We start from the raw sequence: 144179 nt of genomic DNA on the forward strand, positions 1-144179 counted from the left end.
CTGAGTGAGTGAGATACTGCGGGAAGGGATCAGGAAGAAAAAAGGGCCCTAGGAAATAAGAGAGGAGGATTGGTCTTGTGGTTAATGCACAGAATCGAGTCATGAGATATGGATTCTATTTTTGACTGTTCGTACCTGTTCTGAGTTCGCTTTCCACAGATATTCTGGCAAATGAATTTGCTGGCAGGAGTGTTTGCTGAAATGGCAATATTTTAAGGCAAACACTGCAGAAAGCAAATCTCCACCTTTATAATCTAGAATATTCACACTGGAAACTTGGTTTCTTTTGAGAGGCGGGGGAGCTTGAGCAATGATCAGGGAGCAGAAATATACACACGTGATGTATTTGTCCAATCAAAATACAGCTGGAATCTTCAATATTGAATATTTGCTAACAACTGCTTGTGAATAAGTGTAGGCCAATAATTATTTGCAAAAATCTATGATTGGTTGAAAAAACAGAGAAAAAGCACAATTTGTTGAATATTCTCCTTGCTTTATTTGTATGTGACTTGGACAAGTCTCTTCACATGAATGTGTGGGGGGGGGAGGGGGCTCAGTTTCTGCATCTAGATAGGAAGGATAATATTTCCCTCTATCCACCTCAGACAGGAGTTGCAACTTAATTCAGGAACGTTTGTAAAACACTTTTGAGATCCTTTGTTTGGAAGGTGGAATACACATGTGAACTGCAACAGTGAAGGTAAACACAGAGTGGAAGCAGAATTGGTATCTGAAACGTCAGCCTGAGCACCTGTATAAGAGGTCAGATATTTGATGACAAAGTAATACAGTTTAGTGAATGTGTCTCCCTGTCATGTAGTGTGAAGAATTGCCTTTAGAGTTAGTATGATAAAGTGACCGTCCAAAGCCAGTGTGGATTTTGGATGGCTGATATATGCACGGAGGACAAATGTCATGATGCCTGGGAAGCGAGATATTCCAAAACCAATGCAGATTGTAAATGAAGTCAAGCAAGTGGAGGAGGACTGTCAGCGAGCTTTGGGGGAGCAGAGAGATGGGATGTGCTCCAACAATATCTCAAAGAAGCAGTCTGTGATTTTTTGTATATCCTTCATTTCCTTGCATTTTTATTGGAATATGCCACTTCCAGCCATCATCACCTTTCATGGGAATGAGAACTATGTGGAAGGGAAAAAATAGTTTGAGGAAGCATAAAAAGGTAGGCTTTTAGGAGAGCTACTTTGGCCCATCACTGTGCATGAGTGTCAATTTGGACTTTAAAAACAACAAAAAGAAAACAGATGGAGAGTTTTCTAAATGAGATTCTTTCACCAAAGAAATATTTCCCGGAATGGGGGCAGAGGGGCAACCAAGCTAGATGGGGTATGAAGCACCAGCTGCAGGCAAGCATGAGCAGGCTGCTTAATTGTTCTACGAAGTCTCAAGCTTTTTTCTTTTTAAATGAAAATCTGTCGCTGTTCTAGTTGTAAAGAAAACCTTAAAACCCGACTCGACCTGAGTGTAACTAATACAATGATGTCTGAATTTGCAGAGAGCCTGAAACAACAGCACTGATATGTGAACTGTCCCATTCACCACAGTGGTTGTGAACTCATATCAGTAAGGATTATTTTAAATATTTCACAGTCAGAAGGAATGAGTGGAAATGTCATATTCTCATGATCTACACAGTCTACTCTGAGTGACCATTCAGATTACAACAGTCTTTTACAACAAGCATGTGTGAAAAGGGAAATAGGGGGTGCTTAGCTTTCAAACATTGAGCAAATGTTGCACCAAAAGATGACTGCTATGGACTCTTAAAAACCAGTAAATGAACCCAAGAATAACTGTAGTGCGGCGGGGGAGGGGTGAACAAAGAAATCTTCATCGCTTCAGAACAGCGGTGTCCAATAAGTTCGCCACTAACCACATGTGGCAAATACGCTATTGAATTGTGGCTAATGCATGTGGCTTTTTTATAATGTGGCTGAATGTGGCTTTTTTATAATGTGGTGAATAAGAAAAATTCAAAACCACAAGTCTGACTAGCATCGTGGCTAGCATCAAATTTCTGTTGGACACCGCTGCTTTAGAAGATCAAGAAACCATTGGATGTTTGTCAAGAAGAAACTGGCCATCTGGAGGAAAGGATGCCACAAGGGAGCCTGCTAAGGAAAGCCAAGGTGATAGGTGGGTAAAATAGCTAACAAGAACACACTTGCCTCACAATAGAGAAGGTGACAAACAATGAACAATCATGAGTACTGGTGGCTTATGGGAGGAAAAGCCATCTGCTTTTTATTGGTATGAATGGTGCAAAATGATATGGATTCCTTTGTTCTCTATTTTGAAGGTAATTGTAGGCTGTGGGTGCTTTTGCCCTTTGCAAGTCAAATAAATGGAGCTCCTGAGCGATAAGCTGCTATATCTTTCGTTTGATTTTAGCTTCCTTTATTTGTCTTTCGTACTCTTACGCATTTTCTCTTGCACCCCTTAGTGGTTAATGCACGTTTCCCCTGATGTCTTCATTAGTTTAATACCTGCCACCCCCACCCAGACAAACTAAAGCTAACACTGTGAAGTTAAGCCTGGAGATTTGGTTTTTAACCAGATGGCTGAGGAATTCTTATAGAGGATAAAACCACCTATAAAGTCTTAAAGTAGATCAGGTCATAAAAGCGACAGGCGCCCAATAAATGAACCCTATTCACAACTTAAGTAGTCTAAGCAATAATACAATTTTAGAGCTGGAAAAAATTGGCAGGTAAGAATAAAGAACTGAGTGCTTGGTAATGAGAGAGGATGATATTTGTTTCCTTCAACATAACTCAGACGTGTAGGCTAAAGAGTGGCTGCAAGCAAGAATATACCACTGTATGTATCTTGATTTGCCAAACAACACAGAGCTATGCCAATTCCAGGTATAAGAGCCAAGAAGGATTTATTAGAATGAATGGCCAATTTCACCCACACAGACAAACCACGGGGGGTTTATGAAATTAGAAATCTTGTATTTATATTTGACATATTCCATATAGCACGGTATCCTTTCTGTAACTATTAATCTCCCAAGATAGACAGAACTGATATGACTGACATTTTGTTTGTTAAACAAAACAAAACTTGAAATTCTCTAGGCTGCGTAAAAATGGATTGACAAAACGTAAATGTGCGAGAAGCCCCAAGTCCATATTCGGATGAATGCATGATAAGCACAGGGCTTTCATCACAACCACGCTTCCTTCTTGTGTGCTGTCGAGGGGGCATGTTGGTCACTCTGTGGTGATGTTGTAATGTGGGAGATTCCCAAGTGCAAAGCTAGCATTGCATCTTCGATTTTTCTCCTCTGAATGTTTACATGGATTTCGGTGTGCCTATAGTTCAGCCACGAATTCCTCACTGTTCATTTTCAGTGACAATTTCCCTCTTAGTGTATCATATGGATAAATAAATAGGCTTCTCTCCTTTTACTTGGTTAAATAATACAAAAAAATTTTGTATATCTGAGGAACTCAGCATTCACACTCTTCACAGCCTTTTGCTCGGCACGGTCTGCATTGTTTTCATGGTTACCACAGATTTCACAAAACCATTCAAGCTCTTTGCCACAGGGGTGGAGGGTTCAATGACTTCTTTGTTTGCTGTGACAATTTAACGAAACAGATCTGACCGAATAATAGTCTAATTTAATAGTCTGTCTGGTAAAATCTATGATCCTGAAAGTAGAGGTGTTTTGTAATCCTGCAGCTGCATCCATGAGGGAGGACCTTTGTACCCTCATGGAATATTGTTGATGTGGTGGTGGTGGTGTAAACCTGCTTCGGTCTAATTGCAAGGTTGGGGCCTAACCACTGTGAAACGTACAAGGGCTGTAAGATTTTGTGATCCTGATTCTCCTCTCACTTCTGTTGGTGTAAATCAGGAGTAACACCATGGATTTCAATCAAGTTACCCTAATATAAAACTAGTGTGAAAGGAGGATGAACTGGAAAAGGGATGACATAATCTGTAGATAAAACAAAACTGTTTACCTTAGTCAAACCTAGAAGACTGTGAGAAACTACAGATGGACCTAACAGAGTTTGTCAAATGGACAGCATAATGGTAGGTGAAATTCAGTGTGGATAAATGCAAGGTAATGCATGTTTGAAGGAAGTTTGAGCTGCTTATACCTATTGCTGGGTTCTAAATTCATTGTGGCCACTCAGATTAAAAACCTAGGTGTTGATCTAGCTGCACACTGAAAAGTTCACTTAGCATCAACGGTCACCAAAAGCGAACAAATCTAAAAAATAGATAGATATTTTTATAGATAGTTGGGATAGAAAACAATAAAATCTTACAATGTCATTGTATAAATCAATTGTAGTTTTTCATCTGACATACTCTATTCAGTTCTTGTCACCTTCTCTCAAAAGGGAGAATTTTTTTTGTCACCCGTCTCACAACCCCTCTTATTTCTTCTCATAGCCATGAAGACGTTCCTGTATGACAAGAGTTTGAAAAGACTGGGCCTATGTGTAGAGAAGATAGAGGGACATGATGGAGGCGTGCAAAATAGTGAATAGAACAGAAAAAGTAAAATGGATGCTATTTTACCCTTTCCCTTAACAGAAACAAAGGGACATTAAATAAATGTATAGGCAGCACTTTAAATGGATAAATATTTTTACACAATGCATAATTAATCTGATGCTCATTACCCTGATATACTGGAGGCAAACCTTTTGTATAAGGTTCAAGGATCAATTGAACACCTATAAGGATAGGCTATAATTTTAAAAAATATAGTTTCAAGTCCTTAACCAGGGCCCGCTCTAGGCCCCAGCTAAGCAAGCTGGTACCTGGAGCGGCGCTGCTGAAGGGGCGGCATTCCGGCTGTTCTTGGGGTGGCACTCCAGCAGCAGCCCCGTATTCGGCAGGTTTTTGTTTTGTTTTGCTGCTTGGGGCGACAAAAAACATAGCGCTGGTTCTGTCCTTAACCAGCCACTAACTGATGGGGATGGGGGATTCAAGAAGTAATTTCCCTTTCCATAGTTGTGCATCACTGGGTTTCCTGCCACTTCATCTGAAGCATTGGATACGGGTCAGGCAGGATGCTGGACCAGATGGAGCACTAGTCTGATCCAATATGGCGAATCTTAGGGCACCTATCACTTTGGTATTTAGATCCACAGTAATTTGTTAGCCATTACGTGAAAACCTAGCCCTCCCCGTGAAGCTGGGGAGAAAATATAAATAAACTTAGGATAAAAGCTGAGACTGCAGACTAATCCAATTCTTAATTTAAATTCATCCGGTTGCACTTAGGTACTATAACACAAGTAATATCGTTACTTTGAGTAAAAAATATCACACCCTTGCCTTCACATTAGGAAAGCATTAGATAGCATTTGGACTTTTGCAAAACTAAGAGCCAGGAGAGAGAGTTTTAAGTGAATCCCTTAAGGCTATTTTAAGATAAGGGTGCTTTTTGGTTTAATTAAGAGACCATGTCAGTTGGATAGCATTTCATTTCAGTGTAACTGTTTCCTGCTGCCAGGTGGCAGCAGAAGCAAGACAGAAATTTGTATTTCCATAGCAGGAGACCTCAACCCTGTGAGACTGTTCTGTAAGAGTGATTTGATTGTACAACATGATAGATGTAGTTGCAACCTCTTGCCTGAAGGATGTTGGAGCTGTGGAGTGTCACTGGCTTCGTATATCGCTTCTGAGCAGCAGCATTCTGCCTGGCTTATGCTTGCTTTCCGCAAGTGTAGTTGTGGCCTGTGCCTTGGACTTTATTTCTGCCTCTATCTTCCTGACCCCTCTGCTCCACCGCTGACAATCTTCTGTGCCTTTTTTCCCAGGCTGATCCCAGACATAAAATGAACTGCCGGTACTAATTTGCAAAGTCTTCTGACTCAAAAACCTTCCTCCTTTTGTGACATCCCCTACTCTCAAAATGAGTCCTAATTTAAAAAAAAAAAAGTGTAAAAAAAAATCCTTTTCTATTATATGTGGTCTTCTGTGTCTGTCTTCTAGAACCTTTCAAACACTTTACTCATGAGTGGTCCTAACAAAGTCAAAAGGACTACTTGCAGTAAGTGCTGTATTTGGTAGTAAAAGTTGGCAGGGTTGGATCCTTAAACTCCCAAGCCTGCAATGAGCCCCTTAAGAGCACCACATGGATGCTCCCATTTCACAGCTCTTTGCAGAATCAGAATCTCAGCCTGTAAGTTCTTCAGGATCGGGATGGTCTCCATTGCTGTGTGTTTACCACACCAAGCACATTTTGGGTGCTTTTGCTGTGGTGGTGTATGAAACCCTTGTTTATGTTGCTGGCAGGGTAATGGGATCTGGAGGTAATTACTGGAGCATCCTTTCTTTATGAATGTATTTTAAGCGTTTGTCAAGAGCTTGGAATAATATACGTTCTTACATAATAGAATATTAATGTCCATGAATTAATAAAAGGTTGACTTGAATGGGACTTAAGCATGTACTTAAAGTTAAGCATGTGATTAAATGACTGGGTGAACAGGGGTGGACTTAAGAATGTGCTTAACTTTATACGTATGTATAAGCACTCCGCTGTCTGAGGGCTGCACCTCCAGTTTTCCCATCTTTAAGGTAGTTACACCCTTTTCCTATCTCACATGAGTGTTCTAGGCCTGATTCTCCACAGCCTTGTATCTTGTGGAACCATTTATACTTGTACGTAATGCATGTAACTCACTACCACTGCTGAATGTAGAATTCTGATGTGGTATTTTACATCTGCTTTGCACAAGTGTAATCTGCCATATAAGGTGCAAGGCATTGAAGAATCAGGCCTAACATTTGAAAATGCTCTAAAATTCCCAGATGAATAGGGCTAAATAAAGTAGAGACTGATGTCTGTCTCTTTTCTGCAAGAACATTTATTTGTCTGGCAGTAGGAGATAGTGTTTTTTGAATATGGGTGCATATAGTAATGTGCTGTAATACAGAAGCAGCAAATTCGCACTCGCTTTTCTAAAAAAAGAAAATCATCTGTACAGCAGGACACATTGGGAAAGAAAAATACTCCAGCTGCTCTTATCTGAAAAATGCAAGTGTTAGTAAAGTGGCTAACAACAGCTGAATTTAGATTTCTAACTAATCTAGAAGAAACCACATGCAGCATTTTAAAAATCAAACAAAATAAAAAAGCCCTTTGTTTTCTGTAAATGTGCCAAGCCCCATTAAATGTGTGGGACTCCTTCTCTGCTTTTACTGTTTGTCTTCTACAGGGGGTCCCTGGTATAGTCTCTCCTTATCTGTTGTTTCGCATATCCGTTGCTCATCAGTAGGGGAACGTGTTCCGATTCATGTCAGTCCTGATCTGCATATCCGTCGTTTCCTGTACTGTACTGTAAGTTGCAAACAACGGATATGCAGACCAACGTGGATCAGAACACAGCTGGAGTGCTGGGCGGGCGGAGCGGGGAAAGCCCCCGACTCCACTCCCCGGTAGGAGCACTGGGCAGAGTGGAGCAAACCCTGCACCCCGACCCTGCTTCCCGGCTGGAGCACTGGGCGGAGCAGGGCAAGCCCTGACCCCGCTCCCCAGCAGGAGTTCCGGGTGGTCGGAGCAGGGCAAGGTCCCGCACCCCAAACCCGCTCCCTGGCAGGAGCACGGGGCAGGTAGAGCAAGGGAAGCCCTGAGTGCCAGGCAGGGGGGCGGAGTGGGTGGAGGTGTGGGGGAGCTCATTTTTATGGGCCCCCCCATTTTTCCAGGAGCCCCTGGCCAGCGCATCTATTTCTGACTCCCTCCCCCGCTCCCCGCAAGGCCAGCTGAAGATGTGGGAGTGGAGGCCAGATTGCTCCTACCACTCCACCCCCACGTGGGGCCCACCCAACTGTCCCCTCCTGCCTACGCCACTGCTACACCCTCGGATCCCCGGTATCCATCGTTTTGGTATCTGTCACCCTTTTCAAGAACACAACCCCGACATATACCGGGGACCTGCTTGCATTAGCTTTTTTAAAATTCTACCTCTCAACAAGGTTTTATCTGAAAACAGGCCTGTGTGAATTCATTCTGCGTGAAGGGGATAATCCCTTTCTCTCCTTCAAGACCCCACGGGCTGTAGATGCAACAGATCTGGTATAGTCCTGCTGCAGGGCGCAAGGGGCAGACTCCCTCGCAAAGAGGGCAGAGGTCACGCAGCAAAGAGGCAGGGCTGAGCTCTGCAACTACTCGATCCGCCAGTCATTCTCCACCTCCATGTAAAGAGAGATCAACTTTCTGCTTGCTTTGCTCACCTCAAAGAAAGGCAGTTTGGACTATAGAGTTTTCTAGTTGAGAATACAATAGAATACAATACAATCTGCTTATGCTGCAAATGCAGGTTTTAAAAAAAACAAACAGTCTCTCCCCACCCCTCCCTCTGTGAATGTAAGGTATTGGGCATGGTAGGAATGAATGTTTGTCTGTAGATGGGGATATAATTACGGGATACTATGGGCATTGTATGCAATGTATGTTATAGTGGTAGCCTCTGGTGCCACTATAGTTAGGGGTCCATTGATGTTCCATATCTAAAACTTGTTTTTCAGAGATTTTTAACTTTCCCATAAAAGTTTTTTTATTCTGGGTTGAAACTTGCTATACAAGGGCTCACACTAGGATTGAACTTTGGGTTTATAACACGGGAGTTGGTTTGAGTGTTTAAAGTTATAGGAAGCAACAGGGCAAAAAAGAAAATGTCTTTCCTAATCTATATTTTGCACTGCTGTCAGACAAACTGGACTCCTTATTGCTTTCCGTAGTCATTTATACCAGTGTAAAGTGAGAGTAAAATGCTCCCGTCCTGATTTTGCAGCATTTTACACTTATTTTGCCCCTGTGTAAATGACTACACAAGAGGCACGGCAGTGGAGGAACAGACCCTGCCGCTAAACTTAAGGAACAATTTCCAGATAAAGAGCTCACAATGTACACTCGTGGTCTGAGTGTTTTTTAATTTTAAATAGGTACAATGGCAAGATTTTAGAAGGCGTATGGCATAGTAACAACTTTCCCAAGATTTTCAGTATTTCTTATCTACAGGATGGTTATTATGTAGAGTATTGTTTTTAATACATAAATCCTAAATTTCTTTGGACATGTGACTCTTAGTAATTATATACATACAAATCTTCAAATGTGGAAAAGTAGCCTTTGTTAAGATTGAGGAAAGCGGTTTTTTATGATAACATGGACAATATTCCAATTATTGTCAGTTATATTGCGTATGAACCTCAATAACTTCCCATGTTGAAATCGTGTCAAGTGAACAGTGCTGAAAGGGGGATGTATACAAGGGGGGGGGAAATGATTGTGTCCCCTTCTAAGAATTTTTTCAGAGAATAAGCATACGGACAGCATTTGAGGTTATTTTTGTCAGCATGCTGCATAAGATTATGAATAATTTTCCTTTGCTATAACTGTAATTGATTCCTTTAAATCCTCCCCACAGGTGCGTACACTCACTGTCTCTCAAAAAACAAAATTAATTTAAAAAAAATCCCTCTAGTCAAGGTCATTAGGCAGTTATGCAAAAGTGTTAGTATGACCATGTCTCCACTAGAAGCCCTTCACTGGTATACTGTATTAGAGTGAATGGAGCTCACTCTTACCACTATAGCTTCTTCCTCCACTCCCAAATGAACAAAAACTATGTCAATAAATGCTCAGTGTTGTTGCTGGAGCTATGTCTACCCTAGGGGCTTTTGCTGGCATAGCTGGCAGTCCGGGATCATACCTCTTCACACCTGTGACCAACATAGCCAAACCTGCAGAAGTATGCAAGGTAGATGCGGCGTATGTCTGCAATCTGTAATGAGGCTCAAAGGCAAAATCAGAATAGCTGCGTAGTATGTGTTGATGTGGGCTTGACTGCTTTAATCATTTTTCGGAGTTACTTTTGTATGTGTCCAGCCTCTATGTCAGGGCTTCCCAAAGGTGGGTAGGCACCACAGTCCCAGGTGGGCTGCCAGGGCAACTGCATTCTCCAGTCAAAGATCTCGAAGCATTTCTCTGAGTGCACGTTGCTAGGGATTTCTATCATTACAGTTGTTCACATTAAATGAAAAGGAAACGTATATTGTTTAAGTGTTATAGTTTATATAATAAACTCATTACGTTAATAAGTAATAACTAATAATTAACATTAATAATTTTCCTCAAGAAGTGTTAATAATGGGCCTTCGTGCCTATTGCAGCTGCACAGGTGGGCCTTGGGGAAGAAAGTTTGGGAACCTCTACTCTATGCCACTAAACTATGGGAAGCACTGAAATCACTTAGATTTGGAGAAAGACATTTAAAAGAAAACTGGAAAATGAAGGTCACAAGAACACCTGAGACACCAAATGGGTTGGTGACTCGTGTCAACTTCTCGGAGTTTCCTTGATTGCATCACGCTTGTCTACATTAGGAGCCGAATCTTGATCCCACTGAAATACATGGCAACAATCCCACTTAATTCAATGGATGGGGTTTTCAATGGAGCCTAAAGATTACACATCAAATACCCAACTTTTGTTTTAAATTCAGTGGGTATCTAACTCATTTGAAAATAGCACCCAATGGATGCAAGGTTTGGCCCCATGTAAATCATTATCATCACAGGCTTTGTCTAAACAACGATGTTTTATCAGTCAAAAGGTATAGTTATGCCAGTATAACTCCGTGTGTGTGGATATGCCTATTTCAATATGAGTGCCTTTTTTTCCATTTTCCATTAGCTTAGACTCCTTCCCAAGCAACATCTGATAAATGAATTAAAAGGCACTAGAATAAGAGTGACCATACTTGGGGTTATACCTGTATAATGGTAGATCTGACTGGATAATGGAGAATTTTCAACAGAAAAGATTAACTTTTCAGCAAAAATAAAAATAAAAACCCAAACTATTTCAGCCAAAACCTGAAATGTCATTGTGTTGCCTCATGGGAGGTGTAGTTCAGATACCTCACGCGCTCATTCTTCTCTACAGTGGTGCTCCCTGATTGGCCTGTATCTCCCAGGATACACCATAGCCTCCCCTCTTGGTGAGGGGGAGGCTGTACTTCAGAATAGAAGATAGAGCCCAGCCCCTAGAGGAGAATGGAAGGCACGAGGCAATTGAATTACAACTCTCATGAGGCAACACAGCGGCATTTCTGGATTTAAATTTTTGGTTTGGGGCTGAAAATTTTTCAGTTTCTAGGCATTTTTGGTTCTTCAGTATTTTACCACCCCCCACAAAAAAAAGGTTTAGCAGAAAAAACAATTTTGATTGAAAAACTTATTGACCAGCCTCAATAACCACACAAATTTTAAATTACACTGATACATACTAAGGTGTAAACTTTCCCATATAGAACAAGCTCTAAACTATTCTCCCACCTCAGCAAACAATAGAGAGCTGAGCCAATTCTGAATTCTAGCTGAAGTCCATGTTGATGGGAAATCCCTTGTGTAGTAGCTGTTGTCAGGATTGTACTTTGGATGAAGTCTGTATTTTATGATTTGACTGAAGTTTGAAATTGGGTTTGCTCCAAGGGCTGACAGCTTTACATTATTTGTGGTATTATACAATTAAAATAACTAATGCTTTAGAAGTGTTGGTCCCCATGCTAGGTACAGTTGTGGGTTCAGTTTGAGTTCAAGCTATCAGAAAAGATGTTCAGTGGCTCAGTTAAAGCTGTCTTTTTCTTCAAAGGCACCAGCAGTTTTACGGTCTTGTTCTGAAGTTTAATTGTTTGCAGGGATGAATCAAATGTGCTTTAAAAATGCAATATGTTTGCTTTGTATTTCTTTTTCCATGTGAGGAGGGGGAGAAGAGGAGACCCAACGGGAAACTGTTCTCTAGCTTCATCTGCACTGTTGGATGCATCCAGTTCACCACTGGATACCTTAGTAGATACGTGAAATGTTCCGGATGATCTACTTTTAAGTCCTCATGTTTTGTTTCCATTGGGAGGAATTTAGCTGGGAAGCATCAGCAGGTTTTGATGTGTTTTTTTCCATTGAACCCAACAGCCCAGTTTTTATTAATCACGTGCTGTACCCCGTACTGATTTTCAGCTGAACAAAATCTAAGAACAACAACAACACCACACGCGCTAAAGCATATGACTGTAGTTTCATTCAGCCAAGTCTGTGGTCTGTTAAATGACGAGCCACACAGTGATTGTTGTCTCCAAATGGAATTGGGACACAATGGGAAACTCAGTTTTCATAAATAATTTTGTTCCTGGCTGGCACAGTTTCTCATGACGATCCTTCACAGAAATAAACCAAAACGTGTCAGTGACACAGACGAAGTGAAAAATCTGGGCTATTAGCACAGTCCAGGAAACCCTGACACCTGCTCTCTCCCAGCAAAGTTAAAAATACACTGAGGTAAATTCATTAGATAATATGATTTCTTAATCATGGCATCAGCATGTATAACTTTGGAACACTTATACCCACCAATGATACTACCAATGAAGCCTTTTGTTTAGTAAGAATGTCAAACAGGAGCCTTCATACACTGTAGTGGAAAGGCTGATTGAGGATTAAACAATAGAATGGCCTAGTGTGACAAAGGATCATAGTAGCCAAAGATGGGAAATCCCCATTATGTCACAGTTGCACACCTTGTTTTGAAGGAGTGTGGGGAGGAACTGTAGCCTTCCTTGCATAGGGATAGAATCAGTTATTAAATTTGATGACAAACTCGATCCTAACGACTCCTGAGAAATCCAGTTGGCTTCAACTCCAGGTGCTGACTGGAGGACACGGTGAAGAAATAGGATTTTGCATTATCCACCCATAACTGAGGCTTCCAGTTCTTGCTTTTGCTTTGGTTTCGGGGTTGGTTTGTTTTTTGAGTTTTCCCTTTAGCAAATTTTGACTTAGCTTATTTTTTTTAGTCCTATAATAATTAGTAGGTGTTTTTTCCCCTTTAAAGAATGGTTTCTCTCCATTTATATCACAGGTTGGCCCTCTTTCCAGTTCTGTGTACCAAGGAATGGCTCACAACCAGTCTGAGAGAAAGGACTGGATCCACTGTTCTGCAAACAACTATCAGCACTGCAGAAAAGGTAAAGTTTAGGAATTGTTTGATGAATGCATTATAAAATATCTATTCCCAGATTTTTCCTTTTGATGGATTTGTTTTTAATGTCCCTCTGTTTTCCTGGTCATTAATCAGATTTGCTTGATGATCTTATGGTATATTCATAGTCCCTTTTTGCCTTCAAAATAACTATCAGATAATCTTGTCTGACTTCTGTAGATACAAGCTAAAGTTTCATCTAGTTACCCCTGTACTGAGCCTAATAACTTATGTCTATATTCATTAATTTTTCTTAAGTTTCAGAGTGTATCTACCCAAAGTGACTGTACTGCCCTATCACTATAGTATCTGAGTGCTGCACAGCCCCGCTGTGAGGCAGGGCAATGCTATTATTCCCCTTTTACAGATGGGAAACTGAGGCACGGAGAGGCTAAGTGATTTGTCTAAGGTCGCTGAAAACCAGTAGCAGACTGGGGACTTGAAGTGAGGACTCTGAAGTCCTTGGGTACTGACAAACCACTGGACCATACTTCCTTTCTGTATGATTAAACGTGGATCCATAATTTGCTCTTGATTATCCTTTCTTGTGCTATGTTGACATATGTTGACACTCCTTTCTTTGGCCTTGGAAAGCAATGTCTATTATAGCGTGTTCATTTTTGTCTTGTTAGCATTTTCTGTTTTGCTGCTTAGTAATATCAACGGATATTCTAAGTGCAGGATTTATTTTTTGTGTGTATTGCCTAATCCTGTTGGGCCAGATTGTGTACTTGTACAGGTAGTCCTATTTACTTTAAATCATGGGACTAAGTGTGTGTGTGTGTAACAGCTCACCAATGGGAGTAAATGGTCGATTTAGCAGGTCTTCACAAGACCCTCTAAATTGATCCCTGCTGCATCGCTTGCAGCAGAGTCGATCCCCGGTAAGTGTAGACATGGCCTTAGCCTGCAAATGTCTGTGGTATGTACTTCACTCCTAATAGCAAATCAACATATATTGAATAGAGCTCAGTGAGTTGTGGAAATAATTTCCCACCAATATGCAAATTAGCACAGAACTATTGCTTTGAATGTCTCTCTTTCTTTCCATTAACAGTCAAGTGTTTGAATTTTACTAGCATAACTACTTGCAAAAAACAAAATGGGAGCTCAAATGCTCAAGTATGTGTTATGCCAAAGGGCAGCAGCACTCCACCAATAGAGGGGTTGCAGATCTGGTGAATCGCTATCGATGTACTCTAGCCCTGACCACTGGCACGCAGACTCTCGGACAGACCCTTCTTCCCTATCACTCACATAAATCTCCTTGGTTTTAGAGCAGAATTTAAACAACAGTGCAAATAAATACAACTAGCAATGCATGTTGTTACAACACTGGGTCATCATCCAAAACTGCTATAACATGAAATATATGGCAGAATGCGGGTAAAACAGAGCAAGGGATATACAATTCTCCCCCAAGGAGTTCAGTCACAAATTTAATTAATGCATTATTTTTTTTTAACCAGAGTCATCAGCACGGAAGCATGTCCTCTGGAATGGTGGCCAAAGCATTCAGGGGCATAAGAACGTTTAGCAGGTAAATACCTTGCAATACCTGGCAGGTAAATACCTTGCAATGCCTGTTACAAAAGTGCCATGCAAATACCTGGTCTCACTCCTGTAAATGTAAACAAACTTGTTTGCCTTAAGGTATGTCTTCACTACCCGCCGGATCGGCGGGTAGTGATCAATCTATTGGGGATCGATGCCTGTACTCCACCTCAGCAGGAGAAGTGAGCGGAGCCGACTAGCCGCCGTGAGGACGGCCAGGTAAGTCGAACCAAGATACTTCAACTTCAGCTACGCGAATAGCACAGCTGAAGTTGTGTATCTTAGTTCGAACCACCCACCCCCCAGTGTAGCCCAAGCCTTAGTGATTGACTGAACAAGCAGTAGGACTGAGTGGACTTGTAGGCTCTCAAATTTTACCTTGTTTTGTTTTTGAGTGCAGTTATGTAACAAAAAAAATCTACATTTGTAAATTGCACTTTCACGACAGAGATTGCACTACAGTACTTGTATGAGGTGAAATTGAAAAATACTATTTCTTTTATCATTTTTTCAGTGCAAATATTTGTAATAAAAATAATATACACTTTTTTATTTCATTTACAACACCATATACAATATAAATGAAAATGTAGAAAAACATCCAAAATATTTAATAAATTTCAATTGGTATTCTATTATTTAACAGTGCAATTAAAACTGCAATTAATCATGATTAATTTTTTTTAATTGCGATTCATTTTTTTGAGTTAATCACATGAGTTAACCTTTAGCCAGTAAAGCAAATACAAATGGCATTTTGTTGATCCTATTGTATGACACTATATATCTTCACTAACAGGAGCTTGATTTAGAAGCATGCAGACTTGTAGAGAAAGATGTAGTCTGACCCCTCCTATGTGGAATCAGGAATGTCTAAATTATGATCCAGCTCTAACATGAACTCCCTCATTGCCTTGGACAAATCACTTAACTTTTTCCACATGGCTTTCTGTATCTGTAAACAGAGATCATATTTACAGTATCTACACTTGCAGGGGTGTTGTGAAGATGAATTACTTAATGGTTGTAAAGTGTTTTGAAGGTGAAAAGCACTTTATACCCTAAGTGCTAATTGTTTATGACATGCCAGCTTCTTCTCCCCACACAGTTCTGATGGTGTCATCTTAACTCCCCTGTTGTACTGCAACAGTTCTCTATGGCAGTGGTTCTCAGCCAGGGATATGTGTACCTCTGGAGGTACACACAGGTTTTCCAGGGGGTAGACCAACTCATCTAGGTATTTGCCTTTTTACAAGAAGTTACATAAAAAAGCACTAGTGAAATCAGTACAAACTAAAATTTCATACGGACAAATAACTTGTTTATACTCTATGCTCTATATACTGTACACTGAAATGTAAGTAGTACAATATTTATATTCCGGTTGATTTATTTTATAATTATATGGTAAACATGAGAAAGTAAGCAATTTTTCAGTAACACTTTTGTATTTTTATGTCTGATTTTGTAAGCAAGTAGTTTTTAAGTGAGGCAAAACTTGGGGCTACGCAAAACAAATCAGACTCCGGAAAGGGGTACAGTAGTCAGGAAAGGTTGAAAGCCACTGCTCGATGGTGCAGAGACTTATGTCATGTCATGTTTTCAGAATATTGTAATACCCAGCCACAATGGGCGTTACCCATGGTAGTCTCTGCCAATTGAGATGACAGTGTCTTTTTAGTCTCCCCCTGTTGGGACAATATTTCAGATAAGCTGAGGATGTCAGCCACCTGGAAAGCTTTGTGTTAACAATAGTGAATTTTAGGGGAGGGGGGTTAACAAGTATTTTAACCACCAAAACTCCCCCTTCCCCCCGGGACCAATTGTATACATAGCTTATGAGAAGATACCTTGATGATGACAGCAAATCACAGAGCAGCCAGAAGAATTCAGTCCTAGAATGGCCCTCAATTATATTAGAAGAAAGTAAGACATTTTTCTTCCTATAACTGAACCTCATGTTCTGTTACTCTACCCTAGTTACTGTGCATTATAGTGAAAAACTAATGGGCACAATTTAATAGGAATATTTTACATTTAATACCTCATCTGTTTTTGAAGTGTTTTCCAAAAATGGCTACATTTTATTATTATTAACTTGGAAAGTTGTCATTACAGTACTGTATTTTTAAAATCACTTTTACTCCTCTGAGGACATCCAGTGAAGGGAGAGTCTTAATAAGCTAAAACAAACCAGGTAATAGATGGCATACATTCCCAAGGCAAAGTACAGAATACCCTTAACTTTAAGTGAAGTCAGAAGTTTAATTGTCTTCCGTGGGGCCAGGGTTTCACCCTGAGAGTTGAATGCTGAGAACAGGAGTTACTGAGCCCTCAACTTGCAAAGTCACCTATAAACAAAGACCCGTCTGCCTCTAATAATTCATCTCTGCCGTATTGCCAGCTAAAAAAGTTGAAAAATCGGGCATTAGGCCCCATAAAATCACGATGAGCTTAAAACTTGAGATGTTTAAAAATAAAAGTTGTTTGCCTTTTGGAGTTTGAGACTTTAGGATTCATATTTTTAAGGTTTCTCTGCATCTGTGGGGGCCAGAACACAGCAGCTCCCAGCGGAAAATAACTTCTTCAGTTCTGCCTTTTGCCCACCAGAGGGCACTGTGGCAATAGACCACAGCAGCTGCTGCCAGCCAGCAAGGGAAGAGAAAGCCTGCAGAGCCTTCTTCATAGCGCCTGTAGGCCAAGTCAGGAGACAGGACAGGGGTGGGAAAACTACGGCTTGTGGGCCGGATCTGGCCCGTCAGGGCTTTGGATCGGGATTGCCAGCCCCGTGGCCCAGCCAGGCTAACACTGGCTCCCTGCCTGCCCTGGCCCCGCGCCGCTCTTGGAAGCGGCCAGCAGCACATCCCTGTGGCCCCTGCGGGAGGGGTGGGGCAGAAGGCTCCGTGCTTTGCCCTCGTCTGCAGGCACAGCCCCCTGCAGCTCCCATTGGCCAGGAACGGGGAACCGCAGCCAATGGGAGCTTCGGGGGAGGTACCCAGAGGCTACGGCAGGGCAAGGACCCTCTGTCCCCTTCTCTCCCAGAGGCTGCAGGGACGTTGTGCCAGCCGCTTCTGAGAGTGGCGGGGGGCCAGGTCAGGCAGGGATCCTGTCTTAGCCCTGCTGCGCACTGCTGCCACCGTGGAGCCGCTCAAGGTAAGCAGCGTAGGCCAGAGCAGACTCCCGCACCCCTGCCCTGAGCCACCTCCAGCACCCCTCCTGCACCCCAACCCTCTGCCCTGAGCCACCTCCAGCACCCCTCCTGCACCCCAACCCTCTGCCCTGAGCCCCCTGCTGCACCCTGCAACCCAAACCCCTGCCCTGAGCCCCCTCCCACACTCTTCACCCCTCCCTGCACCCCAACCCCCTGCCCTGAAGCCGCACCTGCACCCCAACCCCCGGCCCTGAGCCTCCTCCCACACTCTTCACCCCTCCCTGCACCCCTGCCCTGAAGCTCCTCCTGCACCCCAACCCCGCACTCCCTCCTGCACACCAACCCCTGCCCCAGCCCTACATTAATGGCCCTGCATCCAATTTCCCCACGCAGATGTGGCCCTCTGGCCAAAAAGTTTGCCCACCCCTGGGCTATGGAGAGACAGTGTGGCGTTGCTGGGGAAGTCACAGACAGGAGCTCATAAGGGCTACTAGGGGAGGACAAACTGGGGTAGGGGCTGAATGGGAGTGGGGGCACAGGGCCACGGGGGAGGGAAGTGCAGGGCCACATAGGGATGGGAGAGTGAGTGTCTGAGAGAGAGTGGAGGGACATGTGCCTGCCTGAATGGGAAAGGCTAGGGGTCAGCCAGGGTCTGCATGGGGGAAGCTCCCTAACAATCCCTCCCTGTGTCTCCCTGCACCACAAAAAAAACCCCACAACCTGTTCTATACTTTTCCCACCCATACCCAACAACGCTCCAAGTTCACAGCCAGGCTCCTTCCCAACAATTATTTCCCTATCCCTCATCTCCTTCATAACCCCTGGCTCCCCCAAGCCTTTGCACTGCTTCTGGGGGATGCGGGAAATATGGTTCTGTATTGTAGTTTAAATGAACTATTACTTAGAGTTCTGTATTAATATACTTCGTAAGGAATCTATTTGTCAAAAAAACATTTTCTGGATCTTTTTTTGTTGTCTGTATTGTTACAGCCGTACTTGCTGACCGGTATTTTGAAATAAATTACCAAAAAATAATTGAAGCTGGTGTGACTATATTTTGTTATTTTGACAAACAAAATATTCAGAATGTTGTAGAATTTGAAAATATTGTGAGCAGAATTTTTAATTTTCTATTGCAGAATTTTTAATTTTTGGCGCAGAATTCCCCCAGGAGTAAAGATCAGGGAACAAGTGTGTAAATGTTAGATTTGACTTCCATTTTCCTAAACTTACCAAAGTCCAGGCTAGCATTTATAGACTTGGGTCTTGGTCCTGGAAACATGTATGCTTCATAGGGTTGATGCACATACTTAAAATTAAGCATGTGGATAATGTTTACAGAATTGGGACCTTGGATGCTTAAAGTTAGGCATCTAAATCTATATTTGGACACCTTAATAAGCTGCATGAATTTCAGGGGTGCTTGAGGATCTCCATCTGTCCCTGACTTCAATATGATTTTTAAAACCAATCCTGACCCAGGTAAAATTATGCAAACTAGTTAAGAACCCATGGTCTTTTGGTATCTTTCTTTCTTTGGTGAATTTCTTGTTGCTGGTCAAGCCATCATTTTTACAATATGTTGGTGATAATAATGGCACTGCTTGTTCCTGAGGGCTTGTCTATGCTTACTAAGGGGAGAGCTTAGGTACTCCACCTCCCTGAAAGGCAGTAGGTATGCTGACAGAAGAAGCCCTCCCTGTCAACATAGCATTGTCTACACTGGGGGTTAGGTCAGTATAACTGCATAGCAGCATAATTATATCCACATAAGTTTGTAGTGTTGAGCAGGGCTGAGATGAGAAGCTCTTGTATCAGACTCTCAGTGGTCTTAGCAACAGGTAACAAAGTCCAGAGTGGTTTATTATCTCTGTGTCATGGGAAAGATTCTGCAGTTAATGAGCTCTGGGTAGAGATCCAGGTTTCTTTGCACTCACTTGAACAGAAGCAGCATACAAATTCAGAGTACGGAGATGTTCTCTGAGATATCTAAAATGATAAAAGTTGGCTGGGGGGCGATGTCGTGATGGTGTTTAAGGTAGCCAGACCCTGCTTTAGGTGCATTGGTGGGCAAGACACCCCACCTCCCCCATAGGTCTGGCCGTGACTTGGGGGAGGGGGGGAAAGAGCTGTTGGGGCGTTAGCCTGAGGGGGTGTGGTTTTGGGGGGTTACCTGGGCAGGGTGCCCCCCAGTAGCTTGGTGGGTGGGGGTGCATGAGGCAGAGAAGTTACAGCGGGGGGGGGGTATCCTGCCCCCATGGTAGCCTACGGGGGGTGTAGGGGAGTTGTCTGGGCAGGACCCCACCCCATAGCCTAGGGGACGAGGGAGGGGGCTGAAGGGGCAGGATTCCCCCCTGTCCCCATCGCCTGGGGGAGACAGGGTAGCCTGATGGGGGCTGTCAACGCCGGGTGCCCCCCAGTCCCTTGGCGGGGGAGTTGTGTGGGCAGAGCCCCCTCCCCGGCCCTGCTGTCTGGCCGGGCCCCGCCCACGCCCCGCAGCCTGCGGCACCCCCCTGGCCCAACAGACCCGCGGCTGGCGGGCGGCCTCCCCCGGCGGCCGGGAGCTCGGGCCCCGCTGCCGCCCGGCCCCGCCCCGCCCCGCCCCGCGGGCGGCGAGCTGGGCCCGGCCCCTCAGCGTGCGCCGGGTGGGGGCGGCGAGCTGCGGCCGGGCCCTCGCGAGCCGGCGGGGCGGCCGGTGTCACGCGGGGACCCCCCCAGGCTGGGCGCAAAGCCCGCGGCGTCCTCCCTGCGGCGGGCCGGAGCCAGCGATCTCCCCGGGCTGAGCGCGGCCGGGCGGGCCAGGGGTCCCCCAGGCAGGTGTCCTTGGGCGGAGGCCCCCTAGGTATCGGAAAGCCACCGGGGGCCTAGGGGTGCGTGGGGGGGGGATCATAGAAACGTGGGGCTGGAAGGGGCCCTGAGAAGTCTGGTGTGTGTGAGTGTGAGACACATTAGATGTCCTGGGCAACACCGTGATCAGTTTGGCTCACAGGTCCCCTGTCACAGATGTGTGCCTCCCTCCCGTCTGGTGCGGGCATGGCCGAGGGAGGGCGATGTGCCGTTCTCACCGCCCCGAAGGCGAGAGGCGGTGCGAACCCCCCCATCCTCGCGGCTGTCTATCCTGATGGTCAGCGAGGATCCATTTGTTTGTGTCCCGTTGTGCCTAATACCGCCACTTTTTTGTAGAGCGAGAGAGAGAGAGCCTGGCCTCTGAGGACCTCCCTGTCCACTGCAAAGGCGCCCCACGAGGTAGGTGAAAATCATCCCCCCCCCCTCCCTCCCCCATTTTGCAGGTGGGGAAATGGAGGCATAGAGGGCTGCCAGATTCAAATTGTGCGTCTTTAGTCACGTATAAAATAGAGCCAGCAGGTAGGGTGCCGCGTACCCATTGGGGAGGAGATTGGGTCCCTTTTCTGTATAAATGTTTGTTGTTTTAATGTTTTATTGTCCAAAGAGTGAATCCCAGACCTGCAAAGCAAGAGGCAGGCTAATATGCTGGATGCTGGAACATTAGCAGTGTTTTTGCTTTACATGTATTCGCTCTTGAAAGTCCCCCCCCCCACACTCCACTATCTATTGTAATGTATCCATGCTGTTACTGTATTGATTGATGATCTAGGAAAAGAAGGGTGAGAAGCCTAACTGTATGCAAGCAAGTGAAAGCTTTCATTTCACCAGAGCATTAGCTACTATATATGGTGTTCCATTCTCCCAGAATTGTATAGTAAGCACTATGAAATGTAGTTTATGCATGTATTTTAGTGCTGATAGGCTTGTGTGAGTGTAGAAGAGAGAATGTGGAGAAAAAGGGAATCAAGGGAGGGAAATGAAAAATGGAGAGGACCAAGACAGAGCATTTTACACAAGTTCACAGGCAAAGAAACAAAGATTGTGCCAGAGAGAGAATTTGTGGTTAGAAGTCTCTAGGCCAGGAGAGCATTTGGCCAGATCAGAGAGGAATAGGAAAGTCTCAGAGCACTGAGAAAGGAAAGAGCCATTGTGTAAACCGTTCTCTTAATGCATCTTGGTGGATTATATTTTCAACTGATGTTATCCTGCAATTAAATAGTCCTTTCTAACTTGGAGATAAATATATTGTGTTCCACCAACACTGAGGTCTAGCTGGCATTTATGAGAGAGAAAGATGCAGTTCTGAGGAAGAATTTTGTTCCTTTGTAAAATTCTTAAATTGAACACTTAGCTTAAAATGTTTGAGAAGCTGGCAGACAGGATGAGGGCATTTCCCTTTTTTATGGTCTTCATGTCTGGTGCCTTCCTATAACTGAATGCCCACCAGGGACAATGAACTATTTATCTCTTCATTCCTACATATAGTGTCATCTTTCTGTGCCAGGGTTTTATTTTTCTTTTGGCGCTGGCTTGGTTGTTGCTTTTCAGCCACACTTCCAAGTGAGGTAGACTGGCACGTTACTTTCACTTTCAGCCTAAACAAACAAAACAAGCTAAATTGTAAATGACTATTCTACAGTCTAGCGTTTATTTGTTTTTTCAAGAAAGTCAGTGCAGTTGAAAGGCCATTTGGTGAAGAAAAATAACCTCTCTCAGCCCCTTCATCTTCTCTTTTTAGTACCGTCCTTGTGCTGCACTGATGTAAAAGTCCGCATCCCACATGTGACAATAACTTAGGAAGACAGTAATTTTCTGGGCACTGTTTTGACTGAAACACCCTCAAGGCCAGGTAGTCTTGCTTCAAACCACTTCCTTTATCTGTGTTTGCGGGGAAGTCTGGTATATTCTCAGCTATCTGAAATGCAGTTTTATTTTATGCACTTTTGTAGTCCTCCATGAGGACACTTTACAAGAGGTAATATTAAGAATTAATTTAATGCTTTTGAAGTTATTTTTGCCCCTTAACTATAATTGGGTAATTTGGTTAATTACCCACTGAATGCATGGAAGTATTTTTACTATAATTGGTCTTAAATGACTATCTGATTAAATAGAAACTGCCAAACATATAGGCTACATTTTTATTGACCTTAAAAGAGAGTAAAGTCTCTGATAAAAGAGGGCATGCAGATTTAGTCTCCAGGTCTACAAACCCACAAGGAGTAAGTCAGCAGAACTGCTTGGCGGCAAAAGTGTTTGCAGAATCTGATGACTTCTGTAATGTTTGAAATTCAAGAGCAGAATTTAAACAACAGTGCAAATAAATACAACTAGCAATGCATGTTGTTACAACACTGTTTTTCATTCAGTTTAAAGTAATTGACTTGAAAATCTCTAGAGAAATTTTATCTGCATGTTTCCCCATCAGGTCTAATTATTAACATAGGTTGGCCTTTAAAGAACTTTTGCTTTGTTTTTCTGTTAACAAAGGGAAAAAATAGTGGAGTTTAAAATATAAGGTGGATTTGTTTTTTTAAATGTGATGCAACATATTCTAAATGGAATCCATCAGGGAAATTTGTTTTTCTGTGAACCTGCAAAAATGGCCCTTTAAGGCCCCAGTGCTGCAACTGAATCTGCGTGGATGGACCCTTACAGCTTCATGTTGAAGTCAATGTGGTACTGCACAAATGCAAGAGTCTGCCTAGTTGGATTTGAATTCAGCATCAGGGCTAAGCAGGGAGTAGTCTTGTTCCCCCACCCTGACCCCCATACAAACCTGATATGTGCATCTGGCTACAAAGAGTGTATGTTACTTTGTTTTTGGTGCCACAAGCTAAAATAAATCATTTCAGCTTCATTGAGCCTGTCCTCTTGGTCAGACGATTTCTGTACTTGCAAAAGCAAGCTTCCATAGTTTATCATCATAGTTTAGTGAGTAACCTTAAACTACCTGGTGTCTAAAAGGTCAGAGAAAATGGACATTGTTACATGCACTTTGAGTGTATGGCAGAAAAAAATATTTACCAGTCATAACTATAGAGCATGGAATATAAACCTAAATAGATAATTATTTTATTTTTATTATAACTCTGTCAACATTTGTTTTCTGGCGCAGAATTTGGGCAATGTCTATAATTGTTTACAATCTTTTAGTGGCAGAGCATCCCAATGCTATGGGCTCTGTTCGTTTCAGATAAGGTACTTGCCCAATGTTGTTCCCGTTCCTTTGGAAATAGAGTGCAGAGTTTATTGGCCCTCATGGAAGTTGCACATTTTTCATCCATCTATCGTTTTGAGTTGCCTCATTCTTACGTTGTCATATCCCTCTCCCCTTTTCCTTATAGTAGAGGATAGACATATTTTTACAAGTTATTAGCTAAGAGGGTGCTAAACCATGATACATGCTTCACCCTCCTCTTAAGGTTGTGGTGTCGTCTCTTTATGCTGTCAGCCACCGTTGGCTCACGGAGAAAGGGAGTGAAGGTGGTAATGCTAATCATTTAGAGTGGCTTATGTCTTTAAAGTGGTGTGCAAACATAAACCAATTCTCATAACATCACCAGTTATGGAGGTAACTATTGTAGTTCCTGTTTTACAACTGAGGAAATAGAGACACGAAGAGGTTAAGTGAGTTGCCCAAAGCCTGACAGCAAGTCAGTGGACTAAAAATCCAAGCGTGATCTCCAATCTTGTGTGTGGTCTACTAGATCAGATACCTCTCTGGAGCTGTTTGTTTGAAGAATGTGTTCAGATCTGCTTCTCCAAAGGACAGTGCACAACACTCTTTTATACGAGATGATACTTTCAGTAGATTGAACAACTTTTATAATTGGATGCTTTTCTCTTCTTCCTTGCCTGCTGTGATCATAGTGAAGTAGTTAACAAAGTTGCCTTTTACATTATCATTAGGTTTCAGTTACTGCACTTTTGGGGTGAAGGGGGGTAGTTGACACCACTTAGAAGTATTGTTTCAGACTGTCTGCAAACACAGGCATGCCCCTCGCTGCATCATTTTATCCTTGGGTTTGAAGGTCTTTTCCATTCGGACTAGAGGTTTATTTATTTCTTTAATATGAAAACTTACTTGCTGGAATAGGAAATTGTATTCTCAAAAAGACATATCAGAATGCCAAGCTGCCATAAGGCAACCCAATGTGACATCTGTCTTGAAATTGCAAAATGTGTCTAGGGTGTGTATCTGTGCAAATGTCTTAATTTAATGTGGGATTGGGTTTACACAATGGAAAACAGTTTATCAGTGGTATAGAACAATATAACTGGCACATGGTTTCTCTTTTTTACATGAAAAAAACTTGAATAGGTACGACTAATAGTTGTCACTTCAAATGCTTTTTTTTGTTTGTTTTGGTATGTTTTTAAAACAGGTAACTCTTGGAAAAATGGCCACAGAAACTGCAGGAGAGGCAGGAGTGTGGAGACAAACCAAAGCTCTCTTATTCAAGAACTACCTTGTTAAATGCAGGACTAAGAAGAGTAGTGTGCAGGTAGGTTACGTGGCCATTTATTGGCCTCTATGTCTGTGTCTGATTATGGTTGAAAAATTAGCTGACTTAGAAACAAAACTAAGCTTTGTTAAATTGTCTCTGATTATTGAGGGAATAACTGATTAGTTTGAGCTCAGGTTTGAAATATATTGGCTCCTTCAATCATACTTGTGATCCTTTGGCAAGAAATGCTTTATACAAATAGTCTTGCCCTGTGTCTTTGTGTCTGAATGTGGTAATTTCTGTTTCTCTATTCACTTTCTAGAGAGTATAACTGACCAATTGGGGTAAAATAACATTACTTATTTTAGGGCATTATCAGCATTATTTTACATGTAGTAAAATAATGCTGATAAAGTACGAGATTAAGTTTAGAATGGCTATTATTTGTCAGGGAAAGCTTGTTACTGATAAGAGCAATTAGGTAATAGAACTGCCTTTTGGAGTTCCTTGTAAGAACCATTCAAGCAAATGTTTGCAAATAGTTTAAATGATAATTAAGAATATAATGTTGTTGCGAATAACATCATCATAATACTTCAGAGTGCTATCTCATCGTTCATCCTTGAATGTCAAAGCAAGTTATAAAACATTAATGAAGCCTTATAATACCCATTTCGCTGATGGGGAAATAGCTGCAGGCAGACTAAGTGGCCCACCCAGTGTCCGGTTGCAGGAGAGTTTCAGAACTAGAAAGAGCATTCACAGCTATAACCCGCCATTCCAGCACATGAACTATATAAATACACATAACTCTGGAAATCAGGATTGAGAGATGCCTTTGTGTAATTTTAACACGAGCCCAAAACATCACCACCGAACAATAAATCAATAAATGCAATGATTAAAATATTGTATTGGGAGTATTTGTGATATCATTTCTAAAATTTACCTATTTTAAAATTTTGCTGAACAGCTCTATTATGTCTATTATGTCTGAATTTTTAGGGGGATCTACAAGGGTCAACAAGACAACATTTAACTTATTTGTTTGGCAAGACCAGGCTTGGCTTCACTTGCTTAACTGTTCCAGGGCTGGAAATATATACGAGTTCTTTTTCATTTTCAGATCATGCAAATGTTAAGTTTATACCAAAAGCCAAATCATGTTCTAGATAAGAAACTAGACATCAAAACATCTGAAGCCAAATTCTGCCGTCCGCTTCATCCATGGAACTTCGCCAGGTTCAATGTAACTGAGCACAGAGATTGCTCTTTGGTTTATAACCTCTTAGGAGTTGGAATGGTGCACTTGCATCCTAAAATAGCTTCCCAAGTTATCACTGCAGGTTAGCAAAATCCCATGGCTGTGTCACAGCAACAGCCAGGATTGAAATGATTATTTATGTAGTGCGATAAATGTGCAGGAAGCTTTACAATCAAATAATTTGAGAAGGACACAGTCACTTCTTAAAGCGTTTATAAGTTGAGTAAACTTCAGGAGAGATTTTTATTGTCGTCTTGTTTTTTGTTGTTGTTTTTTCAACAGGAAATCCTTTTTCCACTATTTTTTTTATTTTGGCTTATATTAATGAGCATGATGCATCCAAATCGGAAGTTTGGCGAGGTGCCCAATACTGAACTTGGTACTTTAGATCGCTCCATGCTCTTGGACTTCATTCTTGGATACACACCAGTGACAAATATGACAAGAAAAATCATGCAGAAAGTGTCTTTTGAATATTTTGCAGATGGTATTGTATTTATTTTATTCTTCCACATCTCATGTTCTTTTTTGTGTTTAGATGGAAAATATTATATTATTGCTTTGAATGGCTGATCAGACTTGTCCTCTTCAGGTAGATTAGACAGTATTTCTCCCCTCTACTGCTGAGATCTTGAAGGGGCTGTGTTGTCATCATTGTCTGCTTCAGCTGATGAGCATTGTGTGATGCCAGTCATGTGCTCAGTCTTGCAGCCCTTCCTCACAGTAGGACCCTTTCCTCACACCAGTGGTCCCACTGAAGTCCAGGATGACTCATCTGAGTGAGGGGTTTCAGGATTGGGCTTAGTATCCTCAAACTCAAAAGGTTCTATCTCACGCTAACAGATACAGTAAGAGCTGTTGTATGGTAAATTAAGGAAGACATCAGTTTATTTTAACTAGGGCTTTCAGGTTTAGATCCTGTGAGTAGCACCATGTCAATATCTGGTTTTGAAACTGATGAGCAAAACACAGTTAAGTTGTGCCTCTTCTACAGAGCTGACACAGCTGTGCAGCTGACCCTGATTCTACCCCCAAAACCTCATATGAACTTGTAGCTTAGATGGTGCCTCTGGTACGAACTGATGTGACTGCCAAGAGGAAAAGAATCGCAGGTACCACAACCTGAAACTTTCATTTCCTTGGTTTCCTGATCTGCTGGTTTCAAGTTCTTTCTGATGAATTTCACGTTTGGGAGTGATGCGTGGCTTCTTATCCCAACAATAAATGTTTTGAGTCCCTGCAAAATTTCACTTTTCATTTTTAAAATGTATTTTCCTTTAAAAACGCATACAAAACTCGTCAAGTGCTGAGACTTAAATCCATGCTCCATTGAAGTGAATGGGAAATAGTCTCATAAATTTTAATGGGACCAAAATTTGGCCCTAAATACTGAAAACAAGTAGCCCTATTTAGAAATGACACAATCTTTGCTTAAAATACATAGTCCACGTTTGATTGTTCTTCTCTCACAAGCATTCTGATATAATTCTAATTTTTAATATTTTGCAGGTGTAATTACAGAAGAATTTTTCAGTGAAAAAGAATTGCAAGAGGCTAGTACTGTTAACCCCTCAAACTTTGTTGGTGTAGTTTTCAAAGATTCTGTGTCCTACCAGCTTAGATTCTTTCCTGGTGCTGTCACAGTGTCATCTATCAATGTAGAATCAAGAGGTAAATATACATGCTACTTTTAAGGCATTTAACTTGAAAATTTGACCTACTTTTGTTATGACATCACATGTGATGCTAAGTGCAGGCTTTGCTACCTCACGTGTTATCACGAGAAAGCCAAAGAGCATTAACAGTGGTGGCTTTAGCATCAATACAATATGAAAGGGGGGGGAAAAGCTGGTTTTTCACTCTTTGGGGTATTTTGATGCTGGACTGCGTTATTGATAGGGAAACTCCCACAAAAAGCTAGGAGTCATTTTCCTGTACTGGGAATTGGTTGCAGGGATAGTTAAGGCACAAATGAAATCTGCATTAGGTGATCATCTTTCTGTATCAGTAATAATTTGGTTGTATTTATAGAGTGACAATGTTACATGTAAAAAACAAGTGGTGAAAACATAGGGCAGTGGGAGTTTTTTAGCACCAGGATTTCAGCCTAGGTCCTTGCTTTGAGAAGCTCTGAAAAGTACAAAACAGCTCAAAACATGAGACACTCTAGTGATAGCCCCAGCATCTTCAGCAACTCCTCCACCACAAGAGTGTGTGTTCTTGCAGATAACCTTGTTTTCCTCTTACCTTTGTTTAAAAACACTGGAAAAATGTTCTTCAAAGGGTAAAGTGTGGACAGTCCAAATCTTAAAAAAAAAAAAAAAATAGTGTGTATTTCATACACAGCTTTTCACCATTAGAAGATTGTCTTAAAGTTGTATTTTAATTCTAGGAATGATTACCTGTGAAGTTAGTAATTTCCCATGAAAATGTTATGATAGAATTCACAGTTCGGTCTCGTTCTCACCATTTCATTTCCTTGGCTCTTTCAGTCCATGTGTGAATCTTTTTTGGAATCCTTTTTGTACTTTCATAACTGCAAAACAGTTTGGTTTTCATTAAAGTAACTTTGCAGGTTTCTGTCCATAGTAAAGAGTAGTGGTTCTCAATCTTCACCCGACAAAGTGGCTGAAAAATTATCCTGTGATTGGTTGTATCCTATTATTCTTGTAATAGTAGCCATCGGTTTGTGATGTTGTCATTGGCTTTATGGTATATCTATCAAGTTTTATGTCTGCTTTAGAGAAAAATGTCTTTTTATTATAGTGCTTTAAATGAGATTTTGTTGGCTTTAAAATGTCTTTATTTTTCCATAGCCAGTTGTTCCAGTTTATCAAAGGGATGTGAATCTGTTACATACTGGTACTCGGGATTTGCAGCTCTACAGGCTTGTATCGATGCAGCAATAATTCAGGTAAATCTAGAGAAGTAAAGTGAAAAGGCAAAATTGCTTAAATAGCTTTTGATTCGGTATTCTTGTAATGAGATTTTTTTTTTTGTCTTGTTAGGCTGTATCTACTCTACAGCCTATGTTGGCAAAACTTATGTCACTCAGTGGTGTGAATATCCCTCTCCCCCCGAGCAATGTAAATTAAACCAGCATAAGCGCTTGTGTGCACAGCGCTATGTCAGCAGGACACAGCTTCTGCCCCTTGCAGAGATGGGTTTTTTTATGCCGAGCTCTCTCTGGTCAGCACAGAGTATCTTCACCAGACACACTGCAGAGGCACAGTGCATCAGTACCGCTGTGCTGCGGCGGCATTGTATGTAGAGACATGGTGTTAGTTTCTTGATATGAAATAGGGTTCTAAAATTGGTCTACAACTGATTAACAAAATGTTTCCTGAGAGGTGGGGGTGGGGTAATATCTTTTATTGGACCAGCTTCTGGAGGTGAAGGAACTTTCAATCTCTTCTTCAGGTCTGAGAAGGTAATTAGAGTGTTACAGCTAAATAAAAGGTTGACCAGATTGTTACGTATAAGGAGTAGCGCATGTTGTAAGAAACCATTCAAAATGAAGTGAGCAATTAACACCTCTGCAGTCATCGGAATGTAGAATTAGTGGGCTACAGATTGTTATATTGAGAGATAAAATCAGTGCCTATTGAATCCGTGTTTTTTGGTGTCTAGCAGAGTTATGAATTTAAGCTCCGTGGCTCATCTTTTGAAGGTGTTGCTCAGGTTTCCTTTGAGGACAAGGACTGAGAGGGCAGGTATGGTGTAATTGTTTTGTGAGAAGCGTTTGCACACAGGTGATGGGTCTTTTATTATTTTTCTGCAAGAGTTCATTCATGAGTGTAGTGATTGTGTGGTTTAACCTGCATGGTGGTTGTTGGGGCATTTGATGAAGTACATCACATACGATAGGCATGTGTAGGACCTATGGATCTTGAAAGGTGTATTGTGGGGGGTATTGATCATTGTGGCAGTGGAAATATGGCTGCAGGTTTTGCATCTATTGCTAAGGTAGGGTCTGGTGCTGCTTCAAGTTAGTGTTTCCCGGTCTGTGAGGAACTTGCTTCTGATGATGAGATTGGCAAGGGTTGGGGTGATGTTTGAAGGCTAAAAGAGGGGTTCAGGAAAGATTTCTTTCAGGATATGTTCCCCTTCGACTTTCTTGCGTTTTTGTAATATTTTTGCACCAACGAGTGTTCACATCTAAATGAACGGCACTACTGATTGTACATTGTTATGCATCTAAATATGTGAGTGTGATGTGTATGCAATGGCAGTCATTAATTGTTAGCACTTGCCAACAGTTATCACAGAATGGTATTTGGGCTAAGGTAGTAAGGTAAGCAAGGGTTTTTCTTGCTCTGGTGGCTCAATCTTCTGTATCTATTTTATATGGTCTGTCATTAAATGTGAGCCTTTTAAATTTTTGATTGACTTAATGCTGCAACTTATTTCTGTTTAAAAATAAATGGTTTGCCAGCACTGGTTTGTAACGAGGGATTGTTTTAATGGATGCACGCTTAATACCAGTTTGAGTGGCGATTGGTAGGAAGCCATGTGTCCCCCTACTGATGGATTTCTAAAAGGTTTGGGACAGAAGGCGTAAACTAAACAGATTTTTGGTAGCCAAGAAATTGGGGATAATTCTCATTCCACAAAACACATTTTTAATCCAATCATATTGTAACTGTATGAACTGTATCCAGTGTCGGAATTAAGACCTAGCTGTTAGTGGGGGTTGTAGTTATGTTATTTTGAATGGAACTTCTCTGAGAGCTGCGTGTTGGTGATACAGCAAGCTTACACCTCGTATAGCTAAAAAGATGCCTAGAAAAATCTTAAGTTAGAGAGTAGCTCCCATGGCAGACCCTAAGTACGTGAAAACTTTGGACTGTGTATCTAAGATACATAAAGCTTTTGCAGAAGAAAAGTGACAGATATGGAAATTTTGAAAGGCAGCGTTACTTACCCCCATTGCTTTACTTTTGGATTCTTTACAATATGTACCGTAAATAATCACATTGCATTGGTAATATCAGTGGGGAAATGTCAATTAGCATTGAATGCAGTTAGTGCTTTGCCACAGCCCTGTTCACTTTTGATGACTGCAGTAGTTAAGATCTTGAACATAACACCATTTTCTAAAAGTTCTTAGTGGGGAGCGTGTAATAGTTCTCACAAGTTGAGGTTTTGAGCTTTTCTGTAATAATCAGACATGCCAGTCTGGACAGTGGGTACCATGGTGTCCTACTAGCAAATGTCAGCTTTCTCTAAAGGGGGTTAATCCAATTGAGTATGCCAGTCTTGCAGTGGGATGAAGCTTCTACCTTGCTGAACTGAAGTTCTTAATTGTTTTACTACCTAACATCCGTTTAAGTGATATAGGGTGGCATGGATTGGTTTGATTTGTTCCTGGTCAGTGTTTGTTTTGAATTCTATTCCACTACTTCTTTCTAGTTCTAGTCGCTATTTGACAAATTCTTGCACAGGTCAGTCCCCTTATTAGGAGATGGACATCCTAAAGTTTTTTGTTCACTCGCTTTCTCCATCGTCCCATAGAAGGTCATGTTTCCCTCCTTTTTGAACTATGATATTCTGGGACTTCATGCGATTTAGGCCCCAGACCTACGCACACACAAGCACGTATTTAAAGTCTCAGGGAAGTCTGTGAGCCTACTTATGTCAGTAAAGTTTGGTATGTGTGTAAATGCCTCCAGGATTGGATCTTACATTAACAGGTGAATACTATTTGGGGGTTGGTTGTTTTTTTTTTCGGTTGGTGGAGCTGTAAAATCAAAACTGATTAAAATATTCTTTCACTTTGTTCTTAGCTGAAGACTAATCATTCAGTTTGGGAAGAACTGGAATCAACTAAAGCTATTATTATGGGAGAGGCTGCTGATATGAAAATTGATTATTTTCCTCGAGCAATTATTTTAATTTACCTAGTAATAGCTTTCTCACCCTTTGGGTACTATTTGGCAATTCATATTGTGGCAGAAAAGGAGAAGAAGTTGAAGGAATTTTTAAAGATAATGGGCCTTCATGACACTGCCTTTTGGTATGTGAGTATACAACAAAACTCTTATTCTAAATAAATAGGGTAAATGTTATTTTATAATAAATCTTTAAAATTCACCAGTTGGTTACTGTTAATCTTCTTTTTAGGCTATTGTAGTATTGATGAGAATGTTGGGCAAGCCTTGCTTAAACACATTTATAATAGCATAAAGTTTGTTCCTGTTTGAAAAGCAAATGTCATAATGATGATGCTTCATCTAAAACCTCATATAGATTTCCATTATTCTTCTGCTTTATATTACAGAAATGTAGGACTGGAAGGGACCTCGACAGGTCAGCTAGTCCAGTCCCCTGCACTGAGGCAGGACTAAGTATTATCTAGACCATCCTTGAGAGGTGTTTGTCTAACCTGTTCTTAAAAACCTCCAATGCTGGAGATTCCACATATTTCCTGAAAGGTGGTGCTCAGGACAGGACACAATACTCCAGTTGAGGCCTTACCAGTGCTGAACAGAGTGGAAGAATTTCTTCTCATGTCTTGCTTATAACATTCCTGCTAATAGATCGCAGAATGATATTTGCTTTTTTTGCAGCAGTATTACATTGTTGACTCATATTTAGTTTATGATCCACTATAACCCCAGATCCTTTTCTGCAGCACTCCTTCCTCAGCAGTCATTTCGCATTTTGTGTTTGTGCAGTTGAACATTCCTTCCTAATTGGCCATATAGAAATCCCTCAAAAATACACTAGATGCCTGATGTGAATAAATAAGATGCTACATGCATGAGCTATATTTTTTCCTCCTTTTAACTCAGTAACTCCTTTTTCCTGATGTTGATGTTGGACAAGTGACAGTCTCCTTTCCACTCACATCAGTTCCAGTATGTGGACTGGATGAATACTGCTGTAGTATTGTGACCTATGTGAGAGAGAAATCTGTGCAGAAGACATTCAGATTTTAAAGTGCATCCTCTTTAATGATTGGTATTCTACCATGTAATGCCTATTCTTCCATGTCACGGGTGTGCTCATTTTAATACAGTATGGTTCTAGGGGAACAAATGAGCTTAGCTTAGTTTTGCATGCCCAGTAATGGTGGCCACTGGTGTACTAGAGCTGTATCCTGCAAAAAGCTACCACCAAATATAATCCTTTTTTACTATGAATAGTTCAGTTGGATTGTTCTCAATAATAAATGCTGTTTGCATGATCAAGCCCTTAATTGAGAATATTAGCAGACTACTTTCTCCCCACCCCCCAGTCACTATTTCTTGATACATGTGGCCAAGTCACTTCCCTTCGCTGCTTTAGGGAACCTCTCTATCAAATGCATCCCTGCAGACATGTTACTTAAGTGGTGTTTGTGCAGCATTTTGAAAATTGGAAGCACTATAAAAGGGGTAAACGAGTGAGTTGTTAGCTAAGTAAATATGTCACACTTCTTATCCTTTTACAGGCTGCATCTGTTCCCTAAGAAGGAAATTGTTCTCTGACTTTTCAACAAAGTTTATTTTATATAGAGGAATATTGTATTACTGGACTGACTAGGGCATTAAAATTTAAGTAGCATTTTCTTTAATTATTAAAAGCTGCTCCTCACTGACTCTCTTTCAATTAAATGAGGGAATTAATTATGGAAATTACAAAATTGTAGATTGAGAACAATGTTTTGCTTTATTTTGATGCAATTAGTATGAAAGTACATGCAATGATGCTTAGAATAATATTTGCACTTAGAGACCTCCTTTCCTCTGAGACTCTGGCACATTGTTTTGCTTCCCTTTTGTGCAGCATTCTGGAATATTAAAGAATTGTAACTTTGAATTATTCCAGTACAATAATTTAGTTAATGTAGGAATTTTCCCTTTTTTTCCTTTTCTTCCAGGCTGTCTTGGGTTCTGCTGTACACAACTCTGATTTTTGTCATGTCCATTCTCATGGCAGTCATTGCAACAGCCTCCTCACTATTTCCCCAAAGTAGCTCCTTCGTGATATTTCTTCTTTTTTTCCTATATGGAATATCCTCAGTAAGTGTTTCGTGAATTCAGTTTGTCTGTGGTTCATTGAGGTCACTCTCCCCAGTGTGCTTCTTCCCATCCGCTGTTTTCCCCCATTCTAGACATGTTTCCAATGCACTTTTCCCTACCCCAAATGGTAAACAAGTGCCTTTATCACACCATTCTCTTTATTCTCACAATTGTTTTGGGAGTTTTTATGTAGCTTCTCATGTCACGTACTCAGGTGGCCACTTGAACCCCACAGTATTTGAATTTACACACGTATTTACTAAATCTCTTATGATTTGAATAGAAGATACCACAGATGCAGAAAAGTACTAAAATCAAATATCATGGGATTTTTTAAAAGGTTTCAGAGTAACAGCCGTGTTAGTCTGTATTCGCAAAAAGAAAAGGAGTACTTGTGGCACCTTGGAGACTAACCAATTTATTTGAGCATAAGCTTTCGTGAGCTACAGCTCACTTCATCGGATGCATACGGTGGAAAGTGTAGAAGATCTTTTTATATACACACATACTCGTGCTTTGTGTGTATATAAAAAGATCTTCTACACTTTCCACCATATGCATCCGATGAAGTGAGCTGTAGCTCACGAAAGCTTATGCTCAAATAAATTGGTTAGTCTCTAAGGTGCCACAAGTCCTCCTTTTCTTTTTTTAAAAGGTTTATTATTCCTGCTTATTTTACCCCACTACTTCATGTATGGCTCAGTCTCCCAAAATGCCAACTACTCTGGTTTGTGGTGGTGGTATAGCCGTGTTGGTCCCAGCATATGAGAGCCACAAGATAGATGTGGTAAAAATCTTTATTAGACCTACTTCTGTTGGTGGAAGGGAGAAACTTTAAACTTCGCAGAGCTCTCCTTCACCCAAGAATTGAAGGATATCATCAAACCCTTCTCCAAACAACTTCAAGAGAAACTTTACAACTTCATACCCCACAAACCCACCCCAGGGACCATCTGCATGTTCTGCAAGATACAATGGGTCTGCTTGGATTTCCTTGTTTGTGTATCTGGCCACAATCCTGTTACTGAGCAAATATCAGGACTTATAGAAACCATCCTCAAACCACTCACCATTAAAAGGGCCAGCTTCCTCCAGAAACTATGCCACATTAACAGCCTCCTTCAGAACACTGTCCTTGCCACCATGGATGTCCTCTCCCTGTACACCAACATCCCTCACTATTACGCCACCGCTGTCTGCTTCAAATATCTACAAGACAATGGACAATGCTCAGCAATCCACCTCAAACACATTGTTAATCTCATCCATTTCATCCTTACCCATAAGAAGTTTACATTTAACAACAAACACTTTGTTTATACCATGAGTACAGCCATGGATACTAGGACAGCTCCACAATATGCCAACCTCTTTGTGGGCCACCTTGAAGAAGAATCTCTGGGAAAATGCACCACAAAAACATGTACCTGAAATACATTAATGATATTTTCATCCTCTGGACAAATGACCCAAACTCCCTTGGATTTCCACACCTACCACCTGTCTATCAAACTCTCTGTAGAACACTCCCATATCAGCATCAATTTCTGGGATACACCAAGAAATCTGTTATCTACAGCCAGGCACTCAGATTCCAGATAACATGCTCCAAAAGAGAGAGCCCAGGATACACACCTCCACACATTTAAACTTCCTTTACTAACCAAGGACACTCCACCAGAGAAGTAGGTCACATCGTAGAATGGGCCACCCAGGTACCCTGGGAGAACATGTTACAGTACAGCAGAAAAAAACAAACACCAACTGCACAGCCCTGCTTGTCACCTGCCACTCTACATCAGAACCTGTACAGGTATCATCAAACACTTAGAACCCATGCTCAATTGGAACCCCATCCTGAAAGAATGGCATGACACACCAACTCAAAGTGGCACCAAACCCTGCCAGGACAACAAATGCAAAATGTGCAGCTACATCTCCACTGCTACAATGATCAGTATCCCCACAACTAACCTTTTCGAGATCCATGGGTCCTACACATGCCTATCGCAGCATGTGGTGTACCTCATCCAGTGTATCAAATGCCCCAACAACTATGTGGGTGAAATGAGACAATCACTATGCTCTCTAATGAACTCACACAGGATGTTTTTGTCTTTTATCATTTTTCTATCACCTATGGGCAAAATAAGTGGGCCTTTCACAAAATGATCACTCTATCTGACCTCTCAGACCTTGTTCTCAACGGAAACCTTCACAATACCTTCAAAAGACAAGCCTGGGAACTTAAATTCATTACTCTGCAGCACACAAAAAATCATGGACTTAATAGAGGCACTGGTTTTGTGGCTCATTACATCAATTTGTCACACTCCCTGCTTCCTACTAACCCTCCAGGGTCCTACTATTGCAGAGTTGCTAATTGTCCGCTTCATTTTAAGTGCTCTCCTACAACATGCATGAACCCCTATGCTTAACAGTCTGTCCCACCTTGTATTTAGCTGGGTTACCTTCTCCACACCTGAAGAAGAGCTATGTAAAACCCCAAAGCTTGTCAGTTCAACCAACAGAAGTTGATCCAATAAAAGATATTGCCTCCACCTGCCTTGTCTCTCCCTAGTACTCAGGTCTCAATCCAGCGAACCACTTAAGCACATTCTTAACTTCAAGTACCTGAGCAGTTATATGGACGTTAGTGGGACTAGTAATGTGCTTAAAGTTAAGCGCAGGATCGAGTGCTTTGCTAGAAAGTATTCAGCATCTTGCGGGACTGAGCCTCTAATGAAAGAAGAGTTCCAGTTGGCAGCATCCCAACACAGGCAGTCAGGACCAAGGGTCAGAGCAGGGGCAGACCTGAGGCAGGGAATAGCGGAGGAGCGCATAGTCAGGGTTGATACCATGAGTCAGAATCCGAGTCAGGTTTCAGAGTCTGAGTCAGAAGCTGAAGTCCAAGGAAGCCGAGGTAGAAGCCACGAGTTCAGGAGCAAGGAATGGTTGGGGCAGCTACAGGGAATCTGCGTTGTTGCCTGGACACTTCCTGGCATGCCCCTTAGATTTGTATAGGGCTGGGATCCAATCAGGAGTCGTGGGGCTGCTCTCTGTCACACCTGTTGAGGCGGGGCTTCCCACGATCTGTGTCCACAGTGGATCCTGGGCTGTGGAGTGCAAGCTGGTCACAGCTGCTGCTAATTGGCAGCATGGAGATGTCAGCAGCAGCACTGCAGGCCTGAGTTCTAGACCCCTGGGGCCGTATGTTTGTTTTGTGCTGACTCTCAACTTCCCATATTTTGTCTTCTCCAAACTTTGCAAAATATTGTACTATGTTCCTTGTACTCTGCAATTGTAGATCACTTGAATAACATTGTGACCCTGACTGAAGCTTGGCGATTCCACTTTGTTACGGTCTGAATCTGTACAAGTCACTTAGAGTATTTTAAACAGTTGCAATATTATTTATTATAGTTTCTTAATTTATGATTGGAAAAGTTTAATAATGTGAAGAACTTTGAAGTATGTCTCCCTTAATTTATTGTTTAATACTTCAGTTCTTCATTCTGTGACACGGACAATATTAGGAAATCAGTTGTATTGCTGAAGGCCTATTGTTACCAAATGAGGTATTGATATTAACAGGGATAAAGTCTTGGCAAAGCATTGCAATTATTGTAAACGGAAAGTAACTTGTTCATTGAAGATAAAAATGTTGATTGCAGCATTTCTATGCCAGATCTCTTGTGCTCTGCAATGATGTTCTGATTTGTATTCTAGGTTTTCTTTGCTTTCATGCTGACGACTCTATTTAAAAAATCAAAGCATGTGGGTGTAGTTGAATTTTTGGCAACCCTGGCTTTTGGTTTTGTGGGTCTCACTATTGTCCTGCTGGATGATTTTCCGAAGTCTTTTGTATGGACCCTAAGCCCCTTGTGTCAGTGTACGTTCTTGATTGGGATTGCACAGGTAAGTAAACTGTGTGTTATGCTTTACTACCTTTGCATGCACAAACAAATGAAGAGTAACTTGATATGATATAAGATCTAGCTAAGATAATTAGGAGGCTCCCATCACCATAGCCTTAATGTATTTGTCTTCACAATACCCCTGTGAGACAGGGAAGCGCTGCTATCCCCATTTTACAGAGGAGGAGTTGAGACAGAGAAGGTAAGTGACTTGCGAAGGTCATACAAGAAGTCTGTTGCAGAGTAAGGAATTGAGCCTGGGACTTTCAGGTGCCTGTCTAGCACCCTAATTACTTCCTCTTTAGGATGTAACTTTTCTTTCCTATTTAAGAATGACTAACTGTGGTCTGTAATGCATGTAATGTTTCACTTAAATCAGCCTCTGTACCAGATGACTGGAAGGGAGCTAAGGTAACACCTATTATTAATAAGGGTCCAGAGGCGACCCTGGCAATTACAGGCCGGTAAACCTAACTTCAATACCAGACAAATTGGTTGAAACTATAGTCAACAACAGAATTATCAGACACATAGATAAACACGGCGTGCTGGGGAAGAGTCAACATGGCTTTTGTAAAAGGAGATCATGCCTCACCAACCTATCAGAATTCTTTGAAGGAGTCAATAAGCATGTGAACAAGAATGATCCGATCTATGTAGTTTACTTGGCTTTTCAGAATGCCTTTGACAAGGTCCCTCACCAAAGGATCTTAAGCAAAGTAAGCAGTCATGGGAATAGAAGGAAGGTCCTCTCATGGATCGGTAACTGGTTAGAAGATAGGAAAGAAAGGGTAGGGATACCTAGGGAGGTGGTGGAATCTCCATTGTTAAAGTTTTTTAAGGCCCGGCTTGACAAAGCCGTGGCTGGGATGATGTAATTGGTGTTGGTCCTGCTTTGAGTAGGGGATTGAACTAGGTGACCTCCTGAGGTTTCTTCCATTCTATGATAAGTTTTCACAATGAAGAGAGGTAAATAGTGGGGTTCCCTGATGATCTGTACTGGAACTTGTGGTATTCAACATCTTCACAAATGATCTGGAAAAGGGGTTGGAGGGTGAAGTGGCAGAATTTGCCACGATACAAAATTATTCAAGATAGTTAAGTCCAAAGCAGACTGAGAAGAGTTACCAAGGGATCTGACAAAATTGGATGACTGGGCAACAAAATGGCAGATGAAATTCAATGTTGATAAGTGCAAAGTAATGCACGTTGGAAAAAATAATCCCAGTTATACATACAAAAGGATAGGGTTTAAATTAGCTGTTGCCACAGGTCTTGAAGTCATTGTGGATAGTTCTCTGAAAACTTCTGGTCAGTGTGTAATGGCAATCAAAAAAGCTAAGAGAATGTTAAGAACCATTAAGAAAGGGATAAATAATAAAACAGAAATATCATAATGCTGCTATATAAATCCATGGTGCACCCACAACTTGAATACTGTGTGCAGTTGTGGTCACCCCATTTCAAAAAGATATACTGGAATTGGAAAAGGTGTGGAGAAGGGTAGCGAAAATGATTAGGGTATGGAGGGATTAAAAAGATTGGGACTGTTCATTTTAGAAAAAAGATGATTAAGGAGGGATATGATAGAGGTCTATTAAATTGTGATAGGTATGGAGGAAGTGAATAGAGGAATGCTGTTTACCCCTTCACCTAACACACAAACTAGGGATTACCTAGTGAAATTGATAGGCAATAGATTTAAAACACAAAAGGAAGTACTTCTTCACACAACTCACAGTTAACCTGTGGAACTTGTTGCCAGGGGATGTTGTGAAGACCAAAAGTGCCACTGGGTTTAAAAAAGAGTTAGATAAATTCATGGAGGATAGGTCCATCAATGGCTGTTAGCCAAGATGGTCAGGGACACAACCCTGTGCTCCGGGTGTCCCTAAACCTCTGACTGGTTGAAGCATCTGGCACTGGCCACTGTCAGAGACAGGATACTGGGCTAGATGGACCATTGGTCTGACCCGGTGTGGCTGTTATTTAAGATATAACTTGTCAAGTTACTAATACACTGCAAATATTTGTCTTACCTCAATTTCAAATATTTTAAATAGTTTAATTTTTTTCTATAAATTTGTGAATTTTTTATTTTTTATTTATGGCACAAGGTATGACTTTTATAATTCCCTACAGCAAACAACTTAATATGAACTAAAATACTGTGTGTCATTATTTTTTTCTTTTGAAACTAGCATTTCATCCTCTTTGCATTTGTTACCATGACAACCGCCCACGCTTAGTTCTTATATAATATTACTTTGTAATTTTATTTTTGTACTGTGTTGTCATGTTTAATTTCAGGTTGATGAAAATACAGTTTGTAGTAGCTAAACTTTTTCATGTTGGTTTGCAGGTCATGCATCTGGAAGATTATCAAGATGGTGCAATATTTTCAAATTTAAATCACGGTCCTTATCCACTAGTTATTTCTCTTATTTTACTGGTTCTGGATAGCATGTTTTACCTACTTCTAGCTGTCTATCTTGATCAGGTCATTCCAGGTATGTTGTTTAGAATCTGAGATAAATATTGAACAGAACCACATAGGTCCTGAATTTCACAACTCCACTTGAAGTCTGTGGCAGCTTTGGGTGCTAAGCGCTTCTGAAAACCAGACCCTTAATTGATGGCTCTAACATACTGTATTTAAATAAAGTGTCCAAGACACTTTGGTATATAGTAATGCCACTTCCTGTGTTTTTTTGCTTTAACTTCATGTAAAGCAACACTCATGTCAGGCAAAAAGATGAGAAGTGTGGCTGTTAAATATTTATAAATGTATTTATAAATTACTTATATTTTAAAGTAATATTTATGATTTTTCATTCAAATGAATTTTACTTTTCTGAAATATGCTAATGAAGTGGAAAAAAACCACACAGATTGGGATTTGATTCTGCTTGGTTATATTTTGTTATATCTGTTTTGTAGTCGCCCCTTCTCAAAAAAGATATATTTGAATTGGAAAAGGTTCAGAAAAGGGCAACAAAAATGATTAGGGGTATGGCATGTCTGCCACATGAGGAGAGATTAATAAGACAGGGACTTTGCATCTTGGAAAACAGACAATTAAGGGGGGATGTGATAGAGGTCTATAAAATCATGACCGGTGTGAAGAAAGTAAATAAGGAAGTGTTACTTACTCCTTCTCATAACACAAGAACTATGGGTCACCAAATGAAATTAATAGGCAGCAGGTTTAAAACAAACAAAAGGAAGTATTTTTTACACAACGCACAGTCAACCTGTGGAACTCCTTGCCACAGGATGTTGTGTGAAGGCCAAGACTATAACGGGGTTCAAAAAAGAACTAGATAAATTAATGGAGGATAGGTCCATCAATGGCTATTAGCCAGGATGGGCAGGGATGGTGTCCCTAGCCTCTGTTTGTCAGAAGCTGGGAATGGGTGACAGGAGATGGATCACTTGATGATTACCTGTTCTGTTCATTCCCTCTGGGACACCTGGCACTGGCCACTGTCAGAAGACAGGATACTGGGCTAGATGGACCTTTGGTCTGACCCCGTATGTTCTTATTATTGTTCCAGAATAATTTTCTTTCCTTATTGACCAAGCTGTTACCACAGTCTTTGCAATTGTTCTTCTTGGGAATTGTGTCTGTCCAAGATGTTATGTTAAGTTATTGATGTGTTCATAAATGTGATACACCTGGGAACAAATGTATTAATACCTATGAACAAATTTCTCTCTACTGCATGTGTGAGATCTTTCAATACAAATTCCTTTGCTTCTAATCTTTTTCTCTGTGATGTGGGTATATAAATCACTCTTCTCAAGATCCTAATTCTGAAAAGTATTTAAGTACTTGCATAAATCCATCACTTCTCAGCAAAACACTTAAGGATAGACTTTGCTGAATAGGGATGCTTTCCTTAATCAGAACCGTAGTGATGGGTTTAATGATAAGCAATGTGGCATGATCAGGCCCAGTTTTCTTAGCCAAAATCCAAACACTGAGTCATATCTGTTCTTAACATTCAGAAGGCTTTCTTTCTTTCTTATTGCTTAGGTGAGTTTGGATTAAGACGGCCATCATTTTTCTTTATGAAGCCCTCGTTTTGGTCAAAGCGCAGAAGAAATTACAAGGAGTTATATGAGAGTAGTGTTAATGGAAGCTTAAGTTTCAGTGAGATGGTTGAACCTGTATCTTCAGAATTTCAGGGAAAAGAAGCTATCAGGTATAACTTCCTGCAACGGTACAGATTTATTGTCGTACTTCCCCTGTTTTGTGTGTGCCTGGGAATTAACAGTAATTTTTAATCTGTTGATTCAAATAGCATATGGTATGCATTACGTCTAGTTCTTTACACGTTAAAGTAGCAATTGTCCATTTTCTGTGAAGCCACATCTTCCATTATATGGATGTTTTCCAAAGATGACAGTTAGTTTTGGAAAAGGAAATGTTTTACCTACTGTATGTAAATCAAACCAAACCTTCTGAAAATAGTCCTAGTGTAGCAGGATGAAGCCACATGAAATCCAGGTTCTTTGGTTTCAGTGATGCCATAAATGATTTCAGATGCTGAAGTCAGGTGGGTTTACAGTTCAAGAAAAAAAGACTTTCTCTGTTAAATCTTGAAAACTGGATTCAGATATGTTTTGTAAATCCCTTTTGGTATTTATGTGAAGAATTGCACATTCCACCAAAGCCACACAGGGGAGCCACTAGACTAGCTTTCCCAAGATATGCTATACAACAACACTGTAAAAGCGATCCATTTCCAGCACCTTTTGCAGTCCATGTGGAAAATGACATTAATTCTCTTAAATCTGTACCTTCGTATATTCCCAATATTTTAATATAAGTGTTTATTCTGGATCATCCATATGAGCTATTAAATCACTGTTATAGTGGCATGATAGACATTGGGAAATAATCTAAATCTCCATTTTTTTACATGGTTCCATTAGTCTCAAACAAAAATATTTGTGTTCAGTAGCCAGAATCAGACTGATTTTTTTTTTTTTGGTTAATGTCTTAAAAAGTTGTTTTGAATAAATCCACTTCAGTGTGAAGAATCAGGTTTTCTCCCCACATCGTCCTAAGCTCATATAAAATGCTGAATCATTCTTACTCCTTAGCTGATTCCACATCAACCAACGCTTTCCCCTTTGTCACTGATGTCAGCACCATCCTCCCATATTTGTGATCTTCTCACACAAAGATTTCATACCCTTTCCCCCTACCTTGCACTCTACACGTAGATCACACCTCCTGACTTTATCTGTATGGCCACTGCACTTTCTGAGTTCATATAGTTCTCAAAGACCAACTTCTGTCCTGGTGCCTTTGGAGAAACTAGCTGAACTACCTTTATCTGAATAAGTTTGAGGCGTAATTGCGGGGGGAGGACAGGGATTTCATATAGCCCCTTTAGGAGAGGAAAAACATACTATGGTTAACTTTAGTCTTACTTACCGCCACTTTGTCCACTACATTTCACCTCTTCCGTCTACCATCTGTCTGTCTCCTGTGAGCTAACTGGGGCATAGACTCATAGAATGGGCCTTCTATTCTGTTTAGAAACTGCCTAGTACATTGTTGGTGCTATTAGAAATAAATAACAGTATGGGTTACTTAGCGAATTATTCGGCTGCCATGGTAGAAAATACTGAAGTCCATGAGGAACACCCTCACCCCCTATTGCCAGCCCAGAGGGGCAATAATATAAACAATGCACGCAAAAGATTGCAAAAAGATGTCCACTCTCTTGGTTTATACATGTTTCTCCAACCCATTTGTGTGATTTCAGGATAGCAGTAAAATGTGTCAAAACCTTTCTATATCACCATTGCAGAGTTGTTCATCTTGATCTTTCCTTGCAAAAGAAAATGATATTTTAAGCTCTTCTTTAATAAAATGACGTCTTCTTTCAGAATCAGCTGTGTTCAGAAAACATTCCGCAAAAAGGGTGAGACTGTGGAGGCTCTCAGAAGTAAGAAAATGTCTAGCTTCTAAGCTACTTATCAGAAATGGAAGGAGAAATAACCCATGAATAATGTCTCTTGTGCTTTTTCTTTGGGTGGGAGCGTGAAGTGTTAAGTATGGTTGTGTGTGTGCTCCCTTGTGTCTTTAGCCAGTCTGCCTGTAACTGTCTGACAAAGGGGCTCATAACAGACTCTGTAGCCTCCTCTTTGTGGGGTGTCGTCTTTCCCTTCCATGCTCCTAGTCCCCTTTTCTGTCTCCTAACTCCAGTAAGGAGCCTCTTACTGGCTCCCGTGAGCCAGTGGTATGGGAGCCTCCAACTCAGTGGTTCTCAACTGCTTGCAGCCCAGTCAGCACACGGCTGGGGCCCATGTGACATCCTCAGGGCCATACAGGTAGTATATATATCATGTGCATGTGGCCTGCATAACACAGAGAGAGCTGCATATGTGGCCCACAGTGGTAAATAGGTTGAGAACCACTGCTTCTAAGCTCAGGTCTCCTCAGAGGCAGTGCTAGCAGGGCATCTTATCCCCACTTTTATTTATTGCTGCTGTTGCAGTTTTACCAGATTGTGTTCAAATGTTGAAGTAAGATGTTCCTTGGAATACAAAGTAAATGCATACCCTATATGTCAGTATTTGAATTTACTGCAGTGACATAAGCCTGTGCAGAATAACACAACATATGTCATTAACTTCTTATTTCACTTGTTCCTTTCTTCTTTCTGGGTCAGGTTTATCCTTTGACATATATGAGGGTCATATTACAGCTTTACTTGGGCATAGTGGAACAGGCAAGACAACACTGATGAATATTCTTTGTGGACTCTGCCCACCTTCTGATGGTAAGAATTTTCTGGCTTTAGGGGAAAAATAGGATGTGTATGGCTGTAATCTACTTATTTTAATGTCCTTTTTTCCTTCCTTCAAAACCTGAGGCCACTGATGTTTGAGGATATTTCAAGTTACGCTTGTTTTCTCAGGCGATCTGAAATAGGTTAATTTTAAATTATACGTACATTTTAATTGATGACATTAGTCTGTGTATGCTGATGATCAAAGTAGTGGTTGGATTTAAAAAACACTTAAATTCTTTTTACATTTTGTTCTTTAGGGTTTGCATCTGTCTATGGACACAGAATCTCTGAAATTGATGAAATGCTCGACGTAAGAAAGATAACGGGAGTTTGCCCACAATTAGATACACATTTTGACGTATTAACTGTGGAAGAGAATTTATCAATATTTGCTCATATTAAAGGGATATCTCCCAATCTTCTGATACAAGAGGTACGTCACTCAGATATAAATTATATACAATGTGTATTCACTGTTAATATAGCTTTATTGATAGCATAATGGAAGTCACTTTGCAAGTCTAGTTTATAATAAAAGACCAATACACTATTTTATTAAAGAGGGAAAATATAGGAAGATACTTTAAGTAAAGTTTGTTGAATTTGTTTGTTCTACTATAACGAAATATTACTGGAACATATAAATACTAATGCTTGTTTACAAACATTGGCCTCCTATAATTTATCCAGTCTTGGTAGGTTAAACTTCAAGGCCCTGATCCTGTGTAATAGACACTGTTGACAATTGGTACAGGGGTTTGCCTCCAAGAAGATCGTTCCAAGAAAGGGGCTTAAAAATGTTAATTAGAACAATTTAAAATCAATAATTTGTCAAAATGTAACATAAGACTGCTGATAATTATGCCAGTCACGTTTTAATCACTATATCTCATTTTGGTTGACATGAAACACTTCTGTTATATTTTTAAAGGTGCAGAAAGTGATGAATGATTTGGATATGCAGCCCATCCGAGATAACCAAGCTAAAAAATTAAGTGGAGGGCAGAAGAGAAAGCTGTCGATAGGAATCGCTGTTCTTGGGAGCCCAAAGGTAAGGGGGCATAAGCACAGTCCTAAGTTACTGCTTGTTCCATATATATGCATGGATAGTGTACCCGTGTTCATATTACTTGGCAATTACAAGCGATGCAAATAAGAAGGTGCAAAAATATGTCAACTCTTCCTATGTTTCATACTGACTCTGGCTTAAACAATTTAAAATTGCCAAGTTGAAGCATGCATCCTTTACATTGCAAAGAGTTAACTGTGTTAGTGAATGTAGAAACTGGATTATATCATGCTTTTCTGTGGTAAATTAGCATAAAAGGTTACACTGCATCTGGAATGGAGGGTAGCGCATTGCACCCTCTAAAAACAGTACAGTACAAGTTGTCAGAGAGAGCAGGCTCATGACCTGAAAAAGCCATGCAAGCACCTGGGACATGACAGGCTCTTTCTGATTACAAAGTTAAATGGTTGCTATTTGTGACCTATACGGTGTGATGCTCCTTTAGACTGGGTACATGTTTAAAGGTTGCATTGTACAGATGTAAGTGACAATACCCTTCATGATTTCCTACCTTTTTAAAAATATACATATTAAATGTCACCAACTATTGGTAAAAGGAACTAATGTGTCTTTTTACCACTGTAGTTTAAATTTATTTATAGTGGGAACCGAATGTATCCAGTTGTGAAGATGCATTTCTGAGGTAGTTTGTGGTTTTTCTGTTCATCAGAAATAGGTGATGAACTTTCTAAAAAAGTAAATAGTTATGATGGATGTTTTGCATACCTTTTAGTTGGTTAAGGTAAGAAATTTTTCCCACCCTACCTTTAAACAAATAGAGCAAAACTGCCCTTGAATTAATAGTCTTCCTGGTTTCTGTAGGATTTTGTGATGTGGGTATCTCAGATGGAGACTATGGAGGGTTTGGATTTTTTTTATACCTTTTTTCCTAACCATGGTGTAGGTTTTACTTTTGGATGAACCAACTGCTGGTATGGACCCATGTTCTCGGCACATTGTTTGGAATCTCCTGAAAAACAGACAAGCCAATCGGGTAACAGTATTCAGTACTCATTTCATGGATGAGGCAGATATTCTTGCTGGTGAGTTTTGTTTTGCTGTGGCCCTGTGGGACACATTTACTGGGGGCTTGCAGAGTGTAAAGTAGAACTGTATTTAGCATATAAGGTGAACAGGTGCTCTTTCCGCTGTCAGTAGACAGCAGAGTTTTCTCTCTTTGGTCATGCCATTGTTTTATGAGTAGACTGCTGGTCCTCAGAATAAAAATGCCTGGTTTTGTTTCTAGATCGAAAAGCTGTGATTTCTCAAGGGATGCTGAAATGTGTTGGCTCGTCTCTCTTCCTCAAAACCAAATGGGGAATTGGCTACCGCTTGAGGTATTATTTTTTAGTTTATAAGCCACCTTCCTTGTGTCATGTTATATTTGCTTTGCCTTCCCCTTAAGGTGTAGGATAATTTAAAATTATCCTACTAAATTTTTAAAGGTTTTATTTTTCTGTCTTGTTTGGGAAGATCAGATATCACTTTCACTCTGTTTTGTTGCTCTGTTTCACTCTGTTTTGTTGATCAGATATCACTTTCACTCTGTTTTGTTATGCTTTCAAAAAATGGCAATGAAGAAACAAAGGTTTTAAAATACTTTGTATTTTTAGTATGCATATAGATGGGTATTGCAATATAGAAGCTACAACAGCCTTGATCAGACAGCATATCCCTGGAGCCAGCTTGGTACAACAGAATGAACTGCAGCTTGTGTATACCTTACCTTTTAAAGACATGGACAAGTTTTCAGGTATGATGCTATTGTAATTCAGTGCTGAGCTAATGTGGGGGTGGGGAGAAAGGAGGAAATCAGCTGATCATAATGGTACCTTCAGAGAAGTATGTTGTCATTTTTCTTCATATATTGTGATAGACCCAGGCCAGTTGGGTATAGCAGAGTAGTAGAAGGCAGATATATTGGCCACTGGATAAGCAGTTTTCTGTTCTGTGACTGACCAGAGCAGGGGCTGCTCCAGGCTAGGGTGGACACATGACTCCAATTAGCCTGCAAAAAGTCAGCTGAAACCGTTAGGCTAATGAGAACACCTGACTCCAATATATAGAGTCAAATCCTCCTCTGAATCAGATGGAGAGAGAGCTTGAATTGACAACTTCTACCTAAACGGTGAGTGCCTTCAACTCCAATCTAGAGAGTCATTCTCTCTCTCTCTCTTTCTCTGGCCCAATGAACATTTATGTATTCATAAAAAGTAGAGCCGCTTCAACAGAAGAGATTGGTAGCAGAATGCCTATAGCCTGGTGATTAGGACCCTTCATCTGAGAAGGGGAGATCTGAATTCATGTCTTTGCTCAAGAGTGGGGATTCAAACCTGGGTCTCCTACAACCCAAGCAACCACTGGGCTAAAAATTACACAGACACATGCAGTTTCATGTGGAGGTGGGGGCAGTATGCATCTTTTTGCGAATAAACCATTCAGAAAATTTCGTTGAGCTTTATTACTAGGATCACTTGGGACAAAGCACAGGTCTGACAGGTGCTACTTAAGGACTCATTTTTAAATTAATTTTAACTCATAAACTATTTAATGGACTGACTTGTAAGTTCTCACAAGATTCATTCTGTACTTGGAGAGTAAATGCTGTTGTTTTGGGGAGAAGGTGCTGGGTTTCTCATACCTAATGTACTGATTGAAGATCTGCTTTAAACGCAAAACTCATCTCAGCATTAACTGTAGCACCATGGCTTAGGTCTCTGTAATTAACATGTTGTACATACATCGTGTGTATTCATTGAAGAGTCTCACCTTGGGGTGCACACTATGTCGTTTTATTAAATCAGAGGCAATTCTGGTGGGCAAATGTAATTTTGTTGCCAAGCAATCACATTATTTCACCTCTACAGGATTATTTTCTGATCTAGACACTCATTCACATTTGGGTGTTATTACTTATGGAGTTTCCATGACAACCTTGGAGGATGTGTTCCTGAAGCTGGAAATTGAAGCAGAAATTGATCAAGCAGGTGAGATGTAACTATAATATTTACCGTTTTCTTTGTGACTTGATTAATTGTGGTTAATTTTTGTAAGATTGTATTTAGCACTTTTCACTATGAAAAGCAGAAATAATAACAAAAATGTCCTATCATAGAATATTACTTCAAACTGTATGTGACACTTACGATCACATGCTGTTGTGGGCTCCTTGAAATACCTGACCAGAACAGCAAACAAAGGGCAAAGAAGTTGGAGAATGATCCCTGTCTGAAGTCCAGAGCTGTACAGGTCTTGTGCTGACGCTCTGTATAGGGATGAATTTCAGGGTCCTTAAATCTAATGTCCTTCTTTTTTTTTTAATAAGGTAGATTTTTGTGGCCGAAAGTTCAAAAATATACGTTTCCCTATGGGATTTTGCATTTGCATTCAATTGTGGACACAGGAAATACAATTTCGATTTCCAACCACTTGATTTGAAAAAATGTATTTGTACCTGTAAATAGAATTTAAATATCTAACCATCATTTATACCCACAATTATTTGCACCCCATATGATTGTGGATGTAAAATCAGAGGCCTATTTGAAAAGCTTCTTGCTATCCTTTAGGAGATTACTCCAAAAGTAAAGCAATACCCTTCTAGTGTCCATGTTTAATAGATAAAAATATCCTCACCTTTCTAGGCTTTGTTGTTAACCACAGGGTAGTGAACTGTCCTATACCTGGAAAGCTGTTTAGAAAGAGTTTAACAGCTGAATAATCCATGATATCTAGCAATATTGGTAGTTGCATAGGCTAAATTAATTAGGCTAATTAAAATCTCTGTCTTTTGGGTATATGCTGGTTGCGTAGGGGATCAGAAAGGGGTTTTTCTGCTTCTGTACAACATTGCACAGTTTGTTTAGAAGCATTGTATAGACTTTCTACCACCATCAATTGGCTACTCCTGAAGGCAGGGTGACACATCACATGATCCAGTGACTTGATCAGGAAAGGTAAATTGTATGTTTCCATTTCTATCCCCCTTTCTTTCCATACAGATTATAGCATATTTAATTCCCAGTCAGCAGGCGAGGAAATGGATACAAAATCGTTTGATGAGATGGAACAAAGCCTACTGATACTCTCTGAGACAAAATCATCTGCAGTAAGCAATACCGCTCTCTGGAAACAGCAGGTGTCTACTATAGCAAAGGTTCACTTCCTTAACTTAAGACGTGAAAATAAGTCAGTGGGAATTATGTAAGTATTAAGATGACTTCCCGTTTCATTTACCAAAATCCATTTATGAGTGTCAGAAGTTCAAACATGCTTACATATGTTTTAGTAGTTTGTTTTATACCTGTGGTGTATAATGTAGCTTTTCATCATGGTTTTTAAACTGGACATTAAGAATGTTAGATGAGTTGGAGGGCGTGACATTGGAGTTAAGCTCTTTAGTTTATGGAGACGATGTCATATAACTGGCAGACATGTTTGAATTAATCATGGTGTTCTTTGCTGCCATGGAAAATCAGTGTAGTAGGCTTGAACTTACAATGAAGACATAGTGGTTGCATCTTGGAAAAGGGGCATTAGAGAAAGTGTTGAAATGCAGAAGACGTAGAACAAGTGGAATCTTGTATGTGCTGTGGAAGCTTGATCAGTGCCGACAATTCCACCAAGGATTAGGCTAAAAGATGTGGCTTAGCCATGAGTGCTGCACAGAAACAGATGAAAATATGGACTGATCAAAACATTACATTTGGTACCAAAGTGCAAATTTATCACACCAGTGTACTAACAGTATTACGCTAGGGTCTGGGAGCAGCTGCATTAAATGAAGCAAACATCAGAAAGTTGCAGGCAGTAGGGATGAGAGTTTTTTTTTGAAAGATGGCAAATGTAAAGTGGAATGATTTTAAGACAGATGAAGTTAAATGGCGAAGGGAGGATGTGAAATCAGGACATGGGAGTGATTACAATCAAAAAGATCGCAATGGTGGGGACACTGTAGAACAGGGGTTCTCAACCTTTTCCTTTCTGAGGACCCCCACAAAATACTATAAAAACTCCAGGGCCCAGCGGTGTCGGCTCTGGGCCGGGGGTGGGCCCTTGGGCATCAGTATAGTTTGACTTCTGTTTTGGGTGGGCAGGGATTCGGGCTCTGGATTTTAGCCGCAGGGCCCCACGGCCCCTGTGAAAGGGTTCACAGACCCACTGTTGAGAACCACTGCTGTAGAAGACAAACAGCTAATAGGATGCCAAAGAAAATAATGCAGACACAACCAAGGTCAGTCTGACCTAGAGGCTGACCACTGCCTAGATGGTGTGACATCATTTGCCGGGGCATGATCAGGCTGGGTTTATTGGAGGAACAAGATCATGAACAAGAGTGAAGGGTGATGCTGTGCTCCCATGTTTGCAAAGATGCCTTTGGGGGAAAAAGAGGGTGGTGATGATTGTGTGTAATGTAGATAAGCATGGCTATCATAATACTTGCTGCTGCTGTTGAATATTTGCTTCCCTAGGCATGAGCCTCTTCTGTAGGTAACACTGATGATAATATGATGTATATACTATTTTGGTTACGTTGCTGCCTGCGGTAGCCTCCAACAATCACTTCCTTTTTTCCAGAGCAATTTTGAATTATGGTAAGAAGTGAATAACAAGCTTTGCCTTTTATATATTTAGTTTTCGTTAACTGTAGTCTGTGGACTGAATCGGGGTATTTATGATTAGACTTCCATTAACTGAAATGATAATGTCTGTATCTATAGTGGGTCTGAGGCTGACACCTGAGGGACAACTTTTTTTGAATAATATGCAAATAATGTGGATCAGTTTCCAGTGAACTTTACTTAAATCACTTTATTTCTTTCAGGTTGTTGCTTTTTTTAGTTTTTCTTGCAGTTCAGATTTTAATGTTTCTTATACATCACTACTTCAAAAATTCTGTGGTTCCCATCAAACTTTCCCCAGATTTGTACTTTCTGAAGCCTGGAGAAAAATACAACAAGTACAAAACAAGTCTCCTCCTTCAGAACTCCACAGGTGAGAAGAAAAAAAAGCAAATACAGTTATACTGGATTACTGTCGTGTATTTAATACTCCAGCTTTAAGAAGGTGTTTTTAAACATTTAAACATCCCATTGGTATGAGAGATTAGACCACACATAACGTGAAGGGAGGTGGAATGTAGCCTGGAGCTACAAGAATGATCACTGCAATGAATGGCTGGTGGTTGAATTTTTTTTTAATTTGCAACTTAGAAAACATAAAAGCATCTAATATTCTTTAACATGGGAACATTCCAGTGTTAATCAGTCATGGGTGATGACTAAAGCTGAATAAACCTCTATCCAAAATTGATTCAAACCAGAGCTGTCAGGAGCTGTATGATTAAGATCCAGAAATTCTTCAGGTTTTCCATTGTGGGGCATTCTGACTCTGTATGCTGCTGTGGGAATGAAAATGGCTTTCTTAAATGACCCACCCATGCAATTTAAGGGTGGGACTTTCAGAAGTTCCCAGCGCTGAAGTCAGTGGGAGCAGAGTTAGGCCAATGCTGAGCACTTTTGAAAAGTCCACCTTAAAAGTAGCGTGGTTAAATTCCATATCCATCCACCCTTATTTTTTTAAGGTTTTGCTGGGTAAAGTCCATGAACCTCTCGTCATGACAATAAGAAAAACGCATTGGGTGTCCAGTATCTTAGACACACGCCGTTTGTATACCTTATAACCTCCATTGTCTGAACCCTGAATTCCAAAAGAGAGTAATGTCCGATCCATGATAAATAACTCCAGTTAAAACGAGTCTCTCTCACTGAAACCTTGAGTATCCAAACTTATCCAAGTGCCCTGTGGTATTTTTATAATCCATTTCTGAACTATAATTTACTTTAATGTGATGTACACAGCAAAAAACCTTCCTTTTTTCTACGTTTTTTGTGTGGATGTTGAAGGAGGGAGCTAAAATCAAAACATAAGCACTATTTAAAATATTTGAAGAGTCTATACATGTAGAGAAACAACAACAACTTCTCATAAAGAAGATTATATGGGAGAATTACTCTCTCTCTCTCATTATCTTGATATAAATGCGTTCATAATTTCAGTGTAAAGTTTGCATGCAACCAGATGCTTTTGTGATGAATAGTCATGTCTTCTTCCTTATTGCCTTATACTAGGATCAAATATTGATGATCTCATCAGTGCTCTCAGAAGCCAGAAGATATTGACTGAGATGTTCAATGACAGCGATTACGTGTCGGCTGCACCCCACAGTGCAGCTTTAAATGTGTCGCTTTCAGAACAGGTAAGGAAGATGGGCCCATGTTGTGGTGCTGCTGGCCTTTTCTGGGTACCGCAGAAGTAGTTTTTGGTGCTCGGTTCTCTAAAAGATGTTTTCAGGAGATGATACAATTGCTCATATTTAAATTAGGGCTGTTACGCAATCACAGAATACCATTTATTTAAATATTTTTGGATGTTTTCTGCATTTTCAAATATATTGATTTCAGTTACAACACAGAATACAAAGTGTACCATGCTCACTTTATGTTTATTTCTGATTACAAATATTTGCTCTGTAAAAAACCAAAGAAATTGTATTTTTCAATTCCCCCATTAAAAGTACTGTAGTACAATCTCTTTATTATGGAAGTTGAACTTACAAATGTAGAATTATGTACAAAAAAACCTGCATTCAAAAATAAACCAGTGTAAAACTTTGGAGCCTACAAGTCCACTCAGTCCTACTTCTTCAGCCAATCGCTCAGACAAGTTTGTTTACATTTGCAGGAGAGAATGCTGCCAGGTTCTTGTTTACAATGGGACAGGCGTTCTCATGGCACTGTTGTAGTTGGCGTCACAAGATATTTATGTGCCAGATGTGCTAAAGATTCATATGTCCCTTCATGCTTATACCACCATTCCAGGGCACATGCGTCCATGCTGATGATGGGTTCTGCTTGATAACAGTTCAAAGTAGTGTGGGCCAACGCATGTTCATTTTCATCAGCTGAGTCAGAGGCCAATATTAGAAGGTTGATTTTTTTTTCTGTAGTTTCCACATCAGTCTGTTGCTCTTTTAAGACTTCTGAAATCATGCTCCATACCTCGTACCTCTCAGATTTTGGAAGGCACTTCAGATTCTTAAACCTTGGGTCGAGCGCTGTAGCTGTCCTTAGAAATCTCACATTGGTACCTTCTTTGCATTTTGTGAAATCTGCAGTGAAAGTGTTCTTAAAATGAACAGCGTGTGCTGGGTCATCATCCAAGACTGCTATAACATGAAATATATTGCAGAATGCAGGTAAAACAGAGCAGGAGGTATGCAGTTCTCCCTCAAGGAGTTCAGTTACAAATTCAATTAACACATAATTTTTTTAACGAGCATCATCAGCATGGAAGCATGTCCTTTGGAATGGTGGCCGAAGCATTGAAGGGGCATACGAATGTTTAGCATATCTGGCACGTAAATACCTTGCAATGCCTGTTACAAAAGTGCCATGCAAATGCCTGTTCTTACTTTCAGGTGACATTGTAAAAAAGGAGGCACCATTAATCCCCATAAATGTAAAGAAACTCGTTTGTCATAATGGTTGGCTGAACAAGTAGGACTGAGTGGACTTGTAGGCTCTAAATTTTTACATTGTTTTGTTTTTTAGTGCAGTTGTGTAACAAAAATATCTAATTTTGTAAGTTGCACTTTCACAATAAAGAGATTGCTCTACAGCACTTGTATGAAGTGAATTGAAAAATACTATTTTTAAAATTATTTTTGCAGGTCAAATATTTGTAATAAAAATAATAATATAAAGTGAGCACTGTACGCTTTGTATTCTGTGGTGTAATTGAAGTAAATATATTTGAAAATGTAGAAAAACATCCAAAATATTTAATACATTTCAATTGGGACTCTATTGTTTAACAGTGCAATTAAAACTGCAATTAATCGCAATTAATTTTTTTTGAGTTTGCGTGAGTTAACTGCAATTAATTGACAGCCCTAATTTCAATTAGAGTGATAGTAACAGTTAAATATAGTCTGTGCTATGCAACCCGAACCTCCACTAGCCTTTCCAGACACTTAGGGTTTTTAAAGAATAAGTTAATTCTAGAACTTTTCAAATGTGGGGTAATGAAGAAATGAAGAAAATACTGCTTTCTGCCTGGCAGAAGATAGCTTGTCTATTAATAGACTGGAAATTTTAGCAAGGTAAACGTACCTTCAGTATACTAATTACACTAGCTTAGTAAAATTTCCATTGCATATTTTTCCATATTGAAATCAAAAGTCAAGAGAGAACTTACTTAATTTGTTTTTATATGCCTGACAGTATGTAAATGCATGGCATTCTAAATCAATTATTTCATTTGTAAGTTATCCAGAATGCTGTGTTTACAGTCTATGTGCCTGGGATGTGAAAACATGAATGGTACCACAAGTGATTACATTTCTAGCTGAATCTAAGACTCATTCTTTGGTGTAATTGACATTGATTTCATTTAAATAAAAAACAAACCCTCAGATTTGCAGTCCTTCTAAACACCTTTCATTTAAAAAATAAAAAATAAAATAAAAGATATTTTAACGTATGATAACAATGGATTAATACTGTAAATGAGGGAATTTCTTTAAGTGTATTTTACTTAAACGGTCTTTTTAATTAAACATCAAAAACATCTGGGTGTTTAATATACTAAATCTGTGCACCCAACACGGTCTCTTTTCATATTAGACTGTCAGCTCATTCTCAGTTCACCTTCGCAGCTCACCCAAACTGCTCTTGCAACAACGCTCTAGTATGGAAAGAGAAGTGCGTGTCTTGGAGTGCGTGTATTAATATGTAAATCAAAGCACTGTCTTTCAAGTCCAACGTGTGATCTGAAGTGGAAGAACATGGTAAGGTTTGAAGAAACATGGATTGTACCTCATGTTACTAAGAGGAAACAATTTGCAACACGAAGGTCCTGCCTTTTGTTCCCATTTCTTGGTAAAGTTAACATCAAATTCCTCAGCTAGTGTAAATTGTTATAGCTCTGACTTCAGTGGAACTATAACTGTTTATACCAGTTGAATATCTGCCCCCATATGTCACAAGAGTGGTCTGAGGAAAAGCTCGGTGTAGCTCGAAAGCTCGTCTCTCTCACCAGCAGAAGCTGGTCCACTAAAAGATATTACCTCACCCCCCTTGTCTCTCAAAGACCATGGGACCCAACCCTGCTGCAACAGCAGTGCAAACAAGTATTAAAGTTAGATAACAACCAACCTTGTAGCTAAAGGGCACATTTTCATAAAGTTATTTTCATTGGAATTAATTTGGTTACGTTTCTGCCCTTTAGATTGTGAATATTTGTACTGCATTACTATACTTTTTAGGTTTCAGAGTAGCAGCCGTGTTAGTCTGTATTCGCAAAAAGAAAAGGAGGACTTGTGGCACCTTAGAGACTAACCAATTTATTTGAGCATAAGCTTTCGTGAGCTACAGCATCCGATGAAGTGAGCTGTAGCTCACGAAAGCTTATGCTCAGATAAATTGGTTAGTCTCTAAGATGCCACAAGTCCTCCTTTTCTTTATACTTTTTAGTAAGTTCTGTATTGTACAAAGGGTTTCTTCTAACCATAACCTTCAGTGCTAACCTTCATGTTGCAAATTTAACATGGAAAATATTTTTCTTTGTAGAGCTCCATTTTTACAGCTGTATTCAACAGCACTATGGTGCACTCTCTGCCTGTTTTGATGAACATCATTAGCAACCTGTTTCTCCGCAACTTAAATGTGACTGAGAATATTCAAATCTGGAGTAACCCATTCATTCAAGTAGGTGGAGTTCAAATCAGGAAGTATCATAGGCTTAAAATTGCCTAATTACAAAGGAAACGGTAGCAAAATCACAGTTGTGCATGCAGTTTTGTGGCTTTGACTATTTAGGCACTTCTTGAGGCTAGCCCTGTATTGGAGCATGTGACAAAATGTAGCTATAAGTCAGAACGATTCAATACATTTCTAAGCGTGGCCATTTAATTCAAGCCGATTTTATTACTATCTTTTTCACCATTTAAAGCTTCTAAGGTAATTAAATATTGCACATTAAGCAGTACAGCTTTGAATTTAAAAAATCATATTCAGATCTTTTTAAAGATAATTATACATAGTAAATATTTATATTATAGTGATGCCCGAGGGCCCCAATCCAGGGCACTCTACAAACATAGAAAAGAGATGTTTCCAAATCTAAGGACACAAACAGAGTATGAGTAGGGGGTTGAAATATGACACAAACTCAAATTAGTATGGTGATGAACTAGCACACCTTTGTTGTACTGTAGGTTTGGGCATTTTTAACTGGTGGTTGGAGGTAGCAAGAAAAGGAGTGGGAAAGGGAGAGGGCAAGAGGAGTGATCAGAGCTTGTCACCCACCTAGCTTTGATTAGACTGTGGTAGAGGTGAGTCATAAGGAGGGTTCTGGAACAGGATAAGGTAGAATTTTATCAGAGTTTTTCCCATGTATAAGCACACAGTTGTATAGGGTTGAGCTGATGGGCAGTAAGGCTGGGAATGTTGGCGGAACGAAGGTGGAGGTCAATGTTTTGGTGCGTTACTAGATCACCTGGGTAGGGTGGATCTCAGTTTTGAAGGGCCTTAAAGATAAAGACAAAGCGTGATATTCTAGTCCTGTTGAATTTAATGGGAGTTATGCCATTGACTTAATTGGGGCCAGGATTTTCACTCAAGAAGCTTGTATTTGATGGGGAGGTGAACGAGGAGCCAGAAGAGAGACTCAAAATGTGCGATAATATGATTAAAGAAACAAGATGATCTTAACAGCAGAATTCTCAATAGACTTGAGAGGAGCAAGGCTGCAGTAATCAAGGATAGCAAAGAGGCGGTTACAGTAGTCAACTATTCATAGTTGCCATTTTCTTTCTCTTCTGACCATATTATTTTATAAAGTGCAGAAAAATCTGCACAGGACTTTTATAATAAGTTGCAACTAAAGTGACATTGTTAGGAGTCTAGGTACAACAGCACAGGAAATCATGTTTAGAAATTTAAAAAAAAAAGTTTGAGGAGTTGTTTTTTGTCTCTAGTATATTCTGATTTCCCAGTGCCGAAGTCTAATTATTTTTCAGGAGACTGATGACACAGTTTTCAGACTGGAGGCTTTTTTTCAAGCGATGTTACTAGGAATCATTGTAACGGGGGTGCCACCATATTTTGCCATGGAAAATGCAGAAAACCATAAGGTAATCTTCAATTTGAACTATGCAGTTTGGGTCATTTTAAATCTTCAGTATGTAAACAAATATAAAACCTTCTTCTAAGGCCATTACTGGATGATATAATCATGCAGTAATAACTTGGTAATGGCTGTTGTCTGGGACGCAATGGTGGGATTATTCGTAGAGTATACAACAACTTCAGAACCAAGTGGTGTGTCAGAACTCCTCAATTTTCAAATAAATTTAAATGTGTCTGTTTACTGGATGCACCTACCCCAAGAATAAATGTACATAAAGTTATATTTTATATAAGACTAACAAGTAGTTGCAGAGACAAATTATATGACTCAAATACGAATGTGAGCTGAAACAGGGGATTTTTGCATATAGAAGAACTAGCTGTAGATTTGGAGATGGAATTGGGCACTCTAGTCTTTTCATAACCTACTACCAGCTGGATGCCTAGCTGAAACTAAAGAAAGTAGGATCATAGAGGGCACTCAGTCCATATTCATACTGGATGTTTTGCTTCTATCCCTTCTTCCCAAAACTAGCAAGTTCTTTTGTGGAAAAATGTGGATACACAGACCTCCTCCCCGGCACTTAAAAATTGCAAATTGGGAATAACTCCAGTGAAGACACTAGAATGACACTAGTGTAAAGCCTGTATATTTGAGAGCAGAATTAGGCCCAAGTTGTGTAAGCATTAATAAGAATTAACGTAACTGCCATTTGTGGCATTTTTGACACCTATTGTAATTTTATTTCCTCTAACAGATCAAAGCCTACACTCAGCTTAAGATCTCCGGTCTTTATCCATCTGCTTACTGGAGTGGACAAGCCATCATTGACTTTCCTTTATTTTTCATTATTCTTGTTCTGATGATAGGAAGCTTATTTGCATTTCATCATAGTGTTTATTTCGATACTTGGAAGTTCCTTGCTGTTGTAAGTCTAGTTTTATTTACTACTCTGTTCTCATTAAAGTTCTTTATCAAAGTATATAAGAAATATGACGTGTTCGTTTTTGTTTGCTGGTCGGAAAAATTTCACCCAATGGTATTTCACTGGAATTTGCCAGATCGCTGAAATCTAAATGTTTCATCGAGGCCGTTCAGTTTTGACAAAGTTCTGACAGAACCCAGTCTGCCAGGCAGATTTCTGTTGGAAACTTGACTGGCTTCCTACTAGCATGCCCACCTGCTAGGCTACTGGGGTTTCCAAACTCCCACCTTCACAGCAGCCTGCCTGGCAGATAGACAGCGAGCTGAGAGCCCCAGCTCCCACACTTACGGCTCCTTAACAGCTGAGGCTACAAGAGTACCCTGTTCTGGGGAAGCCTGCCAGGGTCCCCTGCCCTGAGGCTGGGGATCCCAGGCCTTCCAGGGTCCATACTTCTCGAGCCAGAGCTCTTCTCTTAGGTGAGAACTATGAAACTTTGAGTTTTCCTTTGACCTTTTTGTACTTGGCATGCTATCATTTGACTGCGGTTCCATCCCTCCCTCCAACATGCCTGCTCTTGTTTTAATTTCTGTAAAAGTTTGTGAAATTAATCGAGGATGAAACTTGCAATGCTTACCAAAATATGCATATCATTAGTGTTTATGTGAGACCCGATAGTGCCACTTGAGAAACGATTTAAATTTAACTGAGAGATGGGACTTGCTGCCCTGCTTGCATTTTTTAGCAGACAGTTTTAATAGCACATATCATGCTGAGTACAGCATCTCAAAACAATTAAATTAGCTTTTAACTGACAGAGGATCAACTGGAGATGAAAATGTACTCTAAAAGTATTCAGGCATTTACAAAATAAATGTCAATAACAGCTTTGTACCCCTGGGTATACGGAGTACTCTGACAGCATGGTATATGATGAATCTTTCTAAGAAATGTCTTTTTTTTTTTTCCCTTGTAGATCTTTTGCCTTATTGGCTATGTACCATCAGTAGTTCTGTTCACTTATGTGCTCTCTTTCACCTTTAAAAAAGTGCAAAATACCAAAGAATTTTGGTCGTTTATTTTTTCAATGGTAAGTCTGCCTCTTGTATTTAGTTAACTTTAAACATGTTTTCCCCTCAAGCCAAATCAACATTTTTTTTCAGTTATCATTTCTGGAAAATAATTCCCTCATATTTAAACCATTTGACATTGCTCGAACTTGCATCTGAAAAGGAGAGAAATTAAGTAAACGACAAAGGGTTTAACTATGAGGCAATATACATGTTTCTTTGCTTCTGTTCCTTGCCACAGCAACACACGCTTTTGAATAGTTATACTCAGTGTGGAATAAGACAAGGGATTACTTGTGTCACAATCTTGGGGCAGGCTGTTCTTTCAGAGAACATCTTCCAGTCCCTCGAGTGCACCCCTTTCTGGTAGCCAGCCTGTGCCTCCACTTCTCTTTGGTGTAGGATCCTGCAAGCCAACCACTTTCCAACCGGGTCTCTGGATTACACTTCTCTGGGTGCCAACCATGTTACCTAGTAGGTGCAGCTGAGCCAGAGTTCTATTTTTGGCAGCCTGTGGTCAGTAATAGTATGCAGAAGCAGTTTCTTCAAAACAAAGATGCTCGGATGGTACACAGTTGAGAGAAGTGGATTTAAAAATAACAAAGACCTATATGCATGTTGTCTTACCCATATTTGGCATTCCCCTACGTAGGCATGACAATGTTGGTGTCCCCCATTCTCTCTGAGCACCAAGTTACACATAACTTGCTCCCAGACCCTGGGTCTCAAGTCAGTCTGTCTGTATGTCAAGCCTTGCTGCGTGCTGACTGTGTGCCTGTTAGCTTCCAGCTGAGCTGACCGCTTCTTCCCTCGCTTTCTGCCAGGCAACCTTTTTAACCCCTCAGTGTTTTTTTTCATATCCGCCCTAGCCTTGAAATAGGAAAACGTGCTCATTTGGTCGGTGCCAGCCAGGTAGGTTCTTTCCCCCAGTTGAAGGCCCAGTGGGTACCTGAGAAGCTGTCTCATCTGTGTCATTGTTTTACCCATCCTAGGTACCTTTACAACCCCCCATTAGAGCCTGTTTTAACTGCACTGAGTCAGGCAGCAATATAAAATTGAACAAGGAAACCGAATCATACATAATGTTCATAAGAAATAATACAGACAATTTTCTAACTTGTCACAACTTGTATTAAATATTATAACCATGTCAGTTTGTGAGATAGGCTTGGATAAAAATACATGGCTTTTTTTTTCTTTTTTTTTAGACTGCTTTGATCTCTACTGCTGTCACTGAAGTAGCATTCTTTCTGAGATATTTCATGGTAACCACCATTTTTCATTATGTCTTCTGTGCCTTCATTCCCATCTATCCTCTTATTGGATGCCTGATTACTTTTATAAAGGTAAGCTTTTGGGGTGTTGGGATGTTGGCTGGTTCCTTTTTATAAGGAATTTAACTTGAGAACTTTGAAAGTCACTTCAAGGGCCCTAGTACATGGGCTAATAGAATGAATACATACATACATACATATATATAAAGTGAATGGGGAGTTTTGCCTTCTGCATTGACCTGTAATATGCCTGATGGCCATTTAATGGGTTATAAATAGCACCAACTGCTGAAAAAGTTTCTTTTATTATCCCCTTGTTGTAAGCTAAATGTTTTATTTTCAGAATCTGGAAGAAACAGAGCATTTGTTAAATACATAAAGGCAAATTCCATGTCCCTCTGTCTGTGGAGTTGAGCTGTTTTGATTACTGGGAGCCTGCAATTGACAAAATACATTGGTCCTGATTCTGATCTCTCTCTACATCCATGTAAACAAGGAGTGACTCCACAGAAGTCAATGGAATTGCACTGATGTAAAGCCAGTGCAAATCTGAATGAGGCTCATAAAGTGTATAAATAAAATGTCTTAAATAATTCATTATAATTTGCATTTAAATTTAGTTGTAAAATGTGGCATTTGATGAAAAGTTCTTTGTGTAAATATTCGTCACGTTGTCAGGTATCATGGAAACACCTACAAAAGAATGAAAAATACCATGACCCCTGGGACAAACTCTTGGTAGCAGTTATCGCGGTAAGCACCAGTTGTTTGTCAAATACGTTAGGAAATGTTAACTTTGAATGAAAAGCCACTTCCTAAAGACATTCCTGTTGTAAGGTGTTCAAGAATTTTATTTTTGCTTATAACAGATAGTGGATTAACTACTGCTCTGCAGCCAAAAAATGATTACAGAATAGGCAACAGCGGCATAAACTGCCCCACTCCCTCAGCTCAACACCTAGTGCCCCAGCAGTGTGGCTCAGCCCTACCCTTGGAAGATAAGACTGCTGATTGGGATCATGGAAGAGTTCAAACTTTGTGTGTTCGGTCATTAGCCTCCCTATTGAGTCTGCCAACGAGTGCCCAGCTGAGATGTTGTTTTTGTGATATAGTCTCTTGTCTGCTAGGAACTGGACTGAGACATACCGGCTCATTTAACTGAGTCCAAGTTACAGCCTTCACATAGTAACAAAGGGTCTGGCCTACGACAGATTTGAGTGGATTCTTTAAAAGAGAAAGTTGACATATCCAGTTTACTTAAAATAACGTATTCCTCTCCTCTCTGTTCTGTTTTGTGGGCCAAACTTCAGAAAACCATTTCAGAAATATTAATTAAAAAGTACTGATTTAAAACATATTTCACTCTTAAATAACTCATTTATATTTTATACAAAACTGGAAATATATTCTAATTATAACAACACAGAGCACTTATGCCATATGAAACAGTTTTTGGAAATATACCCATCTGACTTCCAATGGAATTAATTAGTGACGTGATTTCACTGCCTTGGAGTCTGTCATGAACACCTTCCTGCTGCGAGGGAATCAACATTTCATAGAACTCATCCCATGGACAACTGTTTTGGCCTCAAGGGGCTAGAAATGTTTTGATTAACTGTAACTGTTTTTCTGTCTGTTTTAGCCTTATTTGCAGTGTGTAGTGTGGCTGTTCCTCCTGCGATATCTTGAAGTGAAAAATGGAGGTAAATCGATAAGAGAGGACCCATTTTTCAGGTCTGTGTTGCTTAATAGGATCTCTTCTTCTTCTGTATTGAAAAAGCCATCTTAAGATAGTATTGGTAGCACTAACTGGGAGTAGCTAATGTGCAGCAGAAGGCCCACCAAAGATAAAACAAAAATCCTTTTGTCACTGGAGTAATATGTCCTATTGCATTATCCTGATGTTTTAAAACAGTGCAGACATTGCTTGTTCTGTACTGGCGATCATCCTTATATCAATACGTATGTCTCTGACATAATTTAGATAATGCTTTTCTGCTAGAACGACTAATAGAAGGATCATTCCCTCATAACATTTGTGTGTCCAACTCAGGTTAACTCTGTAAAATTGAAAGAGCGGCCATACTTGGTCAGACCAACAGTCCATCTAGCCCAGTATTCTGTCATCTCACAGTGGCCAGTGCCCAATGCTTCAGAGGGAATGAACAAAACAGGGCAACTCTGAGTGATCCATCCCCTGTTGTCCAGTCCCAGCTTTTGGGAGTTGAAGATTTACAGACAGGGGTTGGATCTCAGACTATCTTGGCTAATAACCATCAATGGACCTATTCAATGTGAATTTCTCATTCTTTTTTTAATGTAATTATACTTTTGGCCCTCACAGCATCCCATGGCAATGAGTTCCACTGCACTGTGTGAAGATGTGCTTCCTTATGTTTGTTTTAAATTTGCTGCCTATTAATTTAATCAAGTGACCTCTCGTTCTTGTGTTATGTGACGAGGTAAATAACACTTCCCTACTCGTTTTTTCCGCACCGTTCGTGATTTTATAGACCTTAATGGTTTCCCACCTTGTCTCTTTTTTCTAAGGTGAACATTTGCAGTCTTTTTAATTTTTCCTAGTACAGAAGCTGTTCCATACCCCTAATCATTTTTGTTGCCTGACTTTTCTCCAATTCCAATATATCTTTTTTGAGATGAGTGACCAGAACTGCATGCAGTATTCAAGGTGTGAGCATACCATGGATTTATGTTGTGGCATTACGATATTTTCTGTTCTATTATCTATCCCTTTCCTAATGGTTCCTCGCATTCTCTTAGCTTTTCTGACTGCCATTGCACAGTCAGACCTACAGTTAGAAAGTCCTACAGGTAAAAATTACAGGAAGGGAGCATTAACTGAAATAAGTATTATGTTTAGGGAAAAATGCTTGGTTTTCTAGACATCATGGATCACTAACAGATGTTATCAGACATTATCCACTAAATGGAGACAAAATATGGCAATGTTTTATGCATTATACCAGTGCAAAATATTATAGTATATAGAAGTGTTCTGGCTTTTAAATGTAAGAGCTTGTAACTGAAGCTATTCACGTACTATTGAAGTAGAAAATTTATAATTGCTGGCTTACTATAACTGACAATGGTGGCACTAGAATGTGTGGGCCAGATCCTGGGCTCTTAAGTCCCTTTTGTAGGTAGGTAGCTGAGGATTCTTTGGGCATATTGGATATGCCAGAGGTGAGAGGGAAGAGGAGCTGGAGTGGCTGCTATGACAACTTAGAGTAGCCCTTTGGTTGAATGGCTGCTTTTCTGAGGATCTAGTCCTATATGCAAACACTTGTTACTTACTTGACCGTTATTTTTAAAGGATTTTCAGAATTACGACTGGGAAGAACATATTACCAAGCTTTAATGCAAATATTTATATTACAAAACAATAGATATGCCCTCTGAAACAGATCTAATTCAAAATTTTAAACTGGCATTAATGAAATGTGTTTATTGCCTTACACTGTTTGACACTTCAACATTTACGTTTTCATTTAACCAGCATGAATAGTATTCAGAAATCGTGCATAAAAATCTGCATAAATGTCGCCGATTTGCATTGGTACATAGTTTTAACAATCAAGTGGTGATACATATTATGCAAGGTATAATACTTTACAAGAAAAAGAGCACCTGGACTGTGTCTTTAAACACCAATAAATTATGGCTTTGACAATCCTTACACTTTGATCTAAGTTTAAATTGTATTCATCAACTATATAAAAGCAAGTACAATATGCAAATTAATTATCCAGGCAGAAGATATACCTATCTCTTAAAATATTGAAGGAAGACCAATATTTGGACAATTTCAGAGTTCTGTCATTATGCAGACAAGGGCCCTGATCTTGCAAACCTTACCTCTGGGGGAATTCTGAGCCACTGTGCGTGCACATAATTAATGAGCCGTGCATATTTTTAATATTTTTGCACAGAAACAGCTTCTACTGAAAAGTTTTGGCAATTCTACCTTATGCCCACCAGAGGGTGCTGTGGCAATAGAACACAGCAGCCTCTGCCAGTCAGCTAGGGAGGAGAAAGAGCCTGCAGAGCCTTCTTCACAGTGCCTGTAGGCCAGGTCGGGAGACAGAGGCAATGGGGAGACAGACAATGTGGGGCTGCTGGGGGTGGGGGTCACAGATAGGGGCTCATAAGGGCTGGTGGGGGAGGACAGCCTGGGACAGGGGCTGAATGGGAGTGGAGGTGCAGGGCCACATGGGGCTGGCAGGTGGCTGAGTGGGGGCACAGAGGCATATGGGGAGGAGGTGCAGGGCCACGTGGGGATGGGGGAAGTGGGTGACTGAGTGGAGGTGGAGGGACATGTGGACAGGGGGTGCAAGGACACATGCAGATGGGGGGAGTGGGTGTCTGAGTGGGGTGAAGGGACACATGTGCCTGACTGAATGGGAGAGGCTAGGGGTCAGCCAGGGTCTGCATGGGGGAAGCTCCCTAACAGTCCCTTCCCTCCCCTCCCCTCCCCTGCCAAAAAAACCCTCTTCCATACTTTTCCCACCCATACCAAACAACCCTCCAAGTTCACACCCAGACATCTTCCCAGCAATTATTTCCCTCTCCCTCAGCTCCTCCATTACCCCTCACTCCCTCCAGCTTTTTCACTGCTTCTGCGGGTAGGGAGGTGTGGGAAATATGGTTCTGTATTGTAGTTTAAATGAATAATTACTCAGAGTTCTGTATTAATATGGCTAGTAAGAAATCTATTTGTCGTCAAATATTTTCTGAATCTTTTTTGTCATCTGTATTGTTACAGACATACTTGCTGACAAGTATTTTGAAATAAATGACCAAAAATAATTGAAACTGGTGTGATTATATGGTGTTATATTAACAAATAAAATATGCAGAATTTGAAAATACTGTGTGCAGAATTTTAATTTTCTGTTGCAGAATTTTTAACTTTTTGGCGCAGAATTTCCCCAGGAGTAAAACCCTTGTAACTGGTCAAATACCTGCTCATATGTGTTAACAGGATTGGGGCTGTAGTGGGAAAATTTTGACTATGGGCTGTGGCATCTATCTGCACACTGTTCCTAGAGGCTAATAGAAATTGTACAGCTATTTCATCATAAACGGCTTTGGAGATTTACCTCATTCTTTATAACAGTAAGACCAGTGTAACCGTTGTGAAATAATTTTAATATTCACCGGTTTCTGTAGCTAAGAATCAACAGGAAAGGGCTTTGTTTACGTTTAAATGACCTGATTTTCTATGGCGTGACCTAGCAGTAGCCTTACTTTAGTGCAGTTTTTTGGCTTATTCCCTTTGATCGCAGTTCTTTTTAAGTGACAACTGAATTTTATTTTTTTAAAGACTTGTTTTCCACTGGTTTTTTTTCTCCCCATTCACATATGGCTAATTGCATGAGTTTATTGCCTAACAAACACAAAGGACTTGATCTTTCTGTCCATAATCAGGCAGCTCTCCAGTGAAATCCCTGGAAGCTTTGTCTGTTTAAAGACGACTGAACAGAAATTAATATTTGTTCCTCTCTTTAGAACTACTACAAAGATCAAAACATGGAAATTTCAAGATGATCCACATAATGAGAATGAGGATGAAGACGTAAAGGCAGAGAGGTTGTGGGTTAAAGAAAAGACAAGCTGCCAGAGCTCTGACGAGGTAATTGTGTAATTATGATTGAATCACAGGGGACAGGGTGAGATCAGATAAAATTGCTATCAAGAAATCAACATATGCCAGCTCTGAAATAATAAATTAATGCTTAATTGGAAATATTAGAACTAGATATTGTTTTTGTCTTCTGAATTAGTTACTACTTTGAATTATTTTGTATTAAAAAGATTCAGATGAGCAAATAGGATTCTATTTTTTTCACGTGAGTTGACGTCAGTACTTATTTTCTTTTGTTTCCAGTGCCTTCCTTGTTTGTGTCTATTTATTTGGTTTACCACCTCTTACCCATGGAAAAACCTAGAATTCTTGCCCTAAGAACAGCTCTGTGTCTGGTTGGGTTGGTACTTTTAGATTCCAAGCTAATGGGTACTCACACTTCGGGCTAGTAGGAGTTAGGTGCATCATGCCACTGAGATCAAGCCTTGAGGAGGAGGAGATGTGCTGTGTATTGCATATGAGCAGCTCTGACAGCAATTTTGAGCATAATTCTGCTGCTGCTTCCTAAGAGTTGTTGTCTGCATAGGGATCAGGTGCAGAATCGGACCCTTAAAATGGTTTTGCAGCATATAGAGACAATGAGGACTTAGAAGTGAAAAACAGGGACTCTGAGTGGAGATAATGGTGATAACCCCTGCTTGTGCCTAAGTGTAGCCATGGTGAAGCAGAAATGTAATGATTTACTAAGAAGACAGGAATATCTAAATCTCTCTGTCTAACCTCGGTAAATGTAAAAAAAAAACCCATATTTTATTGCGATAAACTTTCAGTTTGTCCATTGGCGCGAGTGCTTTTGTCATTTATATTTTAAAAAATAATTCAGTTATTATATTATCTTCTGTTTTTTAGAAACCAGCAATTCTGGTCAGCAGTCTGCATAAAGAATATGATGAAAGGAAGGATTTTCTTCTTGGGAGAAAAATAAAGAAAGTGGCAACTAAACACGTCTCTTTTTGCGTAAAAAAAGGTTGGCGTTAAATTAGTTACCATTGAAGTACTATATTTTGTTCCTGGAATGCATGGGTAACACTCTGTCTGTCATTTATGTATTTATTTTATTCAGGAGAAATACTTGGATTGCTAGGACCAAATGGAGCTGGAAAAAGCACACTGATTAACATGCTGGTGGGAGACGTTGAACCAACTGCTGGCCAGGTGCAGTATGTCGCTGCGAACTAATAGAAAAGGAATTGGGCTATCTATTTTTTGTTTATTGTTTTCTTACCATTTTGGTCACCAGCATCTCTAAATAGTTTTTGGTCTTTATAGAGACAAGCAAAGCCTATGAAAATACTGTTGAGTAAGGCCTGTCTTTTCCATAGGTGCTGATGGGAGACTATTCTTTAGGATTGAATAGTGAGGATCATTCTGCTAAATTTGTGGGATATTGTCCTCAAGTAAATCCACTTTGGCCAGATATTACGTTGCAGGAGCATTTTGAAATATATGGATCTGTCAAAGGAATGAGTAAAACTGATGTGGAAGAAGTTGTAAAACGGTAAAAATGAATTTCAGCATTTTTTGCTTGCACTCATATTTTAGCTGGGTTCTAATAGGTTAATAGTCTACAATAGATGTCATAGGTTTCTTGTGCTCTGTTTTTGTCTGACTATAGTAGACTGCTTTTAGCAGTTTTGAGCAAGAGGTGACTATGGTTTGGAAGGGACAAACCCAACAATATGTAATGCCTTTGATTTTTATATACATCCAGCTTACTCAGTGATTTCTAAGTGAGAGGCATAAGATGTAGCAATGTAAAAACTTTTATAAGGATTTTTTTAAAAAACATTAGAATAATTTTTGTAATTAGCAGAGTAACCAGTTATTTAACAATTGTACTAAGAGAAATGACAAAGCATATTTTGAGGATTAATAATCTATCTGCTTTCTTAAACAATGTTCTCAGTGATTGATGAGACAGATATTGTGCATTGGGTGTTTTGCAGCATTGCAAGTGCCCTTGAGTTGAAAAACCATCTACAGAAAACAACAAAGAAATTAGTGGTTGGAATTAAACGCAAGGTATGAAGAAGGTTTTAAAAGAAGTTGAATTCAGTATTTTCATAACATGAGGCCTATTGTGTAATCATATTTAACCTTCCTTCTTTCATGTCAGTTATGTTTTGCGCTAAGTATGCTGGGTAATCCCCAGATTACGTTGCTAGATGAACCATCTACTGGTATGGATCCTAAAGCCAAACAGCACATGTGGTGAGTGTAACATTATGCCACACTTTTTTTAAAAAAAGTCTACATTGTAGGATAATATGATAGTAATATTCTTACTCCAAAGGTCACAGTGGTAACATGCCATAGATTAGTATAGCCAAATCATGTATTTATTCTTCTTTCCAGTCATGTGAATAACTTGCTGTTAACATTAAGGAAGGCTACCTCTGTGCACTGCCAAGAATCTAGCTTTGTATAAACTGCTTGCCTCTGCATGTTGTCTTCAAATCATTTGCAGATTAATAGCTTATTTGCCTTTGAAGCTAAATCTTTCGTTTGATTTATAACAATCAAAAGCATACATTCGCAACTCAGTGCTTTCACAGCAACTTAAAATTCATAATTAGAATACAATAATAACATAATTAGAATACAAAGGACAGAAAGAATAGACTCCTCCATAATATTGGCCCATTGAGGAATAATAAACCGAGCTCCTCAAATTCATCCTCTTCCTACAGCTGTCCCTCCCCAGATGCCTAAGAAACTAGGTAGGTTTTGTAATGTGATGGGAAGGAGAGTTCTTTTAAGAGTTGTGGGACTCTCTTGGGTAATGCGAAGCTACAAGGTTAAACCAAAGGAGCTCCAGTTTGAGTTCCTCTGCTTGTCACCAGTGTGGTAACAAAGGCTGGAGAAAGAGGCAGTGCCTCTGGAAGCCAAGTAGCAAACCATTTTGTGTTTTTGATACAGGATATACCATGCTTGTCATAGTAATGTCCAGGGGATGAATTCGAGAGCCAGCTGACAAATTGCAGAACCATGTGATAAAATAATTTATCATGCACATTTGATCATTGCAACTGCTCTTTTCCTGCTAACCCATCTCTCCTAGAACTTACTCTGACAATCCAAACTTCTGAGTAGCTTCTTTCATCATTTTAAAGAAAAATAACCCACCAAAGAAATGTTTCCTCCTTTCTCCCCAAATTGTGAAATTTCCTCCCAGAGGCCAGCATAGGCAAGATTTAATACAGGATCAGTAACTGCTTCTGTGTGCCTTCCCAGTATTGACTTTGCATTTTAAATTAGCGTTTTCTTTTAATAATAAGGCTGTTGGGATTAAGAGACTAGTGGGCGTCCAAAGCCCTGCAAAATACTGACATTAATATATTTTAATTGAGAATAACTGAAAGAAATATATACATTTGCTTTTCTTTGCCCTAGAATGAAAAAAGCTGATCATGTGGCTGAGGAGTTTGTGTTAATTATAACTAAAGTATTATTTCCCCAACATACGACATGTCATGTTAAAGGTAATTTGTAGCTGTAGTTATTATTTTTCATTCATTTTCAGGAGGGCAATTCGAGCAGCATTTAAAAGCAAACAGAGAGCAGCTATTCTGACCACTCATTATATGGAAGAGGCTGAAGCTGTGTGTGATAGAGTTGCAATCCTGGTGTCTGGACAGTTAAGGTATTGAGGACTTTAGTCGTCCAGGGATATTTGGAACTTTTGCATAAGAGAAACATGGTGTGTCTCAGCTTGAACACATTTATAGCATTCAAAAAGTACAGCCACATTTGTATTCATCTCAAGCCTCTCATAAAATCATGCATCCGATGAAGTGAGCTGTAGCTCACGAAAGCTTACGCTCAAATAAATCTGTTAGTCTCTAAGGTGCCACAAGTCCTCCTGTTCTTTTTGCGGATACAGACTAACACGGCTGCTACTCTGAAACCTGTCATAAAATAATCTAATTCCTAAAAAGAAACGATTGAAAACAGCTCTGCTATATATTTATCTCTATATTTGTCTCAACGATCTGTAGGTGTATTGGTTCAGTTCAGCATCTAAAGAGCAAATTTGGCAGAGGCTATTTCTTGGAAATTAAATTAAAAGAAACAGCAGGTGTACAACAGGTGGCGTTTCTTCACAGGCAGATTTTGCACATCTTCCCAAATGCAAATCATCAGGAAAGGTAAAAAGTTATTAAATAGAGCGATGAAATAAAAGTTATTAAATACAGTCCTTACAAGGAAAAATATATATTTGTATTAATGCATGCTTCATTTTTGTCAGTGTGTTATGAATAAGTAATTAGTGATATCATGTTATCCACATTTTAAATAAAATATGTACGAAAATAAGCCTACAAAAGAGAACATGTCGTGAAAGCTAGCAAAGAAAAATACCTTTATTGATAGCAAGACCAAAATTATGCTTTTGTAACAGTTGTGACCTGGTAATTTCCTTGCTGAGAGTGACCTCTTTCCCACTCCAAGAAATATGGATGGTACCTATAGTCCTGCAAATGTCTGAGCTGCCTTCAGCCTCTTCTAGGAGTGCTTGGTCCACATCCCTTTTGTCCTGTCATCAAGAGTTCTTCCATAAATTTATTCGCAAAAAGAAAAGGAATACTTGTGGCACCTTAGAGACTAACCAATTTATTTGAGCATTAGCTCATGAAAGCTTATGCTCAAATAAATTGGTTAGTCTCTAAGGTGCCACAAGTACTCCTTTTCTTTTTGTGAATACAGACTAACACGGATGCTACTCTGAAACCTGTCATAAATTTATTGAAACACTAAATTACTTGAATTTCTGTCAGTGGATAAATGCACACTCTTAACAGTAATATCTTCTTCTAATTTGTTTACTGTTCACAAGGACCCAGGAAAAGCCTATCCTAGAAATACCCAAAGACTTTTTTTCAGGTGGGGCAGTATTTGGTGGAGAGGTCAATCTCAGAAAGGAGATCATCTGGTGACAGATTTTTCCATTCTGGATCTTTACCCCTGCCCCGGTCCAAGAAATTTGGGATGTAACAAACACTTGTCAGGTGACTCTGTCAGCCTCTTAATTCTTAGGATGTGACCTTGGAGTTTCCCTTTTTAAATGGACTAAACCAGGTGGTTGGGAGATTTTTGAACTGTCCACCAGAGAGAATACCTGATAAGTGAGGACAGTGCAGATGATTCTGTCTCGAGTGCCAAAGGGGGGTGACACAGAATTTTGATGGTGTCTTGAAAGGAGTCCTGGCTGGTGCGTCTGGTTCTGGCCTTTGTCAGGTTAGTGGACCAATAATCTGATCCACAATGGCAATTCCTATGTCCCTGTGTCACTATATGATTAGCTTGCAGTGCTTTGCCTCCTCCTTGAGAAAATGAACTTACGCTTAGTCATGTGAAACTTTTTTCTTTCCTTTTGCTTTCAGCAATTTTGGCCTGGGAAAATCTCACACTGTATTTTATGGGTTTTTTTCAGTTTTGCCTCCATTTTGGCATATAAAATTCCTAAGGAAGATGTACAGTCGCTCTCTCAGTCTTTTTCTAAACTGGAAGAAGGTAAGGCCAAGTATTTGCCAAGCAAATGAGGTAAATAGAAATCATTTTGCCTATTGTGCAGCCTGAAATATTCTCCTTGATCCTGTGTACCATGTACCATTACTCTTCTTCACATCTTTCCTCAAAATCCACTTGGTTCAGTTAGCTTTTTAATGCTAACCTCCATTCCATGACTCCTGCCCTTTTAACTTTATTTCCTCATAACCCATTAACTTCTATAACCCTGCTTTACTCTTAACCTATGTACACAATTCAAGGTAAAAAGAACTAAACAGATGTGAATGCAACAAGGACCTGGTTCAGTTCCCATCTCAGTCTATAAGTACCTACAGTGGACGAATATATTTAATTCTAGAGTGTTCTTTAATCCAGCAGACAAAGAACACAACAAGCTTCAATGACTGAAAGTTGAACTTAAAAAAAATCAAACTGGATATAAGATGCTAATGTTTAACTGTAAGGGTAATTGTCCACTGGAACAGATTGCCAAGAGATGTGGTAGATTTTTCATTGTTTAATCTTTGAAGTCAAATTGGATGCATTTCTTAAAGAGATGCTGTGGTAAATCAATGGCCAGATGGCGTTTTATAGCCTATGTTATGCAGTTCAGAGTAGATTAACATAATAGTCCTTTCTCACCTTAACATCTCTGAATATGTAAAGTCAGTGGTGTTGATCAGACCCCAAAAGTTTTATATCACTGTAATCTTGTCTTTCCCATATGCCAACCACCAAATGCACACAGTTTTGTGAGTCATTGCAATATTGAACTCAGATTATATATTCCTTTTGAAAGAAACCCTTTTTGTGTTTGTCTGAATATCTACTCTCACAGCCCTGGCGCTGTACAGATAATTTAAACATCATCCCTAGGAGTCTGAGAACTACGTTGTATTAGCATATCAGTTCAAAATGCCTGGAGCTTATCCCTTCTCTCCCCCCCCTTTTTTTTTTCTTTTTGCAGGGATATCAGGTTATGGCTAGGAGGGGTCACTGGGTTTCTCAGTGGGAATGGAGAAAGTTTATGGTGGTTGTAGCCTGTTATCACAGAGGTTAGGGCTTGGGAGTTGAAGCTAAACCCATAACAGTTTTTACCTGTGGAATAAGACCTTGCTGCTCCTCATGCAGCCCCAAGACACCTTCAGAGGGCGAGCCTGACTCCGTACATGAGAGGAAGGTCTTGGAGAGGATTTTGACTGGATACGAGGGTACCCAGACACCTTTAAGGCTTTCAAAGAAAATAGGCCATAAGGACTGAGGATCAACAGATTGAATGTTGATAAATATATTCCAAGGTATAGTGTTAAACCAGTTCAGTAAAGATGCAGCTAGAGTCCGTTACACAAGACATAGTGTCGTGGGTTTTTTGGTACTGCTGGATGGATGACACTGTCAGTGATTCTTTTCCACGTCTAATTTCTACGACTGTGTGGATGCCACCTTCCAGTCTCTGTTCCAATCCCCTCCCACTCTGGAGAGAGGGAGACTGCAACCTAAGACCTGAACCAGTTGCTCTAACATGGCATTGCACTGAGCTGGGCCATCTAATTGTAAAACTCCTCTGTATTTTTAGTGAATTTAACAATAGATATTTGAATCATTTAATAATACAGATTTAAATAAAGTCCTTTTGAGGCATTTGATGATTAATTGTTCTTAAATGTGCATTCTTTTAATCCTTTTAACAGCCAAACATGCCTTTAATATCGAGGAGTACAGCTTTTCTCAAGCAACCCTGGAACAGGTATAGGAAGCAAATTTTATTTCATAATTGTAAAAAAAAAAATATCTGTGGATTATAGTTTTATAGGGTAAAATTTTCAAAAGTGCCAAGTAAGAGCTGAAGTGCCATTTCCAAAAATGAGATAAACATTTAAGAACATAAATCCCATTGACTTTCAAAATAAGAGTGTAAGTAAGAGTCAAAAACAAAAGGCATGGAAACTACAACGATTGGAACAAAGCAAATCCCTGTCGTTAGGAATTACTAACTTTTGATTAAATAAATTCCGTGTCATTTGCCTGCGCAAACTGGATAAATCCATGGATTTATTATTGCTGACACTGGATACTCTGCAACTTGCATCTGGTACAGGCTACTTCTTCTTCTGTTGTGTTATAGTAACAAAGAAATCTTAACTCTCCATTCTGAAGGGTCAGTATACCTATTCAGATACTAGTGCAATAGGTCCCACTTTTGTAATTCGTTTCCATTAATTTTATTTGATTGGTAAGCACTCCAATCCTTGCAGTCTGAATGCTCTTACACTGAATACACTGTTGATGCCATTTTCGTCCGTTTTAGGTTTTTGTGGAGCTTGCTAAAGAACAAGAAGAGGAAGATAATAGTTTTGGAACCTTAAACAGCACACTTTGGTGGGAAAGAACACAGGAAGACAGAGTCATTTTTTGAGCTCTTTAAATACTGTCAGATTCAATAGATGTACACTATACAGTTCACTTTTGTCTTTTTTTGTTTCTTGTAATGTGTGCTGAGTGCTAAGAAAGCAGTTGAGATTGAGAAAAATATCTGACTTGAAAAACAAAAATAATAATTGTAAACTTCAAGCATATTTCCCCTGCCTGGACTTATCCATCAATGTTATGCAACTGTGGGAGTGCCTTTATTTGTGAGGACTCTTATTGCTTGCATATAATTGGTCTGTTTTTTAAAATTTCTGATCCACTCGCCTTACTCTGTCCTATTTTGAAGTGATAATGGTAAATGACAATTTAGTCCTTTATAATTTCCTGTTTGTTTTGGTCAATCTGTGGTCTATGCTTCTAGAAACTCCAACCTTGAGCTTGTTCAGCTATTCAGTGTGTGATATCAGTATATAATTGCTCAACTCCAGGATCAAACTTCTGCCTTGCTTATCTTTCAAGAGGGAGCTTCCAGCAAAGGCAGGGGTCCACAGAACCAGGGCAGCACCACTAGAAAAGAGTCACAAAAATAGAAGTCAGCACAGAAGATATAGCAATGCCAGAAGTCAGTGACTTGTCTGAGTTGGAGTAAGCATGTAGATATAAGGTAGATGTTTAAAGAAGTCAATTTTGAGCTTTAACTGCCCGATAGTGTTCTGGTAAGCTTTATCGTCACTTCCTCTACATAAAATTCCATGTAGACTAGATTGCTATACAGACAACTCACTTAACTGCCTGATTCCAGGGTTCATCATGGAATATGATGCTGGTTAGTTCAGCCTAAATTGTTTATATGATACCAAATATCGATACCTAAAATTCAGTTAACTTATATGCTGACTTTAAATTCCCATTGGATCCTGCTGATCAAAATCCTGATGCTCCTGTTTGGTATGGTATATCTCAGGTCAACTCTCCTTATCCAAAATAATCAGTATGATACCACAGTGCCTCCATAACGGATCCTGCTCCATCACCTCGATTCTTGAGTTTATTTGCTGTATCTCAGTTTTAAACTCCTCCTCTTTGTGCCATATATGGACTTTAGTATCCAGATGACCATACTCGTTAGTCTCTTCTCATCATAATGTTCCTCCAGTCCTATGCTGCTTCAGAATGTGTAACCTGTGTGTGTGTTTTAACTAATCTCTGCTTTTTCCCTTGTTCTCTGCCCTCTTCTGGGCTAGCACCTCCCTGGCTGATCAGTAGGCACATGATCTATAGCATACTGATGAGGGACACAGCTGTCACCTCACAAACTTGCTTGGAAGAGGCCAGAGGCCCTTTTTGCTTTTTTAAAAGAGGGGGGAAAGGAAATTCAACATTCATCGCTAAATAGGGCCCTAAATTATATAATAAACTTAGCTTGGGATCCACTCAACAGAAAAATATTTACACATTAGTATAATATGGCACGTGGTTAACCATTATGAACCTTTTTAATGCAAATTGGCAAGTGTAACTCTAATCAAGTTACCTTTGTAGGTTGCGTAAAAATGTATAATGCATGCACTTGTAAGTTTAAATGTGGTTTGCAAAGCTGGATAGGTTCCTTTGAGTCTATATTTGTAAAAGCGTGACCACCAAATGAATATATCTTTATGGAATTTGCATAAATGTGAGCATTTCTAGTTCTATTCTTTGTTAAAACAATCTGTTTTGTTGAACACGTGTTCTAACACACGTTTAAAAGGCATTTCTTTAGGTGTGTTCATTTTTTGTGACCATGAATTTACAGGCTTGTGCACCAATGCTTTCTAATCTATCTTTGTTGCAATAGTAATGAGGCAATACAATACCATGTCCAGTTCACTGAGAGTGCTTTCTTATTTCTATCATGCTCATTTTGTCTCATCATAAATCAAAAAGGGTAAACTCCAAAAGCAGATATTGTCTTGTCACTAAGAAAACTTTTGTTTGTTATCTGGCAAAATTGTTCTCTGTCGAAGAAATAATAAGAGAGCCCATGTGTGGTTCAGCATCCTCAGATCTGAGAGTAAGTATTAATCCTGTGTGTGTTCCAAAGAAAAAATCTTTGATTTAAAAATTGAAAGAATCAATTCATCTAATTGGCTATTTAATCTGAGCTTTTTAGAATCAAAATTTCAGGTTTTTGAACAATTGATTGCATTGTAGAATGTATTAATTGAAATGCACTGTGCAAATATTCGGTATATCTGAAGACACATGACACATAAAACATATCAGTTACATATGTTTACCTTAAGATTAGAAAATTCCTATCATCTTCCTTTCTAAAATGTTCAGAACTCAGAAAACTATGCTCTAAGGCAAACATTTGTGTACCATTGGGCAATAATTAATGTAAAATTGATTGCTTAATTCTGCCTGTGTAGGCTCCCATTTATTTCAATGCAAGTCTTATAATTGACCCAGTGGGGGCAGGAATGAGCCCTATATGTGTACAGTTTTTGCTTCTTTCTCTGTACATCTAGGATTGCATGGAATGATGTGGATCTTGTTTTCTTACATATTGCACTTGAGCCTGTGAATCCCACTTAGACCTTGATATCCTGCGTGGAGGTGCGATCCCTCTGCTGAGTGGGAAGGGAGAGGGCACATTACCTTTCAGGAGCTGGTACACAGTCAATCTGTCCACTTTAATAAGCCATATATCGTGGAACCGTCTTGCACTGAAATGTGCAGTAATGTAACTCAGTTTATATTGAAATAGAATGATTGTCCGCTGAATTGTTTTAAGGCACTGACTGGGCCAAATTCTGCTCTGTTACACTGATGCAATACTATTGCTATTGTTGTAGTGTATTTATTTAACACGTATATTGCAGTAGCATCTCGAGACTGATGCCCCATTGTCCTGGGTGCTGTACCACTGTATAGTGAATGAGAGTCCCTACCCAAAAAGCTTGCCACTGACTTAAATCAATTGATTGGATTGCAGTGACAGAGCAGAAGTTTGTTCAATGTAATAAGAAAGTTTCTCTGTATTTTATAACAAAGATGAGGCTGAGCATAATAATTACCCAGAGCTTGTGTTGATGTGCTGTCTTTATCCCATTTATTCTACATATCTGTTTTACTCTGGAATTTTCTTTATCACTACATGATACCCCCCTACTTCGGACTTCATATCTACTGACATCATATCCCATTGCTTACACTCTTAGGATCTCATCCGAAAACCTATTAAATCAATGTACATAATAGGAGCCTTTCCATTGACTCCAGCGAACTTTAGATCATGCCCCTCGCATCAGATCCTCCGTGAATGAGTAATAACCCACACTACACATTCGTTATATGAATCCAAGGTAATGCTTATGCCTTATATCTTGCCAACATACTATTATTTTTTTGCTTTTTATCATCTTCAAGGAAACCTGTTCTATAGACGAACTTTACTTTTCGATAAGCATTGGGTAGTTTTTGCAGTCTTATTTGGTTAATATGAGAAATCTGATGTAGCATTGTTTCACTTTTTTCGCATTCAAATACATTTTGAAAGATAATAAATCTAGTTAACTCTCACACAGTGGCACATTCAATACGTATCCGTGGCCAGCAGCAGACATAATAGCTTCAGAAAAACACAACTGGCCAAAAGGATTGAAAACTTAAATATAATATTGAACCTTTTCTTTCTCCAAAAGATCATAGATAATAGACTTAGGGAAATCCTCCATCCTCCTGCCTTTGGGCAGGTACGACATTTGTCTTATTCCCAGAACCAAATTTTTTCCAGACTGTACAGGTTAAATTCCCTAATCCTTCTCTACAAATTTATACATGCTAATCTTGACCTTCCTGCTCCCTAGAGTTTTACAATATTAAACAGGGGGGAGGGATAGCTCAGTGGTTTGAGCATTGGCCTGCTAAACCCAGGGTTGTGAGTTCAATCCTTGAGGGGGCCATTTAGGGATCAGAGGCAAAAATTGGGGATTGGTCCTGCTTTGAGCAGGTGGTTGGATAGATGACCTCCTGAGGTCCCTTTCAACCCTGATATTCTATGATTCTATGAATATTATTCTTCAGGATGAAGTGCCCCAAATTGTAGAGTGCTCCATCTGGCCTCATTTTGCCCAGTCTCTAAACTCATGTCAATTAGGTCACTTCTGCCTTTCAGTGTGTTCAGAATTACTCCAACATGGTGTCATCTATATTATTAATGTACAGTTTGCTCTTTCTTCTGATGTATGGCAATACTGTGTTTGCCAGGTTAGGACCCTTTGTTATACCTGATGCCTCTTTCCAATTTGATTCTCTTCTCTTTCATCTATAATTCCTCTGTTGATCTATAGCCATTCAAAGAGTTTTGTATTCTATCATAATAGTCAAGTAACATTGTTCTGACTTTTCAAATAGGGTTTGATTTTCTAATAGGTTTGTCACTAACTTTTTCATGATCCATATCAAAGGCTTTATTGGAATCTAGGAGAAATGTGCCTAGAATTGTTCTCATCTACACTGCAGTAACCCCATTGATGGTTACTCTGAATTTACAGATATAAGTGAGAGCAGAATTTGCCCCATTAAGTCCACTAGATATGTGGTGCCTAATAGATCTCAAAAACAGAGGAAATTATATGGAAGATCAAATATATTGAAATACAGTGAAAGACAATTGATATCAGCTTAAAACTTTAGAACTAAAATGTTACATTTGCGCTCAGTGGCTTTTGTTGGTATTTTAGTACTATAAATAATAAACTGAACTCAAATTGTACATAATAGAGAGGTAATACAAACCTCAGATGACAGTATAACAGGAAGCCAGGTAGTTGTGGATTCTTGCTCCAGGTCTGACCCTGATGATGCTGGGTGACCTTGGACAAGTAACTTAGTTCCCCTGTCTATAAAACGGATATAGTAATACTTATCTACCTCACAGGGATGTTGTGAGGATCAATTAGTTAAAGTGTCTACAAAACTTTGAAGATAAAATTGCTTTAGTAGTATTATAAGGATTTATTTTTGTATTGGTGTTCTAATAACTCAGATTTTGCTCACATTATCATGAGAAATCCTTATTTAAAATATACTGTACAGTTGCATGTAGTTTATCTATATGATATGTGCTATATTCTTTCATAACAGGATAATTTTTATTTAAACATTGTTAGCATTCTTTAAATGTATATTGTGATATTAGTCATATGCTTTCTTGGGCATTTATGTTGTTTAATTTTGTACATGTTTATTTTTCTTTTATCATTTTGATGTATTTGTAAAACAATTAGCAATTATTTTTGTTTTTCCCAATAGAAAGTGCTGTTGAAATAAAGATGGCTGGATTGCTAATGCTCACGCCTTTACAATGTATCTGTTTTTCTGCTATGCTAAGTATAAGGAATAATGGATAAAATATTCAAAAGCGCCAAAATGACTTAAGAGCATCAATCTTGTTCATCTTCAATTGAACGTAGTCTCCTAAGTCACTTAGGGCCATGACAATGGGGTTGTATAGATGATATGTGTCTACCTGTAATGCATTCAGCCATTATTTCTAGTAGCTGGAAAGTTCATACCTTCATGTCCTAAAGTGAATTTTCAATTTTTACATATTTTTATCTTTTGCTATTTATTTAGTTCCCATGAAAAGTGCTGGACAGACACCCCCAAGGGCTGAGGTCCTCAAGCCACAGAACACGTACAGCAAAGGCAGCAACAACTCAAGTTTCTCCACATTGCCTGGCCAGTGCGCCGAAATTTTATTCTAGAAGGATCACCTCCTATGGGGGTGGGGGAGGAATGCAGTGCTTGCAGAACGGCTGTAGGGTACATGCCCGGGTGCATACCCACAGGGTTCAAGTGTGTTTTGACGTGCGTAAGCAGTACCTCAATGTCTATGCTGCTATTTATACCCGTGCTAGGGGGCATGCAGTGTATATACTTTACATGCCACCGCAAGGAGTGTGCTGTGTAGACATAACTTGAGAGAAGGGAGTTAATTCACCCTGGTCCATTTAATCCTTGTCCACCTTATTGAGACTTCCAAAAAGCTTTCCAATTATGGTGATGTGATTTGTGATGCGGACACTTAGGAATTGGACTATGACCAGCAAATGCATTTCATGTAGTTCACTAAACCCGTCTTTGCGTGATAACCTTCTGTCAGTGCCAACTTGGGATTTATTTGAAGGGATACGTAACATTAGGGAAACAAGTTGTTACTAAATAACTATGATAGGTTGGTGCCCAAAGGTATGTGATGATATAATGCCTGATTCTCCACTGCCTTGCACTTTATGTAGTTATTACCCCTTTTAAGGTGGATGTTTCATACTGCCTGTAAATCAGTGGAATTATATAAGTGTAAAACTGGCTTAAATGAGAGAAGAATTGGGCCTTTGTCCTATCACATTTTTTCACATAGGAAGCGGATGAGTTGAAGGTTCTGTAGGGGGCTTAAAAACACAAAGGTAAATAAATTCAACTAACGTTATCAGTAACCTGTTCATTAATATGTAACTATAAATGGTATATGTCCTTGGGCTTTACTTCAGACTTCAGAAAAACAAAGCCAACCATTAGAGAACATGCCCCCCCCCCCCGAGTGTGAAAAGGAAAACTAGTGTGAGAAGGAAAACTAAACACGTAGTAAATAATCCAATTATCACAGAGTACATTTAACTGTGGAGGGGGAAATGGTTGTGAATTTTAAAAAGGTGTCATTTTAAACAAATGAAATGTAAATGGCCACAGGATGGCAGTACGCTGCAAGACATGAGAAATGCTTGTAGTGTGTTTTGAAGAGACCTTTATTTGCAAAAGCAACAGTGAAATGATAACGGTAGGAGTGAGGGATCGTGGACTAGTTTATTCTAAAAATCAAATTAAAAAATCATTCTAAAAAAAAAAGATGCAAAGGTTTATGATGCATTCAGTGTTCTTTTTCACAATCTGAATGATTTAGTCCTTTAGGTTTCAGTATCAAAAATCTCCATTACTCCAAAACTGGCTCCCTGCTCTGGTAGATAGTCTTTGTCTGTTCTTCTGCATGACTCTCCGGCCTCTCCCGGTTCCTACCCTACTCACCCTCCAATAGTCATCAGGCTCTTCTGCCTTTGAAAATCCTGTTGTTGGGCTCCGCATTTAATTTTAGAACATCCAAACTTTTAAATGAAGTGGCACGTAGCGCACCAGCAGAGAGATTCCGGGTGAGTGGAGAACTGAGGTGGAATTGAAGGGTTTAGGCAAGGGGGACACCAGGATCAGGAGAGTGAAGAGTAGTTGTTTCTGGGATTGACTATTCAAAGGGGAAATAGAAGAGCCAGGAGACTACTAGAGGCTCTTGGAGTCAGCCATGCAGGTCTCCCCACTAACAATCCTAGGTATTCCAAATGGAAAACACGTATTGGGACTGCCAGTCCCATGGATCTTAAATATTTTCTTCCCATAACCTACCAGTCAGATACATTTTTCCCAGGACCCCCATGTTCTATCTAGTACCTTCTCATTCCAGTTCTTTTGTGAACTTCCAGAAATAAGAAACCAGCACTGAAGTATTTCAGGCACTGCTGAGTGCTTTACTGTCTCTCTGGCTTGGATTGGAAAGAAAACTTCCCTTTATCTCACTGCTATGCATGGAGGGAGCAGGGGGATCCACTGGCCGGTTTTAGTCTTTTCCCTCATTGAGGGTCCTACAGGTAGGGAGAGGCTCCATTCTTTTTCCCTTGTGGATAACGGCAGTTCCAAACTGTCTCCAATTCTGGCTGCTCCCCCCTCTCCCAGTCTTCTCCTGGCTGTTTCAAACAGAGAAGTTGCATTTCTAGGGAAGGCTGTGAAAAGGCAACAGCAATTCTTTCTCAGGGTCTCTCAGGTGTGATAGCCTTTCTTGCTCTCATGGTGTGTCGCATGTATGCTCTGCCTGGTAGATGTGTATGCCTACTGATTAGGGTTAGCAGTTTGTCACACACATGGTCCCAGATGGTGAAAGGATCATGCACAAGGTTCGCTTTGTCAGCATCCAGCCACTGATGACCTAGAAGTGGAACAGATGAGCATTTTTATGAAGCTATCATCTCGGTAGGCTTCTCAGCCTTGGGTCTCGCATCTCCAGGGCAAATCGTGTGGGGAAACTCCCCCAGCTCTAAGATTTTCGGTTCTGTGAGGTAGCTGTAAGCCAGTTTGAAGGCTCTGCTCTACTGAGCATGCTCCAACAACCGGGCCTTCAGGAGCTCTGGAGAGCTACTGCCAGTTCTTTTTTGACTAAATTTCCCTCGGCAGTCCCGCCTAATGGTACTAACCGCCTCCGCCTTGTATCATCTGAGGAGTGAAGCTTCAGAATCTTTTAAGACACCATTTTAGTATCCTTTCATACAAAGTTATGAGGGCCCCTGAGTCATAGGCTCGAGACTAGAAGATAACTAAGCTTTGGTGCCTCGAGAGGATTTCTATGCTTCCCCACCCTGAAACCTGGCACGTCAGTGGTCTGCAACCTGCAGGAAAGATAAAGCCTGCCAGGAAGGCTGATGCTAGCTGAGGGGCATAGAGCTCACTAAGTCTCTTAGGCCTAGTCTACACCTAAAACTTAGGTAGACCTAGCTACATCATTCAGACCCGTGAAAGATTTTGCACCCTGAGCACTGTAGTTAGTTGATCTAATCCACAGTGGAGACATGGCTAGGTTGATGGAAGGATTCTCTCATCGACCAAAACGCTGGCCATCAGAGAGATGGCTTACCTACATCAACGGAAAACCCCTTCTGTCAATGTAGGAAGTGTCGAAGCTACAGCTGCTGTGGTGCAGACATACCCTTAGTACTAGAGCTGGTCAAAACTTGGAGTATCAACTCTGTGGAAAATTTCTGAAATACTTTTCATTTTGAATCAGAAGAAAAGTTGAAATTTCCCATGAAATGAAATTTCTACAAAATATCATTTGAGTTCATTGAAACAGTTTGTTTTTGACTGTATTTTTGTATTTTTTATATTTATTTTATAAATTGGTAATTGGTTTCGAGTTGGTATTCTACTTGGCTTGGAAATTGGTACTTGGTTTGCTCAATTGGTATTCTAAATGGGCATTTGTAATTTTTCTAACTGGGATTGTTACTGTAATATAATACTTTAAAAAAATTGAAACCATAAAACATTTTGAAATGAAGTGTTCCATTCTGACTCCTACTCCCATGCCCTAGATTTCACCTGCCTTCCCAGCAGTCAGCACTGTCTCCAGTGATCTTATTGATAGCTGTGCTTTTACCAGCTTCACTGGGTCCTAGCAATCCTAATAGCTCTCCTAGAATAAATATGTATCAATTCTTGGAAACGCACCCAAACTGATCATATCATGACCTAATGTAGACACTTCCTGTATCAGCAGAAAGGGTTTTGGTGTAGGTAACCTATCTCTCTGACAGAAAAATCCTTCCATCAGCCTACCTATGCCCACACTGTGGGTTAGGTCAACTAACTACAGTGTTCAGGGTGCAAAATCTTTCATCGCTCTGAGTGACGTAGCTAGGAGTGAAACACCGAGAGTTCATGGTAGACAAAAAATTCAATGAAACAAAGAGCAAAAATATCAATGCAAATTCATATCAGTTAATGTAATTAACATAGGAGCATTTTACACTAACATTAAGTATCAGATCTTTCTTCAATAGATCCATGGGGGAGAAAGATTCTCTGTGCGTATATTTACCTGTCTGGTTGAAAGAAGTTTCCATTATCTGCCCCCAAAACTTAAAACGCCACTTCATGTGGTTCAAAGACTATACAGGGGTGGAGGGTGTTTCTTATACATATTTAATGTGAAAACCTTGTAATGAGATGCCTCGCATATTGACCAACTGAATTATATCACAGTAGCCTTTAATACATTTAATAATAAATGTTGATACACTGAGTGCCATCCTGTTGCCACTGAAATCAACATGAAAGCTCCTATTGACTTCAGTAGAAGCAGAATCAAGTAGGTTTTAATTGAAAGCCTTATGAGTTCTTTGAGCCATGCCAGTTTTTCAATATGGAATTGTAACGGAGTTTGACATTTTCACATCTGTTGGTTTAAAATTTTGATCCTAGAAGAGGATCCCCATTTTGCACAAAATCTTTCAAGGCCAGGACATTGAAAATAAATGTGAATGAGGGTTGTTTCACATCTCCTTTGGGTCATTTACAGTCTGACATTTAATTACACATATGGTAACTACTGAAAAACTTTGGGGAGAAATATAATTGCTGTTATTGATTTGGTACTAAGTGGTTTGAAGCAGAGAGTGACAAAATGATATTCAGTCAGGTGTCGGTGGTGTTATTCCCTGGGGATGTCTTATATCCACAATTGTATGTAAGGTTGTGTAAATCCCAGATAGTGCCCAGGGATTCTGTTGAGTGAAATTTTATCAATGACGCAGATTACCACCCCAGTCTAATGATGATGGAATAATCATTATTCCTCTGGCTGTGTGGTCCATAATATTTCTTCTTAAAGTAAAAGAGAAAAGAGTAAAACGTTTCTAGGGACACTTTTGTTTATCGCAAGATCACACAAAATCCAAAGAACAGACTGTTTGTGCAGGTGCTGATGAAGGGGAAAGATGCAGCTGCCTCTTACCCAGAGGAGGATACAACTGACTTCCTGAGCCACTGGCCTCAGGCAAACCCTCTCACTGGCCAAACCTTATTGTGCAAGAACATCTGGAGATTTATGCTGCCGTGAAAGGGATGAGGAAAGAGGAAGCTGCCGCTGCTATCAATTGGTACAAAGACAAAATAATGCCAGTTAGAGTTTCGTGTTTCAGAAGAGAGAGGGAGTGAGGAAGCTCTCCTGAACGTCTCTGAATCACTTAGTAGGAGCTATCTTCCCCCACAAGCCCAGGGGAGTATTTAGAACCTACTCCTTCTGTTGTGCTGTCTCATGGGGCAATGTTTATTCACAGATAACCAAGATGTACCCATTATCAAACCATGTATCAGAGGGGTAGCCGTGTTAGTCAGTATCCACAAAAACAAGGAGGAGTCCGGTGGCACCTTGAAGACTAACAGAAAAATGCCCAAATAAATCTCCCTTGTTGTTATCAAACCATGAAATGTTCCTTTTACAACTTTTCTTTTCCCCTCCCCACAGATTATGAAGGCTCTGAAGCTTCAGGAGTATTGTAAAAAAGCAGCTGGAATATTATCTGCTAGGATAACTATCAAGATGTTCTTATATAGAATGTTGGGCCAAATTCTGCTTCCAGTCACACCAGTGCTGCATCTGAAATAACGCCACTCGAGCCCGTGGAGTTGCTGTGCATTTGTACTGGTGTGAAAGGAGAGCAGAATACAGCCTTTCATGCATTAACATGGTTTTTCATTTCAAACACGGTGAAATCTCTATTATGGAGCAAAAACTCAAGTTGTGTCTTGTGAATTATCTTTAGGAAAATGTTATGGCAAGCTTCACAGAGTCCGTGAAAAATTAAGTTAGTAAGTTTTATGAGTCTGGACCTGCCCGCACTTACATAGACAAGATTCTCATTGCTTCCCATGACCCAACAGACCTGGGAATGCATTTTGGTCCCTATCATTTTTGAAGGGAGTTTCTTCTGGATGATCATAGAGCAGAAAATTGCACAGGATGTTTCTCAAGTAATGTATTTAAATCAATTTCTTTAAGTCACTGGATACCAGTTGCAAAGTTAACCCAGAACCTGAGCATTGGTGTGTGCGTGCGTGAGATTTATTTGTTGGCACTGGAAGGCATTTGCCTGCTTCTGCGTGTGGCGGCAGATTATTTTCAAATCTATTTTGGATTATTTGTAGCAGATGTATTTTATTTTGTTGTACACAAGATACTTTTTCTGAGTCTCTCTTGCTCATGTATTATTTAGATCTGAATTAAGAGAGTGTGTTTTTAAAAAGTGGGCCAGATCCTTCCCTCACTTACCCTTTGGCAAGACCTATGGCTTCAGTGAAGTAGCCCAGGAAGAACAAAAGGCAGAATTTGGCTCACAATGGCTTTCCTCCATTTTAGTAGTGTTTTGTACTGAGCATGCTGTGTAATCTGACACTTCTGCTTCTGGATGAACCATCAGCTGGAATGGATGCTAAAAGACCAGTGCCATGTGTGGTGAGTAATGCCTGAACTAACTATGAGGCCTGTTTAACTAGAGACCTAAATCAATTCAATGTCAAAGAAGATTAGAGCTTTCGGCCACCGACAGAGTTGGCCACGCTCACTTTAGAGCAGTAATCATTGGACAGCCAAACAGCCTAGCCCTCAACGGAGCTGTACATCAATATTTTGCCTCTTGCCAGAAGGTTGGGTAGGAAGAAAAGCTCTCTGTGTCTACTCCCTAAACTCCTCACTCACCCATGCAAGGACAGTTGTGTTTTTTTTCTGAACTGGCTAACCCATCTTTCATAAGTGGTTCCAACTATGTTACCTGAAATGACACTATTCTGATTCTGACATGCCAAAATTAAACTCATTTAAGCTACAGTAGGTACAAAGAAAGCTCTTAAAAACTGTCTGGTCTAATGAATTCAGCCTGTAGCAAATTTTATTTCAGAACATATCTATAGAATGGATTCCAGTCATGGATGGAAATGTTCTTGGTTTCTTTAAAGTCCTTCATGTACCCATCCATCTGTGGTTACTTTTGCTTAATGTAATGTTTCCTTTGCTGTTTGATGGGAAAATACAACGGGAAAACTTGTTTGGCTCTTCCTCACAGCACCCTAGTAAAGTTGGCATTAGCCCTGTTTTACAAATGAGGCCTGTAGAGGTTTACTAACTTGACTCACAGAGTGTGACTTAAGTGCCACATCAGGACAGCTGGGAATAGAAGTCAGAAGTTCCTGACTTCCTGTTTGTCTCACTTCTCCAGAGTCACAGGTAGAATTCAGCCTTTAAAGTTCATCTATATTTTTTATAACTTTAATAAAAACAATTGTCTACATTATGATGTGGCCATTTAATACACCCTGTTTGTCTCATTACTGGTGTGTTTTTTATGCAGCTAGCCTTTGGTTCCAAGTGGATGAACTAAAACACACAACAACCTAGCCAGATGAGCAATTAGACTCTATTTAGCTTCTCCAAGAAACTACTCTGGATTTTACCACGGTATCACTGTCACAGATGAAACTGCTAGTTAACACATCTGAGCTAGTTTCAGGTAGACAGCGAATTGCCTTTCTATGTTTCTTCCCTGATGTAATAGGGATTTCAGTACTGATGGAGATGGTATATACGTAACATAGGCTATGCAGTCTGGATTTTGATCTGACGTTTGTCCTGCAAACTGATTCCTCAAATATCGGGTAGGTGCAGTGTTAGCCCAAGATGTTGAGGATGCAGAACATGCCATACTGTGTCACAAACTCTTAACCTGTGACCCCACGGAGTAAGCAGTGGCTTGTGGTTCATTAGTTGCTCTACAATATTATTTACTTGGGAGCTTGTTCCTTCTAGTAACTGACCATGGGCCTCCATGTTGGCTGCAGCCCAGGAAGTACCACAGTGCCAGGTTTGCCTGGTGGTGGCTGGCTCTGCATCATGATGTTTTCCTCATTTGCCACCACCCTGGGAAGCAGCATGCTAATACTGGCTTCTTTACCAGCGGGGCGATGGGATAACAGCCTCTGTAGAGCTGGCCCCTGGCAGTGGTGTGTGGAGTGCGTTGGACAAGCCCTTTCAGATCCCAGAGAGAGCCCTTGTGAGCCAGAAACGACCTGCCTCTCTTTAGTGGCCACATATCCAAAGGCTGGAGAAAGAAAGCTGCCAGGCACAGCTTCTCTCCACTTGGATTACAGGAGAACAGGTAGATCCTACTGCCCATATAAAAGGGTCTCTTCTCAGCAGGTGGAAGGCTGATGGAGATGACCCTGTGCAATAGCTTATACAGTGGGTGATTTATTCCTGGGGCAAGTGCTCTCTTTTCGTACGTTTATTCTGCGTCCTGAGTTAGTGAGACTGAGAAGACTGCCTGGGAAAGGGTGTCAGATATCTGGGCTTTTATTTTAAATTTATGTTTTACATTTTTCTGAAGCTTCCATGTGCAGAGCTTAGCCAGACTTGGTTCTAGAATTGGTCTCTTTCCACAGCTCCAGGAAAGAATGAAGACCTAAGGCCAGATTCTTCTGTGTACTCAGGCCCCTTAACGCCACCAGAACTATGCAAAGCAGCTGATCTAGCCCAGTATGAGTTCCCTCATCATAGGACAACTTTCAGTTGATTCAGAGTTAATGCTTCACCTTACCTGGCCAAAATTCACTGCACTGTAATTATCCCCAGCTGGCACATTACCCCTTGATGATTGTTGCCTGCTGGCATAGATTTAAGCTGCCTCCTGGTCAGATCTAAACAATACCTATGGCTAATACAGGTCTACCCTCTGAAACGGGGAGCCATAACAGCCTTCCTGACACCCCATTGTCTAGCATCTGTGGAGCTGTATCTCCCCCCTTCCGCCCCCCCCCAAAGGGAATGTAATGTCAGCAAATCTTCCAATTTTGTAAATTAAAGTGTTGGGGTTTTTTTAAAAAATATTGCGTTCCATGAAACTTCCTCCCCAACCCCATAATTTTAAAGTGGCGTTGAGACATGACCTACCTCTCCACACTCTGGGGTATTATGATGAATCCCCTCCACCACCAAGCGGGTGCAGAGGAGAGCCAGCCAGAGACTCCAGCCAGTAGGGGCGGAAGCTGCCAAAGCAGGAACCCCTGTAACCCTGGACATTGAGGGAACTGTTTGGACTAGACTTCCTATGCCCTGTGCTGATTGGCTGTTTGCTCCAACCCTTCCCAAGTCCCCAGTCCCTTCCTCACAGTCTCCCCACGCTTGCACCTCTTACCCTCTTCTCTCCACTCCCCTGCCCTCTTTATCTCCCTTCCCTTCCTTTCCCCTTTCTTTCCATTAGCTGGTCACCTCCTAATTAACCCATCCCCCTCAAAAAAAAATGGAATTAACATGACGCTTGTCCCTATCCCACTGGTAGCTTTGCTCATGTGTTCTACCCCTTCACGCACCCTGCATATGTCTGGTCTGTTTAGATTGTAAGTTCTTCAGGCCGGGACCCATCTACTAATATGTACAGTGCCTCACATAATGGGGTCCTGTAGCAAAGCTGTCACTCCAGCACATCCCCTTGTGTCCAGATGTGCTGCCTCAGTTTCCCCAGTGTCATCTTTGGCCTACTTTAGTCATAAGAGTGACCTGGCCTTCCAGCTAAACTGCTTTACAGCATCACAACCCTACCTTTTCCTCACCAGATGCACCTGAGTCACTCTAGTCTTTCCTCCTCTCTAACCACAGTCTGCTGAGCCTCGATCAGCCTGTCAGCCCTGGGGCTAGCACATTCCTTACTCAGAGGTTCAGGCCGGCTGCAGCTTTTCAGAGCCTGTGTCTCCAGTCAGACTTGTCACTTGGCCCGGGAGAAGCCTCTCTGCTCTTCTCCCCTTCCTCCTTTTCCAGTCCTACCCTTGGCCTAAGAAGCAGCGCAGGTGCACCCTGGGATGGGCTCCCTGGCAGAAAGTTAACAGCTAAGATTGGTTTATATACCCTGTCACAGGCCCCACTTTTACTTGGCTGTCATGCGCTAATGTTATGTAAATAATAATACACTTTTTTAATCTGACCATAGCAATTTTACCATCTTTTTTGTTTTGTTTACCATGCCTAACAGCCAAGACTCACAACTGATGCTTGGCGTGTCGCTCGTGTCTGCCCGAGTACAGGGCACGTCTGCTTTTCATGAGCTACATGGTACACAAATCACCCTGGACGTGGCTGTGGCAAACCCTTTCTGGGCAGGGCCCCGCATGTTGCGTGCCGCTGATCTCCTGCAGTCCATCCTCCAATACAGCCTTAGCTTTTGTTGTGTCCCAGGTCATTCTGAATACTTCTAACAGTGGGTTTCTACCGCCGCCCTTGGGAACTTACTTAGAAACTGACGTACAGATCCCTAATTTTCACTATTGAATATGTGCCATAGAAGTCTGCCTCTGGCTCTGAAAAAGAAATAGAGATCGGATATAGTGCAGCTTTATAGCTTAACCTCTATTCTATATCGATGAAATTAGAAGAATTCCCTTTTAAAATATAGTGTTAGAGAAATTTAATGTTGTTTGATGTGCCTCGTTTCCACATGATAAAGGGGATTTCCAGCCAGTTGGAGTTACTTTACAGAACTCTGGTATATACAATATTTTGCCAACAAAGCTGTTAATCTGCTGAGTAAATAAGGCTCAACCTTTTGCCCTTCTACCTACATCACGGCATCCTTGCAGGGCGGTTACAGTCAGCTACTACTCTTGTAGGAAGGAACAAGAGATTTGACCAGGCAGAGCTTGTTTTTTATTTTTGTATTCAAAGTTTCAAGAGTTTCCTGAACCTAACTTTTGAGAGGAATTTTCCTTCAGCAGCTGGGCAACAGTATCCTCTGTTAGCTCTATAGAAAAGAGAGGAATCTGAAGAAAGAGGGTAAAGAGGGGGCAGCTAGTAAAGTAAACCAAAGTGGTCATGTAAGCCATGCCTTTTTGGCAGAATGATTGAAATGAAGGGTGGGAGGAGCCGCACAGAAGCATGGAGTGTATTACAACGATTAGAAAGTAACGGCAGGAAAAAGAAGACCTCTGCAGTGTTTACCGATCCATTACAAGAGCAAATATTCTGAACGCTTCTCAAAACTTTTCCCCTAAGGTAAGATCCCTATTTTTTTTAAAATTCCATTTGACTCCTAATGTATGAAAACATCTGGTAATTAAAGACTCTAAAACTAACATTTCTCCAGTGTGCTCTGCTGTTTTGTTTGTTTGAATTGCCTGATTAGCAGATGCAGAATCTTTCTAAAGGATGAAGTTTAAATTCTTTCTACTGAAGTTTTATTGCCATTTTAAGGCTTTATAACTTTTTCATCTTATTTGTGGTCTAATAACAATATATTAACAATTTTTCAGCTTTTCACAGAGCATGCTTTACTGCAGCATGTATTCTGGTTTTAAAAGATATGCGTGTGTGTGTGTGTGCTAAATTTATTCTTCTGCCTTCTTTTAAAACCAGAATAAATCATACATACATACGTGTATGTGTATATATATGTCTAGAAGTGACGTTTCCTTTACATGTTTTTTAAAAATTCCAGTGGGGAGATATTTTTTTTTAAATTCCTCCATGCCGTTTTCCACCCTCTATGGAAGCATTGTGCTAATAAAGGGGTATGTCTACACTAGGCAGACTATATCAGCATAACTGTGTTGGCATAGCCCTGTAATGTAAATGCAGCCTACGTGGACAGAAGGGGTTTTTTTCTGTCAGTGTAGGAACACCAACTCCCCAACTGACAGCTTAGTCTACACTGGCATGGCTACATTAGTCAGGGGTGTGAAAAAACCCACACACCTAACTGAGGTAGCCATGCCAACATAGCCACCAGCGTAGACACAGCTACATCAACGGAAAGGTGCTTCCGTTGATGTAGCTAATGGCATTCAGGGAGGTGGTATTCCTACCTGGACAGAAAAACTACTTCTGTCAGTGCAGACTGTATCTACACCATGGGGCTATGCTGGCATAGCAGGGCCAATACAGTCTCCATAGCATAGACAGACCTTACCTTAGACCAGTGGTTCTCAAACTGGGGTTCATGAATCCCTGGAGGTTCGCAAAATGTTACAGGGGGTTCTTGGGGAAAAAATTCCCTAATGGTGGACAGAGCTGTGCCTAGGGACCCTGGGCAGCACGGGGCCAGCAGCCTGGAGCCTCTGGACTTCCAAGAGCTAAGCAGATCAAAGCAAGCATATCTATCACACTGAGGAGATTTAAACTTCAAGACTCCTTTTAAGAAATAGAAAGGGAGGTGGATACTTTTTGCTGTTTTTAAAATTAAATAGGCAGCTAGTATTGTTTTAAAAATTATTATGAAGAACAAGTTTAAGCTTTGTTGTAATGTGCGTTGTTTGCCTGAACAACTGCTCAAGACCTGAATGCTTGTATAGGAGGAACTCTTTGAGTTGTCTTCTTAAATACCTTCATGCTGTTTCACATCTGATACTCCTTGATGAAACGTAGGAGTCTTGTCTTATAACAGGCATATTCTAAGTGATACAAGCTACGAAAGTGAGATCTTGGAAGGGTGTTGCTGTTTTCATAATGTAATAAAAATACTGTAATGATAAATAATAATAATAAATAGTGTGTAATAAGCATGTCATAAAAACAAATTTTATATTTCCAGGATCACTGCTTTTATAATCTATACTCAGGTAAAGGAGAAAATCCCTGGAAATATTCATTTTTAGGAGGGGGTTTGCGAGACTTGACATTTTAGTGAAAGGGGTTCACAGGTTGTTAAAGTTTGGGAACCACTGCATTAGACTGAAGTGCTCTTTTGTTGACTAAACTGCATCTACACTTGACAGTTACATTGGCATAACTCTGTGGGTCAGGGGAGTGGTTTTTTCACAGCACTGACCAGAGCCGGTGCCAGGCATAAGCAAAATCAGTAATTGTTTAGGGCCCCAAACCACTCAAGGGGGCTCCCTATTCTGGGCAGGTCTATACTACCTGTTAAGTTGATCTAACTTAGTCGCTCAGGAGTGTGAAAAAGCCCGCCCCCGAGTGACACAAGCTTCACGCTGTCCACACCAGTGTTACGTTGGTGGGAGATGCTCTCCCGCTGATATCGCTTCCGCTTCTCGCCACGGTGGCGTACTTACGGCAATGGGTACTTCACCAGACATGCCACAGTGCGTCAGTGCAGCTGTGCCATTGTAGTGCTGTAGTGTTGACTTGCCCTCTGTTTAACAAGTTTATTAGTATGTGTTGTAGGCGACCTCCCAAAAACATTCTTTCTTAGGGCTCCCAATGGGCTAGGGCCACGTCTGGCACTGACTCACGTTGCCATGCTGATATATCTTTTGAGTGTAGACTAAGCACTGTCCTTTGGTGAGGTGGTGTTCCTACATTGGCAGAAAAACTCTTTCTGCATCTACACTAGGAAGCTATGAGAGTGTAGGTTCTATAGTGTAGACATAGTCTTTGAGGTGGTCTATGGAGAAAGGACAGTAGAGGTGGTATTAGTACCTGATGCCCTATTTTCTTTGCAATTCCTACACAAGGAGTTTTGTTTCTGTGATGTTAAAGTTGCAGGCATGTATCAGCGTTTCAAGCGTATATTATCTTTCAAGAACACTGGTGTTTTAAAAATAAAATTAGAAACCCAGGAAATGTGCCATAGAAACCTCCTGGTAGGTGTGAAAAAAGAAAGATCTGCTATAGTGCATTTGTACTGCTTAACCTCTATTAGGAGAGAAAACAACCAAGGAATTGAAAGATAAATTTGTACTTCCACATTACATGTAAATCACCACCACTAGATTAACCCTGCTCTAGAAGATTGCTCTAATGGAGTATGCTCAGACTCATTTAGAAAGTACTGCACAGTGTTATTTTTGCAGTTTTGTGTTTGGTTAACTTACTTGTCTCTATAGATAGCTAAGAGAGTAATGGTGAAATTGTTTACTTTGATTGCTTGATGCAATTGTGTGGTTCTTGTCATGAATGTTCCGTCGGGATGATAATGTGAAATTGTTTTCTGTTGGCTCGTCTGCAGAGTGACGGAATGCATTTCTGGAAGTGTGTAAATCTGCAGCTGACTTAATTTTGAAGTAAATTTATTACAGTGACTCTGCAGAGAGCTCAATTCCAACTGTACAAGGAAACTATTTTTTTGTCCTTTCCAAGTACAAATGTTGACTTTCGTTATTTCTTGGAGCAGAGTTTGGATTGTGGTGGTGATTTGTCTGCAGTTCTGTAGAAGTTAGAGTTGAAATGAAACCCAGAGGTGCAGTGTTTTAAACCAAACTAGCTCCTCAAATCACCGAGACTGGGCGATGAAGCGCTGAATGTAGAGGAAAAACCCCTGAGAAAATGAGCTGCCACCGGCCATGCTTATCAATTGCTGCAGTGGGCGGGCTTTTCAAACCCACCAGCTGTTTTCATTTCCTTGCCAGTCAGCTGCATTTTGTATTTCTTCCTTCTCTCCCGTTCCTTCCAATCAACAGCAGCGCTTTCCATTTTTCCTCATTCTCTCCTTTAACCTTCTGTACTGAAGAGATCAAGGCGCTCCAAAGAGTACGCCCTTCAGAACTGAGTTAAGAGGTTCTCAGAGATTTCAGTTTCCCAGCTCCCATGTCCTGAGCGTGGCTGTTTCGGTGCCATAGAGTGCCAAGGTTGCCATGTGGTTCCCTGAATTGCCTGGGTTTCTGACTTTTTTTTTTTTAAACTTAATCTTCTGAAAGAAAAGTTTACACACATCGGTATGAGTTTGCAACCTAAAATTCTCCACACCCAAGTGTTTAATGGGGAAACTTCTTTAATTTTTTTTAAAAACATCCACTCCCTTCAAGAGAAGTGCCCTGGGCTTGCAGATGCTTAGATTCCTTGATCCCATACTAGCTCATTCTGATTTGGTCCCCAAATCTTCAGCACCATGATAAGCCTCCATCTTCTATGGGCCAAATTCCATCAAATCCTATCCATTGGAATCAATGGGCATTTTACCATTGGCTCAATGGGATCAGGATCAGACTCTTGCAGTCAGTTCTTGAGCAAATCACTTCACTTAACTTCTGTGTCTGTTTCCCTGTATGTAAAATGGGGATAGGACACTCATGTGAGATAAATGCTACTGGTTAGTTCATATTTGTACAAGACATTTGAAGATGTAAAGTGCTCTATAGTATGTATTTATTTATGAGACTAGCATAGTAGAGGAGGAAGCTTGAAATGTGGAATTAATTTTATAACCAAATTTCTTGTAACCTTAGTTTTCTGATTCAACGTTTCCCATGTATAAGTAATTAGCAGCAACAAGTTGCTCTACTAAGAGGTAATTTTGGGTCTAAAATGAGAGATGTACTCCATTATGAAATGACTGGAGTAATTTCTCTTTGGAATAGCCTACCTCAGTCCTGCTCTTTCAGTTATAGTGGCATTCCTTCTGGCTTTAGTAGCAGAGAGAAGTTCACGTGTAATAAGAATAAGAATAATTAATAATAACAATAATGTGATAAATAACTTTAGTTCCACATTTTTGAGTATATTGCTTCTTCAGAACAGCAAATCACATAAGCAAGATGTGAACGTGTGATGTGCACTTTTAGCTTTTCTCCTTTGTCTTTTGCACTATTTGTCATCAAATTCCAAGTCTGAAGAAAAAATATTAACAAGACCAACTATATCATGCCAAGTGATCTCAAATCCCATTGAAATCAATGACAATGGAGAATGCCCAGGCACGTTCCGGGATAGGTTCCTTGGTTAGCACTGAAGGAGTAATTAGAAATCTGAACCTATTGCACTTGGAGCATGCAAATGTTTTACTCCCCCCACAAAAAGATACCACACACAACAACAATAGTAAGGGGAACCGAGCCATGGAAGTGCTTTTGGCATCATTTATAAGTAAAGTCCAGCTGTCCAGTCAGCAACATCTGAAAGCAATATCCAAAGGGAAAACAATGAAACACATCCAAGCTCCTTTTATTTCAGCTACAGACATTTTAAAGGGTCAGATGCAAAGGTGGCTGATCCTGAGCTATGCGTGCGTCATTGTAGCTGTGTTGTTCCTCAGATATCAGAGAGACTAGGTGGATAATATTCTTTATTGGACCCATTTCTGTTGGTGAGAGTGACTGAAGAAGAGCTTTGTGTGGCTTGAAAGCTTCTCTCTCTCGCCAGCAGAAGTTGGTCCAATAAAAGAGATTCGCTCACCCACCTTGTCTCTGTAACTGAGCTCTAATTCTTGAAAGGTCAGGACGTCTGTTTGTATGAAAGCATAATTCAGTTATACCATAGTATGATTGCATTTTGGCTTTGTGATTGTAATTAGATCTTGGACATCTATTATTTCACATATGTAACCCCTTGAAGGTTTCACAAGTTACTCAAACTTGACTGATTTATGTGTACGTAGCTCACCCTTATGGACTGATCGAACAATTCTCTACAACTAGTGCTTTACACGTTCACTACATATGTTTTTTGAGATAGGTGATACTTAGGTGACCAAACACATTGTTGTTTTTGCTTTGATTGGATAACTCCCAACTTGAAAGGAATTTTAAAGGAAGCAGCCAAACACTTCATAGAATCATAGAATATTAGGGTTGGAAGAGACCTCATGAGGTCATCTAGTCCAATCCGCCGCTCAAAGCAGGACCAACACCAACTAAATCATCCCAGCCAGGGCTTTGTCAAGCCGGGCTTTAAAAAAATTAAGGACAGATATTCCACCACTTTTCATTCCAATGCTTCTCATTCCAGTGTAACCCATTCCAGTGCTTCCAGATAAATATTCTCACAAACATGCATTTGTTACTCTTTCTCTTTATGTGACTATCATTGGGAACAAAAATTCACTCAAGAACATCCCTGGGCTTGTTCCTGCAAGATGTGGAAATGCCTTCAACTCCTATTGACTTCCATAGAAGCAAAGGGTGCTCAGCTCACAGCACCTTCAGGAGTTGTTCGACACTTTGCAGGATCAAGCCCTTAGTGAATAATAGAGGCTGAATTCAAATTCAATTCTGTGGTGGTGGTTTGAACCATACTTTTTCATCTTGCTCGCTCATCATCTCTTAATGGTTATTTAGGGCTAAATGCAGCACTCCTAGACATAATTCCAAATGATTTGAAGGACTGTAGGCGTTGTTTCTTAAAACTATGTATACGTTTATAATAAACAGAAGAGTTTGACTTTAAATTTTAAATTAACACTTTTGTTCACTGGTAGGCCAAGATACGAAAATAATTATTTTTCTAGTTTTTTTTAAGGCTTTTTACCATTGTTAGGTTATTTAGGATTCCACTGAAAATTCAAAACACATTTTGTATTTCTTAGTACTGTTTTGCATACCCAGATATACATGAATGCATAATTAGTAAGTTGGATTTCGATTTTTCAAATTATAAATATCATTTAGTTTGAGGTCCTTTTAGGAAATAATACTTTCAAACTAAAAACAGCAGAATGCGTACACACTTTTTCTGAAAGTATCAATAGAATTAAAAATGAAATAGTATTGTCTGTTGTTTAATGTCTAAGAAGAAGACTAAAAACATTAAATAGAGAAAAAGTTAAGAAAACCCTGCATCTACAACAGAAAAGTTTTCATTATCCTTGTCGTTTCTCCCCACCCCTAACATTTTTAGTAAAGGAGAGCACCTGAAGTGAGTTCTTTAATTTTGCAGTACAGAAGAGACAATTTCACCAAATAGTAATTATAAAAGCCATGGGAGAGGAGATGGTCTATTAGTTAAGGCATTGGGTCTAGGAGGGAGAGATCTGAATTTGATTTCTCTGCCAACACAGACTTCCTTTGTATGAAGAAACTTTGGCAAGTCTTTTGTTTCCAAATCTGTAAAATGGAAATATTGCTTAGCTTGGTAAAGTGCTTTGGTATCCTTGGATGCAAAGCATTGTACAAATACAACAAATATTTTTTCTTAGATTTGTTTTATTAGAATTTACATCCTTTTGTTTTTCTTTCTAGATAGAGAAATGCAGAGACTTATGAGAAATATGAGTGTGTGCCAGCAAACAAAGGCTCTCTTACGTAAAAATCTACTTATCAAATGGAGAATGAAAATGCAGACCTTTCAGGCAAGTACAAAAAGATAGTTTGGGAACAAAAGAAAAAAAGCTGGCTCATGTGAGTGGGTTCTTTCCCTCCCCCCACCCCCAAAAACCACTTTGTATTTGAGAGAGTAGCGAAAGTGAGACAATATTTGAAAAGCCCCAGTTGTTGTTGCCGTTTTTTGCGGGGCTTTTTCATCTATCAGAGTTCTTTTTCTTATTGCTGCAACAGACAATAGGAGAAATTCTCTCATCTGCGGGTTGTTATCGAAACTACTCTTCACTTTTAATAGTTGATCATGGTTTTGTGGTGACACGCAGAGCACAGTCTTCATATTATATGCACTAATGTAAAATCAGTAAACTTTTTACAAAGTGTTGAGCTTTGTGTTTCATTGACTGAATAGGCGATATTACCCTTTGTATTTGCGTTGCTGCAGATCAGATTTTCAGGCATTAGCGGATGTGAAAGTTGTAAGCTCTGAATGATGTTAAAGTGACTATATTCTGTGACAAGATTTAGATTTTGCTGAAACTTTCATTTTTTTTTTTTGAAGGAAAACTGTTCCATCTAAAATGTATTGACTGGCTTTGTTGCTTATCTTATAATCAGGGAGGGAACATTCTCTCTGAAATTGTTGTGCCATTCTCTCTGCTCGTTTACTCTTTTCCATTACCCAGGAATGGGTCCTGTCACTCCTATTTCTCTTTCTGGTGTACTTGATATCAACGTTCACGTATAATGTCCCACATCCTGAAGCGCCTCATGCTTTCCTGGGACGATTAGATGACCCTGCCTATAATGCTACTGGGATTACAGTTGCTTATACACCCATGACAAGCCGCACAAGACAAATAATGAATAAAGTGGCTTCAGACTCTGTAATGATAGGTACGTTATGCCCATTAAATATTTAGATTTGTTATTACTTTAGCTGCCGTACCTGTACTGTGTCTTAACATGTTCTGCTAGTATACAATATTCATAAAAACATCAGAACAGCCATACTGGGTCAGACTAACAGTCCATCTAGCCCAGTATCCTGTCTCCTGACAGCAGCCATTGCCAGATGCCTCAGAAGGAATGAACAGAACAGGGCAATTTTGAGTGATCCAGCCCCTGTCATACAGTCCCAGCTTCTGGGAGTTGGAAGTTTAGGGATGTCTGGAGCAATGTAGTTGCATCCTCCATGAATATATCTACCATAATTCTTTTTTTAAATCCAGTTGTTACTTTTGGCCATATTCTCTGTCATTCATTGTCATGGATAGTTGTGTTTTCATTATCCAATACTTTTAATTTTCTCGGAATGCTTGTGAGTTTTTTGTATTAAGAGGGGTGTTAACAGGCAATTATAGTAACTAATTTTCCATTCCTGATGGATCATGCTAACAAATGTTCACAGTACAGCACAACAGCATCAAGGGAAACATATGTTTATTCCCTTGTGGAATACTCCTGAAATTCAGTTTCATGAAAATATTTAGCAGCCTGATCCACAAGCAATGTTCTGACAAACTTGACTGAATTTTAATGGTTCTTTCATTATTTTAGAAACTTCATTAACTGCACCTTGAAGTCCAGCAGTGATAGAAGGGCCTTAAGAAAGGAAGACAGCGGAGTTGAAACAATATATGTTTTCCCACTGAATACCTGATTATAAATTGCATTGATTAGCTGCTAGCTGGCATTGCAGGTGACCTATGTGGTGCCAGGTTTAGGACCTAATAAGAAATAAATAACTCAGATCAGAAACTTTCCCTAGAATGATATTATAAAACTCCTCCTTTTGTTGACTGGGAAGCAGAGATGCCATAAAACTGTGATCCAGATTTCAAACACCCAATAATTAGAGTACAATGCACTCCTTTTATAAGAATCACACCTATCCTGGATAATTTGATTCTTCTTAGCAGTTGATTCTTACAAGCAGAATTGCAAAGAATGGATTAAATCAACCATTATGTTTTAAACAACTGACTTTTTTTATTCAATTGAGAAACATCTCATTTACCGTAACTAAATTCTTTAGACTTTAAACATATTCAGCGTGGAACAAAACCAACATTCTACCAGCCATACCAACATTCTAACTGAGCAGCATATTATTATTATTTATTTATTACCCAATCATTTAGCTGGTGCTTTTTTTCAAGGCATTATTAATACTGTGCATGTTACAACTTTACATAAAGTGTAAGTTACCGGCGCTATCTACCTCTTAATGTAAAGATCCAAAGATGTAAATTTTTAAAAATCTCTCAAACTGCAACAAATGTAACATATGAAAGTGCATTATACTGACTTTTATAGCTTAAACTTCAACGTAAAACAACAAAACAGACCGTTTAACAGTAGTGGCTCACATTAACGTTTATTTCAGAGTATCACCATATCTTCCTTTTCAAAGTGATGTAGGAGTTTATAATCATTGAAGCCCCTGTACAATAGACCATTAGTTTTTGTCACATCCTTCATTTGGGTCAAGGATGGGATGATTACCGTGTCATCATAAGAGTCCACCTCTGCATCGTTTTCAGGTTTCACTTCAAAATGGTCTCTGATCTCAGTCACAATGTTATCAGAAACAGGTTGCATAGTAAAAGCATTATCATCAATGTCTATCCACTCTTCAAATTCATGTGCATTGAATCGTCTTGGTGGCTCAACACAATTGCTTCCGCCATATGTGCGATCACCAGACCTCCTTTTCTCCAGCAATTGTTGAAGCACTGATGTCAGACCAGGCATTTGCAAGCATTAAAATGGCATCTGAAAGATGGATCTTCCTGGCCATTTCCACAGAAGTAGCTTTGTTGTTCTCATCATCAGCGTGGTGAAACACCGTGAGAGCCGTTTGCTTATGAAAGTGTGCCTTGGCAGTTCTGATAACTCCCTGGGCACATGGCTGAAGGATAGAAGTTGTGTTTTTTGGGAGGAATTCAGGTTGGATATTCCTCAGTGCTACACCTTTTGTCATGTGGGCTGTGCAGATGTCCATAAGTAGCAAAATCTTTCTCCTTTCACGGCCCCAACTTTTGATTCCAGTCCTTCAGCCACTCACTGAATAGATGACCTGTCATCCTGGCAGCTGACTTCGCAGCATAGAGGACTGGAAGATATCTCACATTTTTAAAACACTGTGGGTTTTGACTTTTCCCAATGATGAAAAGGTTCTTTTCCTTACCAGTCATGGAACAGGTGAATAGAGCAGTAATTCTTTCTATAGACCTCTTTCCTTCTTTTTTTATTGTCTAATTTAAAAGTGAGAGTGCCATCAGGCAGGGCTCGAAAGTAAATTCCACTTTCATCTGCACTCCAAATGTCGTGTTCAGCGAAGCCATGTCTCATTTCGATCCACTAGTTTTCTAATCATTCTTCACACAACCTAATGTCTGTGTCTTTGGCTTCTCTCTTAAAAACAATCTCATCTTGTTTTTGAAAACACTCAAACCAGCCAGTGCATGCCCTGAGGTTGGTAACACCCAGGGCCACCACCAGTTTTTCTGCTTTCTGCGTCACCAACAGTCCACATAGGGGGGTATTTCTCTCTCTGGCATTTCTGATCCACTTTATGAAAGCGGCCTCGACCATAGGTGCCTTGTCTGGCCACATTGTTTTTCTGTCTCCTTCATTTTGTATGATGCTCTCCCTGCTTTGAGAATCGTAGACAATTAAGTTGTGGAATGCCCAATTTCTGAGCAGCATCGCTTTGGCTGGTCTTGGGAGGACTATTTCAGAACTCCAGAAGATGGCGTTTTTCATCTGCAGAAAGCGTCTTTCTTTTTCCTGCTATGTCGATCAACTCTCACATAAATGGCACAACTTATTTTTTTACACAGGGATGATTCTTTATACGTGCTACGTGCCTAAAAACGCGAGATGTCATCAAATTCAAAACAGCTTTATTGGCTTATTACATGTCATTGCTCTTGACCGAGTATCATGTTACATGTAGTCAGTGTGCCACTAAATGATTCTTATAAGTAGAGTATTTTACTATGATTAGTATAGAAATGATTTTGTCCCAGTGATTTTGATCACTATATGTGGTTGATGCTTATATCAATAATTTTTATAAATGGAGTGCACTGTATTAGAATCTAGGTTTTCACTGAATCCATTATTGAGATAAGGACCAGCTGAGAAGTTCAGATGTATATCTACATATGGATTCCACACTGTTTCTAGGAGAAGTTTGCAGGGTGTTGGATCCTGGGTTTTAGTTTGGGAAAATCTCTATCCCTATCTTTATACAGTAGTTATCTCTAGATACAGTGCCATCTGTGGACTAAGATACCTACCTGTTGTTGCATTCACAATTCAACTTAAGATTTTCTTATTAACTTTTTCCCAGCTGATCAAATTGAATGTGACCCAAAGCATCTACAAATATACCTGGCCTAGAGAACGGAAATTCAGAGGGGAACAACACACAGCTGACAAAACTGGCTAGATGTATAAAATCCCTGTGCTCACGTTTTCAGTGTTGTAGCTATTGATCGTAATGTTTTCTGTATAAACCACAGGTATAAAAACTGAAGTGATGGAAGATGAAACAGCTCTGGAGGCAGCATGGATTTTGAACGACGAAATTGTAGGGGTTGTATTTAACGATGACTTCTCCTATTGCCTCAGATTTCCTCCCAGCAATGTGATTGCTCCAAATGAGCATTTTGGACAGATAGGTAATTAAAAATAAATAAAGATGGCCAGATCCTCAGTTGGCGTAAATTAGCATAGCTTCATTGACGTGGATTTGGCCCTTAGTCTACATGTGAGTTTCTGAGCTAGAAAGAACCACAAATGTAAGTCTGTTTTATTGTTTGTAACAAAATAATAAAATCCAACACCACCAACTTTCTTTTAAATATATAGACAGTAGAAACTTTGGGTTTTTTTTTTAAATTGAGGATTTAGGCATATTTCTCCCTTTTACTTGAAATATTCCATCCCACTTGATATGTTACATCCCATTTCAGTCTTTTTCCCGTGTCTCATCATGTAGGGTCCATGCATGACAGATCAACCTTGTGGTCTAGATTAGTATGCATTTTACACTTTGTTTGCCCTACAGTCTATTTTACACCTCCACATACGCGCCATATAAATAATGAAAATTATTAGCAAAATTTAGCAACTGATGGCTGATAAGGACTGAACTAGTGTCCTCAGTCCTGTGGCCTTTCAGGAGGCTACATAGTGAAGTGAAGAATTGATTTGCTGTGGAGACTCTGTCTTCACTTCTCACTTTGAACAGCAGTTGTTCAGGGTAGGAATGAGGCACTTTTGTGCAGCAGGGAGTGGAAGTGCCTGCAGCACGGCAGACAATGGTGTACCAGGTTTTTTTGGTTTCTTCTTTGATTTTGGGTTCTGGTTTTTTTTGGCAGGCAGAAGATCGCAGTCAAGCAGCTTTTATTGGAAATTTTAAAAACGCTGAATCATTGGGCAGGTTGTAAACCATCTACAGAATTAAAAAATATGCCCAGATCCTTAGTATGGGGCTGATCCTCTGCCACTGAAGTAAATGGGAGCTTTGGCATTTCACATGCACTTAAGGCACTAAGGTGGGAAGCAGTGAGCAAAGAGAGACGCTGTCAGGTGTATCCACGGCAATAAGGTCCTGCTATTATTCCATGGGATGACACTGAACTAGTCCAATACACTGCTGATCCTTTGATATTTCCACTATCCTTGGGAGCTAATTGCTTGCTGCTGTTGCAGAGTTATTATTGTAGTCCCATTAAATCTGAATTTCTTGACTTTTGTTGGATTAAAGTCCCAACTTTGATACTGCATTAAAATGATTGTTGCACACAATTAAGTAATGTACTTGGCCTTTCATCTTTGCAGATTCTTGTTATAACTTTTCAGGACATTACTGCGATAGTCCAAGATATTGGTACAGAGGATTTCTATCACTGCAATCAAGCATTGATGCTGCTATTATAGAAGTAAGCAGAATTCTTGCACTGAAATTATTTTCTGTTTCTTCTAACCTGACCCTTAAACATTAAGCAAAATAAATTCTTCTATAATCAGGGTTTTTTTAGTGCATGGAATTATTACAATGTAAAAAAAAGCGACGGATCGTCTTGTGTCGGGAGCTTCTACCAAAGAACGACGTGTGAAATAACTCAGAGTCCTGAATGGGTTGTAGAAACTGACTGCTTTTAGTTTCATCTCGAAAACATGCACCCCTCAGAATCTCTGTGCAAAATTACGATCAGTTTTAAAAGTCACAAAATAGAAATGGTAAAACTTATAAAACGTAATGACACAAAGAACTTCCCAGAACCACAAGTGAAATGCAACTCACTCGTGCCCAGCAGCATACGGCCCTAATCCAACTGGAACGTCTAACAGGTACTGACATACAGATTATAGCCGGATGATTATCTTTCAGAAGTAGCCGAGGCCACTTTATAACATTTGAATCAGGCAAGGAGGTTGCAACTGTTCTTTCCAGCATGGACTAGTGGACCTCACAACTGTAATTAATTCCTTTACCATTTTGAGACTACAGATCTACTTGGGACTACATTTTTAAACCCACTCAGAAGCTAAAACTCGTGTGGAATACATGAGCCCATTTGGTAACTGGAGTATTTGGTTGCAAGCAGGCTCAACCCATGTGCCATGATCTGGGCTGGATATCTGAGGTTTCGGGGTAGAGTTGAAAGGGTTGGTATTGACCTCTAAAACCCTAAATGGCTTCAGACCTTCCTAATTGAGAGAGTGCCTCTCTCCCTGTGCTATGCTGCTACAGTTAAGATCTGCAGAGGTACTCCCCTCGGCCCAAAGGAGGGGCTTTTGGAAGGGCATTCTCTGTGCGGGCCTCTTTACTTTGAAATGTGCCCCTCGTCCTTGGTCTACAATTACACAAATTGGTTAAACTTCGAAGCATGCTGTACGGCATGCCTTTTTAAGAAATCTGCTGAATAAGCAAATATTGTAAGGGATTGTGTGTCCGGACAGGGGATAGCTTGGTTTATTTCTGTGCTGTGTGTTATGGAGTTGCTATTTATTTTGATGATATATTGGTCTTGAAATATTTGTCAGAGGAGCCTAGAGCATTCTGAGTGGTGCCTTTTGCCATTTTAGAAAGCTATAAAACAGGATAATTGCTCCTCTTACCCACTACAGGTCTGAAAGAATAGACAGGGGAGCCCCTGTAGCATGTTCTGAAGGCTAAAAAACAGGGGCTTTTTCAGATCAGCATAGGATGCTAATTTTAGAGTTAGAGTCTCACCTCTGAGAATTCTCTGCAGCCAGTCCCCAGCAGACCAAACGTGGGGAATGTTGGAAAGAATGCACAACCTGGTCTGCACTGTTGGAATGACAAAGAGGAGAGGGGCTCTCACTAAGGTAACCTGGCCTCAAAGGTTAAGGGGGGATTTTAAAAGATACAAGCGGCATTTAGGCACCTAACCCCCAATTGCACCGTCAAAAACCTCCTGCTAGGTTCAAATTCGTGAAGGCTCAGGAAAGAGCCAACTCTCCATGACGGTTTCCATCTACTAGGATATTTACAGGAACATCCCTGACAAGCCAGGCCTCGAAGCCTATCTCACATCTATTTCTCACGGCTTGAAGGCTTTTGGCTGCAATTTGCAGTGGAAACAATTGTAATTTCTAGCATCAGCATCGATTCCAAGGTCAGAAGGGACCACTGTGATCATCGAGTCTGGCCTCCTGGGTAACACGTGATGTTTAAAGAGCAGTTGATGTTGGTTTATGCTTTGACTTCACCTAATTTATTTTTTAAGAAATGTTTTTTTAAATGTTTTGTTCACAGATCTCTGCCCTGTTGCTATTCTGTTCAAGTTCTTGTTTTCTGCCCGTCTCCATTATGGGTCCTAGCACTGGATTTTGTTATGTGCAACATTATAAACTCAGAAAGGGAGGTTGTCAGCTGAGAAATTTAGTGTTGTCAGTGTTAGTATTAAGACTAACAATTTTAATATGCAATTGTCTTTTATTGGGGAAGTGCCTAGAGGCCCCATTGTGCTAGGCACTGTACACATATGTAATAAAAAGACAGTCCCTGCTCCAAAGAGCTTACAATCTAGGCATATGAAAAGACAACCCTTGCTCCCAAATGAATGAAAACCAGCTGGGGGGAAGAGGAGAGAAGACCAAGACAACACTGAAATGATTGTTTAGTATAATAAGCTGCATTCTCAGCACGTCGGTTCCCCTGCTATTGAGTGTTTTGCGGTAGCAGTGAGCTTTAAGGAGAGACTTGAAGGAGGGGAGCGTTGTGGCTTTGCAGATTTATCATGGAGCTCCTCCTAAAAATGAGGGGCAGCCTGGAAGACAGAGTGAAGGTGCTTGAGAGAGAACTGAGCTCGCGAATCATGAAGGCTGTCGCTGCTGGGAGAGTGGGGGCACGTGGTCCTGGCTTGATGTAACATACGAGAGGTGATAGGTTGAGCAGGGGTAGGCCTTAAAAGACTGGATACGTGGTGTTTGATTGAAAGATGAGAGAGGCCCAGAGTAGGGAGGCAGAGAAGTGGTGATGAAATTAAAGCAACAGGCTAGGAAGACAATCTCAGTGTCAGTATTTTGAATGGACCTGAAGGGGGAAGTCTGCATTTCTCAAGGCCAGAAAAGAGAAGGTAGCTGTCGTCGGAAATATATGATCAGTTTACAGCACCACTCACAATATTAAGTGACATGTTATAACCTTGCACTATGACCATATTTCATTACATAAAACTAAATTAAATGCTCACTTGAATTTTTTAGATGACAACAAATCATTCTGTCTGGGAAGAAATGAAATCGATTAGTGGTGTCCGTATGGGATCATCATCTTTCAAACCATCAGTTACCCTGGAACACAGTTTTATCATTTTTGCTGTTGCAATGTGTTTCTCTCCATTTATGCACTTTCTGTCAATCAGTCTTACAAGAGAAAAAAGGAAGCTCAAGGAGTTGATGAAGACTATGGGGTTACAGGATGCAGCCTTCTGGTGAGTAACACAAGTAGCTGAAGTGCATAGGTTTACTGTCTTAAGTTAATAGTTGACAGAATACATATATTCTTCAGTATTTGTAAAATGAATTGACAGTTTCAGTCCAGCTTCTCATGGGCAGGAGGGACTCTCAGAAAGAAAACAGCCGACCTCAATTAGATAGCCTAAGCGGAGAGGCCAAGGACTGAGTGGACATTACCTCGTTACCATTAGAGGTTGTCCCTTCAGAATGTGATCGAGGTGCATTGTTTGGGGCAGCGTGTGGAATCTTGCTCTGCTACTGCCAGTATTTTTTGAAGGGGATGGAGGCCTTCTTCAGTTTTCTAGGATGATATCCTAACAGTAACTCCACTGGAAAACTTTACAAAAAAATGTAACTCTTAGGACTTGCGAACCTCCATTTAATGAGCTGGTGCCCTTTAAAAAGTTACCCAATTTTATTAGATTTGGTGTGCCTAATATGTTTTTACTTAACATCAATAGGGAATATAACAATGGTAAAGGGGATAAAAGTAGAAGAAAAAGGAATAAACACTAGGAAGCTAAGCAGAGGTTAGACAGAGCTGATGATATCATTGATTTTTGCAACCTGAAAGAGAGGCAATGTCGTCATATGAGACCTGTAATAAGACAACAGGTGTGGAAGCCAACTATGAATCTAGAATGCTTGCTTTTCTTAAAAACCCTGGGATCCAACTGTACCAACTAGAACTATGTATAGATCTCCCCTTCTCACAGGGCTAAGGGCTTGGACACTTCCAGGGCAACTTTCCCTCCTTGTCTTTAGACTCTGTGCATACAGAGTGGTTGGTTGGAGGTTATGAGCATCATCTCTCACTAGACTTATGGAAATGAGGGCAAAAATATAATACAGCCACAGACTGTAGTGTTTTCCCCTTCTCATTCCTCTACCAAGTCCCTGCCAGGTATAGGAGTCCTGGCAGCATAGTCATAGCTGGCCTAGAGACCCATAGCTGACACAGATGGATGAGGCTTCCAAGCAGATGGCATTGCAAATCATTGGTCCCCTGATATCTGTGATGTTTGGGGACAGCTGGTTCTCTGTGGAGGATGGGGGGTGATGGTGAATGAGACAAACGGTACCTCCATTGGTGGAAAGATTAAGGAGTACAATCTATGTGAGACCTGACAGAACTCTCCTTCCCATTCAACCTTCTTGCTCATTTCCCATGGGAGGGACAGATGGGTTCCCAAGTTCATTGTCTGGCAATCTCCTTTGTATAATGCCTTAATTGACAACTGTATGTGAAATGTTGCTGTGGCTTTTCCAGGGATATCCTAAGTATTTGAACTAACAATGGGATTTACCATATGGCTGAAATCATGACAGCAGTCATCAATTATCCAGAAAGATAACAATATATTTTCATTTTTAGGTTATCCTGGAGTTTGCTGTATACTGTTTGTGTTTTGATTATGGCAAGTCTGCTGACAGCTGTCACAGTTAATGAATATTTCTACACAAGCAGCTTCTTTCCAATATTACTTCTGTTTTTCTTTTATGGCATAGCATCTGTAAGTTGGGATTTTAAAATGAAATTTCTCCATTTTCTAAAGTTAAAATTTCTATGAGCCACATTGCTACTAGTCGTAGGGCAGATTGGAGAGTGGCCCAACACTGTAGCTTTTGTGTAGTCACACTAATTGAAGAAGCGATTTCTCTAAATCTCATGTAATCTCATAATTGGACATTATTTGAATTACCACCCGAAGAATTTACAGACACCAGACTCTGTGGGCTATGGACAAAAGTGAATTCTAATCTCAAATCCATCCACAAAGACTGATTTTCTTTACAGAACTTTGAGAGATGGAACACATAATGTCTGTGCCCATGGAATCCTTTAGTGGCCGGTAAATAATGAAATGATTTCTGTGCTGCATGCTGCTTTAATTTTATGAAATAAAACTGCCCAAATATAACTTTTTTAACTTCCCCCCCTTCTTCCCCACTTTCATAGATAGAATATGAGAGAGTGATTCCACTTGGCTCTTAAACTACAGTAGTCATGATGTTGATCAAGATTTCCCACATGAACATGATTCGTTGGGGGAAGAGCCAACATGGCTACTATAAAGGGAAATCATGCCTCACCAATCTACTAGAATTCTTTGAGGGGGTCAGCAAACATGTAGACAAGGGCATTCCTGTGGATATAATGTACTTGGACTTTTCAAAACCTTTGACCAGGTTCCTCACCAGAGGCTTTTAAGCAAAGTAATCAGTCATGGGATAAGAGGAAAGGTCTTCTCAGGAATCAGTAACTGGTTAAAAGGCAGGGAAAAAAAGGTAGAAATACATAGTCAGTTTTCAGAATGGAGAGAGGTGAATAATGTGCTGGGACTAGTGATGTTCAATATATTCATAAATGATCTGGAAAAAGGGGTAAACAGCAAAGTGGCAAAATATGCAGATGATACAATCTGCTTTGGACTTAACTATCCTGAGTAATTTTGTAAGGAGTTACAAAGGGATCTCTCAAAACTGTGTGACTGGGCAACAAAATGGCAGATGAAATTCAGTGTTGACAAATGCAAACCAATGCACATTGGAAAATATAATCCCAACGTCACAGACAAAATGATGGGTCTAAATAGGCTTTTAGATGATGAAGGGAGGATATGGTAGAGGTCTATAAAATCATGAATGGTGTGGAGAAAGTGAGTAAGAAAGGGTTATTTACTCCTTCACATAACACAAGAACTAGGGTCATCAAATAAAATTAATAGGCAACAGGTTTAAAACATACATAAGGAAGTACTTCTTCACACAAGACATAGTCAACCTGTGGCACTTGTTGCCAAGGGATGTTGTGAAGGCCCAAATTATCACTGGGTTCAAAAAAGAATTAGATAACATAGGAATAGCCATACTGGGTCAGACCAATGGTCCATCTAAACCCATATCCTGTCTTCTGACAGTGACCAATGCCAGGTGCTTCAGAGAGAGATAAGTTCATGGAGGAGAGGTCCATCAATGGCAATTAGCAAAGAAGGTCAGGGAGGAAACCCCATGCTCTGGTGTCCCTAACCCCCCAGGGGCCTGAATATGAATTAGTTTCAGTCTGAAGTGTTTACAGCCAGTCAAGTCATGAACTTCTGAGGATAGGCAACATCTTAAGGTGCACAGGTGCAGCTCCCGCTGACTTTAGTCTCTCCAGTTTGTCTCCTAAAGGCCAACTCTTATTTCAATGCCTCTCTCTAGCAGTCCGACATAACGTGTAGGATGCATTTTAAACCTCTGATGGAAATGTGTTCCACTAACTAGAAACTTCCTTATCTGCAGATCCATTTCTGTTTCATGCTCAGTTCCCTCTTAAAGAAGCCTAAAGTCACCAGCTCTGTTGGATTCCTCCTCACCTTTTTCTCTGCATGTCTGAGCTTTATTACATTGGTGAAAAAACTTCCTGCACCCTTGGAATGGGCTTTGGGTCTATTCTGCCCCTTTGCCTTTATTACTGGAATCTCAAAGGTATGGTGAATTATTTGGAACACGTATGCAGTAAAGCTGTAACTGGTAGCTAATTGGCTGTATGTGCCTGAAATTTGCCAGGCTAGGTTACTGTTCATTGTGTATTATGGTAGCATTTAAAGTTGCCATTGTTCTAGGTACTGTACAAACATTGCCCCAAAAAGTTTGCTGCTCGCTAGTTTTCAAGTGTCCAGCAAGTGCAGTTTTCAAGCATGCCTACACATTGGTTAAAAACTGTCCGTTTGCTACAGTTTCCCCTATGAAAAAAGCAATCATGATATGTGAATATAATTTGTTTGTACTGGATTATATTAGAAGAGTCTGACACATGCCCCAAAATGGTGATATGAGGTTGTACTTTGCTGGTGTGAATCTGTTTCTGGAGCACTTTTTAACCTTTGGAATGAAAACGTACACGCTCTCTATCGTTAGTAGAAATGTATTTCTCGCGAGGAAAAGAAACTAAAAGGAGTGTGGGTTAATGTAGTGCTGGACTTTCCAAAGCGTCTCTGGATAACTGTGTTGCATAAAATTCATCAAAATTCATCAAAATTCTGACCATACATACCTGTTTTTTCAGCTGAAGATTCTTAGTCTGTTTTTTTTTCTTTCAGATTTTGCATTTAGAAAAATATGGAATGGGTTTCTATTTTTCTAACATTATGGAGGAATCATATGCTGTATTTACAGCCTATGTCCTGCTGATTTTTGACAGTGTTTTATATATGCTATTGGCTATCTATTTTGATAAAGTTTTGCCTGGTAAGTATATTTATAATTAAAATACTGTATATGTTTTTTTAGACATAGACTTACGCCTATAATTTTCTCTTTCCCCAGGCCCCCAGCCCCCACTTATTTCAAAGCAGTATAAGTGATGATAGAATAATGCTGAACAAAGGAAAATGTAGAATTAGAATTTACCATCCCACATTGGGTGGATCAGCTAATGTCTCTTTCATCTGTAACTGGTGTTAAACAATATTTCCAGACAACAGACTATAGATTGGGTGTCGATTCCTAAATAAGCCCAACCAAGAATCAGCTTTCATATCATACTTTAGGTCGCCTCAACCTTTAAAATATACTGTAATTAACAGAGACAAGCAATTAGCTTGTTGTTCAGATTTGGCTGATGTTCACAGCTGGGAATACAAACAGTCATATCAAATTTGGACCCTTGACTATGAAAATATCGTCCAAAGCTGAATGTCCCACTGCTCCAGTACTTGCTCTCTGGCATCATAAACTGTACATACCAAAGTTAAGGCAATCCAGAGCCCCTGCCCCATGATCCTGCTCGCCACTTCCAGTGTCAGCAGCATTCCCCACTCCTTCCTGTCTCCCAGCAACAGAACCCCCTTTTCCCCCAGGGGTAGTAGCAAGTAAGGGCATATACAAAACTTATCCCAGCAGCCAGGGTGTTTCTACTTGCATGCAGCCCACTGCCCTCTTTCCTCCTGCCACGTAGTGTGAGAGCCCTCAAACCAGTGGGTCCTGGAGCAAACACCCTTTTGGAATGGGTCAAACCTCTCACACCTATAGACTCAGGTGGATGTTTCTGCATTTGGTTTCCTTCAGGTCACATTCTCAGCATTTCCTTTGCAATGACAAGGGCTCAGAACAGATGTTTTTAAATGGTATCTGAGATTCAGAGGTCATTAAATGATTCCAGGAGCCAGGGTCCTAAGCACAGACCTGTGACTATGGCAGACAAAGCTAGGGAAGCTAAAGAAATACCAGTGACATGCTCCTACCTTTTAAGCCATTGCCGTCAGCCTGATAAACTGGCCAAAATTATTCAGCCTTTTTTCGGAAATGTGATTTCCCTCTTCCCCTTCCATTTTGAGTGTGTAGGGGGTTTTTTTTCTTCCCATGATAGCTCAAATCCTGAACCCAGCACCTGGCTCTGACAGTTAGGACAGGTGCTTGAGAGATTAACCTTGGGCCCGATCCTCTGGCTGAAGCTCCAGGACAGAGGCTACTGTAGCCTAATGATTAAAGTAGCCTCAGTAAAGCTCTATATGAACCACCTGTGCTGAGGGAGGGGGGGAAACATCTGCAGAGCAGTGGATTCCCTCCTGTCTCTTATGTGTTGTTATGCCCAGAATGGATTCTGTAACACATGGGCGTGTGAACCCAACCACACCTAGCCCTCCTATTTTGCTGTAGAGCTATACCAGTTCTTCTAACAATTGGTCCTTTTGTGGCCATAGAGGGGTGGATTTGCCCAGTGCTGAAATCAATAAAGAGTCAGATGTTTAAAGGTATTTGGGTGCCTCAAGATGCCGATAGGTGCCTAGTGGGATTTTTAAAGGATCTAAGGGCTTAGGCACGTTTGAAAATCCTGCAAGGTGCCCATCTACATTGTTAGGCACATAAATACCTTTAAAATTTTTGACCCTAAAACTGTTTATTGCCATGAATTATCTTTTAGTCTGCTATGCCTTGATAAACTAAAGATTCATAGTCTTTGTTTCCAATAGACAAATACGGTATGAAATATCCCCCTTTGTTCTGCCTGAAGCCATCATACTGGTGCCAAAGCAGGAGAGGTTATGGTGGTAAGAGACCTGAAACGGAACAAAATCATGAACGTATCTTCAATGACAGCGTGGAGCCAGTGCTTCCAGAATTTGAGGGGAAGGAAGCCATCAGGTACGACACTACTGCATGTAAGAAGAAACCTTTAGATTACATATTGTATCGGAGGATTAGCAGAGCTCACCTGCAGCTGTTGCTATCCCTGCTCCAGGGATCAATTTAGCTTTACTTCAGCCTACTCAGCTTTCCCCTCCGTGGGATTTTTGCAAGAATATGTTCTTTCACAAAGTAAGAGTACAGCGTTAGGTCAAACGCTATTACAATGCAGATGAGATTAGGAACCAAATCAGGCCAGTCATACATGAACTGAGCCAAATTGCAAATTGGTTTTGTGATGCTAATTTTGTCCAAAAATAACTATGGCAGGGGGAACCCAAACTCCTTGTACCTGCAACCTGCTTCAGGTTTGATCCCCAAAGCCTTCAAAGGTAAAAGGACAATCTGATGTAACGTTACACATTTATACATGAAGGGGCTGATCTTCCACTCTCTGTAGACATTGACACTTGTGAAAGGGGATTGTGAAAGGCTACCAGATGAGGTATACACTACCTTGCACAGGTATAAATTACTAGGGAGGCAGTGTGATCTAGTGGAGAGAGCACTGGACTCAGAGTCCAGAGACCTGAGTTCTATTCTGAGCTCTGCTGTTTGTTGACTGACCTTGGTGAAGTCCCTATGCCTCCCTGTGCCTCAATTTCCCCATCTGTAAAATGGGGATAATGTTACTGACCTCCTTTGTAAACCACTTTGAGATCTACTGAAGCAAAGCATTATATATGAGCAAGGTGGTATTATTTATTACGGAGCAAGGCAGTATTTACTCAATAATTGGAATCCAGCGCTAATGATAACTTGCTTCCCTTCCTTTAGACTCAACAATATTAAAAAAACATATAAAACAAAGAACAAGAAAATAGAAGCTTTGAGAGGTATGAAAAGTTTTTTAAACTTTTTTGTTTGGATTTTAACCAAAAATGAACCCAATCGATTCTGAAATTTTAGGGCTGCTCTTTTCTTATTGTGAGATGATACAGTAATTCTGCTTATCCCTACTTTAAACAGCTTATTAAAATGTTAATCTAGGGACATTGCAAATGTTTTCTTTGCAACATTTAATCCCTATTAAATAAGAAGAAAACATAGTAGCTGTAAAAAATGTTGAAATCAAAAGGTGGAAGAAGTAAAGAAGCAAAATTTGTACCCGCCATGACTGCTTGAAAGCCTATTCCAAAATCTAATTCATGCAACTGATGGTTACCCTGTGACTGTATTTCTATCTTTACTAAAAATAAAAGGGAGTGAGCAGAGTAAACCAATTTAAGATATTGCACCCTCTCTACTAATATAATGAAAAACTTTTTGCAAGTTTGAACCTGGTTACTGGAGATGCAACCCACATTATGGGTTCTGAATTTCTGGCTTTGCTTATCTCATCTTAGATAGAAATCTTATTTCTTTAATTGTCATGTCTGGCACCTGGACACCATACTTTGGTGATGGGCACATAGAAAGAGACAGGAAGGACTTAGTTTACTTCACAAACTTTAATCCTAACATAATACTATTTTTATACTAGGTTTGTTCTTAAATATTTATGAAGGCCAGATCACTGCATTACTTGGTCATAGTGGAGCTGGAAAAACTACACTACTAAACATCCTGAGTGGACTTTCCCAGCCATCAGATGGTACGATGAAACACTTCTAAACTGAAAGGAAGAATGTGCTTGATTTCAAATGTGCTTGGGTGAAACAACAAAGGACTCATCAATCTTTCTTTGTTCATGTGTACAGGTTCTGCAACTATATACAAATACAAACTATCAGAAATAGAGGATCTGGAAGAAATTAGAGCATTATTTGGGGTTTGCCCACAATTCAACGTTCAGTTTGAAGTTTTAACAGTGAAAGAAAATCTGCGAGTTTTTGCTGAAATCAAAGGGATTCGGTCCATTGAGGTAGAGTATGAGGTAAGTCAGGGGTTCTCAAACTTAATTGTACCGCGACCCCTTTCTGACAACAAAAATTACCACACGATCCCAGGAGGGGGGACCGAAGCCTGAGCCCATCCAAGCCCTTGGCGACCCAGCCTTGGCGACCCCCTTAAAACAACCCACTTTGAGGTCCCGACCCACAGTTTGAAAGCTGCTGAGGTAAGTATATGTTCACTTGGGAAGAACTTCTACTTCACAGCATCCTGTCATTTTCTCATGCAAATTGTGTGGTATGAAATTTGTCTAAGACTAAGACCCTGAGTGTCAGTGGAGGTTCAGCTGTGTTTGTAAATTCAATTTACACTGACGGAGGAGTTAGCCCATTACGTATACAAATATCACGGGTGCATGTGTCCATGATAATAGGAGTACCTGCAGAACCCCATGTAGAGGAGACAATACTCGTTTGTTTGTTTGTTTGTTTTGTGTTCGCTTCTAGCGGCCCCATTCATGGACCCAGCCCCCATTGTGCTAGACGCTGTGCAAGACAGAACAAATGGCCGCTGCCCAGAGAGCTTGGGGCCAGATTTTTAAAGATATTTAGGCCCGACAGATGCAAATAGGTGCTTGGGTGCTTTTGAAAATCCCAGTAGGGCCTATTTGCTTCTTTAGGATCCCAAGTACCTTTAAAACTCTGCAGAAAGAACAGGAGGACTTGTGGCATCTTAGAGACTAACAAAGACTAAATTTATTTGAGCATAAGCTTTCGTGAGCTACAGCTCACTTCATCGGTACATCTGGTACATCTACACAGCAAAATATGCCCATGACAGCAGGTCTCAGAGCCCGGGTCAACTGTACAAATAGCAGTGTAGACACTGAGGCTCAGGATGGAGGTGGGCTCCAAGACCCTGACACCTCGTCAGGTTTCAGCTCCCATGCTCCAGGATGAGCCCAAATGCCTACACTTGTATTTTTAGCCCTGCAGCATGAGCCTCGTGAACCCAAGTAAGCTGACCCAGGCTCTGAGGCTTTCTGCCACAGGGTTTTTATTGCTTTGTAGATGTACCCTAAGAGTCTACATAACCCTTTTCGTTTTACCACACCAGGGAGACTTTCCTTGCTGCACTCCATTATAATGCCATGATAGTAGAGACTATTTCAATACCTTCACATCGCCATTCATTTTTCAATGACAGCTGAGGTACCACTCTAATTCTGAATGGGCATGTAGCTGTGAAATAGTCAGGCTTTAAATCTGAGAACTTGTGTTCTTGTATGACGTCTCAATCTGTGTAGTTTCTGCAGGGTGAGTAGAACTGGAGGTTTCAGGAGTGATCTAGTTGAATGTGACACCCGGACCTCAGAAGCGCAAACCTGGCTAGGCTGCTGTCAGATAAACACAGGCCTCTCCGCATGTAACGTTGGCTTATGTGCATGCTTAATAAAGATCTTACTACCATTCTTCTTGCTCTTGTTCTTGCTGCGTCACTGTTTTCTGACAAAAAAGCATCCAGCACAAACTGACAGACACACATGTTGTTGTGTAACCACTGTAGTTATGTGAAACGGTTACTTACAAGTTACTTACCCAAAAGCCTAAACATACCAGTCCTTGACATTTATTTCTCTGTCATTTTCCAGGTGCAAAAAGTTTTGAAACTGATGGATATTATCAACTTTCAGGACACCCAAGCTAATAAATTAAGTGGTGGACAAAAAAGAAAGTTGTCTCTTGGGATAACCTTGTTAGGAGATCCACAGGTAAAAAGGAGCAGTCATATGCACAACTGGTGTTTGTATCGTATATGCATTTAAACACAGTCTCTGATCCCACAAAGACTTACGCACATACTTATTTCTACACCCTGTGAGGATCCTAGCTCCTATTGACTTCAGTAAGACTCATAGTGCATAGTTAGATACATGAGTAAGTCTTTATGGGATAGAGACCAGACAAAGTACATTTTCATGCCATTAATTTATAAACATAATCTCAAACAATATGATCTGTCCAAGGAACAAGATTGGAAAATACCTAAATGATTCCAGAATAATGACTGAAATTCATTTAACAAACGAAAGATAGATTGAGACTACATCAATACCGTGTTTAGCGCAAACAAAAAGGATAATAAACAAACTAGGAAAACCAGTAAAAATACAGACATAGGGCTTGTGCCCATAGACACATCCAGGAAAGTTAAACTGAATTAACTAAAGGTCTGGATTTAAAGTGGATTAGTTAAACCATATTAAATCTCTGTGTGGACATTGTCATTCAAAATTAAAGTGGCCTTAATTCAGTTTAGTTTAATTCACTTCCAAAGTTAATTAAAGCCACTTTAATTCTGAATAACAATGACCACACAGGGATTTAGTGTGTTTTAACCAATCCACTTCAAATTCATAACTTTAGTTAATTCAAATTAATTTTCCTGGATGTCCCCATGGAGAAAAGCTTGTAGAGTTGCATTTTGATGTTAAAATTACCTGAAAAGAAAATTGAGGTTAAAACCACTCAAGTCTGTAAATATACCAAAAATTATTCATTGTAACTGGATCTGAATGCAGTATTGCCAACCCCAAGTGTTTGAAAATCTTGAATCAGGTCCCAAAAATCATGAGTTTCATGTAAAAATAATGATATTTTAAAAAATTGAGGGGTTCTGTTTATTTGCTTTCTGGTTTTTGAGCCAATAAGGTGCCCTCAGGTCATGTTTTCCATCATTTCCCTGCAACCAAGAGGGATGCAAACTTTGTTAAAACATGAGAGCTGAGCCTCCCATGCAATCATTTGACTCCAGCATCTGGAGCTTTAAGAGAAACATCAATTATCACGAGACTCGCACTAAAGTAATGAGAGTTGGCAACATTGTAAAGGTCTGATTTCATACCTGTTTGTAGGTTTTGCTATTAGATGAGCCAACTGCTGGATTGGATCCCCGTTCCAGACATTTTGTGTGGACCCTACTGAAAGAACGTAGAGCTGGTCGAGTGACTTTGTTCGCTACCCAATTCATGAATGAAGCTGATATCCTGGCTGGTGAGACCAGCTTATCTCATTAGATAATAAGATTTTATAAGTAGATGGAATAAGCGGAGTTTTCTTTTAGAATGGACCTTGCTCAGGCTAAATTCTTCGGTGAAAATTCCTGTTGACTTCAGCGGTACCAGGATTTCATCCTCATTGCCTTTAATAGAAGTTTTCACTCAATCAAGTCTGAAAGGTTGGCTTTTACAGGGGAAGAAAAACTCATTGAACTACAATGAAGCAATTCAGGACTTTGTGCTTCACTGTTAAGTTGAGTTTCACTAAATCCAAGTTCACTGTAAATTTGTTCTGCTTTAGAATACTAGGGTTACGAGGGGCCACATACAGTGTGAATTCATGTCCATCTCCTATTGACTATTTATCCTGGAGAAGGGTGTGTGTGTGTGTGTGTCTTTTTTTAAAATTAAAATATATCATTTTAATAGTCCTCTGGTCAGGAATGTGGAGGCTTTGCTGCAATACTGAAGCACCTTTCATGTCCTGCAAATGAATCATAGAATCATAGAATATCAGGGTTGGAAGGGACCTCAGGAGGTCATCTAGTCCAACCCTCTGCTCAAAGCAGGACCAATCCCCAATTAAATCATCCCAGCCAGGGCTTTGTCAAGCCTGACTTTAAAAACTTCTAAGGAAGGAGATTCTACCACCTCCCTAGGTAACGCATTCCAGTGTTTCACCACCCTCCTAGTGAAAAAGTTTTTCCTAATATCCAACCTAAACCTCCCCCACTGCAACTTGAGACCATTACTCCTTGTCCTGTCCTCTTCTACCACTGAGAATAGTCTAGAACCATCCTCTCTGGAACCACATCTCAGGTAGTTGAAAGCAGCTATCAAATAAGCAACTCTGTATCCAGTTTGCTGTCCTACCATTTTGACCAAATAATTTCCGTTTTTGTTTCCTGATATTAGCATCCTTCATTTCTCTTACTCTTGATCTGGGGGCAAAGATTATTTTAATTCCTTCACATCTCTATTAACATTACAATAACATCTGAGATACCATTCTAATTCTGAATGTACATGTGTCTGTGAAATAGTCTTACTGTGTCATCCTCACCCACAGCAGCCCCATTACCTAATCTCACCACAAGCTCATTGTATCCTTTCACTGCTTATGCTCTTTATAAGAGACAAGGTAGATGAGGTAATATCCTTCACTGGACCAACTTCTGCTGGCAGAAGGGACACGCTTTTGAGCTTCACAGAGCTCTTCCTCAGGTCTGGGGAAGGTAACCGGAGTGTCCAAGATAAATACAAGATGGGGCAGATTGTAAAACATAAGGGATTCACACATGTTGTAGGAGACAACTTAAAATGAAGCAGGCAATTAATACTTCTGCAGTCATAGGATAATGGAGGGTTAGTAGGCAGCAGGTGTGTTACAAATTGTTGTAATGGGGCCATAAAATTAGTGTATCTGTTAAGTCTGTGGTTTTCCGTGTCCAGCGTAGTCATGAATTGAAGTACCCAGGATCATTTTTTGAAGGTGTTATACAGGTTTCCTTTGAGGACAAGGCTTGGGAGGTCAGGCATGGAGGACTTGCTTTGTGAAAAGTGTTTTGATGGGGTGTTTTTGTCTTTTATCATTTTTCTATGAGATTTCATTTGAGAGCAGAGTAATTTCTGGGGCATTAAATGCACTGGATGAGTTACACCACATATTGTGAAAGGCATGTTCAGAACCCATGCATCTTGAAAGGTGTGTTGTGGGGGCTATCCATCATCGTAGCAGTGGACATATGTCTCCAGGTTTTGCGTCTGTTGCTCTGTCAGGGTCAGGTTGCTTTCTGAAGTCCTTTTATTGTCCTTTTTCTTTGTCTATTTCACCCTTGGCATTCTATCCTTTATCATATTGCTCCTACTCTTGCAACAGTTTCCCATGTGTCCACCATGCACCCCATCTGTCTTAATTCCTCTTTAAAAACCCACTTCTGCTAATAATCCTTCCTAAATTATCTTCACCTCTAACCTCTGAATGCCCATTCTTTCTTGAATTATCACTCCATGTCTTGTAACCAATGTTCTGTGATCTGCTTATTAGATGCTGAACTTTAGATTCTTAATTGTGTTAATGACTCAAGAAGAACTAATTCCAGAAAGTGAGGTCCATTAATACATTATTTTGTTTTTCTCTTTCCTTAGACCGGAAAGCTTTTATTTCACATGGGAGAATAAAGTGTGTTGGATCTTCTCGGTTTTTGAAGAAAAAATGGGGGATTGGGTATCACTTAAGGTATTTTATTTTATTTTATGTGAAAACATTCCTGATAGTGCTAAATTTGCATCACCGTAGCAGAAGAAATGTTATATCATTCCTACCAAGCAACATCTCTGGGAGTTTAGAGATAAATGCTTTCTAATATAGCTTAACTGGAATGAATATAAAAACTTCAAAATGTATTGAGGACACTGTGTCAAAATATTCCCTCAACCTGGCACATGCAATATCTATGGTTCCAGTTATGAAAAATACATATATTTTTGCTGTTAATTTTATTTGTAAGGCACTATGATCTGAGATCACCTTTCATTTGATGTAACGCCTTGGGTATTCAGACTCCACTTGCAGCCAATTAATTTTTTTTCTCATTATTGTGCCGAATTCCTAGAATCCTTGTAATGAAATGTTCCATTAAGCAGATGTGATTCACTTCCCCAGGTAAAAGAGCTGTTGGCTCAGAGGGCACTCCCCATCCTAAAAGCCATCTTTCTTTTCAGCCTGATCCTCAAATTCTGGGCATCTCTTATAAGATGCTGAGTATCCTCAGCTCCTTTCAATAGGCATTGAGGTTCCTAAGCACCTTGCAGGACTGGGCCCTTTGTAAAACTCTTTTTGCCAAACTCTTCCTGTAGATATTGTCAAATCAGTTGGTTATTCCTAACCACTTGTTTTATTACATATAGCAACCTCATGTGTTTGCTAAACACAAGGAGTTGGTAACAAATCGTTCAATCCTTACTTAGACAAAATTTCCACTGAAGTTTTGTCTAAATAGGATCTGCTGCAGGGATTGGATGTTATTCTGGATTTGACTCTCTTGGTATCTGACATCATAATGATACATACATTGTTCTTGTGGAAATGTAAGCCTTTGCCTTCTTAATATGAACAGGATGCATGTCAGTGGGGTTTGTGACTCTGAGAGCATATCATCCCTGGTCAGACAGTACATCCCTGACGCCACATTCACAGGACAGAATGGAAATGAACTGAGTTATACGCTGCCCTTAGAAAATGTGGATAAATTTCCAGGTAATGATGTGTTTACATAATCCAGAATCCACCATGCATAGAACAATTTCTCTTTTTTTTAATTAATGTTGAGAGATATTGTATCTGACTCCTGAATTCCATCAGGAAGGCAACCTACTGATGAGGAACTTTTGCATGAGGAATTTTTTCCAAGATTTTAGTCTCCGTATGTATTTAAGATCAAAATATGTGTTTTTTCTTCCATTCATGACGAAGTACATAAAAATTGAACTTGACACAAATATTTATTTTTTTCTGTTAAATGCAGGGTAATGATGAAGGAAACTGAAAGGAATCCTCGTAGGTGCTGGAACTAGGGGTGTTGGGGGTACTGCCACACACCCTGGCTTGAAGTGGATTCCATTATACACAGGGTTTACAATTTGGTTCAATGGCTCTTAGTAGCCCCATTATACAAATCGTTCCAGCACCCCTAGGAATCAGATTTTAGTTTCAGTTTAGTTATTTAAATTTCGACATTTCTTTGAGTCTGCAAAGGGCCAGAGTTTGGAGTACATGCTCCCTCATAAGAATTCTACTAATTTTGTGTTTCCAACTGGGCTGGAAATACTGTAAGCGCAGTCTGTCTTACCGCATTTTGGCATTTACAGATCCAGCCCTAGCCAGAGCCTGAAAATGCACAAAAGGTTGAAATTTGAAAAATAATGGTAGGTAGGTACTGTGACAAAGCTCTGTCCTTGCCTTCGTGGGTCCCACGTTTCCTGGCGGATTTCGCTAGCCTCAGAGGCTCGCTGTGATCCTCCACATAACCCTTCTTTCTCTAGAGACAAGGGTCACAGTCTACTGAGCCATTTTCATCATAAGCCAGCAAGGGTGGTGAGGAGAAGTTATCCTTCCTTGCACAGTCTCTGTTGTCTCCCTGTCTTAGTGATTAATCAGGGGGCAAAGGTGGCGGGGGGGGAGCCCAGGCCCACCCTCTACTCCAGGCTCCAGCCCAGGGACCCTAATAGTATCAGCTATGGTAGCTGACCTTTTAGAAACATGACATGTACAATTCCCTGGGCTACTTCCGCCACAGCAGCCCTCACTTCCTCAAGTTCCACTTCACTCTTACCTCAGGGCCTCCTTCCATGTGCCTGATATGGTGTGTACTACTCAGCCTCTCCAACAGTGCAACTTCCTCCCACAGCTCCTGACATGCACACCCACCTGACTGACTGGGAGGCTTTTAACTAGTTTCAGCCAGCCCCTGATTGGCTCCAGGTGTCCCAATCAACCGAGCATTCTCCCCACCTTCTGGAAAGTTCTTAATTGGCCCCAGGTGTCTTAATTGACCTGGAGCAGCTTCCATTTCACTTAACCTGGTACCAGGGATTTGTTTAGCCTGGAGCTAATATATCAATCTCCCACTACTTTTCTATAGCCATCTGGCCTTGCCCCGTCACAGTACGTTAAACAAACGAATGAGATGAACACAAGAAAATAATGAAATGAAACTGGTCACTGGGAAAGGCAGTGGTCCCAGTGAATCAGCTGTCTAAACCTTGCTGGGTTGTTTGTTAAGGCATCATAGCAGCTAAGAGTTCTAAAGACACATTTGAAAGAGGACACTGAGTTGCCTTTGCAGATCATTACCAGGAACTCGTTCCATGCATAAGAGGTAGCATGGGAGAATGTGTAAAGGTGTTTGAAAATTTTAAAAGTGGACAATCAAAATTGGCACCTGGTATTTTTTTGACTCTTGAGCGTATGTATTCCAGTAAAACTTCAATTCAATCTTTAAATACTCAGCAGAATATTATCAAACACAAAGACTGATTAAAAATAGAGACCTGGAGATTTCTGTAAACCCATAGTTCTAATGGTTACCCTAGGATTAGAAGACAGGGTTAAATTCTGCTTTCAGGTACAGAAGTGTGTTCGGAATTACATTGAATTTACATTTCTATACCTGAGAGCGCAATTTTAGCCCAGATAAATTTTAATTTTCTTATGCCTTCAAGGTACATGTATCATTCTGTTGTGCAGATCTGTTCTGTGGCCTAGACAGCCACTCTGACCAAGGGATTATTAATTATGGCGTTAGCATGACAACCCTCGAAGATGTCTTCCTGAAGCTGGAGAGTGAAGCAGCACTTGATCAAGAAGGTAAAATACTGAGTCCAAACATGCAGTTTTCAGCCAGGGAAAATTATTTTTAAATTAATCATATGCTCTTTTTCTGCTAAATGTGAATCCTTACCTTTTTGGGCATCCTCAAAGATAGAAATGACTAGCAAAATTGCTTTGAATAGTTAACTATATTTTTAAACATGGCTAAAAAACAACTGGAAATCCAAACATATAGAACACAGAAAGAGGACTTTTTTTTTACTCCTGACTTGCTATCAAATATTAAATGGATGACAAGGTAAGTGCTTAGGTTTCAGAATAGCAGCCATGTTAGTCTGTATCCGCAAAATGAAAAGGAGTCCTTGTGGCACCTTAGAGACTAACAATAAACTAATACATTTGTTAGTCTCTAAGGTGCCACAAGTACTTCTTTTCTTTTTGTAAGTGCTTTTGTAATTATTTCATAAGATACAACAACAAAGAGGCAGGCATTCTTTTAGAAAAGTCTGTAGCATAGGCTTCATTCTGCAACTTATTTTGCAAAGTTCTCCTGAATTGTCCAGGGAAGAATGTGTACCAGTGCTCCAATTTTTAGATTGGATTGGATTTCTTAAAATCCATACCTTAAAAACAGAGACAAAGCAGGTTGCTCCCTAAGACAGAGATGCAGAACTCAACCCACTTTGTTCTTGTCAGGCTCTTTGCAGACTCCCTGCTGAGAAGCCAGATGCCGCACTTCCCTGCAGAGCCCCCTTAGCCTGCAAGCAGGACCAGGAAATCCTTAGAACTTGAAGTGGTAGCTTGTGATTCTAACACAGTTTCCAATATACCACAGTTTTTCTATTTTTTTAAAGTGATCTCTGCAAAAACCACGAGGAGTCCTTGCGGTCCCTTAGAGACTAACCCATTTATTTGGGCATAAGCTTTCATGGGCTAAAGCCCACTTACGGCTACCACTCTGAAACCTGCTAAAGATCCAACGAAGTGGGTATTCACCCACAAAAGCTTATGTTCCAATACGTCTGTTAGTCTATAAGGTGCCACAGGACTCTTTCCTGCTGAAGATTAAATCCCAAACTTTGGATTTTGTTTCAGTTCATAGAACTAAGGACTGTATCAAACATTGATTTTTTTTTTAAATTTCAGAAAATGTATTTATTGTTTCAGTCTTTCACTTAAGAATAGTTTATTGTTCTTATACTTTAACTGTGTCTAATAAAATTGGTGATGGGCTTAAAACTTTATGCACTTAGAGCCTGATCCTGCTCCCTGTGAAGTCAGTGGTGCAGAATCAGGCATGTGCTAACCAAAGCACAGTGTCTACTTGTTCTTAGTGACTCTGAGCCTCAAATACAACCGGTTACGTACACTTTGTGTCTGAGTATTATAAATGTCTCTAGTCTTCTATTTGTTTATTTTTAATTAATACAGTGAATCCAGGTGCTATTCCACAGAATGCTCCTAACTCCTAAGAATTCTATTTTATGAAAACACAGGTTTCCATGAATGATGAACATTTCCTTTTGGAGGGTTCTCCGTGGTGGCTTAGGGGTCTATTTATACCTGCAACATGAAAAACATTTAAAGATTTAAACATGAAAAATTCTACTTAACACTTTAACCTTCAGATGTCCTTTACTAAAGTGTATAATTATGGAAAAGAAGCCTTATGAGTGGAAAACTGGAAGAGATCTCTGGATACAGAACTGCGGATGAGAGATGGATTTTCTGTACATCCCTTCAAGGTCCTAGAGTGTTTTCTATTACTTAATACTCCCCAAAGAGCCCATCTTAACTTAGGAAGTGAGCTGTAGCTCACGAAAGCTTATGCTCTAATAAATTGGTTAGTCTCTAAGGTGCCACAAGTCCTCCTTTTCTTTTTGCGAATACAGACTAACACGGCTGTTACTCTGAAACCCATCTTAACTGAGATATCTTTCCTTGTAGCAAACTAGAAGATAGTTATGTTCAGCCTGCCATGTAGTACTGGTCAGTAGTTGATAATTTTGTGTATTCTTGTCCCTGCCAGTGTTTCTGTTTTTATTATATGTAAAAAAACATTGTCAAGGAGTTATGCTGAGCTATGTACTTTAAAAACTCTTTGTAGATTATGGTGTTTTCAGTGAGGAGCAGGCAGAAGAGGAAAGAGATGCCTTCTCTGCTGATGAAATGGAACAAGGTCTCCTGTCACTCTCAGACATAGGAAAGGCGACTGTAAGTGGCACAGCCCTCTGGAGACAGCAAGTCTGTGCCATGGCAAGAGTTCGCTTTTTAAAGCTAAAGCATGAAGATAAAACCCTTAGGTCCATGTAAGTGCCAGTGTTTCTGACTTGTTTAGGTGAAATCAGTCTGTGGGAGGATGTTCATAGCACAGCAATCTGCAGAGTGGGCTAGGATGGAACTTCAGGGATCCACTTCCCTCTCACCTTGAATGTTCCTGGACCATTGGAAATAATTCAATCACAACAGTGTTTGCTTGTAAATCACATATTTGCTCTAAATGATTGGTGACATAGAAAGCTGATCATCCCAGTGTTCTGGAGAAATGCCTACCTTGCCAATTCCAGCTACACAAAAGCTTCCCTAACTACGCATCCCCATCCCATTATTAATTTATTACCGGGAGTTTCTTGCACTGAACGATGTACATAATTAAATTAGTCATATGATTATTGGCACTGGTTATAAATCCCATGTTCTTTCTTAAAAAAAATTTTTTTTTTAAATATCTTGATTTTTTGTGGGGGGTGGGAAAACTTCAAAACTAAAAATCAAAATTTTCATTTCATCTTGGTATTTTAAAAAAAGAAAATGTTAAAAAATGTTAAATTTTTGTGTTTTCTCCTTTCACATTTTTTCCTTTCCCCATATTGTCTATGAACGCAATAGAATGAATAATGTCTGTTTGTTCTTTCAACTTTTTATTGTTTCTCATTAATTCCCCTCTAATCGGTACATTTTCAAAACTTCTCCAACTCTGGAAAAACTCTGTAACTTTTCCAAAGTTTTAAGGAAGTTGTGAAAAGTTAGAATTGAAAAAAAGAAAAAGGAGAAAGGAAAAACCCTAGACATTCATTCTGTTGCATTCAATAGCAGAAATGGGGAAAAGGATAAGTAAAAGGAAAATACAAAAAATCCAAAATTTAGAATCTTTTTGACTTTCTAAAAGGAAACTAAATAAAATCTTTTAATTTAATTTTGTATAGAAATGTCCTGTCAAAGACCAAAAAAATTAAACAACATTTTTCTGTGAAGAAAAATTGTTTTGAATTAAACTCTTTTCCGGCAGAAAATCTTACTGTAAAAAAAATTTCAACCAGCTGCTTGGTTATTACGGTTAGAACTGGCTGGATCTCTTACCCTTCTCGTCCCCCACCGACCCAGGAAGTTGGAGGAGCACCTTCCATCTGGTGCCTTCTGAGGCGGGGATGGGCCAGTGGGGACCTGTGTTTGAGCAGGGGTCACCAGAATCCCAGCTTTCTTCCCTACATCCCCTGTAGAGGCCGTCTGCTTCTGAGGCTCCCACTGCTGCGTATGCTGCTGCTGCTTTGGCAGTGGTGTCAGCCCGGCATTAGACAAGAATGTTCATGTTCAGTTGTTGTTTTTTGCATACTACCATAATTTCCCTGAGGAACACAAGCAATAGAAGGGAAATGGTGATTTATGAAAGTTTATATCTCTGCCAAACCTGAATGGAATTTCATGGGTCAAAGAAAAGGCACCTCTCGAACCCTGGAGCTTTCTTCCTGCTGAATTTTAAAGGCCTGACTTACACAATGGGGGTGTTACACATTCTCAAAATAAAGTGGCAAGAATCTTTTTTTCTCAATACAATTGAAATATATGGGTTGCTACTAGCTCCCCCTACAATAATGCAACTTGCAAAATGTCTTCTCTCCAAACTCATTTGTGATCTGTTCTTCTATCTAGATTACTGCTGTGTGGACTTTTTATGCTACCGTTAGCTATCCAATTTATCATAATTCACTTATGGAAACAATTCAATTCTTGGGAGCTGTCCTCTGGTCTGTATTTTTTTCCTCCTGGAAAACAATCTCACAAGGAAGTCACAAGCCTTCTAGTCTTCAATGAAACAGGTGAGGGGGGAAAAACAGAACAGCAAGGTTGGTCTTTTTCTACACCACTGCTGATGGCCTTGCAAGGAAATTTGACGGGGGAGGAGGGGGGCGGGAATATTGGCAGAGCAGATGTCATAGAGGGCAATACAGGGCTCAACAAGGAGAGCAACCCAAGAAGCAGAGAAGGACAGGGTGATCTGGAGGTGGTGGCAAAAAGCTTATGTTTGATGTGAGGCTGAATGACAAGCCAGAGAAAGGATCTGAGGAGAAGAATGACATTGTCAGATCACCTGGAAGGCAAATAACTTTTGTGGTTTCGTTTTGTATTGAACGAATGAGGGCAACGTGTGTTTCGGCCACCTGAGAGAAGGATGCTGCAGTATGCTGTGTATTTATACCTGCCTACTGTATTTTCCACTCCATGCATCTGATGAAGTGGGTTTTAGCCCATGAAAGTTTATGCTCAAAAAGATTTGTTAGTCTCTAAGGTGCCACGAGGACTCCTTGTTCTTCTTGCTTAAGTTGTGAGGAGAAGGAGCCATGGAGCACAGAAAGTTTGAGAAGGAAGGGGTTGTGAACACTGTGGTAATGAAAGCAAGGAAGTGGGAAGGAATGGAATAAATAAAGCAGATGGACGTGAGATAGGAGACTGCGTTCAGTGATGGGAGAGGTGGTGTTAGAGAGAGAGACACAGACAAGGTAGCAAAGAAGAAGAATCATAGGCATGATAGCAAGAGAGCAGAAATTAATAGTAGTAAAACAGCTGAAATACAGAAGAATTAGGGCAGTAAACTAATTAAACATGCTGAGAATCAGCAGAGTAGTGAGTCAATTCATAATGCAAAAATTTGGAAGCAGCAAATTAACTAACTGTGGAGAAAATGCAATTGATTATTACACAAATGGTGTATGAATTCTATAGAATTTACTTTATTATAATTTCTCTGGTCCTGTTTGGCAGGTGGGGACTTTTTACCAAAGACCCGAGGAGAACTTTTATTGTTTAAAAAACAAAACAAAAAACAACAACTTCAAAGATTGCGATTTCTCTGCTGTTGCTTCATACTAGGTTCAAGTATTCAGGACTTCATCCATGCCCTGGAGACTCAGAACATAATGCTGGAAATAGCAACAGGGAAAAATATCACAGAGAAGCTAATACATAATGGGGCTATACAAGTATCCTGTGAGCACCAGGTAGTGTGTGTCTCCTTTTTTCTTTAATAATTAACCAAGATGCCAATGTGGGTTCTGTGGAACTTGTCTGAATGAAGCTCCTGATGGATAAGCGCCAACGACATGAAGATCAAACATAAGCCAAAGTGAAATTCACAAAATTGTAAAATAAACAAACACATCAAAATTTAATTCAAATATGGCCAGATTGTAGCCCACCTGCATCCAGGAGAAAAGGGGCTTGGGGTTCCATGGAATCACTTCCAGTATATGGGGGTGTCAGGCTTTTCAAAGCTGTTTTGTCCCCTTTCTTGAATTTGCACTTGGACAGGGCAGAGCTACACAGGTGCACTGGGAAGTATACACTGCACCAGGGACAGGCAGATCACAGCACACGCCCTCCGCAAAGTAGTGGGGAGATCAGAAAGAAGACTGTGGTCCTAGTATTCACAATCCCTCTTCAGGGCAGCTCCAGGGTCGGGTCAGCAACACACTGCTCCTTACACTGGGCAAATCACAGACTGATGATCTAGACCATCTCATATTAAATAATAAGCAATAATCTTATGTGGGTAAGCAAATGGGCTTATATTTAGCCAGGAAAGGCCTGATTTTGAGCTGGGTCAGGTCACACGCTTCATTTTTGTGGTTGCAGTTTTACGCTCTCAGTGAATTGTGGATGCATTTTATTGAGCTGCAAAACCAGGAGCTGTCTCTGGAACTTGCCCTAAAAATGGAACAGCATTTTACTGTAAATGCAAAACAATCTGATGCTATATGACTGTGACAGATATTGCAAATGCATGCAATATCTTTTGTGAAATGTGGCTTTAACTTTATAAATATTGTCTGTATCTTTCACCCCGTCCTTGGAAGCATGAAAACTTCAGAGGCTGTTGTATTGAGATGAGCCATATGATAAGGACAGGAGAATATTTAGAGGCCTTTGTGTCAAGGCATGCTAGATGTATTTGTGCATTCCTGGCTCGCTGGGCACAATTTCCTGGAGGATCAGGAATCACTCAGGCTGTGTCTACACAGGGATAAAAAAAGTCAGCTGACTCAGGCTTGCAGGACCTGGGCTCCGGGGCTTTAAAATTGCTGTGTAGATATTCAGGCTCTGGGGCCCTATGAGAGTGGAGGATCCCAGAGTTCAGGCTCCAGCCCAAGCCCAAATGTCTACACAGAGAATTTTAGCCCCTCAGCCCAAGTCAGCTGACACAGGCCAGCCATGGTCATGCCCGGGGTCTTTCATCCCTCTGTAGATGTACTCTAAGAGGTGATTCGTGAAAAATACCAACACTGGTTATGCAGATACCCAGCCTTAGTAGCCCTCTCAGGGAAAGGGGCAGTGACAGTTGTTACCTGATTTAAGAGACCCAGGAAACACAGAGGCTCGGGGCATAAAGGGCCACCCTGAACTGACAAAGAGGACAACAAATTGACCTTTTGTCCAGTGGAGATGCTAAACCCTGTGCGAGGATTGGAAGGACTAGAATCTGCCAAGGTCTTCATGGGAGTCAGATGCAGATTTACAGTAAAACACAGGGTGCCCTGGCATGGAGCCCCCCAACTGTGGTGGCAGAAGCTTGGTCCTGCCGGCTCTTGGGGCTCCTGCTGCAGGCTCCGCCCCCACCATCAGCCAAGCTTCCCCTCCCCACCTCCTCCCCCAAGCGTGCCATGTTCCTGCCCCTCCCCCTCCCCCTCCCTCCCAGCGCTTTCCCCGCCACCAAACAGCTGTTTGCCGGCGCTCAAGTCGCTCTGGGAGGGAGGGGGAGGAGCAGGGCCGCAGCGCGCTCAGGGGAGGAGGTGGAGAAGAAGCAGGGGCAGGGCCTTGGGGAAGGGGGTGGAATTGGGGCAGGGCGGAGCAAAGGCGTGACCTCCGCACTCCCCCTACACATACCCTCCCAGCCCCTTGCCTTGAGCTGCTCAGGGAGCACCCCCACAACCCCAGCCCTGACTCCTGCACCCCTCCACATCCCCACCCCCACCCTGAGCACCAAACGGGAGCTCCTGCACCCTGACCCACATTCACACCTGCACCCCTCACACCAAATGGGAGCTGCCCCAGGTAAGCGCTCCACACCCTAACCTCCTGCCCCAACCCTGAGCCGCCACCTGCATCCTAACTCCTGGCCAGACCCTGCACCCCAACCCCCAGCCCGCTCCTGCACCCTAACTCCCTCCCAGACCCTGCACCCCCCAGCCCTGAGCCCCCCCACCCCCCACACCCTAAGTCCTGGCCAGACCCCACACCCAAACATTTTTAACATTTTTTTTATAAAACGCGCTTATCCAAAGCGCTTTACCATCGTTAGTTAACAGTACGAACAATCTTTGGAAAGGTCATTAAGTGGTCGGCTGAGACACTCAGAGGTTTTTCAAGTGGTCTGTGGAAAAATAAGTTAGACTACAAAAACTATCAAGGTAATTCTCTTTATTTTCATTTACTTCCTATTACTTATAGGAGAAGGAGGAAGAAAAAAAGAATGAAAAACAGGGGTGTGGGGGGAGAGATCAGAGCGAATGTTCTTTTTCTTGGCTGGGTCCCAAGCAGGGGCCCCAAAAATGAAGCTGAGCACAGGGCCCCACTAACTCTAAATCTGCCACTGTTAGGAGTGGTATAATGGTGTGCAGTGGTAAGCTTGCATAATTTATTGTCTTCATGGGACTACAATGAGGGACATTTCACTGGTCTGAGTCTGTTTGTCCAAAACTATGCTAAGTAAGCCTGACTTCAACTCAACCACATTTACTAATCTCCTCTAGATACAGGCTAACACCTCTTGGCTCAATTTTAGCAGGTCAAGTTGTAGCCTACACTCCTGCCTACATAAATGCAAAACTAATTCACGCATTCCTAGATTCATCTCGCAGTAAAGTAGCCTGTGAGTGGGAATGTAAACTGATGAATAATTTTCCTGATTCCCCCTCCATTAGAAAACACCTTTGAGCTTTTGTCTTGTCTTGCTTTTCTTCAGAGCTACAGGTTTACAGTTATGTGCAGCATAGAAACAATCAACTGCTTTCCAGTGCTTGTGAACATCATCAGCAATGCATTGCTGCGAACCTTAAATTCCACAGCACAAATTCGAATCTGGAGTCATCCATTTTTTCCTGTAAGTGTCATAACTTCACTGCCAGAAATGCTTGTAATACATATGGTTGGGAAAGAGGTATCTAATTTCTCAATATGTGATCAGATTTTTTATTAGGAAGCAATTTTGTTTTATCTCTTTTTATGTATAGGTCCAAATTCACCACTAGTATAATTATAAACACTTTTTTTTTTTTAGCAGAGTTGGGCCTGCATATACTAGTGGAGACTTTGGCTCATATCCATTTGTTGTAAAAAAGAGAACTCTGCACCGTAGCCTGTGTGTAGGAGAACCTTCTTCGGGGGTTCATTGGCCCTCCCTAGTCATGAGTCTTGAACTTCCCTTCTGGCAGCCTCCCCCTAATCATTGGGTCTCTGGTGCGGGGTAGGAGGGGAGTATGGGAGAGGAGGGGCTATTGGAGGGGGAGGAGAGGTTATGGGAGGAGGCATGAGGACACAGGGGACCTCCTTGTAGCCTGGTGTTTCAGACACTCAGCTGGGTGGTTGGAAAGCCAAGTTCAAATCCCTATCCAACATCAAGCAGACGGGGGGAATTGAACCAGCTCTCCCGCATCGCAGATGAGTGCCTTAACCACTGGACTAAAAGTGATAAGGGGGTACCTCCTCCAAAATTTTATGACTCTAGACCTTTTAAAATGCCTGGAAACAAAACATATCAAGTGGATGAAATGTGTCCCTCAACCTGAAACAGACTTTTTTGAATTTGTTGAAATCTTTCAGAATTTTCAGGTTTGATTTGACCTAAACCAATTTTTTCCCCAAATTTTTCTGAACTGCCAGCAAACAAAAAAAAAAAACCCAACTATTTGCCGAACTTTAGCTGTGATACCCAGACTAATACAATGCAGATGTTTTCTTCAGATGTTTTCTGATTTTTTTTCGCCCCCCCAGGAGAATCATCCAGAATTATGGGATTATTTTATTGATATCTATCTCTTTTTTTTGCTGTTTTTAATTCCTGGTTTCCCACCTCACTTTGCAATGAACAGCATACAAGATTATAAGGTAAAATCCTTGAATTTTATTAGACATTATGTAGGGGGAGGCCTGGATAGATCTCAGTTTCAGTACTGCATTTGGTTTGGGCTGTCACATTCTTACAAGGACATAGCTTGGAGAGTTCAGAGGAGAGAAATCAAAATACTAAAAGGTTTTGAAATTAACCACTCTGAGAAACAGCTAAAAGACCAAGGCATGATCTATCTAGAGAAATAAAACCGAGAGCAGAGGCAGAGTGATAGCTGTGTACAAATATGTAACAGGTCAAAGACAGGTACTCTCATGACGGAAGAAGGCAGGTTTAATAGAATCAAATTGCAATTATAAAAAGGCGGGGGGGGGTTGTTCTTTATTTTCCAGAAATATACAAACTTATTCTCTCATTTCTCCATCTTCTTCTTCTCCTCTGATGTACAGGACATTGCAGGCAGATCAGATGGACTTTCAGTGTTTCTCAAACGCGGCCACCAGGGGCTCTTCTTGTGGCCAGAGCCTCCTGGGCTGTGATTGGAGGAGAAGAGGCAAAGCAGTGGCCACTCCCCCTCCCTGTTGCTCCTGGATGCCCTGTCTTGGTCTTGGTTGCTGAGGCCAGCAGCAGGAATGCCCCCTTCTGGAGTCCCCTGGTGCACACTGCTGTAGGAACAGGCAGCCGATGAGTTCCCTACTTTCCCATGTGCGGTGGGGCTCAGGCTTTGGGCTTCAGCCCAGGGGTGGGAGGGCAGGCTCTGGCCGTGGGGCATCGGGCTCCAGCCCCCTGCTGCCTCCCCCAACCCCTCACCCCCATTTCCCCTGGCCCCCGCTGCCTCCCCTGACCCTCCATCCAGGGCTTAATTTGTCCCCAGGCTTGCCTGGGCTGAGTAAGTCTGCTGTGAAAAGTGATACCTGTATGTTTGTTCATATCACTTTTCACAACAGACTTAACTAGCTAGCAATAAATATATTACAATGATTTGGACGTGTCTATGGGCATATTTATTTGCTTTGCCTAAAGCTAATTAAGTATTTTAGGAAAAAATGTGAGAGTGGCCACCAGCAAGAGTTGGGGGCCACACTCTGAGGCCACCAAAAAAATTGTCCTGAGAACGCCTGGCCTAGGTGATGGACTCAGAGGTGATTATCTACCACTATGAAGGAATGTGTGTTCTGAAGTCTTTCACTGAATGCAATAGAGTTGTATCAGGGATCTATCTAGCTACCTAGTTACACAATGACTTCCATCATGATAGTGTCTGGGAGCCTCCCAAATATATAAACATGACAATAACAGTGTCTCTTTCTCTTCCTCCCACCCTCCCCTCAATCTTCCCAGCCTGTAGGGGAAATAGCATGATTAATGTATAGTATAATACATAATGTATAGTATAATACATAGAATCATAGAATATCAGGGTTGGAAGGGACCCCAGAAGGTCATCTAGTCCAACCCCCTGCTCAAAGCAGGACCAATTCCCAGTTAAATCATCCCAGCCAGGGCTTTGTCAAGCCTGACCTTAAAAACCTCTAAGGAAGGAGATTCTACCACCTCCCTAGGTAACGCATTCCAGTGTTTCACCACCCTCTTAGTGAAAAAGTTTTTCCTAATATCCAATCTAAACCTCCCCCACTGCAACTTGAGACCATTACTCCTCGTTCTGTCATCTGCTACCATTGAGAACAGTCTAGAGCCATCCTCTTTGGAACCCCCTTTCAGGTAGTTGAAAGCAGCTATCAAATCCCCCCTCATTCTTCTCTTCTGCAGGCTAAACAATCCCAGCTCCCTCAGCCTCTCCTCATAACTCATGTGTTCCAGTCCCCTAATCATTTTTGTTGCCCTTCGCTGGACTCTCTCCAATTTATCCACATCCTTCTTGAAGTGTGGGGCCCAAAACTGGACACAGTACTCCAGATGAGGCCTCACCAATGTCGAATAGAGGGGAACGATCACGTCCCTCGATCTGCTCGCTATGCCCCTACTTATACATCCCAAAATGCCATTGGCCTTCTTGGCAACAAGGGCACACTGCTGACTCATATCCAGCTTCTCGTCCACTGTCACCCCTAGGTCCTTTTCCGCAGAACTGCTGCCTAACCATTCGGTCCCTAGTCTGTAGCTGTGCATTGGGTTCTTCCGTCCTAAGTGCAGGACCCTGCACTTATCCTTATTGAACCTCATCAGATTCCTTTTGGCCCAATCTTCCAATTGGTCTAGGTCCTTCTGTATCCTATCCCTCCCCTCCAGCGTATCTACCACTCCTCCCAGTTTAGTATCATCCGCAAATTTGCTGAGAGTGCAATCCACACCATCCTCCAGATCATTTATGAAGATATTGAATAAAACCGGCCCCAGGACCGACCCTTGGGGCAGTCATAACATAATGTATTAATGTATAATATTAATGTTTCTGTTGATGAGTGAAGAATACACTGAAGGAATATTAAATCTGCCCGCATGACACCCTGATGTATCCCTTTATCCATCTACTCTATTGTCCTGTTATACACAGCATGCTCATCTAAACTGACATGAGAAACATCCCTGGATTTGCTTTAATGAATGCAGACAATCATAGAAAGACTCTTTGTTCTGGAGCTACCTTGTTAACATTTTTAGACACTGGTTAATGAAGAATAAAAAATGAAAACCAGTATTTCAGGGTACGCTATTAAGATATTTCCACTGCCATCGGGACAAGAAGCAAGGAGACAGGAAAAAGAAGCAACTAAAGAAGGAAGGAAGAAACAAATGGGGTGGGAGAGAGAGAAGCAGGGAAAACAGACATGTGGACAGTGAAGAGGAGGAGGAGAAGAAGAGAGTGGCAATAGCTAGAGACAGGGTTTCAGAGTAACAGCCGTGTTAGTCTGTATTCTCTAAGGTGCCACGAGTACTCCTTTTCTAATAGCTAGAGAGAGTGAGAAAGGGGAAAGTCCTGTTATAACTCTACAGAGGAAGAAGAAATGGAGATTTGTTTGTACCTTTATTTCCCTGAGCCAGTTTGGAACATAAAGGCAACTAACTGGAAGGACTGTTGTTGTTTTTAAAAACTCTACAATACAACCTCTCTTTTTCCTTTCCTTTCCTAGATAAAAGCTCATTCCCAGCTGCGGGTCTCTGGGCTCTTCCCTTCAGCCTACTGGTGTGGGCAGGCTCTGGTGGATATTCCCCTGTACTTGATTCTTCTCTTCTCAATGTTTGGAGTTATCTTTGCATTGAGTTACAGAATTTCTAAGAGTGCCGGTGAAGCTCTTGCCCTGGTAAATCTGATTATTTAGATCACTGAAAAATAATTCACCTTTGAAAACAAGAGAGGGACATCCAGAAGATAAAGTTTACCCCTCTCTCTACACCAGGGAAGGGGAGCAATTAAGCCGGTCAGCTCCTGGCTTCAGAATTCATTTAAATTGTAATCATTTATGCCAGTTCGCTCTTCAAGTGTCTGCACCCATAGATCAGAGCAAGGCAAAGGGGCCATTTTTTTGCTGGGCATTCATATGGAAAGATTAAAATTCGATCCGTGGCAAAACGTTGCCGTTTCTGCCAGCAAGAATTCTGAATTTGCCCCAGACGCAGAAAATGGATTTCTCACAGTGAAATGAGATTCCTGTTTGTGAAAAAGGTCTTTTGTATTTTCTCTTGTTCTCTCCTCCCCCACCTAGTAAAAAGAAAAATGCAAGATGAGCCTAGAAGAGATTTTCCAACGAGTTCCTATTATGTACAAGTGTTCCCAGAGTTGATGCCTCTGGGAGTTGTAGTCAGCATTGCAATTTCAATTCTAGGGAAACTGTCTGATTCTGTTTTAAGTTACACCGGTGCAAACCCAGAGTAAGCTCGCTGATTTTAGGGGTGAAATTCTGGACACAACCAGGTCTGAGAGCAGAACTATATCCAGGGCAGCAGGTTTTCCCCCCTAGCAATAATAATCAAAGCAAGGAGGAACATAATACGTCCCCAACAAGTAAATGGTCACAGGTTGCTTGTTAAACAGTTCAGATAGCACTATCACATTCGCAGGTGCTTAAATCTTTGTGCTGTTTGAGAGGAAAGATGGTCTAGTGGTTAGGACACTAGCCTTGCAGATGGAAAACCTGCATTCAGTTTCCTGCTCTGCCACAGACATCCTTGTGATCTTGGGAAAGTCACTCAGTCTCTCTGCGCCTCAGCTCCCCCTCTGTGCACCGGGGATAAGAGCATTGCCCTGCCTCACAGGGGTGTGGTGAGGATAAATATATTACAGACTGTGAAGTGCTTTGAGGTCCACGGATGAAAAGGGCTATGTAAGAGCTAGGCATTTTTATTATTTGTTGCTCTATTTTCTCTTCTTCACTGCATTGTGTCTGAGTTTCCCCTTCTGTAAAATGGAGATAATAAATCTTAGCCTCCTTATAAAAGTACTTTGCACTTAATTGGAGGGGTTTTTTTATCCCTTAATCCTCAGTATTATTGTCATTTAAATTGAACTAAAGTGGTGCAGATAGGTTTTATTTGTTCATACCAGTTCACTTACCCCTAATAAGAGCTTTCCTCTCTATAGTTTACCGGTATTACTGGCTATGGAATTTCTATGATCCTGTTCGTATATTTAATTGCCTTCACATTTCGAAAGCGATGCAACAGCTGTGATTTTTGGTCGTTTATCCTCATAGCGGTAAGCAAATGGCTAGATTATGTACCGCATGCTATAAAGTTTATAAAACTGTATTTCAAGCTTTTGAGCGTTCAGGTGATGATATAGAAGTGGAAACACCCTGTGCAGCTCCAGGAAATAGAAAATGACAGTCATCTTATAACAGGGACAGCTCTGTACCTTTAACTATGATGCATTATTCACATCATTTTCTTCTTTAATATCCTCTCCAATCCTTTCTAGTTTCAAGTGGTTTGTGGTCCCCTACCCAGAATTCCCAACTGTCTCTTGCTCCATGTTTTTTGTGGTTGAAAACTGATTCCCTCCCCCTCCCCCGCCCAATATTTTGCACAGGGTGAAATCTCATAAGCAAAATCTTTGTGTGTGTGTGTGTGTGTGTGTTTTTCCAAATGGAAATACAAAGTATTATTGTTGTGACCACCTTTGTCTGTTAGAAAATCTCTCTTCGTCCAGATCTTGTAAACCACAATCCAAATAACAGCAACAAAAATCCCCCACAGAGTTGGCCTTGGGGAAACTGTACCACGCAGGATCCTAACTGACTATTTCAGAGGCTCGGAGCTGCCTCATGAACAGATTTCTTTCCTGAATAGGGCTGGCTCAAAATTCTCCGCCTAAACTGCTTTTTGATGGAAAGTTGGTGCTTTTTGTGTGAAAAGGGTCTGCTTTACAGGGAAAACTTCTATTTTTTGTAGCAGATAATGACCGACACATTTCATAAGAGACAATTTTATATCTTGAATTAAGCCTGAAAATCAAAAAGCTTTGGTTAAAACCTGAAATATTTTGATTCTGAAATGCTGCTGCGGTGCCTCATACTTCCATTCTCCTTATGGTCCAGGCTCCCTGGTCAGACTTCAGCTCCTATGATGCACCATGGCCATGTGAGCCACCTCCCCTAGCCGAGAGGGGAGACCTCGCTGTATGATGAGAGATGTAGTCTGACCAGGGAGCCCAATCTACAGAAGAGAATGGGAGCATGAGGCACCTGAACTATGACTCCCAGGAGGCATTTCAGAATCAGAATATTTTAATTTTTTTGCTGAAAACTTGAAACTTTCCCCAGAGCAGGGGGGGAAAAAAAATTCTGACCAAATCTAGACTTGAGACATCCTTCTATGGTTGGTCTGCAGACTACTGAGCTGTAGCAGAATACACCTCAACTCTTTTGGTGCCTCTTGCAACCTAAATAAACTTTCCAGAGACACCCTTGTAAGGATTTCGTGTACTGCCAAGGCTAGACGTGAGGTGCAAAGGCCCTAGAGAAGATCTTTGGTTTGTACATCCTGCAGTTCTGGATCGAAAAAGGTTCAAACATCATGTCATTTTTCTACAAGATTGGGAAAAGGATCCCCAAGTGATGTTGTTGTTTACAGATATCTGCATAGTCACTCTGAACTCTCTAAAAGCCTCATGGTAAAAATAAATAAATAAATACATCAGTAAGCTAAGATGTTCACTGCCTCCATGCTAATTATGCTGCAACTTAATGGAAGGGTCTTTCCCAGTATTTTATCTACCAGAATATGCCAATGTATGCAGTGCTGGCAATGCCTTTGATTTTTATTGGAAGTTTCATAATATTTGGTGTGTTTTCTTAAAGTCCCAGCTCCTGGAGTCATGTGATCACATGAGACTGTTTGTTTTAATTCAAAATAAATGTGTAACACTCACTGTTGTGGAGAAAAGGTTGAAGTGTGACACACACGCCCCCCAAGCTCAAAAAACAGAATGCAAATAACAAGAATCCAATTTTTAAAAAGTTCTTGATTATCTTTTAGGACCTGACTCATGATTTTGGAATGTGTAGGATTAGCAGTATGGCTTCTGACAAATAGGTATTGGGGGGTAAAAACTAAGGATGCTCTAGAGGGCAGTGGAGTGACAGAAATGTTCTTTTCTCCCAAACACCAACTCTAACCCATTACCCTGAGTCCTTCCCATCAACCTTTCTCATATTTGTGTTTTGTATTTAGTATTCAGCATCTAATAAGTAAGTTGTGTGGTATTTACCATATAACCCAAAATGCAGTGTCATCCAATTCTTGGCAACAGTGAGCAAAGATTTTTTTTTTTATCTAGTATAAGTTACTTTCTTGCATCTTTTTAGGTAACGCTGCTTATCTTCATTATTGATACCATCATGCGGATTGCTTCCATAGAGACAATTTTCCATTATTTCTTGTCCATTTTGATTCCTGTGTATCCATTAATAGATGTTGTGATCCGGTCTCAGAAGGTAAACTATCGTACTATGTCATGAAGAAACTAGATGCATAACTGGCTAAGTTTTTTAGAAAAACAAAACAAACCTCATGGTTTCTCCATGGGAAGCTGGCAGTAACACCCTTGCAAAGAGCTTTGTGGTTTCTCTAAGGCAGAGATTCTCAAACTGTGGTCCACGAGCTCCATTCAGGTGGTCCACGGATAGTTCCCTCTAAGGTGCATGCCTGGGCAGCCGCACACAAGAGAATGAAGGGCCACCAACCTAATTAGTGAAGCCGCGTAGGTGTGGCTCTGCTAATTAGCTGCCTGGACCCTGGAGAAGATGCACATTTAAAGTGAGGTGGTGCCCTTGCGGGAAATAGGGGATAGGTGGGAGGAGGCAGCAGGGTGAGAAGAGGGTGTGGGGGAAATTTGTGTGGCGGCCAGAGAAAGAGGTGACTTTCCCCAGGTCCAGGGCTGTGGCTGCAGGGGAGAGACAGCCCTCCTTCCCAGCCTCAGCGATGTGGCTGCTGTGGTGAGGGAGATACTCCCCTCCTTCCCAGCCCCAGCTCGGGGGCTGCCGTGGCGGGGGAGAGAGGGCACATCCATCACATCAGAAAGGTACTGATATAAAAATGAGTTGTGTGCTTTTATATGTAGAACAAAAAAAGTTAATTATTATTAAGGGTTTTTTTGATATAGCGCTTTTACCCAAAGTGCTGTACAATAGTTAGCTAATGGTACAAACAACATTTGGAAAGATCATTAAGTGGTCCGCCGACACCCTCAGCAATTTTCAAGTGGTTCGCGGGAAAAAAAAAGTTTGAGAACCACTGCTCGTAGGGGTTGGATTTTGAGAATTGCTTTGTGCAATCCTTATTGTTCCCACTTCTCCCCAGAGGTGCTAGGGAGATAAAATTCTTGCATCTGACAGAGCTATTAGTCTTGGAGAGAAGAGTCGGAAGATATCTGTATTTGAGGGTGTAACTATTTCCTAGTATTAGGACACCCAGATTCCAGCATCTATATTTGCCCTTTGCTAATGTAAGAATTTTGAGTAAAATGACAAGAAATGTTCACATGCTTCTGAAATATTTACTGACTTGTGTTTTCATTCTTTTAAAACGAGATAGTATTATATTAAAGCTTTATGTATTTTTTTTTCCACGCACAGATTTTTTTAGAATACGAGGCTTTCAGTTTTACTGGCAATTGGAGCGACATATTCGTATCTGTCTTTGCAGTAAGAAACAATTTGAATATTGCATTATTATTTTGCAGAGGACACACATTCTAATGTGGTGACTATATATTGCATTTGTATAATTCCCCGCAGCTAGCAAAACATACATAATGTGACAGATGTTTCACGGTCATATCTGTTGGACTGAGATGGAGAGTTTTCCAGTGTAGCCTAATGTTCATTGGCAGGAGAAGTTAGTCCATAAACCTAGGACTTCATCTGTCACCTTATTAGAGAAGGCTGGACTGTTTGAGGCTTTTTACCTATAAGAAAGTGGGACAAGAATATCAGACTCATTCCATACAGAATAGAACTTTGCCTGGATTTGAGGAGGCAGTTGACAGCACCCAATTACTCAGAAATAATAATAGTGCTCGTCTGAAACAGGCGAGGGAAAACAAAATAAGCCCCAGATCATGCAGTGAGCTCAGCCTTACCTTTCGCCTTTGTGCTTATGCGTTAACATGTGATTTCTCTGCTAGTGTAATCTGTCATTACCTGTCATTTTATGCATTAGTATTAGTTAATACAAATATGAACTTCTTATACAATTTTACATGCTGTAGACTCCAACAGAGTCCATAAAATTCAACCCAAGTCTGAAGACTACATCTACATGGACTAGACTCTTATATGGGGGAAAATGTAGTAAATGGTAATATTTTGTTCCATTATTACCACCAGTTGTGCTCCAGCGGTGGCAGCCATGGTGAGAAAGCTAGTTGAGACAAGGTGCCAGTAATTACTAACGTTATACCCCCATGTTGTCTAGGCCTGCTCTGAGTTGAGTTCAATGTCATGAAGGCTAAAACACTGGCAACTGACCTATGCCAGTTCCACCACCATTGCTACCAGTAATGGGAAGCATTAGAGGAGAAAACCTAGGCTACGCACAGCTAAATAACAGGAAGATAATACTTTAATATGGACTATTAAAACTGAAACATTTTCATTTAATTGTTCTTTAGATCATATCAGACGTAGCCTTATAGTTGGGGCCCTGCCAGTCCCAGGGCAAGAGGGTTTTATTTTGGCATTTATACATGAAGATTTGGGAGATGCTCAGATTACGTGCAAGTGGGGACAGAGAAGTACCTATGATGGATCCATAAGAGGAATAAAGAAGTGAGGCAGATCAGGCTGCCAGAGTGATCAATATGGGATAAATACCCACCTAGATTAAATAAGAGGCAGACACAGGGAGAACTGAATTAAACTCTTCTATTATCTCTCACATTAGAATCTTAATAAAGTGAACCTAACATTCCCCTAATGTTAAGTTAACATTAAATAGCCAGTTAGCAGCTCAGGAGGTAACTAGTTCATGAGGAGAAGCCAATCCCTCTTTTAAGGCACTTTACCTAAACTGTAATTAAAATATATCAAATACAACGTTGCTATTTTCATTCTACAACGCTGACTATTTCTTCTTTTTTTCAGCCTTACCTCCACTGTGCAGTTTTCATTTTTCTTCTTCGATGGCTGGAGGTGAAATATGGAAGAGCAGTTATGAGAGAGGATCCGATTTTTAGGTTTGTGCCCACACATGCCCTTCCATGAGCACGTGTGTGCCCTACATAGCAACCACGCTCACTCTTTTCTTGACAATACATTTTTCCACAGAAAAAGTTGATATTTTCAATTTTTCACAAAACATTTAGCAACTTTGATTTTTTTAAAAATCCATGCATAGTTTCCATAGAGTTTCACATGATACATTCTCCCCTCCCAAGTATTCTTGCTAGAAAAATGGGAAATCACAATGTTGTTGTTTATTTGTATTGTCATGCCTGCAAGTCGCAGTCATGGACCATGTACTAGGCACAATACAAACACAAAACAAAAATATAGTCCCTGCCCCAAGGAGAAATGGTGTTAAGTTTGCAAAGCCACATATTCAAAGGCTAGGAAAATCCAGTAAATAGATTGCAGGTGCACTTTGATACCATCTTTATCTACAGGATCATGTACTATTTGTTCTTAACAAACCCTGCCTCATACAGGGCACAGAATGGACAGTGAATAAGACAAAGGACTATAGGAAGAGAGAGGTTGTTCTCTTGTATTTCAGCCATTGGTCTGGGACACACAAGTGCTGGGTTCTATTCCTGGCTCCTCCACAGACATACTATATGACTGATGTTGGTCAAGGCTGTCATAACCCATATGCAACAAGAGGGCTGAATTAAGTTTGTATGGGCAACCTTAATTCTGGTATTTCTTAACTTTTTGTGTGCTTGACTTTCCAAATAGCAAATAATAAAAAGCAGAAGTATTGAACCAAACAGCCATTCGGTCTTGCTCTACTCATAATACATCAATTGTGAACTAGGACAAAGGATATAATGCTGAGTTTGACTCCTTTGATCAGTAGAATTCCCCCGAAGAAAGAGATCAACCATCAAAATCCTGAAGAACCAGAAGAAGAAGATGAGGATGTGCAAGCTGAAAGGGCAAGAGTTAGGGAAGCAATAGCTTCTGAAAATCAGGAAGAGGTAAAACTTCAAGTTGCCCTTTTCTGTCTGTCTCTTTACTCTTCCTAAATTACCCACTGGGGAAAAAATAAACATCAATATGGAAATCCAGTGTTTCTCCCCTTAT

At 40.5% G+C, this 144179-nt stretch overlaps 2 protein-coding genes across 15 annotated transcripts in view; both read left to right on the plus strand.

Moving 5' to 3' along the window:
• Nucleotides 1-20366: 20366 nt before the first annotated feature.
• Nucleotides 20367-80466, plus strand: ABCA5 (ATP binding cassette subfamily A member 5). 7 transcript variants are annotated; one of them, XM_073311234.2, is made up of 41 exons: nucleotides 20367-20589; nucleotides 20931-20993; nucleotides 22333-22443; nucleotides 24983-25102; nucleotides 26592-26796; nucleotides 27819-27980; nucleotides 29126-29223; nucleotides 32096-32325; nucleotides 34174-34315; nucleotides 38045-38233; nucleotides 40595-40742; nucleotides 42272-42440; nucleotides 44140-44198; nucleotides 44925-45035; nucleotides 45305-45480; nucleotides 45979-46098; nucleotides 47021-47159; nucleotides 47363-47453; nucleotides 47730-47869; nucleotides 48984-49103; nucleotides 50118-50319; nucleotides 51941-52110; nucleotides 53247-53374; nucleotides 56748-56885; nucleotides 58199-58312; nucleotides 59066-59236; nucleotides 60207-60320; nucleotides 61509-61646; nucleotides 62253-62327; nucleotides 63220-63311; nucleotides 67107-67230; nucleotides 68092-68209; nucleotides 68306-68397; nucleotides 68565-68740; nucleotides 69189-69264; nucleotides 69359-69453; nucleotides 70766-70885; nucleotides 71241-71390; nucleotides 72677-72756; nucleotides 74445-74500; nucleotides 75062-80466. In XM_073311234.2, the coding sequence occupies exons 4-41, from the start codon at nucleotides 24998-25000 to the stop codon at nucleotides 75167-75169; spliced, it is 4941 nt and encodes a 1646-aa protein (XP_073167335.2). In that variant the 5' UTR covers nucleotides 20367-20589; nucleotides 20931-20993; nucleotides 22333-22443; nucleotides 24983-24997; the 3' UTR covers nucleotides 75170-80466. The 7 variants fall into 7 exon arrangements, with proteins under 7 accessions (XP_073167335.2, XP_073167334.2, XP_073167340.2 ...); XM_073311233.2 differs by lacking the exon at nucleotides 22333-22443; XM_073311237.2 differs by lacking the exons at nucleotides 20367-20589; nucleotides 22333-22443 and having other exon boundaries at nucleotides 20669-20993.
• An 18956-nt stretch (nucleotides 80467-99422) lies between these two features.
• LOC140897656 (ABC-type organic anion transporter ABCA8) overlaps nucleotides 99423-144179 on the plus strand; it is a 53989-nt gene continuing 9232 nt past the window's right edge. For 4 of the 8 annotated variants that reach the window (XM_073310549.2, XM_073310550.2, XM_073310551.2 and 1 more), the window contains exons 1-27: nucleotides 99476-99630; nucleotides 103269-103427; nucleotides 104593-104693; nucleotides 107491-107717; nucleotides 109118-109256; nucleotides 111028-111213; nucleotides 111828-111975; nucleotides 113700-113871; nucleotides 114691-114749; nucleotides 115397-115507; nucleotides 115614-115789; nucleotides 117398-117517; nucleotides 118661-118799; nucleotides 120953-121043; nucleotides 121924-122063; nucleotides 124053-124172; nucleotides 126244-126445; nucleotides 128067-128233; nucleotides 129177-129412; nucleotides 132373-132510; nucleotides 133401-133514; nucleotides 136569-136739; nucleotides 138017-138130; nucleotides 140241-140369; nucleotides 141510-141578; nucleotides 143019-143110; nucleotides 143950-144073. In XM_073310549.2, coding sequence (XP_073166650.1) covers nucleotides 99573-99630; nucleotides 103269-103427; nucleotides 104593-104693; nucleotides 107491-107717; nucleotides 109118-109256; nucleotides 111028-111213; nucleotides 111828-111975; nucleotides 113700-113871; nucleotides 114691-114749; nucleotides 115397-115507; nucleotides 115614-115789; nucleotides 117398-117517; nucleotides 118661-118799; nucleotides 120953-121043; nucleotides 121924-122063; nucleotides 124053-124172; nucleotides 126244-126445; nucleotides 128067-128233; nucleotides 129177-129412; nucleotides 132373-132510; nucleotides 133401-133514; nucleotides 136569-136739; nucleotides 138017-138130; nucleotides 140241-140369; nucleotides 141510-141578; nucleotides 143019-143110; nucleotides 143950-144073 — 3702 coding nt within the window. In that variant the 5' untranslated portion in view covers nucleotides 99476-99572. Of the gene's footprint in view, nucleotides 99631-103268; nucleotides 103428-104592; nucleotides 104694-107490; nucleotides 107718-109117; nucleotides 109257-111027; nucleotides 111214-111827; nucleotides 111976-113699; nucleotides 113872-114690; nucleotides 114750-115396; nucleotides 115508-115613; nucleotides 115790-117397; nucleotides 117518-118660; nucleotides 118800-120952; nucleotides 121044-121923; nucleotides 122064-124052; nucleotides 124173-126243; nucleotides 126446-128066; nucleotides 128234-129176; nucleotides 129413-132372; nucleotides 132511-133400; nucleotides 133515-136568; nucleotides 136740-138016; nucleotides 138131-140240; nucleotides 140370-141509; nucleotides 141579-143018; nucleotides 143111-143949; nucleotides 144074-144179 lie in introns of all 8 variants that reach the window. The other 4 variants (XM_073310544.2, XM_073310545.2, XM_073310548.2 and 1 more) reach the window with 4 other exon arrangements.

This window comes from Lepidochelys kempii, chromosome 14 (genome assembly GCF_965140285.1).
Source record: "Lepidochelys kempii isolate rLepKem1 chromosome 14, rLepKem1.hap1, whole genome shotgun sequence".
Lineage (NCBI taxonomy): Eukaryota > Metazoa > Chordata > Testudines > Cheloniidae > Lepidochelys > Lepidochelys kempii.

Bases quoted from the DNA above. Each gene is read 5' to 3' on its own strand.
- ABCA5 (XM_073311234.2), top strand. From the start codon at position 24,998: ATGGCCACAGAAACTGCAGGAGAGGCAGGAGTGTGGAGACAAACCAAA. The intron at 50,320-51,940 runs GTAAGTATTAAG...TATTTCTTTCAG, and splicing joins AATAAGTCAGTGGGAATTAT to GTTGTTGCTTTTTTTAGTTT. The intron at 56,886-58,198 runs GTAGGTGGAGTT...ATTATTTTTCAG, and splicing joins GGAGTAACCCATTCATTCAA to GAGACTGATGACACAGTTTT.